The sequence below is a fragment of the Delphinapterus leucas genome, chromosome 11 (assembly GCF_059928025.1).
Source record: "Delphinapterus leucas isolate spDelLeu-1000000601 "Yukka" chromosome 11, BTC_Dleu_Yukka2, whole genome shotgun sequence".
NCBI lineage: Eukaryota > Metazoa > Chordata > Mammalia > Artiodactyla > Monodontidae > Delphinapterus > Delphinapterus leucas.
The window spans coordinates 7,369,195-7,513,373 of record NC_143139.1 but is presented as its reverse complement, the minus strand read 5'-3'; the positions used below and the strand labels follow the sequence as shown (position 1 = coordinate 7,513,373).

At 41.4% G+C, this 144,179-nt stretch overlaps 5 protein-coding genes, 1 long non-coding RNA gene and 1 pseudogene across 7 annotated transcripts; 3 read left to right on the top strand and 4 right to left on the bottom strand.

Annotated features, from left to right (window-relative positions):
• Window positions 1-37,975: 37,975 nt before the first annotated feature.
• On the bottom strand, window positions 37,976-41,137 carry LOC111176724 (acylphosphatase-1 pseudogene; annotated as a pseudogene).
• Window positions 41,138-46,053: 4,916 nt separating this feature from the next.
• Window positions 46,054-64,924, top strand: FOXJ2 (forkhead box J2). Its single transcript, XM_022577491.3, has 11 exons — window positions 46,054-46,159; window positions 52,116-52,462; window positions 54,383-54,457; window positions 55,276-55,344; window positions 55,527-55,667; window positions 56,138-56,336; window positions 58,561-58,953; window positions 59,370-59,471; window positions 60,279-60,488; window positions 61,045-61,143; window positions 62,156-64,924. The coding sequence occupies exons 2-11, from the start codon at window positions 52,130-52,132 to the stop codon at window positions 62,242-62,244; spliced, it is 1,710 nt and encodes a 569-aa protein (XP_022433199.2). The 5' UTR covers window positions 46,054-46,159; window positions 52,116-52,129; the 3' UTR covers window positions 62,245-64,924.
• A 718-nt stretch (window positions 64,925-65,642) lies between these two features.
• C3AR1 (complement C3a receptor 1) lies at window positions 65,643-73,518 on the bottom strand. The gene is made up of 2 exons (XM_022577494.2): window positions 73,203-73,518; window positions 65,643-68,984 (listed from the first exon to the last, which is right to left on the bottom strand). The coding sequence occupies exons 1-2, from the start codon at window positions 73,235-73,237 to the stop codon at window positions 67,523-67,525; spliced, it is 1,497 nt and encodes a 498-aa protein (XP_022433202.1). The 5' UTR covers window positions 73,238-73,518; the 3' UTR covers window positions 65,643-67,522.
• A 6,370-nt stretch (window positions 73,519-79,888) lies between these two features.
• LOC149747943 (uncharacterized) lies at window positions 79,889-85,695 on the bottom strand. Its single transcript, XR_016394867.1, has 2 exons — window positions 84,686-85,695; window positions 79,889-82,679 (listed from the first exon to the last, which is right to left on the bottom strand). It is a non-coding gene; the product is annotated as an uncharacterized LOC149747943 (long non-coding RNA).
• NECAP1 (NECAP endocytosis associated 1) lies at window positions 84,833-96,617 on the top strand. Of its 2 annotated transcripts, XM_022577497.3 has the most exons (8): window positions 84,835-84,960; window positions 89,979-90,079; window positions 90,235-90,339; window positions 91,029-91,110; window positions 91,936-92,044; window positions 92,141-92,324; window positions 94,461-94,563; window positions 94,890-96,617. In XM_022577497.3, the coding sequence occupies exons 1-8, from the start codon at window positions 84,866-84,868 to the stop codon at window positions 94,936-94,938; spliced, it is 828 nt and encodes a 275-aa protein (XP_022433205.1). In that variant the 5' UTR covers window positions 84,835-84,865; the 3' UTR covers window positions 94,939-96,617. The 2 variants fall into 2 exon arrangements, with proteins under 2 accessions (XP_089776372.1, XP_022433205.1); XM_089920246.1 differs by lacking the exon at window positions 91,029-91,110 and having other exon boundaries at window positions 84,833-84,960; window positions 90,213-90,339.
• A 2,299-nt stretch (window positions 96,618-98,916) lies between these two features.
• On the top strand, window positions 98,917-103,522 carry LOC111176552 (C-type lectin domain family 4 member D-like). Its single transcript, XM_089920069.1, is given in 6 exon segments — window positions 98,917-98,932; window positions 100,264-100,321; window positions 100,323-100,410; window positions 101,467-101,488; window positions 101,491-101,581; window positions 101,855-103,522. Coding segments are annotated over 6 exon segments (450 nt in total). The 3' UTR covers window positions 102,030-103,522.
• Window positions 103,523-106,100: 2,578 nt separating this feature from the next.
• On the bottom strand, window positions 106,101-111,744 carry LOC111176721 (C-type lectin domain family 4 member E-like). Its single transcript, XM_022577499.2, has 6 exons — window positions 111,556-111,744; window positions 110,653-110,745; window positions 109,962-110,051; window positions 107,956-108,107; window positions 107,224-107,339; window positions 106,101-106,423 (listed from the first exon to the last, which is right to left on the bottom strand). The coding sequence occupies exons 1-6, from the start codon at window positions 111,590-111,592 to the stop codon at window positions 106,273-106,275; spliced, it is 639 nt and encodes a 212-aa protein (XP_022433207.1). The 5' UTR covers window positions 111,593-111,744; the 3' UTR covers window positions 106,101-106,272.
• Window positions 111,745-144,179: the final 32,435 nt, after the last annotated feature.

Here is a 144,179-nt window from a genome sequence, read left to right as displayed (position 1 = left end):
CTAATGAAATCATGTGTGAAGAAATGGGATGCGGAGACGAGTAGAGAACAAGGACCTTAGTGGAATCAGGCCCCTCGATAAATCATTATAAACAGAACACATTATTAAACCTAGATCATTAATTTGCTTATTCTACACTTACTGATTTCTATCACTGCTTGCTGCTGAGTCGTATTTTAAAACACACTATGGGAGCCTGTTTTAAAAAATAAAGTCAATCTCTACATAATTTTTTAAAATCCTGCATAATTCTATAATATCAATATAAATGATTGTTCTAATTAATTTCTTTGCAAATTCAAGATTTTAATGTGGCACAATAGGTGTGTTTAAAGTAGAACACGTTGAATTTTCTAATGATTAACTTTCTACAATATGTCGGATGCTGTTTTGAAGACACATATTATTTGCTGATTATGTTTACCCAAAGTCCTAAAAAGTTTACATGAAGGGGCACTACCAAGTTCATAACTAAAATATAATGCACAAACAGAATGTCATGATACATAAATCGCCTCGTTTTTTAAAACGGGGCGCTGGCTTATTTTTCTCCACGGTACAAAAAGAGAAAGATAAACACCAATAGAGGAATGTATTTACATCTCAACTGAAGGGAAAACGAATGAGGCAGGAAAAGAAGAGTCCCAGAATTAGAGTTTTTTCCACTTTCCTGGTTTCTCCTCTCAAGCACTTCTTCAGCCATGGCAGCGCGCCAAACAACTCCCCATTTGCCTGCAGCCTGCTTTTTTTTTTTTTTTTTTTTTTTTTTTTTGCGGTACGCGGGCCTCTCACTGCTGTGGCCTCTCCCGTGGCTCCGGATGCGCAGGCCCAGCGGCCATGGCTCACGGGCCCAGCCACTCCGCGGCATGTGGGATCCTCCCGGACCGGGGCACGAACCCGTGTCCCCTGCATCGGCAGGCGGACTCTCAACCACTGCGCCACCAGGGAAGCCCCGGAAGCCCCCTCCGTTAATTCGTAACTGCTCTTCCCCTCCCAATCTTGAAGCGTCTTTCTCAGCGACTTATTCGTTCTAAATCACCTCTTCTCTCGGTACCAGCTCTCTCCCTCTCCTGCACTCACATCCCCCCATCCAGTTTCCAATCCCCCTTTCCCCTCACTTGCTCTCTACTCTCCTTCTTCTAAGCCCACCACTCCGCCCCCGCCGGCCTCGCCCCTGCCAACTGGTATCTCTCCCTCCTTGGCCAAAATTGGCCCGATGAAGAGATCAAGAGCTGACACACACGGAAAACACACGTGCGTGCAGTGACCGTCTGGGGCGGGGACGCACGGCCGGGGGCTGGGCAGGATGCTGCGCCGGGGTCGCTGTGCCTTCCCGCACGTCCGCGCCTGCGCCCCGCCCCCGGCCAGATGCTGAGGAGGCCCGGCAGGCGCGCCCGCCCCGGTCTTCGGAGAAAGCTGTAATTTCCTGAATCTGAAGCATCTCTAGGGAGATGCAAAATGTTCCACAAGGGTTCTGCCTCTAGGGCGGGTTTTTGTTCTAGGCAGCTAATCCCAAACCGCCCTTTCAGCGCCACTCGGCAGTGTCCGTCTGCATCCCCCCTGTTCCTCGACCTTACCCCGACTGTTTAGCCTCGGGTCTGGTCTGGTCTTGTTTTCTGTTCTTTTCTCTCCCCTTCTGCCTCCCTTCTCCCCTCTTCTCTTTTCTGTGTATATTGCACATTTCACATTACCACACGGCCTCGGATCTTTACAAAAGCGTCCCGTTCTTTGCGTACCTGCAGCGCCCTGAATTGACTTTTTTTGAAGTCAATTTCATTTACATGCTGGGTGTCCAGGGCGACGACTTTTGACAGATATACGCACCCATGCACCCACCGCCCGACAGATTTGCATCTTACAAAGTGTCCTCAGCACCCTGATTCCTGCTGCACTTCCTGTCATTTTTTAATCATACTGTATAATTTTAGTCTCATGCATTCACCTTTTTCATATATCGGCAAATATTTATTAAGTGCCTTCTATGAAACAAACACCGATGTCACAGAGATTAAAAACTACAACTACTCAATTTAAAAGGGAAGGCAATATAATGCGACTCATGCTTTCTGCTCTACTTCCACTTATGTATTTCTGATCATCCCCCCACCCCCTTTTTAGACCCTCAGACAACTTGGTCAGCTGACTAATCCTTCCTGAGAAATAAATGTCTTCTTTCTTCCTAAGTTTTCTTTTTTCCTGAGGAAGGCTGAAGGTGAAGGAAGCACACTAGACCCAGAACAGCTGCTGAGGAGAAAGCAGGGTGGGAAAGCACTAAAATGGGGAGAATGCCCTGGAGGTGTGGATGGGAGGCTTAATTAGAGTGGGAATTGTCACAGGCACTGTTCCCAAACCAATAAAGTCTGAGAATGCAGCTGTAAAGGCTACTGGAAGGCTCTTTGGGCAGGGGGACAGGATGTAAGTCCCTGGGATAGACTCATAAAAGAAAATGTCAGCATATACCATTGAGTTTAGTCAGACACATTTAGAAAAGATGGGAAAGTAGGCTACTGACCAGAGAAGAAGAAAATTTGAAGACCGGCCCCCGTCCCTAAAGGGTATGCTAATTTGGCAGGGAGGGTGAAAAATCAATCTAAGAAGAGTAGGCATGGGAATTCCTTGGTGGTCCAGTGGTTAGGACTCCACGCTCCCACTGCGGAGGGCCCAGGTTCAATCCCTGGTCGGGGAACTAAGATCCCATAAGATGCACAGCCACAGAAAGAAAGAAAGAAAGAAAGAAAAAAATACGGAAAGAAAGAAAAGCAGGCATAAGGACACAAAGGTGAAAACTAAGAAGGAAGGAAAAACAACAAAAAGATTGGTTGCAATGTTGATGTAAACATAGCCCTCTTCCTGAACCAGTGACACAGGGCTTCCACTTCCCTTTACTGTCACATGTTGCTCAAGTCTAGAAACGGAGATGTCTGACCACCAACTTCAAGTGAGGCGATAACCTGTAGATTCACATAGTAGATGTTCAAATTACAAAACCGAGCCTCTTAACAGTGCTGAGCTGTTGGAGTTGAAACATTTAAAAAAAAAAAAAAAAAGAATTTGCCCTCTAGTGGTGTTAGAAGTGAGGGTGAGTTCTTTCTTCCTTTTATGCCTTTTTCTTTCTTTTTTCTGCTTTACTTAAGTATAAAACACAAACAGGAAAGCAGGTAAAAATGCGTTAATGTTAAGTATACAGCTGGATGGGCAGGTAAAAATGGGTTAATGTTAAGTATACAGCTGGGTGGGCAGGTAAAAATGCGTTAATGTTAAGTATACAGCTGGGTGAATATTTACATCCATGTTCACCTGTACAGTACAACCACCACCCAGATTAAGGTCCAAATTCTAAAACACTTCTAGCTCCCTAGAAGGTTTCCTTGTGCCTGTCTATAGCCTCCCTCCCCAGAGGAACCCACTATACTGACTTCTATCATCATTAATTTTGTTGCTCTTGATCTCCATGTAATCATATAGTATGCACTCTTCTGTGCTAGGATTTGTTTCTTTTTCACTTAACATAGTGTCTGTGAGTATCACGTGGTGTGAGTCAGCGATTCATTCCTTGTTACTGCTGAGCAGTATTCCATTTATGGACATGCCAAAATTTATGTATCCAGTCTCCTTTTGATGGGCACATTCACACTACTCCATTATTGTTTTTAGTTTTGAGCTATTATAAAACGTCTCTGTCATTTGCCATACATATGAATTCTTTTCTCTTGGGTGTATACTTAGGAATTGGATTGCTGTGTTGCTGTTTTTTTGGCAATAAATAATAAATGCTAAATAAAAACAAGTGAGCGACATCTCTGTCTTAATATGTGTATGGTATTTTCATAAAAATCTTTTATATACATTGTTTTAATTGATCTTCAAATTGTTTTTTGTGAAGTAAGAAGGGTAGGTAATGCTGTCTCCATTTTACAGGTAGAAACTGAAACGGGGGATTTAAATGCCCAATTTAAAGTCATAAAATTAATAAGTTATGAATTAGGACGGAAAACCACATTTCTAGTCCTAATTTATGACTCAAATTCATTTTTCCTTTTCTCAGATATAGAAAACTGCTGTTTCTTATTGTTTTTATTAGATGTTATCCAGCCTCATGTGAATGGAGAGGTCACCCAAATGTCCAGGTTCCCTGAACTGTCCCAGTTTAGCACAGAAAGGCCCTGGGCAAGCTGGGATGGTTGGTCACTCTACAGAACAAAGAAAGGAGTCAAATGGGTATCACAACTTGCAGCTGGGCACAAAAAAACAAAACCTATCTGATTTAGCTCGTTCACACTCCTCCATCCCCAAAGAAAAGGATACTTTTAATCACAGAGCTATGCAATATCCACACGTTTATGTACCATGTATGTCAGTTGTGTTCCCTGACTCTCGAAATCATCCAGACTCGTGTTACTCAAGTTGTGGTCCTTGGACCAGCAGCATCAGCATCTCCAGGGAGTCCATTAGAAATGCAAATAAAAACCCTCTACCCCCTCTTACACTCCCCTCTCTCCTGACCTAAGAATCCGAATTTCTAAGGGGTGGAGTTCAGGACTTTGTGTTTAACAGGCTCTCCAGTGGGGGTCAAGGGAAGCAATGGGAAAGGGAGCTCAGGTTTGAGAAGTACTTATCTAGCCCATTTCCTTTACAGAGACATGGATCCTATCTGGTTTTAAAGGTATCTCTGGGCAGAATAATTCCATTATCTCACTGAGTAAACTTTCCTTATGTAAAACAAATCCCATTGTTGGTAAAATCTTCTTTCTTGCTTATTAAATCTCTTATCTACCATTCTGGTCCTAATGAGAATGTACAATATCATTTCACAGTTGACTTTTTGTTGTCCTTTTCTAAGGCCATTCCAATTGTTCTCCACTATCACTTAAATTATAGTGTCCAGGGCATTCCCCGGCAGTCCAGTGGTTAGGACTCCACGTTTTCACTGCTGAGGGCCTGGTTTCCATCCCTGGTTGGGGAAGTAAGATCCTGCAAGCCTCCCAGCACGGCCCCCAAAAAAAAAAAAAAAATTAAGGTGTCCAGAAGGAATCCTAGTGAAAAACCCTAGTATATCTAAAGAAAGACCTCGTGGTTCCAATGTGAATATTCATGAATCTTTAAGAAAATCACTTTTCAAAGTAAAATACACCCAAAACCACACAGGTATAAAAATCATAAAGCTTATAAACAGAAGGAAAGAGTTAATCTGGATCACAGGAGAGGGAATAAAAATGACAAGACTGGCAGAATGAAAAACAGAACGAATTTACTAGCTGGGGCTGGATTTGGGCACCCAGTATATGTTCCGGTAGGATTTTGTGTAATTTGGCTGACATCCACCTACATAGTTTGTCTGTACTCTGTTTCAGGACTCAATCCAAAAGGTCACCCTCCAACTCCAATCCAGCTTCTCCCTGTCCATCTAATTCTAGGCTCTCTCTTCCTTCCCTTTCCCCTCATTCCTCCCCAGAGAGGGGTTGCTATGGGGATGGGACCACAGCAAGCCAACTGGTAAAGAAAAGCAGTGACAGAAGCAGAGTGGGAGAGTACAGAGAGAAAAATAAAAGACTAAGGCAAAAGGAAAAGGCACAGACATAGATGAGACTTCAGACAGTCAAAAGAGGAACTGCAGGGACTCCCCTGGTGGCACAGTGGTTAAGAATCCACCTGCCGATGCAGTGGACACATGGGCTTGAGCCTTGGTCCAGGAAAATCCCACATTCCGCGGAGCAACTAAGCCCGCAAGCCACAACTACCGAGCCTGCGAGCCACAACTACTGAGCCCACATTGCCACAACTACTGAAGCCCGCGTGCCTAGAGCCCATGCTCTGCAACAAGAGAAGCCACCACAATGAGAAGCCCGTGCACCACAACGAAGAGTAGCCCCTGCTCACTGCAACTAGAGAAAGCCTGTGGGCAGCAACGAAGACCAACGCAGCCAAAATAAATAAATAAGAGGAACTGCACAAGTGATAAGATACCATAAACAACTTACAGAAATGGGTGGAGACATACAGCCCACAGTTAGAGGAACAGAACAGAGGCATTAAGGCAATAGACATAAGCAAACCCAGGGACCTGAAGTATATGTAGAGACACGGAGGGGAAAGACACAGTCATGTCTTGAACCAGATCATGCAGGATTCTGGAGGAAACAGCTGCAGACAGAACCTTGCTAAGAACAGAGACTCTTCCTGGGAAGTGTTTATTTATTCTCATATGCCTCCATGAGTCATTTCAATTTCCAAGGAAGGGACCAGCAGGAGGTTATAAAGAGGATATGCTTACTTGCTTACTTCTGTATTGTTTTCCATTTCCTTTTCTGACATGTATGAAAAGGAACCTCCCAAAGACAAGCAAAAGCTAAGGTCTTTCCCTTTGACATAACCCTTTTAGTCTCTTGACTGTTCCTCCATCCATCTCAATATTTGTATCTCAAAATTTCTACAGTTCCTTCTCTTTCTGGCTCCTTTGTCTTTTCTTTCCATCTCCCCAGGTTCTAAGCCACCATCTTCAGGCTCCTTTTGTCTCTCTGATTCTCTTTTCCAATATCTCCCTGTACCTAAAGTCATACCTGTCCCCCTATCTTAGCCAGAAACTTTGCTTCTTCCAAATCCATTCTCTATTTCTGCCCCTTAGCTGCATTCTTGGACCTCTCAATCTTTGGAGAAGATAACATCTAATAAAAAACAACAGTTTTCTAACTCTGAGAAGATTTTAATTGTTTTTTAAAGGCAATTTTTAGAAAAATTAAAATATATACATACATATATGCCGAGAGAGCCTATAAAATCGCACAGTACTCTGCTGAACACTGCAGAGCCCCCCACGTTCCTGCCATCGGCTTGATTACAATTTGGCCCATGGAGGGGACCGGAAAAGAAAATGCTTAAGGGAGTCAGAGAATTGAGAGACTTTATTCATGTGGAAACAATCCAGAAAGGCTTCTGAAGTTAGAATCTTCCAGAAGTTAGAATTTGGAATAGCTCTTGAAAGATGGGTAAGATAAGAGGTAGGCAGAGATTAGAGAAGGGCATCTCAGGAAGATGGGATGGCCTGGGCAAAGGAATGGTGCTAGGAAGTCTGTGCAGAGGACTGGGGAAGAGTGCTTTGTCCAATTTTGCTGAAGGGTAGGGTCCTTACAGGAATCTAGTAAGAGAGAACACTTTTCTAAAACCAGGTTCAGGCTCTGCTGCAGCAGTCTTTGAATACTGGACATGCTACTTTGTTTGTTTTTGTGGTACGCGGGCCTCTCACTGTTGTGGCCTCTCCCGTTGCGGAGCACAGGCTCCGGACGCGCAGGCTCAGCGGCCATGGCTCACGGGCCCAGCCGCTCCGCGGCATGTGGGATCTTCCCGGACCAGGGGCACGAACCCGTGTCCCCCGCATCGGCAGGCGGACTCTCAATCACTGCGCCACCAGGGAAGCCCGGACATGCTACTTTGAGTGCAAGCCCTTAGTTGAAGAATAAAGCAAAGTCTTACCGCATTTTTTCCCTTTTTTACAGCACCAACATACCACTTGTACTCCAGAGACGCCAAATGCATCACTTTTATCTTACATGCTTTGCCACAACTAAAATATAGTCTCCTCGCTCTGTGCTTCTTCTAATTTCCCCTCTCCATTTCGTCCCTCCACCCCAGCTCTGAACCCCAAACTCTGTTGCTTCATTTCATTATCCTATCCACTGCTTCAGCCAGAAGGCTTTCTAGATAGAAACCAACTTGGTACAGTGGCAGAGAGCGTTTTCTGCAATCTTCTCTCACGTATATTTTTAGAACAATGACAAGGTTGAAAGTTAGAAGACCCAGGTAGCTGCTCAGACCATGGCATTAACTTGCTGTGCTATACACTATGCTAATAATTAGTTAAGTTGTTAAATCTGTGTCTCAATTCTCTAATCCTGAAAGGTAGTCTTAAGGCTGAAGGGGAAGGACCCCAGCTGATTTACTCTCTGCCATCTCAAACACACTGTCTGTACAAATACTTGGGGATTCATGCATGCAGAGCAATTATTACCCCATGGAAGAAAGGAGATCAATTATGTAAATATTTTGACTACTAATTAGGTATGCACTCATCATTTCTCTCTCAAACACACACTCGAAATTTCCAAATGTTTAGAAGTTTCCCTGGTTCATTTTTGTGCCTGGTACATGTAGACATACTCAATAAATATCTGAATGAATGAATGAATCTCTAGCTCTAAAACACAAAGGTATTGGGGAAGGCTTATTTTTTGCCACTAGATTCTGAGTGGCATCACAGTTGTAATTTGAAAACTTAGAAGCATCTGAAAAGAGCTACCTAGTTGTTGTTTCTGGGTATGGCTAAAGAAAGAATTTATTGCTCCCCTTGCACTTCAGAGTTTCCATCAGCCTTTGCTCCTTTCAGGTACCCTGAGAGTGAAGCTATTTACCCCTGTCTCACTAGTTCCTCTTTGATCTTGACAGCTGCCATCAATACCAAGAAACAAAACGGCCCCAGGAAAAGACTGGAGCTGCTCCCAGCATGGAGCACATGCAGCAAAAAGCATTCCTCTTGGTGCCCACACCTTGGCCTCTAAGTACAGCCAGTGACAGGACAGTGACTCTGCCTCCGCCTGTCTCACTAATAGCAAACTAGTGAACATGTCTGCACAGCCACGTCCCAGAATAGCCACATGCCTCATTGGGGCACCTGAAAGATAAGGAGAACAGAGCTTCTGGTTTAAGTTGTGTTGTATTTATCTAGTAGAAAAGCAGGATTGTTCCTTTTCTCAAGAAACATGACCTTACAGATGGAAAGAATGAGCAAAATATGGGGAAGAGAAAGGAAAGGCCAGAAAGGTCAGTGAGATAAATGAGACCGTGATTTTACTCTATTTATAATATTTATTTATTTATTTTGGCCATGCCTTGAGGCTTGCGGGATCTCAGTTCCCCAACCAGGGACTGAACCCGGGCCCTTGGCAGCGAAAGCACTGAATCCTAATCTCTAGACCACCAGGGAACTCCCTGATGTTGCTTTAAATGAGAGCATATGAAAATAATGTCCAAATGTGATCACTGAACATTGTCAATATTCTAAACAGGATGGAGACTGAGAGCGGTGACAGAAAATTGGGGCTCTGAAAACATTTTCTTAGGTGAAAAAAAGTTGTGCTTCAATATTGTCCCATTAAATTATAGAAAGATTATTAACAGATGGTTGGCATGAGATAAAGGGAGAGAGCAGTGATTAGTCGGAAGCAGAATTAATTCATTAAGTTTAAACTGTGTCGGTTTTTTTCACGTAGGTTTTATTAACCTTTTTTTTTTTTCAATGAGGTTAGTAAACAACATCAGGGAGATACCATGGTCCAGGGTTTGTAAATCTAGGTACTACTGGCATTTGGGGCCAGATAACTCTTTGTTACTGGGGCTTGTCCTGTGCGTTGTGGGATGGTTTGCAGCATCCCTGGACCCTACCCACTAGATGTAGGTAGCATTCTCTCTGCCACAAGTCATAGCAATGAAATAAGTCTGCAGAAATTACCAAATGGCCCTGGGGAGCAAAATCACTGCAAGTTGAGAACCAGTGCCCTAGACTGAGAAAATCTCTAAGAAGTTCCTTTCGTAAAGGACTGAAATACCTTACCCATCTGGAAATCAACTATTTGAAAAACTCACTTATTTTGAATATAGATTAGAAAAACAAAGTAAGGAAAAAAAAAATCCTCACTAGAGTTCAAAGCTTTACTCACAGAACGGCTCAGGTGGCCCCTCTCAGAAAGCACATACTCTCTCTCCATTTTAAGTTATTATAAAATATTCCAAACATACAAAGCAAACTGTTAATATCTGATACAAAGCATAAGTTGGTTATTTGATTTTCAAATCAACAACAGATTAGGAGAAAATTAGAAGAAATGTCGTATGCCTCAGGCAGGGACCCTAACACATGAATGACAAGACAGAACACAGACAAATTATAAAAAGTGAACATATTTCTGAAAGAATAACAAATCAGAGGGAAAACAGTCCTACATTTTGGGTGTGTTATTCAGGTCACTTTAGTCCTTGGCATCCTACTTTAAAAAGGATGTGACCAGGATGTTGAAGAGTCTGGAAACAAGGTCCTGCAGAGCAGCTGGGGAAACTAGGATTATTAGCTTAGAGAATAAAAGACATTCGGAGAGAGCATGCTAATTTCCTTCAGACATTTGCTGTGTTTCCAAAAATATGTATTTTTCGGTAACCTCAGATGGAAATGGGCATCATATTTATACTACACTTATAATCATCTCAATGTAGTAGAAAGAGCTTGCTGGTAATTAGAGCTATCCAATACATAATAGGCTACCTTGAAAGGTAGTAAGTTTCTCACTGCTGACTTACTTCCTGATTTCCAGAGTCATAGATCTATAGCCTGTCTGATATCTCCATCTGAATGGCCAAAAGGCATCTCAAACCAAGCAGAGCCAGACAGAAGTACCGGTTTCTCTTCCAACCCCCCAAATCTTTTCCTTCCTTACTCTCCTCCATCTAGTAAACATTATTACTATTCACCCCTTTGCCAAAGCCAAAATGCTAGGAGCTATGCAGGATTTCTCTCCCACCTCCCACATCTAATCCAACAGCAAGAACTGTCAGCTTTACCTCCAGAATCTACCCAGATTCCTTCCACTCTCCTATCTCCACTGCAGCACCCTTGTCAAAACCATCAAAATCTGTCATTTGAGCTGCTGCAGTAGTCTCTTAATCAGCCTTACTGACTCCATTCCTATTCTTCTATAACTCATTTTTCACAGAAGTATCAAAACTGTACCTGGCCTCTACCTCTTTTTCCTGCCTTACTATCTACCACTATTCCCTTGATTCATTAAGCTCTAGCCATAGGAGGGTTGTTTAGTTTAGTTTTGTTTTGTTTTCCTGTCCTTCTATTATATCAAGTTCACTTCTGGCACAGGACTGCCTGGAGATGTCTTCACAAGGTCTTCAAATGTCTGACTCCTTCTTGTCATTTAAGTCTGAGCTCAAAGCCTCTTCCTCAAAGAGGTCTCCTTCACCAGGCTATCTATGTTGTCCTTCTACCCACTCACCATTTATCACATTTCTGTTTTAATTTTTTTCATAGGTCTTATCACTATCTGGAAATATTTCTTTGGTTATCATCTGACCCCATTACAACAGGGACCTTGTCTATCAACATTATTTGTCCCATATACTTAACATCTAGAAGGAGCCTGTACATACTAGACACTCAATTAGTATTTGTTGAATAAATGGATAAGCAAATAATAATATAGATAAACTGGATTATTGTTCCTCAATTTGGTAAAAACTTGGATTAGATGATTACAGATTGTTGAACATTATTAATATCTCAGTGAGACGGGTGACTATGAATTTATAATGGTACCATCCTCTTCCAGGTTGTGTTTATTTTTTTTAGCATCCTGGGGGTAGTATCAAAGAAGGCTAAACCAATCCTGGGGATTTTTTAGGTGGGTAAAACACAAGGACTGTTAGGCAAGGGACTCATTCAACCAAAAGCATTTACCTTTGGAGGGTTAAGTACAGGAAATGACATCTCTCTGCAGAAGTACTGCTCAAGGTGTTAGGGTATGGAGAAAATATTGCATTCAGAGAAATAAACCTTTTCCCAGCCTCTTCAAACCCTTGTTTTCCCCATTTACCCAGATGACCAGACTCCATGCTTTTTCAGAAAATATATTTTGCTAATTTTCATTCCTTACCCTCACCTCACCTTTAATCCATTCCTTCTAGAATCCTGCCTATTTTAGAGGTTGCCATCCTCCTCTCCATATTTTATCCCACCCATGCTTCAAGACACTGTTCTGTCCATTATTCCTGTTTCTGCCTTAAGTTTCTCACTTCCTGCTTATCTATCCCTGCTGCCAAGGGATTCTAAAGTACCACCATCCTGAAGCACTCTCATTCTTCCTATACCTCTACTTCCCATAAGGTACTCTGTCCTTCACTGTCAAAATCCTCCAAGGAGTGACCTACACTCTGTTTCTTTTTCTTTCCCTCCCATTCAACATCAAGTTATTTCAGAATGTCTAGTGGTCTCACAGACGTTCAGCCCTCTATATGAAATAACGTACCTGCTACTAACAATATTTTTGGTGTGACTGGAATTCTTATTTATTTTATTGAAATAATGATTAATCCTATGGCCACACCTTTGTGAGAAGGTAGCTTCTCCCTGAAAAAAGTGGACATTCCCATATCTAGAGAAAAGAGGTGGGTCCACAAAAAGAAAACCAGAACTCTTACACATATGTATAAGGAAACTTGACCTTGCTCCCTTAGACTTTGAGTTTAGAGGTGTTTGAGGACCCTCCCAAGAGGTACAAGGTAACGCTGGCCTCTGACAAATGGAACCAGGCCAGGAGCTTCTCAGGAAGATAGCTCTGTAATGAATCACCTCACTAAAAGTAAAACATCTATTACTCATAACTCTTGTAGTATTCTTTTTCTCTTCTTTTATATCCTAGTCTTTAGAAAGTTTTGCTACAACATTCCAGGCTTATCTCAGCTGTGTTAAGTACTGGAGTATGCAGCCACAATCAAAGGAAAAGAGAAGCATTCGGCCTTCTTCGTGCTCCTTCCCTTAGGCTACCAAGATGGTAGTTATAGTCTTTAGCAATAATTTCCAAGGGACACATGTACTTTTTGCTTGAAGGCTCAAGCACTCTTCTCCACATTCTATTGCAACATCTCTGTTGAAGCTCCTTCAGCTGCAAAAAACAGGAATGACCTAACTGCAGAGCCAGTGACCTCCTTGGCTATTATCCTACTCAAATTCTCTTCATCATTTAAATTGCTAATGAGCTCCCCAACCTCCCTCAGCACCCACACCATTCTCTAGGTAGCCTTCTCAATGTCTCTCATTCCTAATTCTACTTCTTTTTCATTGATTCTTCCCCCTCAGTGACTCTTAAATGTCAGGTTTATCTCTGACCAGATTCTCGGTTATCTCAACTTTTCCCACAGAAGAAGGGGACTTCCAAATCTATGGTTTTTCACTCCAAACATTCTTTTGAATTCCAAGCCAAATGTACGACGGCCTGTACATCCTGTAAGTATCTCAAGCTCAACACGCCTCAAACCAATCTTGCGAAGCTGCTTCTGCTCTTCCTCCTCTAGTTGATTTGCCCACACTGGTTAATGGCATTACTAGTTATCTAGTTCCCAAACAAAAATTTTTCACTCTTGCATCTCCTTCACCTTCCAGTTGTCAAGTCCTTTCAAGTCTGCTTTCAAAAAATGTCCCTCAATCCCTGAATAGTTATTGACAAAATCAAATCTTGTTTTGAAAAGATGCTGTTAACAATTGGCTATCCACAAGCATAAGAATGAAGTCGGATCCCTTCCTCACACCATAAATAAAAATTAACTCAAAATGGATAACAGATCTGAACATAAACCTTTCCGACTTGAGTTAGAAAGAGCTTTTGTGATATGACATCATAAGTACAAGTAACAAGAGGAAAATTAGATTAATTGGACTTCATCAACATAAAAATTTTTGTGCTTCAAAGAATACCACCAAAAAAAGTGAAAAGGGACATGAGCAAACATAACTCATATACCCGATAAAGGGCACATCCAGAGTATGTAAGAATTTACAACTGAACAAAAAGACAATACAATTAAAAAATGGACAAAGACTTGAACAGACATGTCTCCAAAGAAGGTATACAAATGACCAATAAGCAAAAAACATGTTCAACATCTTTAGTCAATGAGGAAATGAAAGTCAAACTCATAATGAGATAGCACTTTATAGCCACTAGAATGCTGTAATTAAAAAAAGATACATAATAACAATTGTTGGTGAGGATATGAAGAAATTAGAACCCTCATACATTGCTTGTGGGTATGTAAGATGGTACAGTGCTTTGGAAAATAGTTCGGTAGTTCCTCATAAAGTTAAACAGAGCTACCATATGACCCTGCAGTTTCACTCCAATATATATACCCAAGGGAACTGGAAGCCTATATCCACATGAAAACTTGAACAAGAATGTTCATAACAGCATTATTCATAATAGCCAAAAATGGAAAAAACCCAAATGTCCATCAGCTGGTCAATGGATAAGCAAATGCAGTAATAATCATCATACAATGAAATATTATTTGTTCATAGAAAGAAATGAAGTATTAATACATGCTACAACACGGATGAACCTTGAAACATCGTGCTAAGTGACAGAAGCCAGTCACATTAGGTCACATATTTTATGATTCCATCCATGAAATGTCCACAACAGGCAAATCTATAGACAGAAGTAGTTTACTGGTTACCAGAGGCTGGAAGCAGTTAAAGAGGAATGCAGAATGACTGCTAATGGTTATGGGGCTTCTCGTGGGGGTGATAAAATGTTTTAAAATTGAGTAATGGTTGCACATGTCTGTGAATATACTTAAGAACCCTTGAACTGTAACACTTTAAGTAGGTGAACTGTATATGTAAACTATATCTCAGTAAAGGTGTTATATTAAAAAAAAAATCCCTCAAATCTCTCTTCTATTCCCCATGCTCATAGCCACTGCCTCAGTTTACAGTGAATAACTAAATGGTCTCATTTTCTTAAATTTCCTCAACATCTCCTCCCCACCCACCTATCATATACCTCCATATAACTATAGTTGTCTTTTTAATACAGATCTGTTTTAAGCAAAGTATATTTGAATTATAAAGGATAAAACTTATACTTCTAACCACATAAAATTAAAACTTTCTATTGTGATAAAACATCATCAAAACCTTTTTTAAAGAAAAACTGGCAAAAATGTGTGAAAGCCATGACAAAGTCTTCGTTTTCGTAATATACAAAGAGAAAGGAACAATAAAATAAGAACCATACAGGGCTTCCCTGGTGGCGCAGTGGTTAAGAATCCGCCTGCCAATGCAGGGATAGGGGTTTGAGCCCTGGCCTGGGAAGATCCCACATGCTGTGGAGCAGCTAAGCCCGTGCGCCACAACTCCTGAGCCTGCACTCTAGAGCCCGTGAGCCACAACTACTGAAGCCTGCGCGCCTAGAGCCCGTGCTTCGCAACAAAAGAAGCCACCGCAATGAGTAGTCCCCCGCACCGCAACTAGAGAAAGCCTGCATGCAGCAATGAAGACCCAACACAGCCAAAAAAAAAAAAAAGTTGTATTTTTATCACTGTAGCATGTTCACTACTGAGAAAGGCCTTTCCTAGTCATCCTTCCTATGAAGCTCCTTCTCTTGCAGTTGCTGGGGTTTTTTTGGCCGCTTGCAGGACCTTAGTTCCCTGACCAGTGATTGAATCCACGACCTCGGCAGCGAGAGCTCAGAGTCCAGATGCCAGGGAATTCTCTGTTAATTTCTATTTTAAGTGTTCGCTGCTTCCTTCAATGCTCAGCCTGAGATCTGCAGGAGAGTGGACTCTCCGTAACTGTAGAATAAATCAATGGTGTAGCTATTGATGAAATACTATGTAGTTGTTAAAAAGAATGAGATATAACTATATATATTGACTCGAAAATATGTCTAGGTATATATTTTAAAAATAATACATATGTTCATTATTTAAAAAAATTTAAATACACAAATCTAAAAAGTAAAAAGTTAAAGACATACACTGCATTCCTATTAAATTTCAAGATTAACCATTATTAAAAACTTTGGGGGTGTGTATACACATATATGAACACACATGTTATATATGTATGCACATTATAGAATACATATGCATGCTCTGTTTGTATACATGTATAATTTTTTGTTTATTTATTTATTTTTATAAGTCCTTGTCTACATTAAAAAATTTTTTTTAATTTATTTTTGGCTGCGTTGGGTCTTCATTGCTACACGAGGGCTTTCTCTACTTGCGGCGAACGGGGGTTACTCTTTGTTGAGGTGCATGGGCTGTTCATTGCGGTGGCTTCTCTTGTTGCAGAGCACGGGGTCTAGGTGCAGGGGCTTCAGTAGTTGCAACATGTGGGCTTAGTAGTTGTGGCACGTAGGCCCTAGAGCACGCGGGCTTCAGTAGTTGCGGCGCATAGGCTCAGTAGTTGCAGTGCATGGGCTGGGCTCTAGGGTGCCTGGGCTTCAGTAGTTGTGGCTCGCAGGCTCTAGAGCACAGGCTCAGTAGTTGTGGAGCACAGGCTTAGCTGCTCTGTGGCTTGTGGGATTTTCCCAGACTAGGGATCGAACCTGTGTACCATGCATTGGCAGGCGGATTCTTAACCACTATGCCACCAGGGAAGCCCCCAAAACAGAATATTGATCACTCTTTTTAATTTGTCGCATCTCCTAGGTAAAATAAGATATAATTTCTATGTGCATTAATATTGAAGTAGTAAAAATATGAGTACACATGCCTCACACTTTTGTTGTAGTTGATAATGTTGTGTGATCTGCCACCCCGTAGAATATACACATTACTTCAAAAAAGGTAGTGGTCAAAAGTATGGTTAGAATGGTGTCATTCCTTATAAATAAACGAGTTATATATAAACACATAAACACATGCACATGTGCACAGGAAAAAATATGGAGCATTACACCAAATGATTAACTCTAGTGAGTAAGATTATAGAGACCTTTCACTTTATCTGATATCTATTTTTCTGGAATAAACTTAAAAAAAAGAAAAAAGAATAAGTATACGTTGTTTTCAGTGAAAAATACTTTTAAACACAGATCTGATTATATCACTGCTGTGCTCCAAACTCTTCAATGATTTGTTGCTTACAGAAGAAAATTCACATTGATACAGGAAGCACTCAAGGCCTTACACAATTTCATTCACTCCTATCTAATCTGATCACACAAAATACATCTGTACTCTTTTTATTGTGATTTTCTCTGCCTAAAATATGGTTATTTACCTTTTCTGCCTGTTGCCATACCTCCGAGGCCCAGCTCAAAAGTCCCTCCACTTGCGTTCTTTCCAATCCTCAGGAACAATTAATTATGCTCTCCTGCGTGCTTACACAGTACCCCCCCTTATTTTTTTTTTACAGTTCTATTATAGGACTAACCATAATCTCATGTACTATAGTTGAGTGCACATATGAATTCCTTTAGAGTCCCTTTGTTTTCTTCCGGCGCTCAGAACAGGGCCTAGATTACCAAGATTGCAGTTCCGAGGGGGAGAACAATAGGCAATGTCACTACAGAATATTAGACTTATGGGACTCATAAACTCCCGTGGTGACACCACATAAGATTGTGCCAATTGTGTCTGCACACCCAGACTACCATTCACGTCACGGTTTATGCCAATAGCGCCTTCCTTCCCCCAGCCCAGCCGTGCCTGATTTCCAGTCTTGCATGGAGGACCTGAGGGAGAAATAAAAAATGCACAGGAGGAAGGGGTGTGGTATTGTCCAGAAGGCTTCCCCTTTGAGAAGGTAGGTTGAGAAAGACCTGAAGGCTCCGTGGCAGTTGCCCTGACAAAGTAGGAGGTAGGGAGATAGGAGAAAATTGTGTTCTAGGTTGAGGGGACAGAGTGAGAACGGGCTGGAAGGCTGGACTATGGTGTGTTTGTGATCCTGCAAAAATGTCCACATGGCTGACCTGTAGGGGGCCAAGGGATGAGAAGAAGCTGGGAAGTAAGCAGGGATCGTATCACAAATGGCCTGATATGCCAGGTGAAAGAGTCTGGACTTTAGTCTGAGGACCACAGAGAGCCAGTAGGTTAAGTACAGTAAAAACATGAACACAGATTTTAGAACGATTACTGGTTGTACTAAAACTAATTAGGAGCTTTCTATAATAGATGACAATGGCTTGAACTGAGGTACTGGCAGGGGGCTCAGAATATCAGGTATCAAAAGGACTTAAAAAGTACATTTAATGCAAACCTCTGTTCTCAAGGAAATTTCCTTGAGAGGCAGATCTTATGATTTTCTGTTTGATTTTATTTTTCCGAAAATACAGATGGGAAAATAAGGCATAGAAATAGTTGTGACAAAGCAGGAAAAAAAAAATACAAAACCTGTCGGTGGGGTATTCATTCAATAAACGTCTACTGATCAACTACTACATATTGGGTCCTAGGCACAATTCTCCGTGTACCATAGAAAGACATATCAAGGCTTAAAGCGACTGCTAAGCTTCAGGACATGTGCTATCTGATCATGGAGAAAGAACATTTCTGAGTGCTGGGGGCCCTCCTTGTAGGATAAAATCTTTTAGAAAATATTTCAGCTATTTCTCAGTTTGTTTCTCTAGAACAGAGGCAAGGTTACATACTCATTAGATGACCAGGTGATCTTTAGCATTCCTCACGTTGAATCGGGTTTGGAAGGATAACCTTAAGTTTATCCACTGTAAGAAGGCTGTGCGGATTGACCTTCCCTTCTCTTTCTCCTGTGTTGGAAAGAACTATTCCTCCTCCAACTTGCCACAGGTTTTTTTTTTTTTTTCAACTTGCCACAGTTTTTACCAGGGGGACTTCCCCACGTCGGGGGCACGTTTATTTTCATCTTGAACTGTTGCATTTCACTTTCTCTCTCCTGCTTGGCTTTTATCACCAACCCCGTGGAGCCATAGATAACACTTTATAATTTAAGAATGAAAGATATTTGGAATGTTAGGTACTCAGACAAGGAGAGATGTCTGGGACAGAGCATAAGCAGGAAAAGGGGAAAGGTGAGGTAGGTTGACATCTCCTGGCAGTAGGTGCAGGAGTTCCCATCTCCAAAGACCTCTCATTGCCTGGAGACACTGGTTCTTGCTTAGGATTAAGTTAGGTTCTAGAAGCGCTAAGAATTAGATCATCTCTAAGGTCCCTTCCAGTTTTAAAATTTTACAATTCTCGTAAGATTTCCACAACGTATCTTTTCACAAGGTCAATTTGTAAAGAGAACGAGATAATTCTTAATTAATTAATTAATTAATTCTTAATTAAAATTAGGATTGAGGACCTGAGACTCATAGATAAATCTGGAAATAGAAGTTACATTTCTGGGCTCTCCTACAGTTCCTTTAGTGGATTCCTACAAAAGTTATCCAAAACATTAACAACCTTTTGCCTTTAACTTTTGGCCCCTCTTACAATCCAAACACCAGTAAAAATAAGGAGTATTAGCTAGGGAATTTGTTTAAGTTGTGCAATGTGTTTTGCAGGAAGTAATTCATTTTTAATACGTGGGATAAAAGAAACAGGTAGAGTTGTCAGATCTAGCAAAAACAAAAAAATAAACTAATAGAATGCCATTAAATTTGAATTTCAGGTAAACAATGAATAATTCTTTTAGTATAAGTATGTCCCATGAAATGTTTGGGACGTACCTATACCACAGAACTATTTCATGTGGCAGCTCTCAACAGGGAGCTAAAGTTCTGTTCCATCCCATGGGCTGTTAGGAGGATTAAATCAGAGAAAGTGGAGGAAGTGCCTCACACAATAGATGAAAGTTCTCTTTGCTTCCCCTTAGGCTGAGGAATATGATATCGATAATTTGCCACCATCCATGTATAGACTGAAAAAAAGTTCAACTCCAGTCACCCTGCATACTTCTGGTTCATTTTTCCCTGCTGTCCATCTGTCTTAGCCACAGAAATGAAAAAAAATGAAAACCTACTCAGTAACGGATGAAACATATTTAGAAAAGTAAATCTGCTAGTGGCTATTAAAAAGTCATAAATTGGGCTTCCCTGGTGGCGCAGTGGTTGAGAATCCGCCTGCCGATGCAGGGGACGCGGGTTCGTGCCCCGGTCCGGGAAGATCCCACATGCCGTGGAGCGGCTGGGCCCGTGAGCCATGGCCACTGAGCCTGCGCGTCCGGAGCCTGTGCTCCGCAACGGGAGAGGCCACAACAGTGAGAGGCCCGCGTGCCACAAAAAAAAAAAAAAAAAAAAGCGTGTGTGTGAGGTGGGGGGTACATAGTTTTCCAAAATTATTTTCTGAGTAAACAAGCCAAAATGGAGATCACTGCTTCTTTCTTTCTGTGTTGCTCTGGCACCCACCTTCCACCCTAAATCTGTTCCTTTCTCTGTGGTTCTATTTCTTATACCCCATCAAAGCCTATCGTATGGGGACTTCCCTGGTGGCGCAGTGGTTAAGAATCCAGTTCTTCCTTGGGGCTTCCCTGGTGGCACAGTGGTTAAGAATCCGCCTGCTAATGCAGGGGACACAAGTTCGAGCCCTGGTCCAGGAAGATCCCACATGCCGCGGAGCAACTAAGCCCATGCACCACAACTACTGAGCCTGCACTCTAGAGCCCGCGAGCCACAACTGCTGAGCCCTTGCAGCACAACTACTGAAGCCCGCGCCCTAGAGCCCATGCTCTGCAACAAGAGAAGCCACCGCAATGAGAAGCCAGCGCACCGCATGAAGAGTAGGCCCCGCTCGCCGCAACTACAGAAAGCCTGCACAGCAACAAAGACCCAACGCAGCCAAAAAAAAAAAAAAAAAAAAAAAAAAGCTTATCATGAACAGCTTCCTTTCCTTTTACCTTCTGCCTGACCTTTTGCCTAAATGTTCTCAAGTTTACTCTTCTTTTGCCGATTCATTGCTAGGACAGCACTCTCAGGCTTAACTAAATACACCAACCCATCACTAGCTCACCTCATCTGGACTCAGCTGGATTCTCATTTCCAGCCCCTGTAAACCCACAGGACCAGGAAGGGAGCCCCAAAGGCACACATCGCCACCTGGCGGCCGATTGCTAACCAGACGTGGTGACACCAGGACGCTCTCGGTGACACGGGGACAGGCCTGAAGGCAGATTGGCAAGAAGCACCAGTCGCGGATGGAACTGCCAGGGTTAGCCCCCTCTGCTTGGGTAACAGCATCTTCTCTGGCTGGAAACATCCTTCCAAATCTGTTTCTCTCAAAATCCATTTCATCTTTCATAGTCCAGTGTAAATGCCGTGATCCCTTTTTCTGACCTTTCGAGTTAGAGGATCTCACTCCTCTACAAGTCCCAGAGTGGGGTCAGCATTTCATTATAAGTCAGGGAGCTCCACATTGCCTAATCCGAACTATTTCTCCTCCTCTAGTGCCTCAAAGACTCAGGTCCTTTGAAGTACATGCCATCAGGATATTGCAATCTGCTGATCTCCTGGGCCACTTCCCCTCATTCGCTGGAAATTTAAAAACCTGACTCATCCTCTTGGTTACACAACTCCTGCTGTCCTCATTTCTAGTGACTTCGTCATCCTTGGAAACAATTCATCCCATGAGCTGGCCTCAGTGTCTTATCCGCTCATTTCCAATCATCTTGTTTTCCAGCCCACCTTAGTCACTTATTCTCATGGTGACACCCTAGCCCTGGTTATTAGTAATAAATGCACTCCTTCCGAGAAACTTCTGTTTCTTGCATCTCACACTGATCGTTATCACCTCTTCAACAATTTCTGGACTGAAGTAGGATTTTTAAGCTATTGACTCTATCAAATTTTCACTGCCATTATCCTTCTATTTTTACTTTCCATACCTCCCAACTTAAATTGTTTGATTCATCACTTTAAACACTCCTTTGTATAAACTTGCAACTCCCTAGCACTTCTTTCCCTCCTGCTGTATTCCTTGGTAAAATCCCAACCCTTGTTAAATCCAGTTCTAATTACTCTACTTGCTTGCATTCACTAACTAAATAAACATAACTGGAGAAAAATCCACAACCGTGCTAATTGGCCTCACATTAAATTAGATGATAATCTCAAGTGGGCTCTCCCGTTTTATTTTCCCAAATCGATTCACTCCCTATTGTCCAAGAAAACAGTTTCACACCTTTTCCTCTCGACTCAAATTTCCAGGATCCCCTGTCCTTTTTCACACTTAGCTGATAATCTCATTTCTTATTTCTTTGAAAAACTAAAGAAATTTCTCATCTTCCTACTTCCCTACCAAATTGAATTTGACTGAATCAGTATCCACACACTCAGTTTGCTTCTTGTTGAAACAGACTGATTGTCTAACATCTCCTAAGGCTAGCCCATCCACCACAGAACTGGATCCCTTTACCTCTGACCTTACTCAAGAATTTTGTCCTAAAAGCATTTCCCTTATATCATCAAATTTTCCTTTTCTACCAGATCCATATCATAATGTCTCTTAACAACTCTCTCCCTTAGATAAAGACAAACTTCAGAAAAGTAGATACGTCTGGCATGGCAAGAAGCTAGAGGAGAATCTTACAATACATACAAGATTCGATTTCTTAAGCAGGGTGGGTATCAAGGTGTTCATCTGCGAAATTCTTGCCTTGTTCACAAAGACAATGCTGAAAGCGAAGGAAGCAGCGCTGAAAAGCATCCACACACTGCGCCTCTGAAGGCAACCCAATATCCCTGGAAGAGCGCCCCCCGGGGAGAAACGAGCTTGACCACTATGCCATCATCAAGCCCCCCTGACCTGGGTCAGCCATGAAGAAGACAGAAGACAACAACATACTTGTGTTCATTGTGGAGGCCAAGGCCAACAAGCACCAGATCAAACAGGCTGTGAAGAAGCTCTGTGACACCTACATGGCCCAAGGTCAACTCCCTGATCAGGCCTGATGGACAGAAGAAGGCATGTGTCTGACTGGCTCCTGACTATGATGCTTTAGAGGTTGCCAACAAAATTAGGATCATCTAACCTAAGTCCAGCTGATTAATTCTAAATATAAAATTTTTCACCATAAAAAATTCTTATAATACATCCATTCCTTCAGAGTAATGAAAGAAATAATTCTTCTCTTGACCTCAAGTCCCTTCTCAAGGTAAGTGCTCCTTTAATGTAAATTCCTCCAATTCCTCAAACCATTCTCTACTAAACCTATTCCAATTAGGCTTTTGTCCCTCCTGCTCTGTTTGAACGAATCCCATCAAGGTCATCAGCGAACTCCATCTTATCAAATCCAAGGGTCAATTCTCTATCCTTCTAACCTGACCACTCCGAAACATCTGACAAAACTCATCACTCTCTTTGTTCGAGTAAATTTCTTCCCTTGGCTTTTCATACACCAATTTGCTCTGGTTTCTCATTTACCTTACTGCCTTTTATCAGCATTTCTAAATGCTGGAATGTTCCCAAGGTTCAATCCTTAAGACACTTTTCTACACACACTCACTCCCTGGGTTCCCTCCTCCAGGCCCATGGCTTTAAATACCATTTACATCAAATCTCAGCCTCCAGTTGGACCTGGTCTTTAGGCTGTAGACTTGGATGTCTCCACATGGAGGGCTAATGAGAATCTCAAAGCCGGGAGTGCCCCAGGCTCCTAACTTGTTCTTCCTCCAATTTCCTACCTCAATTGCTTAAGCTAAAATCAAGGAACTAATATTGACTTCCGTATTACGCTTGAACCCCATGCCCAATTCATTAGCAAGTCCTGCCTGTTGAATCTAGCAGTTTTTACTACCCCTTACTACCACCGTTGCCCAAGTCCCGTTATCCCTACCAATACAACAGCAAATAACTGATCTCTCTGCTTCTACGTTTGCCCCCTACAGTCCATTCTCCCACTCACAGAAACAGTGATCTTAAAAACATAAATCTGCACTTACTTGTCCCCTGGTCGGAATCCTTCCAGTGGCCTTCCAACATATTCAGAAAAAAAAAAAAAGGTAAGCATCTCATCATGGACTACCGGGCACTACGTGATCTGCTCTGGGCTGTCTCCCCACCTCACTTCCTGCCACTCTTCTCCGGATGCACCACACTCCTTCCCTGCTGTTCTTTGAATGCATGGGCCAAATGCAGCCTACCCCGTTTTTGGTTGTCGTTAATTTTTTTTCCCTTAACTTTCTGAGATAATTATAGATTCACAGGTAGCTAGAAATAATACAGAAATCCCGCTATGTTCCTCACCCAGTTTCCCCTAATGGCAACATCTTGCATAGCATAGTCACAAGATCACAACCAGGGAGCTGATACTGATAAGTCTACTCACCTTATTCAGATTTTGCCAGTTTTACATACGCTCACTTATGTGTGTGTGCTTAGTTCTACGTAGTTTTTTTTTTTTTTCGGTACGCGGGCCTCTCACTGCTGTGGCCTCTCCCGTTGCGGAGCACAGGCTCCGGACGCGCAGGCTCAGTGGCCATGGCTCACGGGCCCAGCCGCTCCACGGCATGTGGGATCTTCCCCGACCGGGGCACGAACCCGTGTCCCCTGCATCGGCAGGCGGACTCTCAACCACTGCGCCACCAGAGAAGCCCAGTTCTACGTAATTTCATCACTTGTGTAAGTTCTTATCACCACCATCCCGGTCAAGATACAAAATATCAGTAGCTCTATCAGAAGGATACCTCCGAGGAGGAGGAGAAGGCAGAGGAGGAGGAGGAGGGTCCCTCGTGCTTCTTTTTATAGCCGGTCATCTCTGGCCCCGAGTCCCAGCCGGTGGCAACCCTTAATCTGTCCTCCATCTCTATAATTTTGCCATTTAAAAATGTATATATAAAGAAAAACAAAAGAAACAAATGTATATAAATGGGACCTATTTTAGTTTGGGCTGCCAAAACAGAGTAGTATAGACCGGGTGACTTAAACCACATTTATTGCTCACAGTTCTGAAGGCTGGAAGTCCAGGATCAAGGTGCTAGCATGGTTGGGTTCTAGTTAAGGTCCTTCTCCTGGTTTTCAGACAGGCATCTTCTCACTGTGTCCTCACACAACAGAAGAAGACTGAGTTAGTTCTCTGGCTTCTTATTTATTTATTTATTTATTTTTGGCTGCGTTGGGTCTTCGTTGCTGCGCGCGGGCTTTCTCTAGTTGCGGTGAGCGGGGGCTACTCTTCATTGCGATGCGTGGGCTTCTCATTGCGGTGGCTTCTCTTGTTGCAGAGCACGGGCTCTAGGTGCGTGGGCTTCAGTAGTTGTGGCTCGCGGGCTCTAGAGTGCAGGCTCAGTAGTTGTGGCGCACGGGCTTAGTTGCTCCGCGGCATGTGGGATCTTCCCGGACCAGGGCTCGAACTCATGTCCCCTACACTGGCAGGCGGATTCTTAACCACTGTGTCACCAGGGAAGTCTGTCTGGCTTCTTTTTTTCTTTTTTTTTTTTTGCGGTATGCAGGCCTCTCACTGCTGTGGGCTCTCCCGTTGTGGAGCACAGGCTCCAGACGCTCAGGCTCAGCGGCCATGGCTCACGGGAGCAGTCACTCCGTGGCATGCAGGATCTTCCCGGACCGGGGCATGAACCCGTGTCCCCTGCATCGTGCATCGGCAGGCGGACTCTCAACCACTGCGCCACCAGGGAAGCCCTGGCTTCTTTTATAAAGACACTCATCCCATCCATAAAGGCTCCATCCTCATGACCTAATTACCTACCAAAGTCCCCATCTTCAAATACCATCACATTGGGGATTAGATTTCAACTTACGAATTTTGAGGGAACACAAACATACAGTCCATAACAAGATCACATAACATGTAACCTTTTGAGGTTGCTTCTTTTCACTTAGCATAATTTCCTTGAGACCCATCCAAGTTGTTGTATGTATCAGTAGTTTGTCCCTTTTTATTGCTGAGTCGTATTCTATGGTAGGAATGTACCATAGTTTGTTAACCTTTCATCAACCTAAGGACAATTAGGTTGTTTCTAGATTTTGGCTCTGACAAATAAAGCTGCTATAAACCTTCAGGTACAGGTTTTTTATGATTACGTTTTTATTTCTCTGGGATAAATGCCCAAGACTGCAATTGCTGGGTGATATGGTAAGTGCATGTTTAGTTTTGTAAGAAACTGTCATATTCTATACCAGAGTCGTTGCACCATTTTATACTTTCACCAGTAATGTATGAAGGATCCAGCTTTTCTGCATGCTTGCCAGAAAATGGGGTTATTATTTTTCATTTTAGCCATTCTGAAAGGCACGTGGTTATGCCTATTGTGGCCTTAATTTACATTTCCCTACTGGCTAACGATGTTGAGCATCCTTTCATGTGCTTGTCATCTGTATAATTTCTTCAGTGAAATGTCTGCTCAATGTCTTTTGCCCATTTTATTAACTGTTGATTTTTTTAAATAACAGCTTTATTGAGATATAACTCACATATTATACAATTCACCATTTAAAGTGTACAATTCAATGGTTTTTAGTATACTCACAGGGTTGTGCAATAACCACCATCATAATTAACTGTAGAACACTTTCATCACGCCCAAAAGAAAATCCTTACCCGTTAGCAGTCACTCTCCGATTTCCCCCAAACTCCCAGGCTTAGGCAACCACTAGTCTACTCTTTATCTTTACGGATTTGCCTACTCTAGACATGTCATATAAATGAAATCAAATAATATGTGGTCTTTTGTGACTGGCTTCTTCTACTTAGTACAATATAATGTTTTCAAGATTCATCCATGTTGTAGCATGTATCGGTACTTTATCTCTTTTTATTGTTAAATAATATTCCATTTTAGGGAATTCCCTGGTGGTCCAGTGGTCAGGACTCTGCGCGTCCACTGCCGACGGCTGGAGTTTGTTCCCTGGTTGGTGAACTAAGATCCCGCAAGCCACGCGGTGCAGCCAAAAAAAAAAAAAAATTCCATTTTATTGGACATACCACATTTCATTTATCCGAGCATCAGTGGATAGACATTTGGGTTGTTTCCACTATTATGAATAATGCTGCTATGAGCACTCAAGTCAATTTTTTGTGTGGACTTATGTTTTCATTTCTCTTGGGTACACCTAGGAGTGGAATTTCTGGGTTGTAGTGTAATTCTATGTTTAACTTTTTGAGAAACTGCCATCTGTACCATTTTACATTCCTACCAGCACTGTATCAGGGTTTCGATTTCTCCACACCCTCGCCAAAACATTCCAGTATCTGTATTTTCAATTATAGACAACCTAGTGAGTGTGAGGTAATATTTCATTGTGATTTCCGATGTGCATTTCTCTAATGGCTAATGATACTGGGCATCATTTCATGTGCTTATTGGCCATTTTTATATCTTCTTCTGAGAAATGTCTACACAGATCCTTTGCCCATTTAAAAAATTGGGTCATTTGTCTTTTTATTATTGAATTGTAATAGTCTTTATATATTCTAGATACAAGTCCCTTATCATATACATGATTTGCCAAAATTATCTCCCATTCTGTGCCTTTTCATTTTTTTTTTAAATTAATTAACTTATTTACTTATCTTTGGCTGCGTTGGGTCTTCGTTGCTGCGCGCGGGCTATCTCTAGTTTCGGAGAGCAGGGGCTACTCTTCGTTGTGGTGCACGGGCTTCTCATTGCGGTGGCTTCTCTTGTTGCGGAGCATGGTCTCTAGAGCGCAGGCTCAGTAGTTGTGGTGCACGGGCTTAGTTGCTCTGCGGCATGTGGGAACTTCCTGGACCAGGAATTGAACCCATGTCCCCTGCATTGGCAGGCAGATTCCCAACCACTGCGCCACCAGGGAAGCCCCTCTTTTCACTTTCTTGATGGTGTCCTTTGACATCCAAAAGTTTTTAACCTTGATTATGTCCAACATATCTATTTTTTTCATTTGTTACTCATACTTTTGGTGTCATAGCTAAGAAACCGTTGCCTAATCCAAGACCATAAATGTTTATATCTATGTGTTCTTCTAAGAGTTCTATGGTTTTAGCTCTTAAACTTAGGTCTTCTTGTATATGGTATGAGGTAAGGGTCTAACTTCACTCTTCTGCAGGTGGCTATCCAGTTGACCCTGTAACATTTGTTGAAAACACTATTCTTCCCCATTGAATGGTCTTGCCATCCTTGTTGAAAAATCAGTTGAACACGGATGCATGGGATTCATTTCAGTACTTTCAATTCTATTCCATTGATCTATATGTCTAACCTTATGCTAATACCACACTGTCTTGATTATAGTTTACAGTTGAGTTTTGTTGAAAGGGCTTTTTATTTTCTAGATGCAAGTCCTTTGTCAATATGTGCTTTGCAAATATTGTTTCTGTGGCCTATCTTTTCACTCTCTTTATAGGGTCTTTTGCAGAGCAGAAGCTTTTAATTTTAGTGAGGCCCTATCTATATCTATCTATCTATCTATCTATCTATCTATCTAGGCCTGTGCTTTTGATGTCAAGCCTCTGCCTGTTTTTGTAAATAAAATTTCATTATAACACACCATGCCTACCTCCTTACACAATGTCTGTGGCTGCTTTAGTAGCCATGTTGAATAGTTGTAACAGAGACCACATGGCCCACAAAGCCTAAAACAGTTACTATCTGGCTCTTTACAGAAGAGGTTCTTGACCCGCTGCTCTAATCTGCTAAACCTTTACACTCCAGGGCCCTTACACACTCCCTCTGTCTGAAACACTCTTTCCTTGGATCTCCTTCTCACGGCTGGCTCTCTAGTGTTATTCTGGCTTCTGCTCAAATTTACCTTAGAGAGGCCTTCCATGACCATATTATTTAGAATACGCAACCCTCCCCATCATTCCACCATCTACTCCCTTACTTTATTTTTCTTCATAGAATTTATCACTTCCTTCACTAGAATAAGCTCCATGAGGGCAGTCTCAGGCACCAACAGTGCCTGTCATATAATATCACTCAAGAAATACTTGAATAAATAAGTGAGTCACAGAGAACTATGTGCAAACCACCTCTTTCCAGGAAAAATAATTCTATTTATTATCCCATAAACTATTTTGTCAGAGGAACAATACTTGAATGAAAGAACAATAGGTCTGATTCCCTTCGTGAACTGTATAATGATGTTTATGTGTCATTTTACCTCCATGGCATTCCCTAACATATAGAGCTAAAGAGTTACATATGAAAAAAAAAAAAAAAGAGTTACATACGGCTGGAGAGCAAGGATGTTTGAAAGTCTTTACATTTGTTTTCTAACTCTGTATTCCTTCCTGATCTCCTCTTGAGCCTGAACTGAAATTCAATGGGTCGATAATAATGTAGGTTATCTGTTTCACACTACAATTGATTTCTCCTGATTGCTCTTGAATTCTGAACCTCTTGATCTGTCTGTAGGGGAACAATGTAGAACAGAGGAAAGGAAAGAGAGCTTCGGCATAAAGATACTGGTCACAGGCCAGCTCTAGCACTAGTTGTGTGACCTTAAAAACATATCTCAAGATCTTAAACCTTGTTTTCAGATAGTAACATCTGCCTCACGAATAAATGTATGTAAATAATAATTAATTCCCAATTATTTAACATCTTCTATATGCCAATGTGAGATTATATATATATCTGTCCCCGGTTTCTGGCATAGAGCTCTTAAAACCCTTGTAATTTCCTGAGTCATAAGAACACTGGGAACATCTCTCGTTCTAATAATTGTCTTTGACCAGGTCCCTGACACAGGGCTCCTGAAACGCTTGTAAATTCCTAAGTGATAAAAGCACTAGGAACATCTTTTGCTCTGATGAGGTTAGTGTCGATGGGCTCCTGGATGGGGGCTGGTCACCAGCAAGACCAAACCGTGATTAGAAGCTTGGAATTATCAGCCCACCCCTCATCCTCCAGAGTGGGGAGAGGGGCTGGAAATGGAGTTAATAATTGATCGTGTCTATGTGAGGAAGCCTCCATAAAATCCCAATAGTAGGAGATTTGGAAAGTTTCCAGGTTGGTAAACACATCACACCGGGAGGGTGACGCACCTCAACTCCATGGGGACGGAAGCTCCTATGCTCAGGACCCTCCCAGACCCTGCCCTATGTATTTCTTTATCTGGTTTTTCATCTGTATCCTTTATCGTATCCTTTATCCTGTATCCTTTATCTACCAGTTTTAATAAACTGGTAGACATAAGTGTTTCCCTGGGGTCTGTGATCCATTTCAGCAAATTAATGGAACCCAAGGAGGGGGTCATTGTAACCTCTGATCTATAGCTGGTTGGTCAGAAGCACAGGTGACAACCTGGGCTTGTAACCAGTGTCTGAAGTATGTGTGTATGGGGGTCGGGACAGCAGCAGTCTTGTGGGACTGAGACCTTTACTTGTGGGACCTGGTTAGACAGTGTCAGAATTGAGTTAAATTTTAGGACATCCAGTTGGAGCCACAGAGAATTGCTTGGTGTGCAGAAAAACTGAGATTTTTTTCCTTTACAGCCAAATACCTTGCTAAGTGCTGAGAATATATTATCTAATTTAATTGTCACAATAATCAGCAAAGATCGATGTCATCCAAAGAGTTAATTATAGTGTCTGGCTAATAGGTATAAAATAGGACAAACTTTCACAGCCATTTGCATCTGGCTATGTCAAAATGGCCTTGTCAAAAGAAAAATCACTGTTTTTTTTGTTTTTCGTCTTTGTTGGGGTACAGTTGATGTAAAATCACTGTTTTTAATGCCAGTAACAACAGCAACAACCATCTTAAACCTTTGCTTATCCTTAATTCCCACTAAAATTCTGGGGACTCTGTCGTTTAATTTCTCTATTATTGAGATGTTTCGCAGGCACTTCTTTTTTAATAAAACCACCACCACGACGGCGATATACGATATCTTAATAATGATAAGGTTGGCATAATTAGGAAGCCCACAAATAAGAGAGGTAGACTACCCTATGATTTTTGAAATGGAAAAACACAGTAGTATCCAATCTTAAGTAGTCAAATCTAATTATTAAATAATTATGCAGCAGGGGGAGCTTGGTGGGAGCTGGGGTGGACAGGGGGCACAGTGGCTTTGCTCACCATTGGTAAAGCGGTGAACACATTTTAAAAAAGGATCACTCCTTGATTTCTGTGTCTCACACCTTGTCCTCACAGTGTTTCCACCAATGTCTTTCCAAAATAGCCTTAACAACTATCATGTAGACCTACCATCTTTAAAAATGTATTGACTTTTAAGATTTTCCAAAAGATGCGATGTTTTGGAAAATGTGCTAAGGAAGAGCAATTGCCCGCCCTGTTCTTCCGCCAGCTCTGCTTTCCTTAGTTTGACCAATAAAAAAATTGGGAAAGAATCTGGCAGTCTGATAAGACCGCCATTCAAGATTCCAGTGAATTCCCTGAGAACGAGCTTATTTAAAGTCTTTCTGGATAGATCACATGGGCTAAACCCTTGGCTTCAGGCAATATGTGATTTAGTCACCAGATGAAGCCTACCCTGTCCCCATCCCAGGCCAAAGGGTCATAAATTCTTTAATATCTTTTTGTGACTCTTCATCACAGTGCTTTGCAAGTAATATGACTCAGTAACACTTTAGAGTCGGCTCTATAAGAAGAGTTCTTATCATGGTGCAAATTCAGCTATGATTCTTCACACCTATATAGTCATGGCAGTTTTTAGGGAAATTCCCTCTCGTCAAGTTGTGTATAATTTTACCGAGGCCTGTTTGCAATTACAATGCCGAACATGGATATTTTATCATTTTTATTATCTTGATGTTAAAGCACAAAATGCCACACATGGCAAATACTAATTAATTGTGAATAAAAATAATATGGGAATGTACCGAGTCTATTGGCTGCAATAGTCTCTCCCGCCACCACTTACGTAGGTCCACATTAATAAGACAACAAAAGTTTAGGGAAACGACAGGTATTGAGATTACTAACATAACCATGACAAAACAAGCTGATACCAATCTGACATAAATTCTTAATACTCACATCCTGTTTGTTGCTCTCCATCTCTCTGCTATACTAAGAATTGACTCGCCCTCCAATTCTCCTTTAAGGTACTGCTTCCTGTAAATTGTAATTGGCTAGTTATTTATTTGCTTTATCTACTTAAGCTCCTTGAGAGATGAGGCTGTGTCAGCCCCCCGACCCACGGGCACACCAATAAGTACTTGTGGAAGTAGGTGAAACCTCATATAATTCTAGTGTCTTAGATTAACTCAATTCTGGGGTCCTCAACAAAGCTCTTTCCACTTGTTCAGCAGCCAGTGGGAAGAATTTTATCAATTAAAGGGAGAGAAAACGGAAAGAGCTGAATATGGTGCAAAATGGAACCCCTATATTTTGAGTCATTGCTCTGTCACCAACTAGCACTGTTTCCCCATCAGCAAAAGGAGCAGGGGTTAGGTGAACTTGCTGTCATAAAACTCTGTGATTTAATGTGGCTTATTATAAAATATTTGAAATAAACCACCTCCTCACAGCTTCACCTAAACAGCATCAGTGAGCTGCAGTGGAGTCAGAAATCAGGACTCTGCTTAACCAGTTATCAAGTCTGAGTGTTTCCTCCTTGACCAGCTCTCCTGACTTGGATGCATAGTTGGGGATCAGCTGAGATGTATGGTGAAACACTAGTATTATCTCCTGAGTTTATTAGGAGGAAGGGGAGAATTAGGACAGACCATTCCTTTGACTATTCCACAGCCTCCTTATTACCCTTTCCTTTTCATTTCTCTCTGCAGCCCCTGCCCCCCAGTGTCTCTCCTTTCCTCTGTCTGCTAGTTCTTGGCTTCCAGGTCATCATCATTCGGGGAGAAAATAAAAACCAAAAACCTCTACAACTCTTCTAACTCAAATAAATATACTTTTCTTTAAAAGTAAGGTGCTATACTTGCAGTGAATGAATGAATGAGCCATAATTTTCTAAGGAAATTCCAATTTTCATCTTTCAAAAACCTACAGAGTTATCATTTGCATAGCACTTAAACTCCTGGTAGGTATCTTTCAAGGCCAGCACAGTTCCCTTTGCCTGGATGGTTTTTCTACGGCTCTCACTTTCTTCAGGTCTTTGGTCAAAAGGCACTTCCTTAGACCCATTCCTTCCCCCACCTGCAATTGAATATGCCAGTCCCCTCCCCATTTCTTACTACATATTTTCTTCATAAGATTTATCACTGTCTGGCATTTTATTACACATCCACGCATTTTCTTGTCTATCCCTTCCCTAGAGTATAAACTCCAGGAAGGCAGGACCATTGCCCACGTCGTTCACTGTGAGGTCTCCAGCACCTGGAGCAGGGCTCGGACACGGTAGGTGCTCAGGAAATAACAAATATTCTCTCAAGTACTCTGAGGCTACGTGCTAGTTTCTCCAGAGCCCTAGGACCCCCTTCTCCCTTAGTCCCGCCCAACCGTGAGTCACCACCCACCTCTACCCGGGCCCAGCTCGGAAGCTCGTCCTCCCGCCTGCCAGCCACAGGGACAGCGCTGCGCACCCACCACCGGGACCGGGCAACTGCGGTTGGGCCCGGCGGCTCCGCTCAACCGCCCATCTCCGGGCTCACCCACGCCTCTCCGCTGGTCCCAGGAGGCCACGCCCGGGGGTGACAGCGATGCCGCCACTGCGCTTCCGCCCGCCCGGCTGCGCGGCCGTTAGGAACCCCCGCGCAGCTACGAGATGCCCAGGATTCTGTTTTGAACGATCCGTTGATGTGGGAGGAAAACGTGACTCGTGGGTCCGGCTGCCTCCGTTAAGCAGGACGCAGGCAGCCACCCCTGGCGTGAGCAGGGGTCGCGCTCTTGAGTCCCCACAACCGCGGCCCCAGTCCTTCTCCTCACCTTCGCGCCAAACTGACCGGCTGGGCCGCAGCCCACCCCGCTCCCACCCTGCGCCCAGGCATCTTCGAGAAGAGAGCGGGGAACCCTTTACGGGGAAACGACTCTGGGCCCCACCATCCTTGATGCCGCCGTTAAGAGGGTGTTAACATTTCTGCTTTAAGAGATACCGGTTCCCTCTCAGCGCCTCCGCGCCCCGGGGGTGTTGCCCTCAGACAACTCTGCGGGGTGGGCCGGGGTCGAGGCTGAGAAGGCAGAGGGCAATTTTTAGTGGTTCTTTTGGACCCGGTGGCTCTTTTCTAATGAAAAGCCCCAAATGTCTTTCCTTCCACCTCCTGGAAAGGACTCTTTAAAATTTGGGGTTAGGAGTAATAAAGGTTGTCCCGCGCTGCCTCGTGGGTGCTGTCCGGGGAGTGGTTGGTGGGCAAGAGAGGGACCGGTGCTTTGGAGATTGTTCTCCCCTTTGTCCCCTAGCTAACTTGGAATTATTTAGAGCCTCATAGTGATAGCATGGCCTTTCAGCAAGGGCTGAGTCAGTAGTGACAAGGTTTTTTTTTTAAACGTCTGCATTACACTTCTCAAAAGGGAATATTCCCAGTGAGCAATAAACTCAGGAAAAAGGTGTGCAGCTGAATTGGTCATATCAGGGAACTTCAAATTAAAACCACAGGAGATGCTACTGTACACCCACTAGGATGGTTAAAATGAAGGAGGAGGAAAAGGAAAGAGAGAGAGAATGCCAAATATGGGAGGCCAGAACTTTCATATGTGGTTAATGGGGGTACAAGTTGATAAACTGGCGCACTTTGGAAAATATTTATCAATATTTATTAAAACAGAACATATGTATATAATGGAATGTTACTCAGCCATAAAAAAGAATGAAACAATGTCATTTGCAGCAACATGGATGGACCTGGAGATTATCATATGAAGTGAGGTAAGTCAGAGAAGGATAAATATTATATGATATCATTTATATGTGGAATCTTAAAAAAATGATAGAAATGAACTCGTTTACGAAACAGAAATAGACTCACAGACATAGGAAACAAACTATGGTTACCAAAGGGGAAGTCGGGGGGATAAATTAGGAGTTTAGGATTAACATATACACACTACTATATATAAGATAAACAACAAGGACCTACTGTATAGCACAGGGAACTATACTCAATAACTTGTAATAACATATAATGGAAAATAATCTAAAAAATATATGTATGCATACTGAATCACTTTGCTCTACACCAGAAACACAACATTCTTCAATAAGAAACACAACTATACTTCAGTAAAAATTATTTTAAAAAAACCAAACAGAACATATGCCTGCCCTATGACCCAACAATTCCACCCCTAGATATATACTCAATAGAAATGCATACACACGTTCATCAAAAAATAGGTATTAGAATGTTCATCTCAGCAGTATTCATAACAATGCCAGACTGGAAATAATCCAAATGTCCTTTAAGAGAAGAATGGATAATTTACACTGTGTTATATTCACACAGTGGAATATTATACAGCAATGAGAGTGAATGTGCTATAGCAACCTGCAATTATATGGATGAATCTCACAAAGTTGAGTGGAAGAAACCAGGTGCAAAAGAGGACATATCGAATGATTCCATTTATATAAACGTTCAAAAACAGGCAAAACTAAGCTGTGGTGTCATAAATCTAAATCTGTGGTTACCCTTTGGGGGGTTGTGACTGGGAAGGGACACCAGGACTTCTGGGGTGTGTTCTGTGATTTTGTCGGGGTGCTGTTAACTTTGTAAAAACAATAATCGAACTGAGCAATTTTCCATATGTGTTTTACTTAAAAATGTTTTTAGTTAAGGAAAAAAAAGGGACTTCCCTGGTGGTGCAGTGGTTAAGAATCTGCCAGCCAATGCAGGGGACACAGGTTTGAGCCCTGGTTCGGGAAGATCCCACATGCTGCAGAGCAACTAAGCCCTTGCGCCACAACTACTGAGCCTGCGCTCTAGAGCCCGTGTGCCACAACTACTGAGCCTGCGTGCTGCAACTACTGAAGCCCACACACCTAGAGCCTGTGCTCTGCAACAAGAGAAACTACCGCAATGAGAAGCCTATGCACCACAACGAAGAGTAGCCGCCGCTCGCCGCAACTAGAGAAAGCCCGCGTGCAGCAACGAAGACCCAACAGATCCAAAAATAAATAAATAAAATAAATTTATTTTAAAAAGAAAAAAAAAGCCTTAACTATTATTAATTTGTCCATGTTCTCCTCTATTCAATTCAACATACATTCATTTTATAGTCACTATATTAGTAAATAAGGCACTAGGAGGCACTGTGGAGTCCTGGAATGATGTCTCTGCCTCCCAGGAGTTCATCATCTAGGAGGTGTTACAAATAAAAGTCATTGCTTGGGCGTAGTCTTTAATACTATACTGTTAGGGAAGTCCAAAATAATTCCCTTGGAAGAAAGTTGGGGAAAAGAATATGCATCTATGCAGAGTTTCTGAGTTAGAAGGGCTCTTAAGAGGCTCATGATTTCTCGTGGGCAGGGACCAGGGTAATCAACTGTCTCACTTTCCCCAGGACTCAGGGGTTTCTCACAACAGGGGACTTTTAGCACTAAACCCAAGATAGTCTTGGGTAACCTGGTATGGATGCACACTCTAGCAGGGGCTGAGCCTGATTCATCTTTGAACTTGTTGAAGTTTCCAACATAAAGTCTGAGACATACAATTGATTAATAAGCTCAATGAATATTTGTTGAAATGGGGGAAAATGTTAACGGAAATAAAGGCACCTGTTTATGTGATGCCAGTGGTTTTTTGGGAGCAGGAATTGTGCAAAATATGGGTTAGGGACAGGTTGAGGAGGGCTTTGAATGCCAAGCTGAATAGTGTGTTTTATATTTTACTGGTAGCCATGGAATGCTTTTGAACAAATACAGTGACATGAAAAAAAATCTGTGTTTCTCCTCATCAAATCTGGGTCACTGAACAAGACTAGATGGCCTAAGTAGGGTTGGCATAAGTCTACAAGTTGAGGTCCATGTAGAAGGTTATTAGGAGTCCAGAAAAAAAAGTTAAATAATAGACTTTCAGACCCTTAAGGGAGCTAAGAGCTTCACTAATCTAATGCCTTCCTTATTTTTAAAAAAATATTTATTTATTTGGCTGCATCGGGTCTTAGTTGCTGCATGCGGCATCTTTCATTGTGGCGCATGGGCTCCAGAGCATGTGGGCTCTCTAGTTGTGGAGCCACGGGCTCTAGAATGTGCGGGCTCAGTAGTTGTGGCCCGTGGGCTTAGTTGCCCCACGGCATATGGATCTTAGTTCTCAGACCAGGGATCAAACCTGCATCCCCTGCATCAGAAGGTGGATTGTTAACCACTGGACCACCAGGGAAGTCCCCTTCCTTATTTTTTTAATATTTTTTTCTTATTATAGTAGTTCCCTCTTATCCATGGGGGATACTTTCCAAGACCCTCAACGGATGCCTGAAACCGCAGATTGTACCCAACCCTATATATACTATGTTTTTTCTTATACACACATACATACACATGATAAAGATTAATTTATAAATTAGGCACAGTAAGAGATTAACAGCAGTAACTAACAATAAAATAGAACAGTTGTAACAACATACTGTAATAAAATTTATGTGAATGTGATACCATGACAGTACATCTGGTAAAGCAGCCGGCTGCCAAGTGAGTGATCAGCATCAATAAACTGGACCAAGGGATGATTCCCATCCCCGGCAGGACGAAATGGGATGGCTTGAGATTTCATGATGCTACTTAGAGTGGCGCGCAATTTAAAACCTGTGGATTGTTTATTTCTGGAATTTTCCATTTAATATATTTTCAGACAGCGGTTGGTCGTGGGTAACTGAAACCTCAGAAAGTGAAAGTGCTAAGAGGGTACTACTGTATATGTTCCTTTTACAAACTGTTTCTTCCATACCTTTTTTCCCCCCTCCTTTCTTAAATGTTAATATTTATCTGTAATACTAATTTTAGTTTGCAATAAATGAAGGCCCAGTGGTAAGGTGACTTGTCCAAGTTCATTCGGCAGGTCCTAAGCAGGTCCTGGTGTTTTTTCTGATTTTCCTGATGCCGGAGAGGCTATGACTCAGTGTCTCATGTTCTCACTAATCAAGATGCCAGTGGTTTATCTTTACTCACTGGAGGGTGTGGGCCTGTGGTGAGGAACAACAGCAGTTTTTTTTCCTGGAGGCGCAGGCCCAGCGGCCATGGCTCACGGCCCCAGCCGCTCCGCGGCATGTGGGATCTTCCCGGACTGGGGCACGAACCCGCATCCCCTGAATCGGCAGGCGGACTCCCAGCCACTGCGCCACCAGGGAAGCCCCACAGTTCTTTAAGTATATGAATTATTAACCTAAAAATAATATTGCATGTTTCCACATATTCATTTAACATTACTAAGAACAAAATGCCCTTTTCTCTCATAAACACAATTGTTTTTAAAGGTTCTAATGTGTTTTTGTTGATTAGAATTGTAGTTGTAATCCTCCCGTCATACATATAATATGCAGTAATAATCAAATATCTGATACTAAAATAACTTACTGATAAATTCTAATACTGAACACAGAATAGTTCTATCTCTACTAACAATAAAAAGCAAAACCACTTAGTTTATCTTGGAAAATTTAAATTCTGGCCATTATTTTACAAGTTAGGAATCTGAGTAATCCAACTATGAGATGCCTTTCTCATTGTAGAAGTTTGCTCTGTCGACGTGCGTTTGTTTTGGGATTCCCTCTTTTTCCAACCATCCCTGCATATGACGCACTTTGGAGATGCAACCTTGAAATTGCCCTCATACTGTGCCCTGATCAGTATTCTGGACCCAGCCTCCAAATTCCAGCTTTTGCCCCTCAGCCTGAGTATATTTGTGGAAAAACACCCCGTGTGCCTTTCCCCCAGTTTCATAACCCACTGATATCAAGGTGTCCCCTTCTTCCATGCTCATGCTCAAACCCTCCTCGCCCTCCTCTCACGTGGCGGGAACTACCCAGGCGACCACCACGCCAACGGTTCCCCCAGCCGAGTAACCGACGTGCTGGAAGCCTAGACAATTCTTGAAAAAAATTTTAACATCCTCCCCCTCCCTGGCCCCACTCTCAATCCCACTTTGGCATAAGCAAGATATACCTTATTATGCTAGAATTATTTACAGCCTAGTAATAATTTTCTCATGGTACTTTTATTATTGCAAATACAGCTGCCTCTCATTCCTCCTCTTATTTCTAAACTATGGCCATAACGATACTGAAGGGCTAGTATGATATACTCTCTTGTAAACTATCTGGCCTAGGAGATCCTGGAAAATCATAAAAAGATGGGATCACTTTGGATGAACAGAAGTTACCGGTTACTGAATCTTGACCCATAGCCCTTGCAGCTCTGCAGTGGGGACAGTTATAATACTGATGGGAAGTCCTTATTCTGGTCCCTCAATTTCAAAGCACAATTTTTAGACAGCGTTAGAGCTTTGCTGAAATGTAGCTGTAAGAAAAAGTCTGGACTAGGAAAGAAAAAAAAGGTCCATTTGTGCTGGGAAGCAAGGGAATTCCATAATTTACAGTATAGATGGCATCTCTCAACACTCTCAAATAGTTCTTCCTACCCTGGAATTGCAGATTGTAGGTTAAACACCTTATTTTTCATTCACTGGATGTAGAGGATATCTTTTCTCCAATTCCATCTTTTCAATTTTTCTAGGAAGGTAGGTTGAGGGGAAATCTACTTTCAAATTTTAAATGCCTCAGGGTGTTAAGGAGAAAATGGTAGCATTTTCACAGATAGGTAGCTTCCTAGGTAGATCTGTGGGAGCAGATTTATCTTTCAATTTATGGCTGGAAAAACCCAGGTGGTGAGTGTGAAACATTTTCCCAGGATCATAAAATTGGCATATATACCTTTCAAAACATATTTTAAAGGTCTGGCATACTTTGTAAAAGTCTTCTCATTTTGGTTCGGTTCATAACCTGCTATGTATCAGACACTGCTAGACACTGGATATGCAACGATGAATAAAATACACTCCATACCCAAGCAGTTTTCTGTAATGTGATTAATGCCCTTCCTTCAGACAAACTTTTACAGTTTCCTTCACCTCCACGCAGCCTCTCCAATTATTTTGTGAATGGTTTCTTTAGGAACCCACCTGCTAGGATACTGTGATCCAGGGTCAGTCCTTAACTTTCTGTACGAGAACCTCGGTTTCCCCATCCTTCCCTAAAGGCAAGGCTAAACCCCACGCTTTTCCTTTCTTCTGTCTCTTTCATCCTTTTAGTATAAGTAAATGGGAAGTCTGGGACCAAAGGCTCATATGAATTTAATTATCACGTATATTTTAGAAAACCACGGTAGCCGCTAACTTCGCTGAGTAAACAGGAAACTATCGATTCCACGCAGGAAATGGCCTTGTCTGAGGACAACGAAGGTTTCGCGGATTTCCCTTTCTCCTTCAGTTCCCTTCTAAACTCATTTCCGGCTTTCAATCCATTTGGTCCTTCACTACAATAGCAGACTCCGTCTCACTCTTCCCAATTCCACCGTAGACATCGTCCCTGAGAGAATGGCCAATTGGCCCTTCCCTTTCGTGGACATCTTTACGCCTTGTTTTACATCACGGCAAATCCCAACCAATCAGTAGTTGTGGTGGGAGGTACTAAAATAATCTTCACTTCCTTCCCAAACATCCGCCTCTCGCTTGCGTCATCCTGATAGATTACATACGTAGCCAATCAACAAGCAACCTTGGGCCCGGCCTACCTTAAACCCAATCAATTAAAATGAAGACGGGGAATTGGGCGGAGAATGGAAAACTTGCCCCCTCTTTTGGAAATGGTTTGAAGAGGTGCGTCCGGATCTCTTGAACTTAACAATTTTCGACCAACGATCACTGCATACTGCGTGTCTCAAACGCCCCAGTTCTGTTCCCCTTCGACCTCACCCCAAGATGAGCCCCACCCCTCATATCCCTCCCCCCGTTCGCCCCCCATTTCAGTAGAACACATTCCCATCATGAATCATCAGGAAAGGATCCAAACCCCAAAGACCCGTGCTTTACACGTTCCTCCCCGCGCCGGTAGAGTAGGGGGAAGGGGAGACCCTGCAGACCCCGGCGCCAATCTTTCCATTCAGTGTGTCTCTCCTCCCTTCCCCACGTTCCCGGGTCGGAGCTGACACGGGAGTGGGAGGAGCCGAGGGCCTGCTCAGCTTGGGGAGAGGCTAACGCTTCTTAAGGTGGCGCAGAGCTGTTAGGTGGCTGGGCCTCTAAACAACTGGGATGTGACGTCCTCCTGCCTCCCAACTTCGCTTCCCACGCAGTTTCTCGTCTCTGGTCCCCTAACCTTAGTCCTAGTCTTAGTTTTAGAAAGAATAAACAGGTTAGGTAGGTAAACTAATGAAACTTACAATAATAAAGTTATGTAAAAGAAATACAAACCACGGAGAGAACTTTTCCTTTACGATGTAATCTCTTCTTCTGTGTTCTATTCTTTTCTTCCGAGATTACCTTTTAAAGTAGCCGCTAGAATTTTTCTGATGCGCAAATATGGGCTCAGATTTTGTCTGATAAATATTTTTAAGTGAATCATTTGTATGTTTGTTTATTCTCTCCCCACTAGATCTGACGACAGCCTCTAAGGGAAGCAAGAACCCTTTGCTTAGAGGTTGCGGGTTACCTCCTAGTCCTTTTACCGAGGGTTCCCTGGAAGCTGGAAAAGCAGAGGTGGTATATCGGGCCGCCTTGCAGTCTTGCCTCTAGTTCAGTCTTCTCAGTTGTAAAATGGGGATACCTTCTAGGTTTAGTGTTAGTACTAAAAGACTTCGTGTAAATGAAAACACACTGTGATCTGAAAGGTGTAAAACAAACATTAGATAATATAAATATAAAGCATGTAATAGTAGTAAACATTTACAGAGTCCTTACTATGTTCCAGTGCTTTTAAACAGTATTTTTAAAAAACTATTTTGTAAAATTTCAATCATATGCGAAAGTAGAGAGAATAGTATTAAAAAAGGACAAATGACAAAAACCCACGTTGTAATAAGCAACACTTGGCTAGTCATTTATTACCTATACCTCTCTTCCTCATCACTTGGTTATTTTGAAGCAAATTTCAGGCTTTTCATGACTAAATACTTTAGTATGCATCATGAAAAGATAAATATCTTTAAATAATAATAACACAATTCTATTAACATATCTAAAATATAACAGTAATTCTTTTATATCACCGAAGTCAGGATTGAAATTTCACCAATTGCTTGATGTTTTTTCCAGTTGCTTTGTTCAAATCAGGATCCCCCCAAATGTCCATATATTGTATTTGACAGATATGTCTCTTGATCCATATAGATTGCATTTGGTTGCCTTGTCTTTTAAGCCTCTTTCAATTTCTAGGTTACTCTTCCTTCGTGCACTTATCTAAGTGCATTCCATGCATGAAATCACACAGTCCCTCCCCAACACTATGATGTAAGTAATATTATTATCCCCATTTTACTGATGAGGAAACTGACTACCAGATCAGTTAAATGACTTAAGTTCTCAGTTATTGAGTGTCAAAGCTGGGATTTGAATACACAAATTTTATCCACTATACCATGTTTCATATAACACACAGGTCTTTCATAAGTGCTTCCAAAATATGTATTGTGGCATATTGGTCACCAATAGTATGAAGAAGCATTTCGCTCAAGGTAGACTAGCACTCATGAAGAATTATATAATATGTTCTATTATTGAGAAGGGTGAATCTTGTACATCTTTATTCCTTGCATGTTTCAGTGACTATATTTTTATTCTGCTCCATATCACCCTCCTTAATAGAAAGTAAATGGAAAGTGAATGCAAGTGCTTCTCCCTGTCTCAGGGCAAAACCAAAACAAAACTAGCTTATCGGTTTCTGTTTTTGATTTAAAAAAAATCTCATAAGCAAACAACCATACAAATGCTAATTATAGATATAGTAGAAAATGAGGTAAATTATAATAATCTTTAAGTTTACATCTTTGGTATATATCCATCTATGTGTTTGTGTGTATGTACATATGCAAATATATACATACACATACATATATATTTTAAAAAGCAACTATATAATCATATTATACAATTTTTTTCTTTTTTTTTATAAGCATGTTGAACACGAGGTTTATTTTAACCATGAGTCCTCTATGTGCTATACTGACAGTAGATACAGGACCAGAATAAGGTTGTAAATATTCATACACGTGTAAAAAAACTACAACTTACACATACTTTATTTAGTTGATTGAAAGCCTTGTGGTACATAAAATGCTTTCTATAGTTGATCTCAGCTTTGTTCCCACCGAAGTGAGTTGTATCTGGGTTTTCTGTGCTCAAGACTGCTCAATCGCTGCTGCTGCCGCTGTTGGTTTGTTTTCTTTCAGGATCAAGGTGGGTACTTTCATATAAAATCTTGTTTTTAATTCCTTCTCTGTCAAGTCTTTCCTGGATTCTTAGCTTTGCATAATTATACCTGCAGTGGAACCAGCAACCTAGTCACCAAGATAAATCCTCACACTCCAGCGTCACATGATCTTCTAATTCTACCTTCCCCTTCCCGGGCTCCCCGTGATCCGGCGCATCCGCCAAGGGGACAGTCTCCCTACAAACTTTTTAAACATGATTTTCTCACGGGAATATATTTAGATACATGAAAAAAAAATTCGTTCTTTAAAATAATACGTGACTATAGCAAATATCTAAATGGTAAAGAAGACATAAAAAGAAAAACAGTTCCTCTCTAATTCTACTTCCCAGAGTTAAATAAAATTACTCACTTAAAAGCTAAGTAGTATCCTATTATGTAACTGTACCATAGCATATTTAACAGTTACCTTATTATGGATATTTATCTGATTTGCTACAGTTATAAATAATGCTGCAGCAAATGTCTTGTATATGTCAAGTAAGTTCTTGAGCTTTTTATTTTTCTCAATTTCCAGGAAAAGAAAGTCTAATCCTTCCCTAACTTTCCCATTTTTAGTACTTTGACCTCTCTACCCCTACTCCTCAAATTTCATATACATAACAAATGTCAAAAAAGGGTTGGAAAAAGAAACATAACAAAACGTGTAACACATAGCAAGAAACATTTGATGCCAAATTATCTGTGTATGGGAGAATGAGTTAATGTTTCAAAGAGGAAGGGAAAATACAGTTTTAATCCTGGATATTGCAAGGGTGGAAAGAAAGAAAAGGCTCAATTGGAATTTACTGCCTTTAATTACATTTAAAGGAATGACTTTTAATTCTGACAGCTCAGGAAAATGGAATATAAGTTAAGAGTCCTTTGGATTTTGGATATGTTAATTTAAGTCCTGACTTTGCTTCTTACTAATCATCTGTACTCAGAAATAGTCAATGCCTCTGAGTCAGTTTTCTCATCTGTAAAATAGGTTTAATAATAGTGCCTTATGGGATTGGGAAAAATTAAATGTGATAATGCATGCATAGCTGAATTCCTAGCACATTGTAAATATAATGTAATTTATATATATATAGTATTATATATTTAGCTACAAGACCAAAAAAACCCTTTAATATCTAAACGTGAAATGTAGTGATCAAGCTGTAATCCTGAGTATGCATTCTTTTTTTTTAGCAATTAAAATATTTCATGGATAATAATTTTGCTTTCTTATTACTTTATGTGACAGAAAGTAGAGTACTTTGAGAAAAGTTTAATAGGCCAGAGGCTGAAATATATAAGAATTTGCAGAGGAATAATATGATTCCAGGAGGAAAAATGGAAAAAAACCGCCTGATGGCGTTTTTTGTCTTTGGGTGAGGATTATTCTATGAGGGGCAGAGGATGCGAACATTCTATACTGTGACCTGGTTAAGATTTGTTATAGAATTGTCAAGTGAACTGAACAATATATATTTTTGAACAATATCGTTTATCCTTTGTATACTGTACAGTTTAAAAAGCATTTTCACATAAATGAACTCATTTGATTCTTGCAGCAGCCTTATTGCGTGGGCAGGGCGAGCATCAGGAGCTCATCTTCGCTAACCAAGATTCCATAGAACGAGGGCCTTGCACAAATTTATAAAGCTAGATCTTCTGATGTTTAGTCCAGAGTTTTCTCCGTTGCACGCTCGTTTTTCCCTTTCTACACTCAGTCATTCCACAAGCATTTACTGAACTCCAGGATGATATCAAGGTAACAGACTAACTTCGGCCCAACCCCATACCCCTTTCAAAGCTATCCCAGGGGAAAAAGAAGCCCATCAAAGACATTCCTGAGAAAACCGATGTTCATCTGCGTATAGAAGACAATGAAAAAAGGTCAGTGTGGCAGAATTAGCGTTGAACTGAAATTGACAGTTCCTGCGGCGCGAAACAGGGACTCTCCCGACAGACAGCAGGAGGGTGTCATCTCGGGTGGGTGGCAAGCTGCACGGGGCCAAGTGGCGGAATGGCGGCCGGAGGGCAGCGAGCGCGGTGTGCGTCCCCGGGGCCGCGGGAGGCGCGCGGCGTGTCCCCAGGGAGCGCGGGGCCGGTGGCGCGGCTCCTCCGGCGCAGCTCATCCCCGGCGGCGCGGCCCGCGGCTCGGCTCCGCCCGCTCCTCCTTAACCCGCGCGGGGAGGCGGCGGCGGCGGCGGCGGCGGCGGCGGCGGCGGCGCCCGGCCGGGCGGGCGGGGGCGGGGGAGGAGCGCCGAGCGCGGCGCGGAGGCCGGGGAGGAGCCGGGGCCTGCAGCGGAGCAGAGCGGAGCCCGAGCCCCGGCCGAGTCTTGACACCGTCCGTCCGCCTCCTGGTTCCCCGGGAGCCCGGACTGGCCGGAGCCCGAGCGGTGGAGGCGCGGGGAGCGCCACGCGCCGGCGGGAGCGGACGGGACGGGACCAGAGAAGAGGCGCGGCCGCCGCCGCAGCAGTGACGGGCGTCGGGAGCCGCGGCCTCCCGGCCCCAGCTGCCCAGGCCAGCTCCGGGAGAGCGGGGAGTACGAGAACCCCACCCTCGGGGGCGCCCCAGGAGCGGAGGCGGGAGCGGGGACGGGAGCCACCTCTCCCCCGGCCGGAGAGATGACCCTTCGCGTTCGGGCGAGGGAAAGAAGAGACCTCTCTAGGGGACGAGTCTCTTCTTCCTAGAGGCGAGGAAGATCCCTGTGCCGGCCCGGGGATGGAGCTCCCGAAGTAGAGGGGTTGGTCCTTACCAAAGGCAGCAAGTGAGACCGCCCCGGCGAGCCTCCACTCCTCCAAACCCACTCTCCTCAGCTCTGGACTTTTGAGGCATAAAGGAAGGGGGATATGCCTATGGAGTAGACACCCTCCATCCCACCCACAGGGGAGAGGACTCCTTTTACACTCAGCGGCAGGGGACACTCCAGGGAGAGAAGAGGACTCAGCTCTCAGCCTTTCAGGAGAGGGGAAGAGCTCCCCCCAACTTCCTTGTACCTAGACGGTGGAACAGGGCAGAGCCCCTCCGCTCAGATCTCCAGCGGACAGAAAGAGCCCTCCACTCCCGACAGATTCAGTTTGGGGGGGAGGGGGACTCCCCCAAGGGGGAGGAGACAACTCCCGGTTGGGAGAGGCTCCTCCCCTCGTCCCCAGGGTCACCGGCCGAGTGTGGGGACTGTGCCACCTTCCCCAGGTGGGACCGCCTTCTCCTCCCCCTCCCCCTCCCCCCGCCCCTCCTCAGGGGACCCAGTTCCCCTCCCCAGCTTGGGAGGCTCAGCCAAGTACAGGAAGAGCCACTGAGGATGAGACTCTTCATCTGCCTCTGAAGAGGGGAGTCCCTCCAACCCCAAACTCCAGTACCGAGTGGTCCTGTCCCTCTGCTGGGGGAGACTTGGAGACAGGTCAGTGCTTTCTTTCTTTCATCTTCTCTCTGTCATCTTTAGGTACTAGTGGGTGTAGGGGGCTGAGATGGTGTGACTCTTGGGTTTCATTACTGGGGAAGGTAGAGTAACAACTCAGAACCTTCTGGGAAATGTGTTCTGAAGCTACTGGATTCAAGCCCTCATCTTGCTGCAGAGGCTCTGAGAAATGGGTTTCTTAGTGTTGGGGGACTAAAGGGATGGGATTCATCTGAGGTCCCTAGGGACGCGTATGTTTTCATGCTGAGGGCAACAGGATATCAGAAAACACTGTACCTTCAGCACTCCATCCACACAGTGTAATAATGATGGCAGGCCACGTCCCAGCCAGACTCCCGTGCCACTCTCCATCCTTGGGCCTTTTCATGCAGAGAGTGGGCTCCCACTAAAGTCGTGGTGGCATTTGGTGTCCTGGCCTTGTCTGGGGCTTGGTGTTACATTTCCTTACCTGTGACCCGAGGTCACTTAATGCCCACCAGAGCTGTTCTGTGCACCCCACTGGGATCACTGCTCCCTTGACAAGAAAACCAGCCTGTCTCCACTCACCCTGCCTCCAGCACCAAGAGGCCACGGGGAAAATGGGGATCCCATGTCCCGAGGCAAGAAAAAAGGGTGCAGGGGAATGCCAGCCCTGGGTTGAAGCTCTTCCCTAATGTTGGCCGGGTACCACTGCCCCAGTGCCCTACACCGCTCCTGTCTTGCTGACGGTTCCCCAGGAAAAAGCAGATCCTGGAGAGGAGGAGAGGAGGGTTGCTGCCCAGCCTCCTTCCAGCCTTGCATCAAAATCAGTTGACTGGGGCTTCCCTGGTGGCGCAGTGGTTGAGAGTCCACCTGCCGATGCAGGGGACACGGGTTCGTGCCTCGGTCCGGGAAGATCCCACGTGCCGCGGAGCGGCTGGGCCCGTGAGCCATGGCCGCTGAGCCTGCGCATCCGGAGCCTGTGCTCCGCAACGGGAGAGGCCACAACAGTGAGAGGCCCGCGTACCGCAAAAAAAAAAAAAAAAAAAAAAAAAAAGCAGTTGACTGCCAGGGAGATTTGAGCCCCCAAGGAGTTTCCTTTCAGAAAAGCACCTAATAGTCTCACCCTTTGCCTTCCTGTTTCTTGTTCAATTCTGGGTCTCTGGAACCTTGTATGTAAGTTTTCTTTCATAAGATAATAGCAGGAATCATCAAAGTCCAGACTGTCCAGAAAAGGCAAGAAAAAGGTGCCAGGAACTCCTTCTGGCTGAGCCTGGGCTATGGGTTTAGTAGTGCTCTGCCTTTCCATCTGGGATCCCTAGCTGGGTGCCTGCTTTCCTGCCTCACCTTTAGGAAGTACCTCGTCTCCTGTAAGGGGCATTAGACCCCACAGAGAGTCTAAGTGGGAGGCTTCATCTTATTTGGGTTTTGATGTTTCCTCCATTCTCTGTCTGGGCATTGGGTGGACTGAGTCTCTAAGTACATCCACTGGGTCCTGGAAGTTACCTGTTAGTCATGGTCAGTGAGACAGGGCTCTAATTCAGGTTTGTATGGCTGTGCTGTAGAATGATGCGCGTCTGTTTCTTACTTCAGGTGGATGTGGCTCTATCCACATCCGTGCAAGGTGTGGGGACAGGTACGTGTGTGCTTTTCAGACTAAGCCTCCAGTTACCTAAAACTGTGCATTTCTGGTAGGCCTCTAAGAGCAGGTGCCCCTGTGTAGGAACGTGGAGAGGGTGCTGGTGAGAATGCCCAGCTGGGAGGAAAGGCTTGGCCTGCGCTGTCCAGTGGGAGCCCTCATGAATGGCTGCATGAGAGTCATCCCACGCGGCAGGGCAGCGCAGTCTCAGGCTAGGACCGCTTCTTCTAGGACTGATAAGAGAGCTCCATTTCAGACGTTTCTGGCCTAAATAGCATGAGGATCCTTGGTTCTTAACTCTAGAACTCCCTCCCCCATTTTTTGAAAAGAGCCAGCTCTGTGGAACAGCAGACTGTTTCTCACAAAGTACTTTACCAGATGCTGGAATGCTACTTGTTGAATGGCTCAGAGCGAGCTGGACCACAACACCTGCAGGTGTCTCACTGCCACACAGTGTAACTGGCCCTGCTGGGACTGAGTTTCCCTAGTTCTCCTTGCCTCCGTGGAATCAGTTAGAAGCATATGGCTATTGAGTTGGAGTAACTATGACTTAGAGGGTGTTATTTTCCAGATCATGTTTTATGACTAGACCTAGTTCCCCCTGAAAAATAAGGGATGATATTCCCCCATTTCTTCATCCTGGGGAGTTTACTAGTCCTGGCATTGGTCAGTCCCGGGGCGACACTCCCCACAAAGGAAAAGTTTGAGATTCTGACATCCTGAAAACTATTGAGAACTCAGTGCGGGTGTAAACCACTGCAAGTTCGCTACTTCCAGGCTTACCTGTATGGTCTGTCCATTTTCTAATTTTCAATTTCTAATATTCTCCTTTTTTTCTCATTCAAAAATGGTAATTGCTATACTTACATAACACTAGTGCTTTAAAAATTTTAACTCAAGGTAATCCTCCCAACCACCCTATGTAGGTACGGTTATCACCTCTGTTTTCCAATGGAGAAACTACGACACAGAGAGGTTAAGTAACTTGCCTGAGGTTGCACAGCCAGTAGGTAGTGAAGCCAGGATTGAAACCCAGGCAGCCTGGCTGGTAATCGGTAATGTGGCAGACTTAGCCACTGCTCTATTAGTTTCTGCGTTATGTGCAGAGCAGGAAGTTATCATTCCTTAATGTCTGACCTTGGCACCATACAGAGAACAATTACTGACCTTTCAGAGAAAATGGGAAGAAAACTGTGCCTATTATTTTGGGTCTTATATGTCTCACCCAGGATCAGCCCCCGCCCCCCCCAACATAGAATGTCTTTCTGTTCTTCTCTGCCTTTCTCCCAATAGTGTGGTGTTCATTAGACGTTCCATGGATGTGATGGAGCCTGCCCTTTGGCTGCCTTTCCCAGTTTCTATGGGTATTTCCTTTCAGTCTTCCAGCTCGAAGAGAAGAATGTAGCCTGACTCAGGTTCTGCCCCAGCCCAGTGGCACGAGGCCCACCTGGAGAGAGAGGTCTGGGTAACTAGGTTGGTTGGACTGAGAAATGGAAGTACCTTTTGTGTGCCTTTCTAATAATAGCCCTGAACATTAGCCTGGTGCCATTATTTTGGGGAGTGTGGAATGTGTGGCAGCCACTGGCTCTTCAAGCTTCTTTCACGTCCCTCCAGGAATGAAGCTTGGACAGTGTTTATGACTGCATCCCTTTTACTGATAGGGGGAAACTGAGGCAGGAAGATTTCAGGGAGCAAGGGGCGGTTCGGGACCTTTCGTGAGTTAATGTCAAGGTTTGGAATAGAATCAAGGAACCTCATTCTCTGAGGTTCCACATACTGGGCTGCCCTTCAAGAATGGGGAAGTGATGGGGGTGAGGAAATGGGATGGGTTTAGGGAGAATGGTGCTGAAAGATCACAAGGATCTTTCGCTGAGTCTATGGGAAGATATTTTGAGTGCTGGGGCGGTATCTGGAGGGCTGGCTGGGAGGGTGCTGGAGAAAGGTTAAATTTAACCTCAGTGTCCTAACCTGGTACTGGGGAAGTGCTAGGGAAGGGCATAGAACAAGTAGCAAAAGGCCAAGGGTGCTTCGCTTTCCGGAATTCACGGTGATTGGCACTGCCAAATGGGTTCTGTAAACCACGTTGATTGTACTCTCGTGTCCCTCCCTGTCCAATGTCTGGAGAGTTTTAAATGAAATGTGCCCTGAAGGCTTCTGTGTACTTAAGGTGAGACTTCCCAAGGAGCTTTAGCAGGAGACAATAGGGAATAGGGTAAAACTTCCTTACAGACCCAGGAGGCCCCTGGTCATCGTGAACCCGCTCATCGCCATGGCACCGATCAGCTGGGATAACCCAGCTACAGGACCAGGTGGCTGCCCATCGCACCCTGCTTTACCCCAGAAGCTGTGCTGCTTTGACTTAGTAAAGCGCTAGGAGGTCTGAGGCTTCCTGGAATGCTTAAATGTCCCTATTAGTTTCCAAGTTTCCGTGGTTTTAGGGCAAGATGGTGGTGGTGGGATGGCAAGGAGAGTGGTGGGGAGAGGAGCTAAGGATAAAGGGGAAACCCCATGGTGGTGCTGTTTCTGAACAGGGCCTTTAAAGTTTTTTCTCCTGTCAAGCAATTCTTGGGTTGCAGTTGGGTCTCACGCTGCCCAAGCCCCCGAGGCGTTTCCTCGAGCCTTCGGGAGTGGGCGTGTTGCTGGCGAGGAGCGCAGGGCAGGGGACATGCGCGTGCTTGCAGAGACTGCGTGGGTGGGGAACTTGGGGAATTGGGAGATGAGTGAGAATGCTGACCCCTCGGAGAATGTCTCCGGGGAGAAGCGTCTCTAACTAGAAGAGGGAGCCAATAGCCTGAAAGATGTGTTGGAGGCGGAGACTGGGGTAGGCAGGCATATCTGCGATTGAGCTTCTAACTACAAAGTGTGTGGATGTGTGTGTAGTTGTATGTGACGCTGGTGCGTATTATCTGGGTGTGGATTTAGAGGTTATATACGGAATAGGTTTTCTGTCCAGGATTCTGAGGCATGTTAGCCTTGGACGCCTCGATGGACCCTCAGCAGGGGTCCGAGGAAGAAATCCTAGCTGGAATCTGGCCGGCTGTGCAGGCACGAGCCGGTCAGGCAGCAAGCGCTTGCGGGGTGGCTGGCATCGACCCCAGGGGAGAGCCAAATGGCTACCAAGTGGTTCCTGCCTGCCTTTCCAGATTCTGCGATACAGATCTCACCCACCGTTCTTCACCTTCCCCCACCGAGACGTCACTCTAGCTGCACCTCTCCGCCTGCAAGAGCGCCCAGGCTGCGTGGGTGGCAGCCGGGCGTGCAGACAGCAGGCGTGGGCGGGTTGGCAGCGTCAGGAGTTTGCATGGAGGTGCAGCGAGCGTGCGTGCCAGGCCGGGAAGGAAGGAGAGAGGAGGAGGGCGGGAGAAGGGGAGCTAGCCCTTAGCCCCAGAGTGGTTATTTTTAGCCCGGAGATCTGATTGTTACCGGTGAGCGCGCAGCTGGGTGTCTCCCTGGCTCAGTGCAGCAGGGCAGGCCGAGAGGTGGGAGGGCTTTGCCAATGACTTCTTCCTGGTGTCGGTGTCTGTGGGCGGGAGCTCGCCAGGGGAAGCTTTAAAGGTGCCAGGGCAGCTGTGCTCGGGCTCCGTTCGCTCTGTGTGTGACTTTGTGCCCTATGGGTAACGTTATAACGTGTATCTCATTGTGATCTCTGGTCGTGAGCCACTGTTGATGTGTCTGTCTTGCATCTGTGCTTGGCTGGTTGTCACATGTAACTTATGTTGGGAAGTATGTAATATGCCTCATGTGCACGCGTATGTGCGATAAAAAGGGTGAGCACTGGTATGGAACTGACGTGATACATCTTTAGAAGTGTTGGTGTGTGCTTCATTAGTGTATACTTGTGTTTACTCTGTTTTTCTTTGCACATTCACCCGTGCTATCTATCTGTGGATGTTGAATGTACATATAATAAGCATCACATAATTGGAGAATAGACTTTGGCTGATTTTACCTATTTATTTTATTTTATTTTTAAAATTTATTTCTACATAGTTTAAAAAAATTATGTTATAGGGCTTTAAGTGAGAAGAATTGAGGGAATAGCTCAGTTTGGTGGGCGGTTTGATCTCCTTTTTAGTCCTGTGCGAAGGGAGAGGCCTCTTGGCCGTGTTCCACGTGAAGGTGTAGAATAAGTACCAGTGTATCACCTGGTAGGTAGCTGGTGACATATCCCTTTGGGGGTTCTGGTAACACCTGGTCGAGGGCTATCCCAGGGGAGGAGTCTTCTACAGGAATTAGAGTGGGAAGAACCTCTCCTTCCCTTAAAGCCCTAGGATTTGTGTATTACTTGCCACCAGTAACCACAGGTAATATTTGTCTATTCTGTTTTCCTCTTCTCTACAGAACCCAGAAGTACCATGGCTTCTGACCTAGAGAGTAGCCTCACCTCCATAGACTGGCTCCCCCAGCTGACCCTCCGGGCTACCATTGAGAAGCTTGGGAGTGCCTCCCAGGCTGGGCCTCCAGGCGGCAGCCGCAAGTGTCCACCAGGCTCACCCACAGATCCTAACGCCACCCTGAGCAAAGATGAGGCAGCCGTCCACCAGGATGGCAAACCCCGATACAGCTACGCCACCCTCATCACCTATGCCATCAACTCCTCTCCAGCCAAGAAGATGACCCTCAGTGAGATTTACCGCTGGATCTGTGATAACTTCCCCTATTACAAGAATGCTGGCATTGGTTGGAAGGTGGGACGGCTTCTATACCCTGAGATGATTCTTAGCCTTGACAACCTTTTCCTCTACTTTTATTTCTTCCTATAACCTGTTCCAGTTCACTCTGAGCGTCTCAGAGATGTGTGAACTTAAAAATCTCAAATCTCCCATCCGTCACTTTTTTTCCAGAGTTGAACAACTTCCATAAGGTGTATCGGGGAAACGCCAGGGATCCCGAGCCACTAAGTATAGTTATGGGGGCAACAGGATGCTGACGCTTATCAGACCCTCTTACCCTCTGGTTCATTTCACAGATATTTATTGCCACTCTACTCTGTTGAAGTCACGTGCAAAGCGTGGCGTTGCTCCATCCTACCTAGAGGTAGCATCTCATCAGGTTTGCAGAGCTTCATTCCACATAGTCAGCATCTTTTGAAAAATTGTGTACGAAGAAAAAGAGTAATATAATTAGGTTCTTCCCCCACAGCTCATCCACCATGCAAGGAAGGAGAGGATAAGTTGTTTGGCTGGAGATAAAGGAAAAAGGGGCCTCCTCTTCCAAGCAAAGAGGGAAGACTGATATTCTCAGTCCTTTGGAGCAATCACTCACTTGCCAGTTGTTGAGTAGGAATGGGGATTTAATGTAGGTCTGTCACTCTGTAAATCACCGACTGACACACAGACCAGATGATGAGCTGGAGACTGTTGAAAGCATTTAGTGTTTCCTTTAGAAATATGTTCCTGCTAGCTGCCATAGCCTCCAACCACCTCATCCAAGACATGTAGCAACAATATTTCTTTCCTCCAAGTGTGACCATTCCATGGGCTGTTGAGAAGACAAAGGCAAAGTGTGCCTTGTTTCACTCATAATTTATATTTTGTTATCATTTACATCATCAGTTTTTGCTTTTTTTTTTTTCCCCCTTGGCCACACCACTCGACTTGTGTGATCTTAGTTCCCCGAGTAGGGATCAAACCCACGCCCTTGGCAGCGAAAGCTCGAGTCCTAACCACTGGACCGCAGGGGAATTACCACGTCATCAGCTTTAAAACACTGTTCTTTCACTACTGATAGAATGAATTAAGGAACTGGGCAGATGTGATTTTTTTTTTAATTGAAGTATAGTTGCTGTACAATATTATGTAAGTTATAGGTGTACAATATAGTGACTCCCAATTTTTAAAGGTTATACTCCGTTTATAGTTATTACGAAATATTGGCTGTATTTCCCATATTGGACCATATAGCCTTGCAGCTTATTTTATACACAATAGCTTGTACCTCTTACTCCCCTATTCCTATATTGCCCCTACTCCCCTCTCCCCACTAATAACCACTAGTTTGTCCTCTATATCTGTGAATTTGCTTCTTTGTTGTTTTATTCCCTAGTTTGTTGTATTTTTTCAGATTCCACATGTTAGCGATATCGTACAGTATTTGTCTTTCTCTGTCTGACTTATTCCACTAAGCATAATGCTCTCCAAGTCCATCCATGTTGCTGCAGATGCAAAGTTTCATTCTTTACTATGGCTGAGTAATATTCTGTTGTGTGTGTGTGCGTGTGTATGTGTGCACACACCCCACATCTTCTTTATCCATTCATCTATTGATGGACACTTAGGTTTGGGCAGACGTGATTTTGAGGCATTTATATGCCTGTTGTTAGTTGGGTGGAAAGATTGAAAAACTATATAATCAGCTTTCTAGAAGCACCTGATAGTCAAATTTACAGCCATTACCTCTCATCAATTTAATTGCTTCCTTTTTCTTATCTCATTGCTCTTGCTATCTGATACGTAATCTCCTCCATCAGTATAGTTAAGAGGTGCTCTGTTCACCCTGATACTGGAACTTTAGTGTGTGTTATATCCCTTTGTGTCCCTCTGTGCACTACTGGACAATTTTGTGCTTTGCACGATGCTCAAATCTAACTTGCTTCTCTGCTTCCCCAGAATTCAATTCGGCACAACCTTTCTCTCAACAAGTGTTTCCGGAAGGTGCCCAGACCTCGGGATGATCCTGGGAAGGTGAGATTCTGCTGTAAGCGGTGAAGGGAGGGGAGGAAGGAGCGAGAAGTAGTTGACAGCTTAGAGTCCTGTGGCTGTTTTAATTACCCAGAAGAGGAAATCATGTTAATTAGAGAAGCAGCTTTATTTTTTTCCTCAAAGGAAGAGCTTGGTTATCAAGCTGGTGGGTCCCCATGAGAGTGAATGACTAAGGAAGACTGAAATTTTTTTTAAATAGAAATATTTATTTAAAAAATGGACCTTGATGCCCCCTTTTTTGTGCATGGTGCTCTTTCTAGATGTAAAAGGTGGGCTTAATAACCTTTGTAGGAGTTTTTCTGTATAAAAATCCCATGATTTTACCTTCAAAAGGGAGAAGGGATAGATCATCCTCTTTGTTTGACAGCTGTGGATGCTGAAGTCCAAGAGAGTTTTGCCTCAGATCATGTGGAAGGGAAGGGTTGGTCTGGACATTTCCAGCTCTTTGAACTAGATGCTGTGTTCTGTCCCTCTAGAATGATCGAGGCCTCAGTGAGCTGTTAGGACAAATTTAGTCCTCAAAAATAGCTGGTACCCTCAGGATTACAGTCCTGTGAATTTACAGTTATTTTTCTTTTCTTTCTTTTTTTAAGGTTCCAGATAGATGATCTTCTTTAATGTTAATGTTATTTATTTATTTTTTAAAATTGAAGTATAGTTGAATTTCAGTCCAGTTATATTTTAAAAAATATAACTCTTATTTTATGTGAAAATCTCTTCAAATGTCTACTTTTCCAAAGGTGGGAATTTCCGTATATAATGATTTTTTTTTTCTTTATGGGGATGGGTTCTTCTTCTAGGGCTCTTATTGGACAATCGATACCTGCCCTGACATCTCCCGAAAGAGAAGACACCCTCCCGATGATGATGTAAGTCTCCACCTCAATGAGATGCCATTTATGAGCCAGCTGCTCCTTCCACATCTTTGTCTGCTTTTTCAGTCATTTCCTAAATTTGGGGCCAAGGTCAAATACCAGCAGGTGTGGAACCATTGGTCTTGGGAGGATGTTTAGCATCTGCTTATAGATTTCTCTTCTTTCACAACCCTCAGCTATCCCAGGACTCACCAGAACAGGAGGCAAGCAAGAGCCCACGGGGAGGCGTTCCAGGGAGTGGAGAAGCCTCACTGCCTCCCGAGGGGAATCCTCAGATGCCACTTCAGAGCCCCACATCTATCGCCAGCTACAGCCAGGTAGGAGGTGGAGGTGGCAGGGGATATAGGGATGGATGGATGGATGGATGGATGGATGGTTGAATAGATTCATATATCTGTTGGTTCAAAATTATGTGTTGAGTATCTGTGCTATGGTAGGCAGATAAATTGGGAAAGAAGGAGAAAGGGAAAGAGGGAAGCTGAGAGAGAGATGGAGAGAGAGAGACGACAAAGTTTTAAGAAAGATCAGAAAACAAGTGGTGAGAAGACAAGAAAGAGAGCCAAAAAGGTTATGAGAAAGGAAAGATGACTATGGATGTAGCACAGGAAAAGGGCGAGAAGCTACAGCAAGATAGGAACGAATGAGAAGAGAAGGAGAAAATGATGCTCATTCATTGAAAAGGTGGGAGAGGATGAAGAGGACAGGCAGAGAGCTTGGTGTCCACTAAGGGGTTGTATTGGTCCCTCACGTAGGACATGTATCGAGTCTTTCTTACCTCTTTCTGCAGGGCACAGGGTCTGTGGATGGCGGAGCAGTGGCAGCAGGGGCTCCAGGCCGAGAGAGCACCGAGGGTCCCCCTCCCCTGTACAACACCAACCATGACTTCAAATTCTCCTACTCAGAGATCAATTTTCAGGATCTAAGCTGGTCCTTCCGCAACCTCTACAAATCCATGCTGGAGAAGTCCTCTTCCTCCTCTCAGCATGGTGAGTCTGGAGTGGGGAGGGGAGCAGAGACGTCCTTGGGTTTTTGAACAGATGGGGACATTCTCTTCTTTCCCTCTTTTTCTTACTTGTAACACAAGGAGAGGTTGACCACTGGTCAGGGAAAGCATGTCATGAGCCACAACTGCGTGGAGTCAGAGCTCTTCTGGCTTAGTTCTGAAGGACAGCTGTTTCAAGAGGCGAGCTGGGTCATTAGTTTCAGTAAGTGAGTTGGAGGAATCCCCCATCTATTCGAACTAAGGGCCATGATTTTATGGCTGCCAGCAAGTCATTCTGAGGATGGCCACTAGGGGACAGCAGTAGTTTCCTTTTCCTAAGAATCCCTGCGTTTCACTGTGAGAACAATTTAATTTTATTTTTTAACGTATTTATGTTAATTTTTATTAGGAACAATTTCAAACAGATGCAAAAATAGAGAAAATAGTATAATAAACCCTCATATTTTCATTGCCCAACTTTACCAGTTACCGATATGTTAAGCTTGTTTTGTTTACCACCCAGCTTTTCTTTTAAATGGAGGAATTTAATGCACATCATTCTACTTGCAAATACTGGTTCAGTATGCATCCTTAATGATGAAGACTTTTCTTTTAGTTATGCATTGCCATGATGACTCCTAACACAGTAAATAATGCTTCCTTAATATCAGTTTATATCTCATCCATACTCAAATTTCCCAAATTACCATATGAGAATGATTTGAAGCTGTTATTGGGAGACTTTTTTTTTTTTTTTTTTTGCGGTACGCGGGCCTCTCACTGTTGTGGCCTTTCCAGTTGTGGAGCACAGGCTCCGGACGCGCAGGCTCAGCGGCCATGGCTCACGGGCCCAGCCGCTCCGCGGCATGTGGGATCTTCCCGGACCGGGGCGCGAACCCGTGTCCCCTGCATCGGCAGGCGGACTCTCAACCACTGTGCCACCAGGGAAGCCCCTATTGGGAGACTTTTTGAGAGATTGTCTTGTTCAGTGCTCTGTGATTCCTGTTTCTTAAATTTTTACTTTTTATTTTATTTTTACTTTTTATTTTTTTGCCACACCACATCGCTTGCGGGATCTTAATTCCCCGACCGGGGTTTGAACCCACGCCCCCTGCAGTGGAAGCGCGGAGTCCTAACCGTTGGACCACCAGGGAATTCCCCTAAATTTTTAAAAAGAATTTAGAGGTAGGGATGAAGTCAGGACTTTAGGTGAATCATGAGATCTTGTTCTGTCCAGTGGCCTTGGATAGGCGGTCGGAGATTAATGGAATGATAAAAAGTGTTTAGGGGCTTCCCTGGTGGCGCAGTGGTTGAGAGTCCACCTGCCAATGCAGGGGACACGGGTTGGTGCCCCGGTCCGGGAGGATCCCACATGCCGCGGAGCGGCTGGGCCCGTGAGCCATGGCCACTGAGCCTGCGCATCCGGAGCCTGTGCTCCGCAACGGGAGAGGCCACAACAGTGAGAGGCCCGCGTACCGCAAAAAAAAAAAAAAAAAAAAAAAAGTGGTTAGGAGTCACTTTGGCGAAAATTGTCTTAATTGTCATTTATTGTCTTTTATATCCCAGGGGATTCCTATCTAGAGTTGTGTTGCTAGATTTCAGCATTTGCTTGAGAAATGAGTCCAACTCAGGTGATTTGGTTGACTGGAAGCAGGGAGCTTGGAGGGCTCCCAGAAACAAAGGGAAAAAATTAGATGGAGCGAGGACAGCAGACAGTTCACTCAAGTTTAATCACGGCTGAAGGCTGAAAGCCCGGGTCTCCATCTCAAGCTCTTCCCTGCCCCATCTGTTTGAGAAATTCATCCGTCCCCACTCTACTGCGTACCCAGACTCCGTTTTTCGTAGTGACTGCAAGAGGCAGAAGCGTGTAGGACAATAAGGAAAAGGAGAGAACAGAGGCCCATGGCTTTGTTTTATTTATAATTTGCTTTTGGAACTTTACCTGATGTCCGATGTCTTTTGAAACTGTGATTCCAGGACTACATCCCAGATCCTTGAAAAATAGCATGAAAAGGTGCATGCTGACCTTTTGGCTAAAATTTCAGCGGTTGTCGGTGCTGTCGAGGGCCTCCGTCTGTCGGTTATCCCTGCCGGGGCGGGGGAGGAAGGGGGCCCAGGGGACCCTGCTGTCCCAGAACGTCCCGTCTCCAGCCAGTGGACGTCCTGAGCGATGCGTTGCCCCGCTCACGTACCCCCTTCCCCCCCCCCGCCCCCGCCCCTCCCCGCAGGCTTTTCGTCTCTCCTGGGGGACCTGCCGCCCTCTAACAACTACTACATGTACCAGCAGCCGCCGCCGCCGCCGCCGCCTCCGCCGCCGCCTCCGCAGCCGCAGCCGCCGCCGCAGCCGCAGCAGGCACCCGCCCAGGGCCCCTCCAATGTGGGCGGTGCGCCCCCCCTGCACACCCCAAGCCCAGATGGTTGTGCCCCACCGGGGGGGAAGCAAGCGGGGGCCGAGGGCTACGGGCCGCCCCCTGTGATGGCCATGCACCCACCCCCGCTGCAGCACGGCGGCTACCACCCTCATCAGCACCATCCCCCCACCCACCCTGCCCAGCCGCCGCCGCCGCCGCCGCCGCCGCCACAGGCGCAAGGCCAGGCTCCCATCAACAGCACTGGCTTTGGTGAGTAGGGAGGGTGCAGGGAGACCCTAGAGGACTGCGGGTTGAGCCCCCTGTTCTGGCTCTGGCAGGAGGTGCGGCTGGCTAGGAAGTTTAACAGCGGGTCTTGTAGCCTCTCTCCCATGAGAGCTCGTCTGGGCCACAGGGGTTGCTGCTTAGAGCTCTGTATTAGAGAATTCTTGGATAAATTGGGATGGTTCTCCATATTCTTTTGCCCATGAGCTTGGCTGTCTGTAATTAAAGCATCGATAGCTTTGTTTGTCCTAAATCTCCAGGGAGGGAGAGTCCAAAATTATCTCGGTCATGCGGCTGCTAACCTACGGAGACGCAAGAATCTTGCATTCAGTAGTCAGTCTGCTGTCAGTTGGCGGCTCTCTTACCCCTCACTCTGTCTCATTACCACGCCCCCCTCTTTACAGCCTTTCCTCCTGACTGGTGCTCCAATATTGATTCCTTAAAGGAAAGCTTCAAGATGGTGAACCGGCTCAACTGGTCCAGCATTGAGCAGTCACAGTTCTCAGGTTAGTGATCGAAGGATGGTGCCTGGAGGGAAGAGGGATATAGCGGAAGTGGAAAAACCCAATGGAAACCAGAACCAGGAGGGGATGGTTAAGTGAAGCTTGAGGATGGAGGATTTCATGTTACACAAGGTGGATAATATTGATGCTCTCTTCAAGTTAGTTTTAATTAATTTCTGCCTTAATGCAAAATATGACGGTGGTTTATTCCACTGAGTTTTATCTTCAGGAGAACAAGACTCTCAGGAATTCATCACCCTGGACCACTATTTTGTAGTTTTGTCACCATTTACTGACCCTGTGACCACGGCTAATTCACTCAGTCACTTTGAAACTTATTCATCAGAAAGATGGAAATTATAATAAGAATTTACTAAGGAACCAAATGTAAAATAGGTAGCTAGTGGGAAGCAGCCACATAGCACGGGGAGATCAGCTCGGTGCTCTGTGACGACCTAGAGGGGTGGGATAGGGAGGGTGGGAGGGAGACGCAAGAGGGAGGGGATATGGGGATATATGTATACATACAGCTGATTCACTTTTTTATAAAGCAGAAACTAACACAACATTGTAAAGCAATTATACTCCAACAAAGATGTTAAAAAAAATTAAAAAAAAGAAAAGAATTTAGTAAGGAAGAAATGGAATGAGAGTTTGAAAATGTAGGACTCTAGCGGATGTCAATTTTTGGTAGCGCATGTAACCAGCAGTGTTGGTTGGCCGTGTAGTCGGAGCAGTGAGTCGGGTATAGAGCCGCTGGGGGCACTGGGGCGTCTGCAAGGCTAGCCTTTCTTGCTGCTCTGTTTGCAGAGCTGATGGAGAGTCTGCGGCAGGCAGAGCAGAAGAACTGGAGCCTGGACCAGCATCACATTGCCAATCTGTGTGACTCCCTCAACCACTTCCTCACTCAGACTGGTCACGTGCCCCCCCAGGGGGGCTCCCACCGGCCACCCGCCCCCGCCCGCATCGCTGATTCCTGTGCCCTCACTAGTGGCAAGCAGGAGCCAGCCATGAACCAAGGTACCGCACAAAGCAAGCTGCCAAGGAGGTGGAGACTGGATGATGAAAAGGAAGGGGGACGGGAAGGGCAGAAGAGAACTGAGAAACATCAGCTTATGAGCAGTGATCCAAATGCCAAAGAAATAGACCGTATGATTCCTTTTAGATCTTGATCTGGGAGGTCAGGGTTACTGAAGAAAAGGGAAGAGAAAGTCCCTGTTCCAAATTTGTGTCTCAGTAACCCTTCCCTGGATCGTAATTAGGTGGAGTTGTGATTCTCTACAGTTATATGGTCTTCAAACTGGTGAAGTAAGAGTCAATGATCACGGTTCTATATTTGTCATCCTTCTGATAGCTGTGATATTGAACTCCACTAGTATCGGGTCCCTTTGTGCCCTAAGTGGTGAGGACTGATAGCTTCTGCAGAAAGCCTTGATGCCCACAGGAGCTACAGAACAGAGCAGGGAAGGGAGAAGAGATGAAGGGGAGGAAGAGTACTTTTTTCTCCCTCTCTGTCTGACTCTGCTTCCTTGAATACGATGGTCCCACTCACTTAACTCTTGTCTTGCTTTGGCAGTGAACTCTTATGTGCACCCTCAAGCCCCCCACCTCTACCCGGGTCCATCACCAATGTACCCACTTGCCACCCAGGACTCAGCAGGATACAATCGCCCAGGTAAGAGCCAGGAAGCCTGTTTCACCACCAGCGAGTCGTTTGGCTTTCCTATGGCTCCGAACCTGCATTCTTGGCTCTTTTGCCTGCACCTGCTGGGAGGGGGTGAGCCTTCCTGATTCTCAAGGCTGGAGGGTGGTCCACCTGCTGGGGAGGTGTATGTCATGGGAGACTAAAGAAGACCGACTTACTTTAAAATGAGCTCGTGCCTGCAGTGATGAAAGGAAGTAGAAGCATGGCTATAAACAAAAGATAGACGTGTAGAACATTTACGCCTGGCTTCGGAATCTAAGTGGGAGGTACACTCAGACAAATGACATGAACATGTTATGCAAATGTACCTGCTTTGTGCCCACATCTGCCTTCTTGTCTTCCTGACCTCTAGTATCAGGGTTCTGGGATTGAACTACCTCTGATGGTGAGAGTAGGTGGGGAGACCCTAAATTGCCATAAATACTACAGAACGAACAGATCCTTCACCTTTAAATGCATTTGAGAAAAATCACTATTATCATGCTGCCTAACCACAGTGTTTTCAATTTTGGAGGTGATGTTCATCTCTTTGTCCAAGTATTCCTTTTCCGTGTGATTTACATACAAATTTCTGTATTGCTATTTCATGTAATAGTATATTCTGTATGTTTTTTTGTCATTATTATGTAGTCTTCCTAAGTATAATTTTTTTTCTTTTTTTTTTTGGCCACGCATCGTGGCTTGCGGGCCCTTGGCAGTGAAAGCGCAGAGCCCTAACCACTGGACCGCCAGGGGAGTCCCCATGAATATAATTTTTAATGGCTGCATACCGTGACATTGCCATGTGGCCTAATTTACTCTGAGTCTTTCCTGAGATCTCACTGAAGTGGTGGCCGGAAACAAAAATAACTCTGGGCTGATAAGGACCATAGTTTCCCCAGACCTTCCCCACGGTGGTGTTTGGGGTTGACCACCATCCGTCAAGATGGATAGAACGGCTTCCCATCCACTCTCCTTTTAATCTCCTTCTCTCTTCCCACAGCACACCACATGGTCCCTCGGCCGCCAGTTCCACCTCCTGGGGCCAATGAGGAGATCCCCGATGACTTCGACTGGGACTTGATTACCTAGTGCATCTGAGAGCCTGGCCATCAGCCCAGGGCTGGGTGGTGAAGTCTGGCAGTGGGGAAAGCACAGTCCCAGCCCACCCCTTCCGCCCTTGCCTGTATATAGATATATATCCTCTTTTTTTTTTTTTCTTTCTCTGCCAGAGAAGCCACCGCAAGATGCTGCCGAAGATAACCCCCTCTTTTCTGCCTCATTCTTCCTCTTCCTTCTTGTTTTTTTCCTAATTCTTTTATTATTATTCTTATTATATTATTATTCTTATTATTGGTTATATGCTGTCTCCAGTCTCCTGTCCCTCCACCATGGACCACGTCCACCTCTTGCTAATTTAAAATCATCTGGCTGGAAGGTGAGGCCATGAGAGCCGCAGAGAAGGGTCTCAAACTTTGATTTCCTTTTCGTTTTGGGAAAGTCAGCGCTAGTCCCACCTTTCAGCCCCACGTTGTTTTCTGTGGATATCCGTTGGATCCAGGACTGGAGAAGCCACGTTATCAAGTAGAAGGGATCTAAAACACTGCTTGGCAACCATGAATTTGCAGGTTTTACTCAATGGTGCTAATTTTGTCCTCTGAGCTCTTCCTTGTCCCTTTATCTCTCCAATCCTACTTCTGCTGACCCTCATTCCCCATCAAGGGTGAGCGTGATGGTGGTGGCAATAAAATCCTAGTGGAATAGGAGATCTGGGTTGGGTCGGGTAGAATATCATAGAGGGGTGATGGAATATAAAACAGTCAGAAATTGCGTCTGTGCTACTCTGTCAGATAAACTGCCATTGGCTTATTCCTGGCCTGTTCTCTGTAGGAGATAGAGTCGGGCTTAGCCAGAACTCTGCTTCTCTGGTGGAAATGAGGACAACTCTTCAGCATAAGGTTCAGCTTTTTGGAGATGGTTTCAGTTGAACCATTCTGACTTCTTAAACATCATTTTCTCTGGAAATCAACTGTGGCTTTTATTTGCATTTACCAATTATCCTTTCACCCCCTTATCTCATTCAGCAAATATTATTTTGTCCTCCTTTAGTTGTCTACTCATCTCTTCCACCTATGGTATTTTCTTCCCCCATTTTCTGGCATTCTCAAGAAAGGAGAGTAACCCATAACTCCTTGTAGTCTCACCACAGCCTAGGGCAAGACGGGAATCTCTTTCCCACCCATCATAGCAGAACCAAACCTACGGTACTGGTGGCAGGAGGGTGCGGGGAGGAGAGGGGAGCTGGCATAGACATGGGTGGAGAATATTTCAGTTATTTAACAATGTAGGCAAATGCTTCTCTTGGAATCCAGATCGTTGGGGCTGAGGCTTTTGCAATCAGGCTTTTGAGGGGTGAAGGGAAATTGGTAGAGGGGAATAAGTAACCTAAAGCAAAGAGTTCCATGAGGGCCAAGGGAGACCGCCCCCGCCCAGAGAAAGGTACAGGGATAACTTAACCTCCTTTAACAAGGAGTGGCCATGATGTATTGCTGCAGAGTACTTAGTGTATATTCGATATTAGTCATTGAATCTTAGTCATGAGAGGGAAGAACAATTTTACTTCCGTTTTTATTTTGCTGAATGTTTACTTTCTCAAAGCTGCAGGACAAAATGTACCGAATGGACAAGGCCATTCTCTCTGTGATTTCTGCTTTGTGCTCATATTCTTTTATTTACCCATGCTTTCTGCTCTCCTGCTTGTCCCCCTCATCCGCCCCTTCCTTTCTTTGTAAGGGATGCTATATGAGTTTGTTGAAGACGTCCAGTGAGGCTGAAGTCAGGGAGCAAGAAAGGGCAGTTAACTAAACAGCACTTTATTTCTTTGAAGTTCTTTGTAAGAAGTAGGGGTGTGAGTGGTGTGAATCCCCCATGGTGTCGGAGGGCAGTTAGTGGGGTTGAAGTATGCCGTAAGATTTCCCCTTGGGGAAGGGAGAATTTCTCTTGAGGGTGGTGACACGCCTTTGCCCAGTGTCCTTATCTGAGGCGTGTCTTCCTTACCCTTCCAGTCAAGGTGCCTCCTACATACAACGTCCCATCTGTTCTCCTTAAGATTCCCCCTTGACAAATCATCACTCTTTTCTAAACCCCTTTTCTACCCAGATCCATATAGGATTTGCAAGGGTAGACTAAATCAGACATGTAAATGTCTCTTGTTTATATTTCATCTGTGTCTTCTGAAAACGAGGGTCATTAAGAACTCTGGCAGGCAGCCGGAGTAACTGAAGTCTGGGGCTAGGGCTGGAGATTGGCCGTCAGGCCTTCTGGGATTTTAGCTCCTCTCCACTAAACCCAGCCTTGCTAAATGGCACAGGACAAACCTGACCCTCTTTGGGCCTCGGTTTCCCCTACCCTCCATGAAATGGAAAGAATCCTACTTTGTCTTGTTGGTCCAGCATTGCTGGCCGTGAAAGTTTTGTCATTGTTGTTGTCTTGGGTGATGTGTGCAAAACTGCAGGAGCTCACTGCCTAAAAGAGGAAGTAAGGGAGAAAGTGGAGGAGAGGGATGGAAGGAGCAATTCGTTGGTATTGATCCGCCCATCCCTGCCTTTCTCTCTTCAACCCCCACGTTTCTGGTTTGGTGAGTCCTTCATACCACCCATGATGCTTTGCATTGGTGCAGGCTGGGGCGGGGGGTGTATGGTCTCACAAGTTGTTGTTGTTTGCATGCTTTCTTAATAAAAAAAAAAAAAGAATGTTTATGGTTTTATCTTCCTGGCGCTGGTCTTAAATTTGTTTTTGCCAGGGTAGGAAAAGAGAAATGTGAAAGCATTTGTCTTCTACTGCCCCTCCTCACCACCCCTCACTGGGTTTGATTAGTTGACCCTGACATTCTTGGTAAGATTGATGGGAAAAAAGAATTAAAAGCATGCCTTTAACATTCTTTTTTTCAAATGCTATTAAATATAGCGAAATATTGTTGGGAGAGGCAGTCCCCCCTTGCAGCTTGATGTGTGGGCTAAGCCATCTTGCTTGCCTTCTGGGATATTTTAAAGATTAAAGATACTACAATTTGAGGAAGACTTGGGTCCCCCTCTGGGACTTCCAGTGAACACTTACAGGTACTCGCCAGAGGTTTTCATTGGAAATGAGGGAATTCCAATGGTAAGGATTTCTTCAGAATACATTTCCAGGGTAAATAGAACTCTCAAAAGGAATCCAGAAATGTCAACTATTGAACTATTGAATCTTTATAACTATGCCAGAATCATTCACCCTGGTATCCTATACAGTAACCCTAGAAGTTAGGGACTTATACCCAGGGTCCCATGAGAAATGTTGGGATTTCCAGAAGCCCAGCTAATCATCATTATAGTAAGCCTACAGCTACCCACTATGAGATTTATATTTGCCGTATGTTTAGAGATTATGATATATTCTGAGAGTCAAACAGTTAAAAGGATCCATGAATCTCTCAGCCTTGCAAGGAAACATTCAGAAAGAAAGCATTTATTCACATCAAATATATGATCAGATTAAATTGGAAGGTAGCATGGCAAATCTCACATCATGTCAGATATCATTACTGCACAACTGAAAGCATTCCTAGTGATTTGACACTTTTCCACATAGTACTTTATAACTTATTTGTAGTCCAGACCCTCCCCTCAACCACTGAACAAAGGATAGTGCCTTGTAAAGTCTAAGACATCTCATTTTCTATTTTTCGGATTAAATCACTGTACACAGGTGGAGCTATGTTGTAGTACAAACAAAACCTGAAAATTTAGAGGTTTAACACATAAAACTTTATATACAGAGAAAAATGAGAAGGTGATGGGGGTTTAATAATGTTTTCTGAAAAAAATGAAAGAGAAAGAGAAGGGGGGTTGGAATGGGTCGACAAAGTAGAAGAAAATGTGTGATCGTGAACAAATTTAAAGGATGATGGGTAATGAATATTGGGATGCTGAATAAACAAAAAATACGAATGTGTTTGGATAAAAATCGTCATCTTTCAAAACAAGAAGTCATTTTATCACGTCTACAAAAACTAGCAGCATAAGGTCATGACTTAGAAATATCATGGTGAATATCAGAGGAAACATCTAAAATCGTTTCAAAGGTTATCCCTGGGAAGTGGGAGTGGGAGGAAGGAGGGGCTGGGCAGAGTGGGGCAGGAAACCTGTTAGATTTCATTATAAGCCTTAGGTTCTCTTTAAGTTATGTGCATGTATTACTTTGGTAAAGATAAAGATTAATTAAAAAAAAAAACCCAAAGATATATCTGGTAATTACGGCATGAAAGATACACACCTACAGTCATGTTTTCTTTTAAAGTTGGATAACGTGCCCAGAGGGTACTCAGTTACATTGCAGTGAATTCAAGAATAACTGCCCTATCCTCCACCGTCTTTCTCCTTTCATTTGAAATGAGTTTCTTGGAAAGTACCAATGTGGAGCTAGAGGAGGGGAGTAATTTGCATCTTATGAAACTATTGGTTATTAGAGGCATAAAGTCTGGAAGAAGATTTAGAGGCAGGGGAGGAATAAGGGAATTAAGGAGCTTAAGAAAAGGAATGAAAGAGAGATGATTCTATCAATAGGCAGATAGAGCAAACAGAGGGAAGAGAGAAACTCCCCGAACTGTGGCTTACATACTGTTTCATGAGAAAGTCTTTAGATGCCTAAGTAGTCTGTCTTTACACAATAGATGCTTATTTAGTTGTAATAATGGAAACTCAGAATTCCTACGTCCTGTATCCAGGAGTATTCCAAGTTGCAGGCATCTGGCATTGTACTCTGCTCCAGACTCAGACTCATAACTCCTTGTTTTTATAGACTTTCTTTTTGCACCTTTTTTTTTTTTCATTTAAAACTATCACCACCACCATCACCACAACAAAGCCATAGAATAAATGATCACCTTTCACTCAGGTAGGACTAGAAGAAATGGTTTTAACTTGAATCTGGAAGGAAATTAGAAAGAAATTTAATGATGGAAACATTTTAAAGGAGACTGCCTTCGCATTTATTTCACGTGGCTTTGTTTGAGATAGAAATAGACTAATTTTTACAATGCTTCCCAAATTTAGCATTCATCCGAAACAAGGGAGCTTGTGAAAACACTGTCTGAGCCCCACCCCCAGAGACTGATTCAGCAAGTCTCTGGTGGGGCTGGAGAATTTGTATTTCTATCAACTTTCCAGGTGATACCGATGCCACTAGCCTGGGACCACACTTTAAGACCCTCTGGATTGATTCTCTGACAGTTTCTGAAATCCCCTGCTCCCTATCTCTGTCGTCTTTTTAGAAATATGATGCGCTGGGTGAATGCCTAAGAACCTCTGGTTGGGTCAACTGCTCCATATTTTCACACAACTGTACCGATGCTGTTTTTTTCCAAAGAGACTTTGTTTGGGGGGCAGCTGGTAGAGTGTGTCAAGTCCTCACTGAAAGCTGCCTCCAGAATTCCCTGCATGGACTGTCTTGCTTTTTTCCTAAAATCTTTCCCCAGAAGGGCATAGAGGAAGGGATTGAAGCAACTATTGGCAGATGCTAAAGCAAGAGACACATGGTCCCAGGACAACAGAGCTTCCCCAAAGGGAGTTTCTGGGTCAATAAACAGTAAGAGGGTTCCAACAATGTGGTACGGAGCCCAGCAGACGAGGAAGACAGCCACCACCACCATAGCCACTCTCAAGGTTTTGCTCCGAGACTTGGTGAAGCGGCTCCAACGCATTCGGAAGATAATGAGGCTGTAACAGGCCACCATGAGGATAAAGGGTAACAGGAAACCCAGCACTAGCCTAGTGATGGTTATTGCTACCTGGGGTGTTGGCACTTGATGGCCGTATGCAAATTGGCCTAAATCATCATCCTGGAAATCTTCCAATAGCTCCGATGTGTATGAGGAGTTGCCGGAGGCACTAGCGAAAAGGTCTAAATCAGCAGGAAGAAGAGCCTCAGAGTTCTCCAGTGGGTTAGTTCTGCGATCTTCAATGGGAAAATCACTGGGGATTGTAGCTGAGAGCTCATCAGCTGGCTTAAATACATTATCATATGGATGTTGAACAGATAATCTAGCTGAATCCGTAGGGGGTGAATGTCCAGAAGTTCTTTGAGATATTTGAGAACAGAGGCCAGCAGTGGCTGCCCAGGGACAAGCATTTGTTTGTTGAGAGAAAGAATCTAACCGATCATCCATTTCTTCAGGCAGCTCAACAATGGAGCTGTCAAGAGACCCGTTTTCCAGTAGATCAAAGTTGAAGTCTGAATAATCTAATGATCTGTAGAGACCAAAATTGTAGCCACACATACTATGGTTGTCTATAGTGAATGTTTCCCGGTATATGAACACAGGTATGCACATTACAAAAGCCACCACCCAGATACATCCACAGATTGTGAAGGCTGCCCCCACGTTGCGATGATTCTGGCACCAGATTGGCTTGAGTACCAAAAGACAGCGGTCCAGGCTAATGGCGGTCAGCAGGAAGACGCTGGCAAACATGTTGAGGACAATGGTGGAGGGGATGAGCTTGCATAGGAACCAGCCGTAGGGCCAGCGTCCGTGGAGAGCCAAGTGGACCAGGGAGAAGGGCAGGGAGAGGCAGCAGAGAAAGTCAGCCAAGGTGAGATGGAGAAACCAAACCGTGCTCACACTTCGTCGCATCTTTAGGCCAGCCACCCACAGCACCAGCCCGTTGCCTGGCAATCCCAGTAGGAAAGTGAAACTGAGAATGACCATGGAGAGAATTACTTGGGGTTCATCCCAGGGCTGTGATGGTAGGTCAGTTGAATTGGTCTCCGCAGAGAAAGACTCCATTGCTAAACTTTTATAAAAATATAAACAAAAATGTTAAAACTAACTTAAAAAAATGCATATTCTTAGAATTCTAACCTCCCCACATAAAGATGTAGAGTCACAAAGACCCTCACACTGTTTTAGTTTTATTTTCTGACTTCACATTGGATTACACAAAAGCATTCTCTGAAAGACAATTTAAAATCTACTGTATTGACATAGAGAACAGACCTGCGGTTGCCAAAGGGGGTGGTGGGGGAGGGGAGTATTGGGAGTTCGGGATTAGCAGATGCAAACTAGTGTATATATAGGATGGATAAACAACAAGGTCCTACAGTAGAGCACAGGGAACTATATTCAATATCTGTGATAAACCATCATGGAAAAGAATATATATTTATAGCTGAGTCATTTTGCTGTACAGTAGAAATGAACCCAACATGGTAAATCAACTATACTTCAATAAAATTTTAAAAAATTTTTTCTTTTTTGGCCGTGCCCTGCACCCCCTGTGGGATCCTAGTTCCCCGACTAGGGGTCAAACCCAGGCCCTCGGCAGTGAAAGCTCAGAATCCTAACCCCTGGACCACCAGGGAATTCCCTCAATCATGTCTTTTAGATACAACCTCATTTTTCCTTTTGCTGTCAAATATATCAAGAGTTGTTTTCCCTCTTTGCGTTGATTTCCTTACCACTCATCATTTCTTTCTTATTTGTTTTTTATGAGTATAACTCGAGAAAAATAGCTTGATTATTGCAGAGACAGAAATCATTCATGGAGATAGGGAATTCCCTGGCGGTCAAGGGGTTACGACTCCACGCTTCCACTGAAAGAGGCGCAGGTTCCACCCCTGGTCGGGGAATTAAGTTCTCGCAAGCCACTTGGCATGGCCAACAAAACAAAATAAAACAAAAAAAGAAATCATTCATGAAGAAACTTAGAAAACATAAGCAAGCAAAAATAAGAAAATAAAAATGTCATATACCACTAGTCAGGGATTACTATTTTAGTATCTTAATTTACATCCTCCTGGATCTTTTTTCACATACATACATGTATATGTATGTATATTTTTTGTTAAGCAAAATTTAACAAAATTAGATTATACTGTGCATATTGGTTTAAAATTTTTTAAAATTGTGGTGAAATACATATAACATAAAACTTACCATCTTAACTATTTTTAAGTGTACAGTTCAGTAGTGTCAGGTATATTTACATTATTGTGCAGCCAATTTTTAGAACTTTCTCATCTTGTAAACCCGAAACTCTATACCTATTAGAAAACAACTCCTCACTTCCCTTTCCCCGCAGCCCCTGGCAATCACCATCCTACTTTCAGTTTCTATGCATTTGACTCCTCTAGATACCTCATATAAATGTAATCCTACAGCATTTGTCTTTTTGTAACTGGCTTATTTCACTTGGCAAAATGTCCTCAAGTTTCATCCATGTTGTAGTGTGTGTCAGAATTGTCTTCCTTTTTAAGACTGAATAATATTCCACTGTATGGATGTACCACATGTCGTTTATCCATTCATCTGTCGATGGACATTTGAGTTGCTTCCACATTGTAGCTACTGTGGATAATGCTGCTATGAACATGGGTGTAAATGCATATTGTTTTATATAAACTGCTTTCTTTTATCACTTCTATCAGTTAGCAGTCTCCACATTATACAGTAAGATTGTACCGTAAGGAATACTCAGACTTTATCCATTTTTTCCAGCTGTCCCCGAAACAATCCTTTACACCTGATTTGTCAACAATTATATCCAGTCTAGGATCACACTGCAGCAGGATGTTTCTTAAGTCTCTTAATGTAGCATTGTTTCTCTTCTTCAAGGATACTGGCTTGTTTTGGGGTCTGTTGTTCTCTCCACTCACTTCACAGCCCTTTGTAATTGCCCCATCATGCTGCTAAAACTAACTCTAGATAACAAACCCAAGCATCTTTTTCTCTGTCTTTATCCTCCACAATATCCATGTCATTTGATACGCTGGCTTCTTAACACTTTCTTCTCTTGGCCTCTGTGACATTACCCTTCCCTGATTTTCAACATTCCCATAAACATACCCTACTTTATAGCTTTCCTGAACAACTCACTATTCCAAGTCAATACGATTTTCTATTCCTTGACTATGCTGTTTACTTCTATATGGAATTATATCCTCCACCTTAACCTCCTCTTTCCTCCATTCTTAATCTCTATCTGTTGAAATCCTAGCCATTCTTTAAGATCAAGCTCAAATATATCTTCCTTGAAACTTCTCTTATAATCCCAGTCATAATCTATTTCTTCAGCCTCCCAGTTTTGGGTGTGTGGGGGGGTTGAACTTCTTTTCATATTCTCTGTGCAATGATGCATTTCATCTTGTACTATAATTCTTTTTGTGGCTGTCTTATCTATCATTCTGGCCTTAAGTTTCATAATGGTAAAAAAGAATCTTGCTCCTAAATGCTCGTTCCGCAGAATTTAGCACAATTAAAGATTACTTGAATGGATAGATGCTCATTTTGGGGGTTAACTTTTTTTCTTTTTCAACTAAATGAAAAATTCTTATGCTTGTCCATTTAATCCAGTAAGGATGCTGTCTCTTCTAACTTCCTTTTTTGTTTTCCAGTTCCTAATTCTTACTGGCTGTAACAGCATTTTATGTTTCCTTTTGTAGAAGTCCAAAATACTGTGTGACTTGAAGCTGTTCTGCTGAGTTTACAAGCTGCCATGGGGATTAGCAGAAGTTAAAATAACTAAGACAACAAAATACTAAAAAAGAAGAAGTGATTCTCATTCTCCGTTCGGTAACCTTGCTTATTCCAATATTCAAGTCCTGTCAGGGTCACTTCCTTCGCTTTTGTATGTGGCAGCTACCCTGATCCATTGTCCTACACACATATTCACGCATAGACCCATAAAATATTGAGAGACCGATAGTCATAGAATTCTAGGACTGAAAGGAAAGTTAGCAATCATCTCTTCTTGTCTCTATTTTTATTTTGTAGTTTTGGACACTGAAACTCAGCAAATTAGGGGACTTTTACATATTCACAACAAGGAGGGTTGTCATATCCTTGGTCCAATGACTGTCAGGCCAATACTCTTTTTACTACAAATAATCACATAACTGAAAAGCCTTTGGTATTGCTAATAAAGGGAAAGGCACCAAGAGCCGCACAATAATAAAGAATAATAAGGAAGTGATAAAGATTGAAAAGAGCAAAATTCCAATACAAAGAAATTGAGTCATCTGGCGTGAGCTATATTTTAAATATTACATAGTATCTGTCTTGAAATGAAAGTATATATGAATCAGAATCTTAAAAATCTTTCTGGGCAAGATAACATTTTATATTTCGACAAGTGTTTTGGCTGAAAAGTACCTCAACTTTTTTTTTTTTTTTTTTAGTTTTCAATACTGAATTGGCCAACAAGTAATTAAAAAGATAAGTAAACTCCTGAAACCAAAATTCAACTATGATAGGGAAAGAAAAATAGATTCCAGAATCAGAACTAATGATATGATGACAGAATCAGTAGCAATAAGGAATGAGCAAAATAAATAAATAAGAGAAATGGAATGAGGAAAAAATATATATATATTAAGAAAAAATAGGCAGGGGCTTCCCTGGTTGTGCAGGGGTTAAGAATCCACCTGCCAATGCAGGGGACACGTGGTCAAGCCCTGGTCTGGGAAGATCCCACATGCCGCGGAGCAACAAAGCCCGTGCGCCACAACTACTGAGCCCACCTGAAGCCCACGCGCCTAGAGCCTGTGCTCTGCAACAAGAGAAACCACCGCAAGGAGAAGCCTGCGCACCGCAGTGAAGAGTAGCCCCTGCTCGCTGCAACTAGAGAAAGCCCACGCACAGCAACAAGACCCAATGCAGCCAAAAATAAATAAATTTATTTAAAAAAAAAGAAAAAATAGGCAATCGATGATTTGGAAAACAAAACTATTGGAGAAAGCTGGAATCAAAGGTGAGAAGGAGAAACAGCCAGTTTAAGACAGGGAAAAATGATGTAAAAATTCAATATCAGTTCCAGAATGAAAATATTAAGAACAGAGGTAAATAGAATGTGGAACATTTAGAAAAAGAACAAGGTGGACATGGGAATAAAGCAAAAGAAATAAAAGTTGGGGAAGGAATAAGGGGAAATAGAAAATAATGACTCTCAAACCGTTATCAATAATGAGCAAAACAAGCTGGGCACAAGTCCTCAGGTGTATCTAGGTTTCCTTACCAAAAACCCGAGATAGTAGCTGAAGACTTCAGCATGGATCTGGAGGTCTGCACGAGTCCTGTCTTGACCACAGTCAAGTATGTTTAGGAAATTTGCTGAGCACCTCCTCTTTCCTCTCTCTCTTCGTTTCTGATGATAAACCCAACACTTTTGACAACTATCGGACTCCACAGAAAGAGTTTCAAAGTGAGTCATTTCTAAATGTTTCATGTAAGAAAAGTAAGAAAAACAGAAGTGGGAGAGCATGGTTCTCAAAGATTTTCTGCAGGACACAGAGTATGCTTAGAGAGAGAGTACTTTTTACATCAGCTTCCCACACTATAGGTTTTTGGATTTGCTTTGTTTTGGAAATGCACAAAAATGATCCTATGGTATGTGAGAGTGGGGGTGGGGAGCAACTGGGGGGAATGACCTGCACAACCCCATGTCATGAATTTCAAGTAACATCTCTTATATGCTTAAGTTTGTCGTGCAAAAATCAGATGAATTAAACTATGTTCTAATCTCTAGAGATTCACAGTCTGGTGAGAGTATGTACCCATACAACAACAAAAAACACCTGTAATACAATTCAGACTATGATGATAGAAATAGCAGTAGAAGTAAAAGAGTAGAAAATAACATGTAGGGCTGTATTTAGCCTGGGGCAATCTAGGAAAGTCTTAAGGTAGAAATAAGGTCTGGGCAGGTTCTTCAAGAATTATGGGACTTCTCTAGAAAGAGGTGACAAACTGTTTACTTTTACTATCTTTATTATTATTATTTTTTTGGCCATTTCAGGGCATGTGGGAATCTTAGTTCCCCGACCAGGGATTGAACCCCTACCCCCTGCAGTGGAAGTGCAGAGTCTTAACCACTGGACCACCAGGGAAGTCCCCACATCACACTTTTTAAATTATTCTATATTATACCATTTAGTCAATTATTCCCCTTTTCATGGATATTCTGTTTTTATCAAATTTTAAAACAGTTATAAACAATGTTTCCATGAGTACTCTTGCATTCTACACATCTATGAAAATTTCTGTAGAATAGTTTCCTAGGACTGTAATTGCTAAATCTATGTATGTGAATTTACATTTTTGAAAGGTATGGCATTTCCCACTAAAGAGACTCCACCAATTTACACTTCCATCAATGGTGGCAAGGGTATCTATTCCATTTGCAAAAGGTAAGGTCTTTATCATTAAGTTCAGTATCATAAACAAGTACTCTGCTCTTAATATAGACACTATGCTTTGCACTGTAGGAGATGCAGAAGCAATGAAAGATGTAAATATATAATTATAATTGAGTAAGGGCTGCTAGCAGGGTAGTCCTGGCAACATGGAAGAGGGAAAGACATTCTCACTGAAACAAACATGAAGATAATGCACTGAAGAGATAACACTTGAGCTGGGCTTTAAGGCTGGGTAGAAATTTGACAGACACTAATAGTGCTATAAAATAATTTATCTGTCTCTCTGCCCTACTAGACTAAGAGTTTGTGCCTATCTCCAGAGCCTGCTACCATGCCTGGAATAATACATGTCTGGGGCACCAATGAATGAATGAATGAAAGTTTGGTTGAAAAGGATGTTGGCTTTTGAATATAATTCAAGGAATTAATTTGAGTCTTTAAAGTTGTTTCTGGTGTGGATCCAGTTTTACTGATTCCTCTTTCTCTAAAGATTATACAGCAATTAAAACCAGTTGGAGAACTTCCAGCTGTATTACTTGGATTTTCAGATCAGGAAGGAAATGACTGAAAACACCTTGTGAATAGGGCTCCTATTTCTAGATGGCTTCTGTCCCTTCTTATAAAGTACTGGTTTTATGGTGTAATGTGGAAAACTCGGGGGGAGTTTATGTGATTCTCTTCTGTTTTGTTCCTTTTTAATATCTAATTACAAGTTTCTAAGCAGAGATCAGATGCTTTGGCAAGAGTGAAGTTTTGAATATATGTTGCAAACACAGCCATATTAAAACATTTTATGAGTCACTGATTAATTCTACATTTTCAATGATGGAAATCTGTAGTCATTTGGCCAAAATAAAAATTTTAGAATTGTATAATCTCTAGCCTGCTCTGTCTGAGAGAATTAAAAATAAATATATGACAAAGTTTCTGTCCTTAAGGACTTTGACGAAAAATGATTAGATTCATTAGTAGACCAAGTATAATTATACTCTAAGTGAAAAAATAACCAAGTGCCAAAAACTATGGATGACATAGACAAATGCTATGGCTAGCTAGCAAAGGACAAATCTGATGAAACCTGGTGGAGGTTAGAATTAGCTGGAAAATTTTCATGGAAGAACATTCTTGTGAAAACTGCTCTAGATTAGGAATCTGAGTTCTAGTTTTAATCATAACTAAATACTTGACCTTGGGCTGGATGCTTGACCTAGAATTTTTTTCTTAGATGTAAAATTAAAGGGTTGGCTCGTGTGATCTTTAAGGTTTTTTTACATCTAACAATCTATAATTCTCCCATTTCAAGTAGGGGGAAAACACACATTAAGGTGGAGGGAAGCCCAGCGTGAGTGAATGCCACAGGTAAAGTGGTCTGGCTGGAGTAAAAAGCACACAGGGAGCAATAGAAGGTGCGTAGAGCCTGAGCTTGAAGCCCAGCTCTGCCACTGACTAATTGTGTGGCTGCACAGGAATTTTTCAGACTCTGTGTTTTCATTTCCTCACCTGCAAAACAGGGATTGTGTCGGGTTTTATTTATTGATACTCAGGCCCATTCCCATTCTTCCTTATTATTTCTCTAAGTGAAGCCTGGGTACTGCATTTCCGAGACTGCCTCTCAGGCAGGGTCTGCCTAGGCTCTGCCAGAGGGGCATGTTCATGTGCTCTTGGAAAGTGAAGAGAAAAGGGAATCATTGCATTTGATTCTTTTTCTTGAGATTAATTTTTATTGGAGTATGGTTGATTTACAATATTGTGTTCATTTCTGCTGTACAGCAAAGTGAATCAGTTCTACATATACATGTATTCACTCTTTTTTAGATTCTTTTCCCATGGAGGCCATTAAAGAGTATTGAGTAGAGTTCATTGTGCTATACAGTAGGTCCTTATTAGTTATCTATTTTATATATAGCAGTGTGCGTATGTCCACCCCAATCTCCCAATTTATCCCTCCCCACCCTTTCCCCCTGGTAACCGTAAGTTTGTTTTCTACATCTGTGACTCTATTTCTGTTTTGTAAATAGGTTCACTTGTACCATTTTTTTAGATTCCACATATAAGTGATATCATATGATATTCGTCTTTCTCTGTTTGACTTACTTCACTCAGTATGACAATCTCGAGGTCCATCCATGTCTCTTCAAATGGCCTCATGTCATTCTTTTTTATGGCTGAGTAACACTCCATTGTATATATGTACCACATCTTCTTTATCCATTCCTCCGTTGATGGATGTTTAGTTTGTGCAGAGTTTGCAAATATGTTTTAAAAATAAAAGAACAGAACCATAAAATAGAATAAACATTAAAAATATTAAAATATAAAAGAGAGAGATTGAAAGGGGCATCATTTATCTTCTGGCTCCTTCAGCAGCAGACAACTCTGGTGGGTTTCTGTAACACAGATGGCAGGTGTGACCTTGGCAGCTGCGGGCAACTGTGGGCTCTGGCAGGATTGCTGGTTTCAGTAGCAGCTACAGCCCTGTGAGTATTTCTTTTCCAATTTTAGGGAAGTACCTTCCTGAAGTTATATTATCTTCTCCCCCTTTATTCCTCTAGTCCTTCCAACACTTTTGCAACCAAGTCCTTGTATTAAATACCTTGTTTGAAATACCTACAATGGTTTCTGTTTTCCTGGCTGGGCAATGACAGTCGGGGAATATTGACTGTACCTACTCTATAGGACTGCTAGGAGTAAATAAATTAATACATGCAAAGCACTTAAGACACTGCTGGCACATAAGCATTCAATAAATGTTAGCAGTTATTAGGTCAAAAAACTAATGTGGCTTCCAGTTGCCTATCATATCAAAACTATTCTCCCATCTTGGACTCTTAGAAAATAATTTACAGAATGTTCCCTTTACATTGTTAAGTTACATCCTTTCTGTCGAATCAAATTCTAACCCATAGCCCTCAAGGATGTAGATTTGACACACTCTCTACTCCCTATGGTATAGCTGCCTAATTATGCACATAGTTATAATAAAACAAAGAGCACAAACTGAAGAACAAAGTCACCCAGAAATTAAAGTAATTCAGTCGAAAGGTAAATAAAATAAAACAAACAAAAAACTGTTAATCCAACCATAATAACAAATATCTGATGAACTGATGCCTGGATCTTGAAAGAATCCAGCCAAATTTGGCATGATGAATCATTCAAATCTGAGTGGTTTAAAGAAAATTTAGCAAACTTTGTTTCTTCTATTGATTTATTGATGATTGATTTTCTTTTATAATATGTATCCAGGGCAGTCAGCCAAGGAAGGGAGATTGAAGGGGAAGTAAACTGTGTGTTTCATGAACACCCTTTGTGACTTTAGTTCCATGAAACCCAAAATGGACCAGGGACTAGGTTTCAGTTTGTGTTTATCTGATCTAATGAGAAGGCATAAGAAAAATTTGCAGGGGGGACAGAATTCAGGATTATCGAGGGGTAGATGGTTCTCATAAATGTTTTAAGTGTAGATAAATTTTTGAGTAAATTTTGATGGATTTTTTAGATTAGCTATCCTATTTGTGAATTATTTAGAAAATGTCTTCTCCGTTTCATTTATCCTTTGCCTTTTCTTCCCCATTTCACTTCCACTAGAATGTGGGCAAAGAAAGTGGTAATACAAAATGATGCTGGGTTGAAAACCACCCAGTTTTTCCTTCTGTGCAGGGAAAACCACAGGTCTCCACCTCCCATGTGTCTCCTTTACTTTCACACAGGACACTTCACTTCTGACACTTGTGGTCACCAAATGTGTGTGTTTTTTCCCCCCCACATCAAACAATTCTGCACCATCAGCTGGGAGTCCTACAATTTAACTCAATTCTAACACTACCTGCCTGGAGATAGCGTCACATCCCACAGGTTAAGGGCTGAGTTCCACAAGACTGCTCCCCACTTCAGATGCCAATTGCAAGCTGTAGATCCCCAGGTTACCCACAACTTCTCTCTGTCTTGGCTACAAATTAGAGGTTCCCATGACTTTCTTCCCCTTGGATTCGATTATTTGCTAGAGTGGCTCACAGACTCAGGGAAACATTTATTTAGGTTTACCAGTTTATTAAAGGATATGATAAAGGACACAGATGAACAGCCAGATGAAGAGCTACATAAGGCGAGATCTGGGAGGGTCCTGAGTGCAGGAGCTTCTGTCTGCAGTAGGGTTGGGGTGTGTCACCCTTTCTGTACATGGATGTGTTCACCAACCTGGAAGTTCTCTCAACCCCATGTTATTGCGATTTTTTTGGAGGCTTCATCACACAGGCAAGTTCAGTCATTAACTTCATTTCCAGTCCTTCTCCCTTCTCAAGAGCATGGGGGGTGGGACTGAAAATTCTAAGCTTCTAACCATGGCTTGGTCTCTCCAGAGCCCTTATCCAGGAGCCATCCAAGAGCCCACCCAGTCACCTCATTGGATCAAAAGACACTCCTATCACCAGGAAATTACAAGCGTTTCCCTCGTGTCAGAAACTGGGGTCAGTGACCAAATACTAGAACAAAAGATGCTCCTAATGCTCTTGTCACCTAGGAATTTACAAGGGCTTTAGGAGCCAGGGGCACAGATCAAGATATATATATTTCCTATTATAAATCACAGTAGCACGCATACTCATTTCAGGCGAAATGTTTTTTTCTACACTGGCCATATTTGTCAGTCATTTAGGGAAAAACGGTGTTAGAATGGTAACTCCATTTTAGTTATTATGTTCTTTGTTGTGCAGCTTCTGAAATTCTAAAACTGCATGTGTCTATGTTTATAATTACCTAAACAAACATGATCATTCTTGTTTCAAATATAAATTAATATTAATAATAGTGATAACTTACACGTTGAGGACATCTACCAGACACTGTGCTGAGTGCTTCATCGGCTGCATGTTATTTAACTCTAATGACACCCCAATGATGAGATAGGTACTAATATTAGTACCTCATTGTCAAAAAGGACACTGAGATGCAAAGAGGCTAATGAGTTATCCAAATTCACACCACTATGTAAATGGCAGACTTAGAACCAGACAGCTGGCCTCCAGAGCCTATGCTCTTAGCCACCATGCTGCCCTGTGAATGTTAATCTGGTCTACTGTCTCCATGTTCGTGGAAGTTATGTTCTATAATGTCACCAGGAACACTGAATTAGCAGACACTGGACCACTGCTGCTAGGGGATGTATGGGGTTGAGTTCTGCCAGCCTCTGGTCACTGCATTTTGGTCAAATGATCAAATTTTTTTGCCCTCTGCACCCTTGTTGCTGCGATCTCCTCCATGGCTCTGAAGCTTGCCCCCCACCCCACCGTCTCTGCCAGTTGAGGGGCTTCCTAGTGTGTGGAAACTTTTCCTCTTTCACAGCTCCCTCCCAGAGGTCCAGGTCCCATCCCTATTCTTTTTCTCTGTTTTTTCTTTTTTCTTTTGCCCTACCCAGGTATGTGGGGAGTTTCTTGCCTTTTAGGAGGTCTGAGGTCTTCTGCCAGTGTTCAGTGGGTGTTCTGTAGGAGCTGTTCCACATGTAGATGTATTTCTTTTTTTTTTTTTTTTTGTAGATGTATTTTTGATGTATTTGTGGGGAGGAAGGTGATCTCCACTTCTTACTCCTCCGCCATCTTGAAGGTCGTCCTGGGAAACCTTATTTTATATTGTTGATTCATTAACATTGACCTCTCTGCCAACAGCACTATAATTCATGCCCAAACAAGATGAACTAACACATATATATCTCAGCCTTCTTGTGCTTATGGACACTATATAGCACTCCAGTGCTATGCTTAGCAGTCATTTTGAACAGCAAAATCACCAACAAAAAGTATGAAAATGCGAAAAACTTGGCACTAGATAGGCTGTGTAAAGGATCCTTGTTTACAATAAGAGAGTTGAAACAAGAAGGCAGAGCGCCACCTGGATTGACCTCAGCTGATGATGTACTTGTCTAGTGACTCAAATTTTTTTGCCACCTGTGCATGTTAGGGAGTGACTGTGAATGTTGATTTGGGGGTTACAAATAAATTTAAGCAAATAGGCAAATTCACAGATATTGGAGTCCATGAATGAGGAGGATCTACTGTACTTGCTAAAAGTTGTATATTCTTTTTTTTTTTTGGTACACGGGTCTCTCACTGTTGTGGCCTCTCCCGTTGTGGAGCACAGGCTCCGGATGCGCAGGCTCAGCGGCCATGGCTCACGGGCCCAGCCGCTCCGCGGCATGTGGGATCTTCCCAGACCGGGGCACGAACCCGTGTCCCCTGCATCGGCAGGCAGACTCTCAATCACTGTGCCACCAGGGAAGCTCAAAAGTTGTATCTTCTGTCCATTCACTGGATAGAGCTGTAAGGGCAGAATTGCATATTGGTTAAGGACCCGGGCCTGGAGACACATATCTATGTCTGTCACTTGTGACTGTGGACAATAATTACTTAATTTCACAGCAGGATAATAATAGTACATATCTGTTGTTAGGATTAATAATATAATGCACACAAGCATGCAGAACAGTACTCAGTACTTAATAAATGCTACTCTTTACTATAATTCAACAATAGGCACAGGAATACTAATTATTCACGCAAACATTTAAATATAAGGTATAAGCAGCTGTTATGTTTGTATCAGAAATGTAAGGATTTCTCTCCTGACACTTAAATATTGGATGAGCAAGTCAATGAACTTTCTGTATCTCAGCAATTTTTTTTAATGAAAATGGGGATAATGCTACCTATGGGCAAGACTGTTCTGAAAAATGAATGAGATAGTGTATATGAAAACGCTTTGTAATCTTAAAGCTGCTATGTAAATATCAGGTAATATTATTATAATTATTGTTATACAAAATGTTTATTGTTGAAATCAATAACTAAAAACTTAGTTGATTCACACAGCACCTGTTAAATTTTATTGTGAGGTATATAATCCATTTGAAAGAGTGTCTATAATAAACATGTACATTTTAAATAATAATAAAATGACTACCATGAGCTTACCATCCAGTTTTAGAAGTAGAATGCTACCCGTATCTCTGGAGCACCTCCTGTGCCCGCCCTAATCACCTTCCTGAACCCCGCCTCCCAAGAATCCACAACTGGGAATTTTGTATTTATCATTTCCTTACATTTTAAATATGGCTTTGCCATTTAACTGGCTACCCCCAAACAATACAGTTTTAGATTTGTCTGTTTTTAAACATTGTCCAAATGGGCAATTTTGTTTTATCTTTTGTTAAACTTACTTTTTTCTTCTCCTAAAATTAAGTTTTTGTGATCTATCCATGTTGTCCATAGCAAGTAGTTCATTCATGTTCACTATTTACACCATCCTGTTGAATGAATACAGCACAACTGATTTGTCCTAATGATGGACATGTATTTCCAATGTCTCACTGTTATAAATGATAAACAATGCTGCAGTGAATTCTTAACTACTGCACCACCAGAGAAGCCCTGTAGATCAGTCTTTTTAAGAATTTCATATAAATGGAGTCATACAGTATGTGCTCTTTTGGGCCTGGCTTTTTGTTGTTGTTGTTTTTCAGTATAATGTTTTTGCGATCTATCCATGTCATTGTGGGTGTCAGTAGTTCAATTTTTAAAATTGCTACCCCTGAGTGTTAGTATTTGATCCTCTTTATTGCTATTCTATTTATTTTATTACTATTGTATGTCAATATGACAGTATTACAGGGATGCACCACAATTTGTTTACCCATTCACCTGCTGATAGACATTTAGTGTTGTTTCTAGTTTTTGACCACTGTAAAAAAAACTGCTGTAAATATTTGCATATATGTCTTTTTGTGAACATATGTTTTAGTTTCTTTTGGGTAAATATTTCAGAGTAAAATGCTGGGTCATGTGATAAATGATATATTTAACTTTTAAGAAAATACAAAACTATGTTCTCCAAAATCGTTGTGCCATGTTAATTCCCCACTACCAATGTATGAAAGTTGCTCTGTATTTTTGCTCCATATTCTTGCCAGCACTTTTTGCTGTCGTCAAGTTTTCTTTTAAGCCATTATATTAGGTGTGTTGTGTTATCTCATTGTAGTTTCATATATATATTTATTTCTTGTAACATCTTTTTCTGGTTTTGGTATCAAGGTAATATTGTCTTATGAAAATTAGTTGGAGGGGCTTCCCTGGTGGCGCAGTGGTTGAGAGTCCGCCTGCCGATGCGGGGAACACGGGTTCGTGCCCCGGTCCGGGAAGATCCCACATGCCGTGGAGCGGCTGGGCCCGTGAGCCATGGCCGCTGAGCCTGCGCGTCCGTAGCCTGTGCTCTGCAACGGGAGAGGCCACAACAGTGAGAGGCCCGCGTACCTCAAAAAAAAAAAAAAAAAATTAGTTGGAAAGTGTCTTATCTCTTCCTTTTTTAAAGAGCATTTGTATGGGATTTACATTATTTCTTCCTAAAATGTTTGATCAATGATGAAACATTTTGGGCATGGAGGTTTGTTTTTTTGTGGGAAGGTTTTTAGTTATAAATTCAAATTCTTTAACAGGTACAAGGCTATTCAAATTTTCTATCTCTTCTTGAATTATTTTTGGTAAATTGTGTACATCTATTACCATTTAAGTTATTAAATTTGTTGGCATAAAGTTGTTAATAATATAGAGATGTGGAAGTTCATGTTTCATTTTATAATTTCATATTCTCTGAATTTTTTGCAAAGTATATGTAGGGTCCTTATATTGGGGGATTTGGGGAAATGGCCAAGTTAATAAGTTAAATGATTGGACTTAAGCAGAAATCTTTTATTATTCAACAATTATTACTGCCTACTATGTGAAGGGCAATGTGCTGGGTGCTGAAAAAGCAAAGTTCTTGCCTTTATAGAGCAGATGGTTTAGTGGGAGATATCTGAAGAATAATAACACGTTAGATACAATGAAAAGGTATAACAGAAGCAAGTGGAAGCATTAGAGAAAGTTCATCTAAAAGACCTGGCAAAGTCACAGGAGGAGGTACAATTTGAGCTGATATGTGACCATATTCGTTTGCCAAATTAACAAGCTAGGGGAGAGTGTTTAAGACAGAAGGTTTAATGCATGCAAAGGTATGAAGAATATGAAGAACATGGACAACTCAGGAAACCTTAAGTAGTTGAGGATTACTGAAATTTTAAGTGAATGTCTGCTTTAAAAAAAAATCTTGGATCTCTTTTATGGCCTTAATATCTATATACCTATACTTATTTATTTACTATATATATTATACACACACACACCTCAAAACATCCTATAGTAATGTATGCGATTACCCATTTTCTGTTGATAAGACATTCACGTTGTTTCCATTTTTCACTATTACAAACAATGCTGTAATAAACATTATTGTACATACCTTTTTGCACACATTAAAAACTTCTCTAAAATAGCTATTAGTGGATTTGCTACATTGAAGGTTACCTACAATATTCTGATCAATTCTAAATTTACCTTCAGAAATGCTGTACCAAATTACCTTCCTGCTCACAGTGTACGATTCCCCACCTCCTCATAAGGGCTAGATATTATGATTCTCTTTGAATTTTAAGATATCACTTTGCTACGCAGGGTAGACAAATTAGAGACAGGTTTCCAACCAGTCAACATAATGAAGTGGTGAAGATCACCGCTGTTGTAGTCAGACAGCCTTGAGTTGGTATCTCGGTTTTCCATTTGCTGTCTGTGCTACTTAAATCAATTAAGTGATGGAATGGTGGCAAGTTTACCTTTGGAGTGTACGAGGCATGTGTTTATGGAGACAGTAGAATCGATCATTATAATAAGACTGGGAGCAAATATTGGCTATTAAATAGTTCATGGTGCTTTCCCAATGGGTCAGGAATGACTTGATCCCATTTACAGTTTAACACGCGCAAAATTTCCAAAAAGATAACCAGAATGCACACTGAAAGTGTGGCAGACTATTTCAACAGGTGCCGTTCTCGAAACTGAGATAAAAAGGTGTTATAAAGCAATGGATCAGGCTGGGTGGCCATTTTTGAAGTTTGGACTCTGGAAGGTTAAAATCCACCACGTCTGTCTACGCCTGGGTCATACAGTTTTTGTAGGTACCCAATTTGGGAATACCGACGGGCGGATTCCCCTTTTCTGCTTGGAAACTACGGTTTCTAAGACACGTCTTAAAGTGACTCTTGGAAGAAAGAAACTCGCCCAAATTCACGAAGGCCGGCACCCTCCCAGAGCACTGCGGGCCCTTGCCCGGAGCAAGATGGCGCTTTCCCTCCTCGCTTCTCGGGGACGGAGAGCTCCTTAACGGGAATCACTCACTTGGAGGCCACCCTTGCCCTTACCCAAGATGGTGAGTCGCGCAAACTCACCGTTTCCAGGTTTCAACATGGCTTCCCGGACCCGCGGCACCGGAGGTTAATCTCTGGAACCCCGTGGAACTCTCGCGGAAGTAGCGTAAACGGAAGTTGCTGCGTAACGCGATTCCCCGCCTCCACGTTCCGCCCCCGTGCTCACGCCGCGCCCCCAGCTGGGCGGTGAGCAGAGCCAAGATGGCGGCGGAGTTGGAGTACGAGTCAGTTCTGTGTGTGAAGCCCGACGTCAGCGTCTACCGGATTCCGCCCCGGGCCTCCAACCGCGGTTACAGGTACTAACCCCGAGGTACTGCGGCACGCGCGTACCCGGTTGGGGCTGACACTTTGCTCCTCAGTAGCACGCTGCCCGTCCCTGCCACTGCCACCTCTGGGTTGTCACCTTGCTAGGCTCCCCACCTGGGTTGTTGTCACTCTGTCCTCCTGCTCTTCCCCCACTCTGGACTGCTGTCATCCTTGTTTCCGCCGCTTAAAAAAATGACCATCCTGCATCCTTCCACCCCTCCTCCCCCGGATCCCTCTGGGTTACCCCTCTGCTCTTCATCCGTTTCCAGTCGTGTCTGCTCCATCGCCAGTCACCTTTCCTTCGCTCTTCCCTGCGTCCTTTAGCTTGTCACCCTCATCTTCCCCTCGCTGTCTGTCCCCGCCCCCCATTTCCAATACCTCGTGCGTGTTTGTGGGTAATCATTGTGTCGTTGGCCCCTCTCTGGATGAGCTAATTTGTCTTTTGTGCTAAATCTTGTCACCAAATCTTATAATCCACCATATGGTTTTTCCTTTCCGGTCTTTTGCCAGTGGGCAAAGGTTATGATCGTAAGTTTTCCAATGGTTGTCCACTCTGTCTCTTTTCGGTGTTTTCTTGGTGCTACTATAGTATTTTCAGTCTTCCTTCCCTACCCCTTTCTCTCCACTTCGCCTATAGCTTTTACTTCCAGAGTTAACGCAGCATTTTCACTGGAGGGCTGACTAACCACCTTGTAATCCAATGACTGGGAGGGTCTGAGTATGCTGTAGGAAGTCATGTAGTCCAAAGAGTTCACATGTAACTCACTGGGTTGCATGTTAAAAAATATGAGTGTGAGCCCTCGCAATTTTATAGCTGTATGATTTGAGAAAAATCTCTTAGCCTCTCCAAGCCTCAGTTTTCTCATCTGTAAAATAGAAAAAAAAAAAAAAGGTGGTAATAAAACCTGCTCTAGCTACGTACCTTGTAGAAGTTTTTAGAGGGTTAAATGAAATCATATAATAAATGTGAAAAAGAATTTAAGATAAATTTCCTAAAAAGAATTTAGGAAAACAGTAAAGCAGTATATAAACATGAGATACTGTTTTGATTTCTCTCTCTGACTCACATCACCATCATGATTTTCCTCTTGGCATTTCTTATTACCTCGGCTGAAAAGTTATCCTCTCCCTGTGTCCAGTGTTTTGCCTCCTTATCAGAGGTTCATTCATCATGAATCAGTATCTTTCTGCTTGCTGACCTGTGCACTAGACCCTGTGGGTTGTACCTTTTGGTAATTTCAAGCTTTCAATCAGACCCCAAATTGACCATGAATAAGACTCTACATGCTTTTTGATGGTAGTCACAGGTGCTAATATGTGTGCGTCAGTTGAGAACTCTCCTTCTTTGGTGAGCCCTCCTTGACCCTCCATTCTGGCTTAGGTGTGCTCTTGGTGCTTCCATAGCACCTGAGCTTGTCTCTATCACAGAGCTCTTCCTCCTGCATTCTCATTGATTGATTGGTCTCCCAGTTCTCCAGACGAGACTGTGAACAACTTGAGGTCTTTTTAAACTTTATATTCCTAGGGTCTAGCACAGTTTCTGGTACATAGTGGAGACTCTGTAAATGTTGACTGAAAGAAATTAGTAGATTACACTTAAATTAGCATTGATTGAACTGTGAAATAAGGTAAAATAGCTCATGACCTCCAACTTTATGCGTTGAGACTTCCTAAAGGATATGATACACGTTGAAGTGAGGTTCTGTTCTTTTTCTTCTACTGCAAGCTTTTTAAAAGCTTGAAGCTTCTCTCACCCGTCTGCTTTCTCTGTCTTCGCTTCTGGTTTATCCTTTATCCTTATGTCAATTAACTGCATTGAGCCATCAAAGCAATTTCTTAATTTTCCTCTTTTACCCTTTTTCTTGTTGTCATTCTGTGTTTTCCATGCTTATTATTGACATCTTATCCTACAAGAGGCTTTTTACATCAACCATTCTTAGTCAGTGAAGAGAGCAGAACTGAGTTTGAATTGTGATTCTCATTTATTTGCTGTGTTACCTTTGGCAAGTCACTTAACTCTTTTGAGCTTTAGTTTCCTCATCTATAGAAATGGATATAATATTACTTACTTTGTGAGATCCTCTCAATTTTCACAAGAATGGGCATAATGCCTGGAACAGGTGCTTGATAAATATTACTTTTCTCCCTTTTTGTCTGTGTCCATTTTACATTATAAGCATGATTTGTTCTCCAGGCTGCCATTAAAGGAAAAACTGGACTTTGTAGGAAGCAGGAGAAATGCTTTCTTTTAGTGACTAGTAAGATGAGAGGGAATGATTGACTTTGATTCACCTAGCATAAGCTGTTACTTCCCAGACTTGCACTGACCAGACTCATGGAATTTAGGTTGATGCAAAACTTATAAATGATTAGAAAATGGTTTCCCAAGCTATAAAGCTTTTTAAAATTCATCATTACCCTCCTCCTCAGCTAAATCAGTATTAAACCCTATAGTGTGGTTTAATGTAATGAAAAGAATGCTGGACTTTGAAGTTAGGGATTGTTACTTAGTGTGTTATTTTCTATTTCTTCACTTAGAGAGAGGTGGTAGACTTTTCATGCCTATTCCATATGGCTGCTATAAGATTTATTGCCAAGGTAGATGAAAATTTGTGAGGTTGGTTTAGAAGATCAGTAAAACCAAGAGTTCCTCAGGCTAGGTCAGGGGAGTGGGAGAGGAGGTAAGGCTCAGGGCTGAGGGATACTGCTGCCATGAGTATCCATTCATTTACTGAGGATTTGTTAAATATTGGCCACCAGACACACAAATAAGCCTAGGAACCTGTCCAAAGAAGCTTGTCTCGTAGGCTTGTTCCTAATGTTTTCAGTAGCCCATTTACACTATGTCTAGCTCATGGCGGTATAGTGGAATAAGTAATGACTCATTAAAAAAATTTCATAGACAAGGACCTCTAGAGCTTGCTCTAATCTGGATCAGATTCAGGTACTTGAGGGTCTTTGAGGCGGGACATCAAGAGAGAAGGGCACGACAAAGATTTTATCTTGTAAATCCTATTCAGAACTTGTCCTAATTTAAATTTTCATTTCTTCCTTTCCACCATTTGCTTACCATCTTGTGAAAATTATTTTAATTCAGATATACTTTATTGTTACCTTCCTAACCTGCAAGTATTAGTCTTTAGGTTCCCAAGGGATGAGTTATTTTATTTTATTGTTTTTTAGGGATGAGTTATTAATAACTTTTATTTGCCCTCCCTTTTCCACACTGCTGGCAAAACAAACTCACAAATACAATGTTTTGTAAAATTGTTTCATGTTCAAATAATATCTTAGATTTCATTCAGATTCATTTATAACACAGATCATAAGGATTCAGTGTTTGTACTGTTTCCATGGACATTGTATCTCTAATCCACATGTCCTTCCTGAAGTCCAGATTCATATATTCAAACGCATACTCTGTATCTCCTCTTGAAAATCTGTAAGACATCTCAGACTCAGCATAGCCAAAACTGAACTCCTGATCTTTCTTCCCAGACTTGCTCTACTTGTAGCCTTCCTCATCTCAGTTATTGGCAATTCCTCTGTTCAGGCTAAAAACCTTGGAGGCATCCTTGATTTTATCTTTGATGTCTGTCTTTCTCTTCTACCTCAAATCCATTCCATTAGAAAATCCTGCTGCCTTACTTTAAGTATATCCGCAGTCTAGCCACTTCTGCTCCTTTCTCTTCCTAGTCACCATTGTGACTCTCCTAGATTAGCACAGTAGTCTCTTAACTAATCCCCCTGCTTCAGTGTTCATATTGCTGCATCTCTGCTATGATGGCAAAGTAGTCCTTTTAAATTAAAAGGGAGATCATGGATCATGTCACACCTCTTCTTTTTATTTTTTTTTTTTGCCGTACGCGGGCCTCTCACTGCTGTGACCTCTCCCATTGCGGAGCACAGGCTCCGGACGTGCAGGCTCAGCGGCCATGGCTCACGGGCCCAGCCGCTTCGCGGCATGTGGGATCTTCCCGGACCGGGGCACGAACCCATGTCCCCTGCATTGACAGGCGGACTCTCAACCACTGCGCCACCAGGGAAGTCCCTTCTTTCACATCTTTGCTCGCATTTCACCTTGTTAATAAGGCCTGCCTTATTAACCTTGACCACCCTTTTGAATGCTGCAACCTGTTCATTCTCCCAGGACCCTCCCAATCTCCCTTTTCTGCCTCTGCATTTTCTTTTTTTTTTTTTGCGGTACGCGGGCCTCTCACTGTTGTGGCCTCTCCTGTTGCGGAGCACAGGCTCCGGACGCACAGGCTCAGCGGCCATGGCTCACGGGCCCAGCCGCTCCACGTCATGTGGGATCCTCCCGGACCGGGGCACGAACCCGTGTCCCCTGCATCGGCAGGCGAACTCTCAACCACTGCGCCACAAGGGAAGCCCTGCATTTTCTTTTTACCGTAGCAGTTATCACCTTCTGAGATGTTAATTATTTTACTTATTTATTGCTTCTTTTTTATTATCTATCTTCTGTTAGAATGAAAGCTTCATGACGGCTTTAAATTTGGTTCCCTCTTGTATCCCAAGTACCTAGAACAGTACCTGCAACTTAATATACACTCTGTAAATATTGGTTGAAGTCAGTGAAAGGTAATATGTTTAGGGATTTGGGAGGCTTCTGTACCTAATATATTTCACTTAGTAGACCTTGTTGTTCCCTGATCAGCAAAACACTGTTATATAAAATACCATCTACGGTACTATATAAAATAGTGTCATTGTGATAAATTTTTAAATTGCTTTTTTTTTGTACTTTATACTTTTATTGATGCTTTTTGGACTTAAGTAGTAACATTTCTTCTATTTGCTTTGGACTGTGTGTAACATGAGGCATCTGTATAGACAGAATCATGAGTTAGTCTTTTGATTATTTAATACATAGAAAGAGTAAGCAATTCAGAAGAGGGAAATAGAAATATGGCAAATGATTCTGCGTAGGTTTTTAGTGTATTAAAGACGTGGACCCGAGGCCTGAGGCTTCTCCATTTTCCTATCCTAGGGCATCTGACTGGAAATTAGATCAACCTGATTGGACTGGTCGTCTCCGAATCACTTCAAAAGGGAAGATTGCTTATATCAAACTTGAGGATAAAGTTTCAGGTAATCTGTGCTGGTGACTCTCTAACATGTTAAGGATATTGGTTTGGTGTTCTTTTATAAATACCTTCAAATTGGGGACTGGCGTGGAAATACCTGTTAACTGAGTTTTAAATTTTGCTTCCTTTGCTCAAAGAAGTCTTTTCCTTACCTGTCAGGGGAGCTCTTTGCTCAAGCACCAGTAGAACAATATCCTGGTATTGCTGTGGAGACAGTGACAGATTCCAGCCGCTACTTTGTAATCCGGATCCAGGATGGTACTGGTAAGGGATCAGGGATTTTGAATGGGTTGAGATTAGGAAAATAGTTAATGCACTTCAACAGAAGTGTGCCCCAATGCATTTATCTTACTTCAGTTTACTAAATTTTTCCTCCCCTTTGTCCAGAGTTAACTCTAGTTGCTAAAGGAGAAGGATTAACATGTTTGTAATAGATATGAGCACAAGTTTCAAGATGTGGTTATTAAAAGTAGACGTAAATAAATCAAAATGTTTATCTAACCAAAGAATTGACACATACTGCCTGTTCATTGTTGTGGTGGTTTTTTGTGGGACTGTCTTACATCATCTGTGTTTATGGCAATCATCTTTTCTCCAATCAGAGGCTGGCAAATTTTTTCTGTAAATACACAGATAATAAATATTTTAGGTTTTGTGGGCCAAATGATCTCTTGCAACTACTCAGTTCTGTTGATGTAATGTGAACGCTGCCATGGGTGGTATGTAAACAAACTGGTGTGCCTTTGTTCCAGTGAAGCTTTATTTACAGGAACAAGCTCTGGCAGCATTTGGCCCATGGGCTGCGTGCAGTTTGCCGATCCCTGGTCCAGGAGAAAATATTTCACATTCACAGATGTTATCTAGTTAGGGTAAATATTACATTGATATTTTCATTGGATAGAGTTTGCGCTAAGGGATACTTCCTGTTCTGAAGATTCCTGTCTTTTTCACAGGGCGTAGTGCTTTCATTGGCATTGGCTTCTCAGATCGGGGTGATGCCTTTGACTTTAATGTCTCTTTGCAAGATCACTTCAAGTGAGTGAAGCTTGTCTTTATTTACCAGGTTAAATGTTTGGGGAATACTGCTCCTCAGTTGAGTGGGCACTATCTCTTTTACCTCCTGGTTTCTTTACTTGGTAAACTAGTTCACGTGAATATAAATCTTCCCATTCACCCTGTTTTCTTACATTATATTTGTATCTATTCTATCCTTTCCTTATAGCTAGGATATGTTTTTAATCCCTTGTACAGTGGTTTGAGATGGGGCTTTTGTTTATGCCTCTGGGGAATTTGCCCTTGCTTTTAGGTGGCTGAGGGAGGCATAACAGTAGCAGCAGGGCTGTCTGTGAGCTATGTGGGGAGTTATGTGCCAGTGTTGTTACTCCATGTAGCTGACATGTTTTGTGCCTGTTGCAGTATTTCTTCAGCCCATTCGATTTTGGCTCAGCTGTGGTAGACAGCACCATGCACACTGTCGGCTTCCTACCTCAAGGGCAGGCTTTTCTGCCTTAGGACTTCCTGAAATTGTGGAAGGCCACCCAGTTAGCAAGGGGGGCAACCTGGAAGGACTGAGGAATTAACACCCCCTCAGGGGCCGCCCTCAACCGTGGGGGATGGGAATTGGTGGCTGAGTGCCCTCTTTTGGAGGGACAAGTTTAATATGCATTTTGAATGATTCCTCAGCGGTATTGAACCCCAGTTGCCCTCTCTTGGCTTTTCTTCCTTTCCTTTCTCACATCTCATGTTCCCTTACTCTACTTTCTGGAATCATGTTTCACATAAATTAGCTACACTCAAATTTGTGTGTCAGACTCCGCTTTCAGGGAATCCCAATTAAAATAACTTACTCTTTTACTGAAGGTGGGTAAAGCAGGAATCTGAGATTTCCAAAGAATCTCAGGAAATGGATAATCGTCCCAAGTTGGATCTGGGCTTCAAGGAGGGGCAGACCATCAAGTTGAGTATTGGGGTGAGTATGGTTCCCCCCACCCCTCCTTGTATTTCCATAAGCCTGTGACTTATTCTTTTTCTTTCTCTCACTCTGCTGCTTTTTTTTCTTTTGTAGAACATCACAACCAAGAAAGGAGGTGCTTCTAGGCCCAAGACTACAGCGGCTGGGGGCCTAAGCTTACTCCCACCCCCGCCTGGAGGCAGAGTCACAATTCCCCCACCGTCCTCCTCAGTTGCCATCAGCAATCATGTCACTCCACCGCCCGTACCAAAATCCAGTCATGGAGGTACTGATGCAGGTAACTGTCTCTAGCACTTTAACCTTGAGAAATCATATCTTAGAGTTTAACTTAGGGTTTAACTCCTATTTGCCAAGGAGAGTGTCGATGGTTTTGTTGTTAAATGGCACTTGACACTGACAAGGTGATTCTGGAAACCTCTAGCAAGGCACTGAAGCTTTTTAGTGAGCTGAGAGTCATGGTCCTGGGTGGTTCTTTGGCCGAAAATGAGTAGATATTGAGAAGACTGTTTCCTTCATTGTACCTTTGTGAGAGAGATGCTAGTGGGCCTGAGAGTCAGATGGGACAAGATTTTGGTCATGGCTCTGCTACTTTTTATCTGAATGTGTTGGGTAACATTATTTAATTTCTTTGAGTCTCAGTATCCTTACCTGTAAAATGGAGATGTAAAACTACCCCAAGACTGTGAGGGTGAAATGATGTGGTGGCACCTAGCCCAGTTCTTGGAATATAGTAGCCATTCAGTGAATGTCACTTCTTAATCCGTTCCATTTCTTCACAAGGGCCATGAGAGGAAATGAGACGACATCTGTGTTTATGAGTACATTTTCGTTTTTCTTTACTGTCTGGTGGGAAAAAAGAATAGATATAGTTACTTCCATTTAAAGGATGACAAATTAGAACTTGGGAAGGAATTTTCCTAAGATTAGAGAACCTAGTATTAGAATCTGGGAGTTTTAAGTTATATCATTAATTAGTTAATTATAATTTAATATAATTTAAGTTTTAAATTATATCATTAATCATTTGTAATTGATTGCTAAGAGCAAACCATCTCCTTCTGGAATTTTTGAGGTAAAAGTGGTTACAGGCTACTTCTTTTGGTAAGTGTTGCCAGAAGGCACTGAGGATAGTATCTAAGGTTTATTTATTTTTATTTTTTAAAATTAATTTGATAATTGTAGATTCACATGCAGTTGTAAAAAATAATACAAAGAAATCCCACATACCCTTTACCCAGTTACCCTCAACATTTTGCAAAATTGACATTGAGACCATCTCCTCATCTTACTTAGATTTCGTCTGTTTTTTTTTGGCTGCATTGGGTCTTTGTCGCTGTGCACGGGCTTTCTCCAGTTGCGGCGAGCAGGGGCCACTCCTCATTGCAGTGTGTGGGCTTCTCATTGCGGTGCCCTCTCTTGTTGCGGAGCATGGGCTCTAGGCACGCAGGTTTCAGTAGTTGTGGCTTGCAGGCTCTAGAGTGCAGGTTTAGCAGTTGTGGTGCACGGGCCTAGTTGCTCCGCGGCACGTGGGATCTTCCCGGACCAGGGCTCGAACCCATGTCTCCTGCATTGGCAGGTGGATTCTCAACCACTGCGCCACCAGGGAAGTCCAGATTTTGTCATTTTTACGTATTCTCATTTGTGTGTGCAGTTGACCCTTGAACAGTGCAGGGCTCAGGTGCACTGCCCACTTCCTCCCTGCTCACCCGCGCCCCCCCCCATGCAGTCAGAAATCTGTGTATAACTTCATAGTTGTCCCTCCGTATCTGCGGTTCCGAATCTGCAGATTCAGCCAACCACAGATCACCTAGTACTGTAGTGAGTGTTTATTGAAAAAAAATCCCTGCGTAAGTGGACCCATGCAGTTCCGACCCATGTCGTTCAAGGGTCGGCTGTAGTTCTGTGCAGTTTTATCATGTGTAGGTTCCTGGATCCACCACCATGGTCAGGATACTGAACAGTTCCACCACGACAAGGATCCCTTGTGTCACCCTTTATAGCCACACCTCTTTGCCTCTCCCCACGATCCCTAACCCTCAGCAATCAGTCACTAATCCGTTCTCCATCTCTAATTTTGTCTCTTCAGGAATGTTACATAAATGGAACCATATGGTATATAACCTTTGGGATTGACCTTTCCCACTCAGGATGATTCCCTTGAGAGTCATCAAGTTGTATATATCAACAGTTTGTTCCTATTTACTGCTGAGTAGTATTCCATGGTATGGATATACCACAGTATGTTTAATCATCACCCATGGAAAAGCATCTGGGTCGTTTCCAGTTTTTGTCTGTTACAAACAAAGTCACTGTGAACATTTACGTATAGGTTTTTGTGTGAACATAAGTTTTTGTTTCTAAAATTTTTATTATGTTTCCCCTTTTCTTATTTCTTCTCTTACCTTGTATTCAGATATCCTTTTAGATTTGGATTCTCCTGCTCCTGTAACGACACCAGCACCAGCTCCAGTTTCTGCAAGCAATGACTTGTGGGGTGACTTTAGCACTGCATCCAGGTATTAGCATAGGGAAACCAGCATACTCTCAACCAGGGTATCGATGATGTATGTACAGTCAAATGAAGTCTCTGATCTGGGAAAGCAGGGCATTTGTAGGTCATATAGAGTCTTCAGCAGGAATTCTAGGTAAGGAAGTATAGGAGTGCTGGGGATGGTGGGATAACAAAGCTGTAGCATGAAGCTTGAGTGGAATATCTCAGGCCTTAATAAGTAGAGTTGCTGTGAAGTATAGTTTCAGGAATTCTGGGCAGAAATTTCTTACTGTTAAGGATGGAGTCCCTATCCTAATATGCCTTTGGCTATCTCTCTGTTCTGTCTTGCAGCTCTGTTCCAAACCAGGCACCACAGCCATCCAACTGGGTCCAGTTCTGAGGAGCACTGGCAGGATGTTAAGGACAGACTTGAAGAATCAAAATGACCTTGAGGGCACCAATCTGTGAGGGGAGCTCGGAACCCCTTCCCTCCCCAGAACCAAAATTACTGAACGGTTGTTTTCATAGCTTCTCCATTGCGTTCAGGCTGGTGTGTCACTCCCCGGTGTTGTTCCTTGCTGTACAGCCAAGAAAGTATTTCTTATCTCCTGTTCACTATCAGGGCAGGGGAATAGTGAGTCTTATGATACTTGTGGCTATTGCAGGGCTCTAAAGGCCAGGGTCTCTTTGGTGGGGAAATAACCTCCAACATCTGTAAAATTTTCTCCATCTTTAAATTCTTTAACTTCTTTCAGAATCATCTCACGACCCTTGTGTGCCTCTTTGTGAAGCTCTGTTTAGCAATTTCAGGGGAGACAAAACCCTCAGAACTTCCTTTTCCATTAACTGAAGACTCTAAAAATGGACAGACTGATCACAGTGTTTACAGATTCAGAATTTTGATAGGGGTAGGTGTGAAGAAAGACCTGTTTCCTGGGTCTCTGCTATATATCCTCCCTCAGGCTTGTCTTATTCAGTGAACATCCAGTGCTGGGTGCAGCCCCCTGACCCTCTAGTGCGTTTACATGTGTCCTCCTGTGGCAAGAGGGTTGTGTTGGTGGCACCCCACTCTCCTTTTGTTGACTAGTGCAGCATCTCTGATCAGCGGGTGTCTCTCGGGTGAAGGAGGTTCAAGGGACTATGTTTCCCTACTTATTTTCTAGAGAAGCAGTTACTTTCTTGCAGCTCCATCTAGTTGCTGCATTTGAAGCACAGCGTTACTTTGTAATGGCCCCATTATTTGTCCTAAAGTTAAAGGGTTTAGAGTTTTTAACCTAATTTGTAGAGCAGAGAGGTTGAAAGCACTTAACTCTTGTTCAGTACCCACATTGCCTTGCTGCCTGGGTATCTGGCTCCTTTTCATACACATTTATTTTTTTAGTCCACCAGCTCTTCAACAGAAAGCTGCTATTACATGTACCATCATTTATGAAGCAAGCTGGAGAGCCATGGCTTTAGCTGTGGTAGGTTTTGCCCAAACGACGGTTGCAATACCCATCACCAGGAGTATCTCAGGCGCAAGTTGCCCCCCACCACTTCCCCTCTCTCTGCCCACCATTCCTTTTACAATGCTGTGAAGGGGTCCCGCTCTTAGATGAACTGGCACCAGCTATTTTGTCTGCTAAGGGGCAATTCTGAGAGTGAAATGGGAGGATCTCCCTTCTTCCCTTAGCACCTATTTGGATGTGTACCCTCTGGCTGAAGGGAGTCCTTATATTTAGTTTCAAAATAGATTCTCTCTCTTGGATTTCCTTCTTGACTCTTTTTAACTTTGGGTCCTTTTTTTTTTTTTTCATTGCTTCCCGTTCCAGGCAGCTCTATTCTTGCAGAGCCATGACAGGACATTTAAAAATTCCAATAGAAAACACTAAAAGGAAAGCCTATAGAATCACTAGTGACTAACTGCTGGGAGCCTGTTTTCTCAATCTTCCTCTATGTTGTGTTCTTTGTATTCTCAAGATGATAATATATTATGTATTTGAATTGCTGAAGAATTGAAAATGAAGTTTCAGATATATGTATATAGAGCATATGTATGCTGTATTGGTGCAATAATGGTAATTAAAAATATGGAAAGAGGTGGTGTCTCTTTTATCTTTCTATTTGCCTGTTTCATTATCTTTTTTATTTAATTGACCCAATATAGGTGGCCAGTAGGTAATAAAAGGACATTTTATATCTATTACTCATTTTCAAGAAATGGAGGTTTTAAGAAGTTAAGGCTAGACCTCTGTCCTCATGTTTCTAAACACACAGAGGCTCCTTGTCGAGATCATTTGTATTTATTACTTATTTGCTGGTACAGTTAATTTCATTTGCTTCAAATTATCTTTGTGATCTAGGCCACCTTTCATATCCCAGAACGGTGGTCAGCATAAGTGAAGGGAATCAACGCATGAGATAGAACTAAAGTGAGAGCCGTAGACTTTGGAAGCCAGAAGGATCTTGGAGTTCTCATTCAGTGATTGTCACAGGAGATGAATCAGAATGATATGGGTACTTCTTTTTTTTTTTTTTTTCTCTTTTTTTGTTTTCAGTTTAAAATAACATACTGCTCTCTCCAGAGATTCTGATACACCTCCCCCATTCGCCCTCCTAGGGAAGGGCTTGGATGGCTTCCCCAGCCATGGCCTTTCTTGTCATTATTGAGGTTGTGAGGCACTGTCGTGGATAAACATGTAGCCTAAACTGTAGGGGGTTTTTGGGTAGAAGATGCAGGTGATAATTTTTCCAGCTCAACCCCCTTGCTTAGACATTGACATCTGCCTTCACGGTTGTCATGTGAGCTTTTATTACTCCTCACTTCCTCCATTCCGATAACCTTCTAGGTAGTTGGCTTGCCTCCAGCTTTCTCAGCCCTAGTTCAGCTTACGTGTTGACACCAGAATAACCTTCCTGAAACCAAACCCTGCTCATGCCCTTTCCTCCCCTACTCATTGATTACCTTTAATAATTTTCCTTTGCTTACAGATTAAAGTCCAAAGTACCATTTCATCCTCAGCTCTCAGTTTTCCCTTTCACTCAGTCTGCTCCCGCACACTAGTCATTCTGCAGATGCCATCAGCAGCGTGGGCATTGAGTGCTTGCAATTCCCTCTGCCCGGAATTCCTTCCCTTCTCTACCTGCCTGGTGAAATCCTTCCCATCCTGGAAAGTGCTGCTTTGTGAAACGTTACTTATCCCCTCAGTCTGAAAGGTGATCTCCCTTGTTTTTGGGGGTTGCTGTTGAAATTCTCACTGGTTTGTGAGCTCTTTGATGTAAGGACCATGTCTTCATTTTTATCTACTCAATATTTTCCTTATGCCATAAATATATACTTGTTGAATTAACAGTGATTTCAGTGAAGAGGGACTAGAAATCAGAAAGTTGGGTTTTTCCTTTTTTCACCCATTCTCATTTTGATTGTTCCTAGCTACAGGACATAAGTATTCCTTATATGCTTTGTTATAGTTGCAGAAGGTCTCATTTATATGCTCCAGGGTCCGTTAATATTTGGGCCCAAGAAAGTAGTAGCATTGAAGACGAATTTTACTTTGGTACATAGACGCTATGGCCTGGGAAAGGAAAACTGGATATCATGTAGCACAGCTGCTGATAAATCTGGTAGCTTACTGTCTGATCTCAGTTATCACAACTGGCTAAGATTGCACTTGGTTATATTTAGCTTTTTTTTGGCTTAAAAAAAATCATTTCTGTTATTGCCTCTTAACTGTACATGAGGAAGATACATATGCTTTGTGACTAGAACTCACACTCAGGAGCTCCCCATCAATCACATATTCTCTTGAGAAAGAAAGGAAAAAGGAAGAGGATTACATTTACTTGCAAGTCCCTTCAGCCTGGGGAATGTATAGGCTTGGTATGGTTTTCACAGCAACCATGGTTGAAAGCATGTCGTATGACATTTATTTCAGAATAAGAATTGTCATTTTCAGTCCCTTTTTGAAAGTTACTAAGAATGGGGGTGGTATGTTTTTTAAAAAGCTCTAGCATACTAAAGTCTACATCTCAGGAGTGAAATAATTGTCCTTTGAGACCTCACGCTCTGCCCTATCAATCTAAGACTAGTGTCATCCCCTCAGTTAAACACAATAATGCATTAAGACCGACCATGAAGGTTTCTGTTTGCTTTTTAATATTTTCTTTTGTCTTACGTGTGTTCTGCCACTGCACCTAATAGTAAAAAAATGTCTTTGAGGCAATTTCTGTGAATGCTTTAACCAGCTGCATATCAGCATGGGACCACTAGAGGACGGGCTCCCCCTAGCAACTCTAGCACAGTGGTAGCAAATACTGCTCAGATTTCCTGGTGGCAGGGGAGACACCTAAAGACATAAATGAAAACTGTCAAGGGACATTTCATCTATGGAGTCTAAACATGTACCTGATCCAAAGTTTGTTGGGAATGTAGAAAAACAGCTGTTTGGGTAGGTGGAAAATGAAGAACAGAATAATACTTTCTTCAGACTTTAATACTTAAATAAATCTTTGAATAGGGAATACACTTATTGATTTTAATGACCCCCCCCTCCCCAGTCCCACCAAAATAGATGATTAATGGGAAGTAAAGAGGAGTGGTTATGAGCATGAATTTGGAAAGAGACAGACTGCCTTGGCACAAAATTTTACTCTGCCACTTACTGGCTTTTTGACCTTGGACAAATTAACCCTTATTTGCCTTGTTTTCCTCATATGCAAAATGAAGATAATAGTTCCTACTTTATAGAGTTATTGTCAGAATAAAATAAGTTAAAAATTTAAAGTGCTTAGAACAAAGCCTGGCATATGGTAAATTCTCTGTTAGTACTGCTTCTACTACTGCTGCTTGGCTGGCTATCCTAATTCTGCCTATTAGGATTGCAGTAACATGGTAAGAATAAGGGCAAAATGATCCTTTCCTTTTTTAAAAAAATTAATTTTTATGGGGATATAATTGACATATAACATTGTAAATGTTTAGGTGTACAAAATGTGACACATAACATTGTAAATGTTTAGGTGTACAAAATGTGATACATTTATTGCAATAATTGGAGTGTTAGCTAACACTTCTGTCATGTAATTGTCATTTCTTTTTTGTGGTGAGAGCAACTCAGATCTAATCTCTTAGGAACTTGGAAGTTTGTAATATAATGTTGTCTATACAGGCATACCTCATTTTATTGAACTTTGCTTTATTGCACTTTGCAGATACTATGCTTTTTACAAATTGAAGGTTTGTAGCAACACTTCATCGAGGAAATCAGTGCCATTTTTCAATAGCATTTGCTCACTTTGTGTCTCTGTGTCATGTTCTGGTAATTCTCACAATATTTCAAACCTTTTCATCATTATATTTGTTATGGTGATCTGTGATCAGTGATTTTTTTTTTTGTGGTACGCGGGCCTCTCACCGGCGTGGCCTCTCCCGTTGCAGAGCACCGGCTCCGGACGCGCAGGCTCAGCGGCCATGGCTCACAGGCCCAGCCGCTCCGCGGCATGTGGGATCTTCCCGGACCGGGGCACGAACCCGTGTCCCCTGCATCGGCAGGCGGACTCTCAACCACTGCGCCACCAGGGAAGCCCAATTTTCAGGATTTTTTAAAAGGGAGGGACAGAATGACTTTGGTAATCCTGGTATTATTCTCATAAATGTTAGTTGGATATTAGGTAGTGAAATAGTTATGCAATCTGTTACAGGTAACATACATGGTGTAACTAATTTTCCTTTCAATTTTCACATGAGGGGTCACCTGGAATTGCTGTCTTGTGGGCTGGAAAGCCTTCCAGTCCAACTGCTGTTTTTAATGACAGCAAGACGTGGGCTCAGAGTGAAAGACACTGTATGGGGACAGGGGCTCATCTGGCCACCATCAGCACAGAAGCTGAGCAGGTATGTTGAGAGGCTTACATCCGTTTCCCTGCTGGTTTGAATCTCTTTGCAGAGAAAGAGGAATTTCTGTGCTCTGCTATACCTCTGTGCCTTTGCTTCATCTCTTCCAACTACCTGGAAAGACTTTTCTTCCTCTTTCATTTTTCTTCACATGGCCAACTTCTTCTGGTCTTCCCAGATTTGATTCATGTGTTATTTTCTACAGAAAACTACCCTGACCACCTTCTCTGCTCCATCTTTCCTATTCTAGTTTGGAGATACTTCCGTGGTACTTTGTGCATCCTGTGACCATGGCACTTACTTCAGTGTTCCAATGAGTCCTACTTTGTAGAGGGCTGGAGCCATGCCTTAAGCATCTTTGCATCTCCAATGGCCTTTGCAGCGCTAGGCACACTTAGATAGGTCCTGATAAATATTTCATGAGTAAGTAAATAAATGAATGGTTAATCAGGATTGAAATAGCTTCTCAGAATAGAGCACAGGAAAAATAATTCAGAAGTATGGTTGTCATTCTAAAAAAAAAAAAAAACTCAAGGTAAATTCAATTTGAACTGAAATTTATTTCCTCATGTAATATATTTCCATATATGTACGATACCATGACTCAGATTCTATTCTTGGTTAGCAGGGTTTCCTGGAGGATTCTGTTTCCATGGCTTTGCAACTATAGGTTCACCAGCTCCTGAATAAAATGGAGTTTAATGAAATACACAAACAATTGAAGAAGGCAATTTAAAAAATAAAAGTTCCTAGAAATCCAATCCTATTAAGTACTGTGCTAAGTGATTTGCAAGTTGATCTCACTTAATCTTCACAGTGACTCTATGAAATAGTGGAGTCACCCCTTTTGGAGTTGAGAAAACTGGGATTTGGTGAAATTAAAGCACTCGTTAACATTATGGAATAAACGCCAGAGGCGGGATGTGAAAACAGATCTGATGCCAATGCTTTTGTGCTTAACTAGTACTTTATTTGACTTCTTTCCTCTGTTCCTAACATAACAGCTATCACCTGATAAAGGCAAATATACTTATAAAAATTCACATTTTTAGGCAGAACGTTATCACTCAATTTTTGGATAGCGATTTTCATATTTCCTGGGACTTACAGATGAGAACCTTGAAGGCCAGTGGCATTGGGTGGACAAGACACCATTGAACCCACAGATGGTGTGAGTATACTGACTGGGGCAAAAGAGCTTTATAGGCAAAGGTGAGAAGAAGACAGCAAGCAGAATTCATTTTGGGGTGGAGTATACCAATGTAAGAAAGCTTACTCGGAATGGAGCATTGTGTGTTGAGTAACCTCTATACTAGTAGACTACTACACTTGTGTTGGACAGTGCAGCTCTAAATGTTTCACTAGGAGCATTTTCTCTGCCTTGTCCTCTGGCCTCTACCATGCACACCCAACATGTATAGACACACACACACACACATTTCAGATTCTGGCACGAGAGTGAACCCAACAACTACCAGAAAGAAAAATGTGTTGTCTTTGTTAATGACAAAGACAAATGGGCCTGGAATGATTTTCCTTGTGACTTTAAGACAAGTAGCATTTGTAAGATACCTGGAGCAGCATTCAACAAGAAGCCTAGGAAGGGGTCCCTGTTATGAGGACAGAAAAGAAGAACCAATTAGACTAGGGAAGAATGTACATGCATCGTGGGAACAGAGAAAACATTCTCAGTCATAGAACATTTTCAGTCATGATGGCCTTCGTTATTCTTGTTTAATTCATTCAAGATAATGTGCTTTTGTATAGTGTTTTGGTGGAAAAAATCATATTTTTCTGTGAGAATCAATTTTCATTAACTTTGCTTTCTTGATAGTATTTCAAGGTATTTACTTTTCAGTTAGTGTGTATTGATTAACGTATCTAAGAGTAGCTTGAATGGTGAAATCTATAAGTCATTGTTTCCTCTGCTCCAATTCTTAGCTCTTAAAGTTCAAAGGTGGGATATTCCTACTGGTAGTGGTGTATCATTGTTTTTAACCCAAATATCACAAACTCTTTAAAGTTTTTAAGCAACATTTTTATTGTCTGATGCTTCATTTTCAGACTTCTTAATAGTATGCCATTAGATTGAAATTCCGTGAGCAAAATATTTTCTGAATAACAGAATAGAATAGTTAGAATTATGGTATTGCCCAGGTAGAAAAAAAAGTCTATTTACCTTTTCAAAAATTTACTTCTTACTCCACTTTAAAAGTCTTCCCATAGTGGGGAGTCTCAAGCTGACTTAATTTCTTTTTGAGTGGAAAAGTCCCTTACAGGCCACCTTTACCAAACTCCTTTAATTCTATAGCTGTGGACACAAAACCCTTGGGAAGCCAAAGAGCTCACCTTCACATGTCTAGTGTATGACAGAAACAGGACTATGGCCCAGATCTACCTTTCATAGCAAGTGAAATGTGTTCCCTTTGGTATTATGGGAGAGTTACTGGAGGTGCTGTGGCCTCTTGGCTAAAAGGTAATAGTTCTTAATTATTCTTGCAACATTGTATTAGTGTTTCTGTGTTTTTAATTTGAATCAGAAAAACATTATATTTTCAATCCATTTATGTAAATTGTTAGCAAGCTTCTTTAGAGCTATAAAGCTGCAATTCAAACTAGCAAGGAAATCATGGCTTTAACAACCTGAAGTTATGCGTTTGCGATGTGTGTAGTTTTAATTGTGAAGCAGTCACGTCCAACGTCAACAAAATAAGGCTGTCTTCTTACATACATTCATTTTGCTGACGTTTCCTGCATCCAAGCTAAAAAATTTCAAGCGACAGCTTTTTAACCTAACTTCCTTACCACTATTTTTAAAAACAGTATTTATTCTGTAAATTAGTGATCTTGTAAGTTTGGAATATTAGTGTTTGATTGATTGATTGATTATGTGTGTGTCTGTGTTTAAACCTGATACTTTTAACTGAAATAGCACCAAGTGACTTTAACTGTTAGCCATAAATTACATAGCACAAATCTACAAAACCTGTTGAAATAAATTTATGTAAATGATAATAGGCTTGTATAGTTAATATTATCCATTTTTCATTTGTATAAGACTGTATTTAAAGATTCAGTTGTCAATAAAATATGACCTGTTTGTGATTTTATACATCTGTGTCTACATCTGTACCTCTAATCTATTTCTCCCCCCGCTGATCATTTTTCATTCCCTCCATGGCTACCATCACAGACCAAGTTACCATCTCTTACCTGGATTATTGCAATGGCCTTCTGATTGTTCTCCCTGTTTCCACACTTGGTCGCTTTCAGTCTATCCTCAAGTCTCATGGCACCTCTCCTAGTCTTCACAATTTCTTTAAGACAGCTGATAGTAATTTTATAAAAATAATTGCCTATTTCTTTAGGACATTGAAATAGTCCTAGAACTTGGAAACACTTAAAAAATCTAAACACTTTTTATGTTTGAAAATGTAATGTTTGTGTGCATTAAAAAGGCAAACAGTAAAAAACATTAATAAAAGTATAAGGTGAATCTCTCATCCACCCTGAACCCCTAAATGCCTCTTCAAAGTAACTATGATTATCGGTTTCTTATATGTATATCTATATATGTTATATTTCCCCCCATGCATTCACACATGCACATGCAAAAACTACCTAGCTATGCCCCATCCAATGAATGATTTTAGGGCTATATTGTTGAGAAAGGAAAAGGGGGGTGGGAAGAAGAAGAAATAGGAAAGCAAGAAGAACATTTTACTTGATTCCTTATCATTTTTCTTTTAGGGACCCTTCAGGAAAAAATTTTTTGTGGTAATCTATAAGGCCTATAAAATTCTTGAAGTTCAAGAATTCTTAAATTTCACCTCAATTTTTTTATTTGTTAAATTCAAGTAAAATTAAATTTAATGTTTTAAAAGACTCATCTGTTGTATGATTTCTAACTATATGAACTTGGGATTTGAATTTTTTTCACTTTCATCTTTATACAATTGTGCTCTGTAGGAATTTTTAATAATAAATATGTATCATTTTTATGAGATGTAGTACAGTGATTTTTCTTTTTTAAAAAATTGGGGACCCCAATGGTAATAGTATTTAAGTCATAACAGTGGTTTATTTGGGGAATATGGTCTTGGGAATATGAACGATTAATTACTCTTTATTTTTTGCAACTTTTTGGGTTTTCCGGTGCCTAAGTATTTATGTAGTCCTATAAAATACGGTATTTAAAAACAGTCTCAATTGGATGATTTCCTTCTCAAAGAAGAATTTTCCTGATAAATAATTTAGGTTCTAGTGATCTTTACTTTAGCAAATAAACCCTTAACAATTGTTTCTTTTCTTGCCAAACTTTGAAGGCAGAGTTAGTTGTATAACTTAAATTATAAATGGTGAAATAATATACATTAATATTTTTATATCTTTCAATATTGATATAAAATGTAAGATAATTATAGCCACCTGAAATACAACAATAATGAACAAAAAAATGTCCACATGTTTTTCAGTGTTTCCTCATTGATGTTTATGAGATGAAAAAAAGAAATTAGAAAGTTGAAGATATTTTTATTGGATTACTTTCAGGTTGAATGACTTTTGTTTTAAAGGCATATTGATTTCAAAACCACAGATTGTCACTTATGCCTAAGAGAAATAAATGTTTATAAAGAAAGCTAATATATAGGGCTTTCCTGGTGGCGCAGTGGTTGAGAGTCTGCCTGCCGATGCAGGGGACACGGGTTCGTGCCCCGGTCCGGGAAGATCCCACATGCCGCGGAGCGGCTGGACCCGTGAGCCATGGCCGCTGAGCCTGCACGTCCGGAGCCTGTGCTCCGCAACGGGAGAGGCCACAATAGTGAGAGGCCCGCGTACCGCAAAAAAAAAAAAAAAAAAAAAAAAAAGAAAGCTAATATATTATTTTCACTTGTTCAGTTGAATTTTCCCATTCAATGATTACGCATTAATTCCAATGATTTCAAGGGTCTCTTTATGGTGCTGTGTGCAAGAAACATGGTTATAAAAGCTTCCATGTTATTTATATATTCTTGAATAATCTTGTCAGTATTGATAGAATATTATGCAATAAATGGATAGGCTTGAGACAGGAAAGTGTCAAGTTGACTGTTGTCTTAGAATAATTTGACTATTGGACTCTGGTTCTGGCTGAGCAATAGATAACATTTGGGTGCGATCCAGTTAGTCAATGGAAGAGAATAGAGAGGAAATGGAGTTTCTGAGATGAGTAGACTGGATGACAGTCTCTTTGGAGCCGAAGGTTAGCATGATCTTTCTAAGAAGGTGCAGTGAATGCCTTTGGCCGGAAAGTCCACACCAGTCTTTTAAGCAGGAATACGTTTCATGACTTGAAGAAGTTTCCTACTTATTATATAGGAGAACATAGGAGATATGCTTAGGTAGGGAGTGAAAAACAGGATGAAATTGAGAAGAGAAGACAGACTTTTCAGGAACTAAAAAGAAGACATGACACAGAGCCTGATTTCGAATTGTTCAAGGCACTTTCCAAAATCCTCTTCTTTGCTGGATTTGGTGCTTGTTCTGTGTCCCTGTATTTTCTTACAAATACTCATAACTGAAGCAAATGTACCAAAAGGAGAAATACTCCTTTCCCCCCCCCACCCACAACATTGCTAGAGAAGCTTGGTAAATTCTGAGAAATCCCGAGACTGATGTAGAGAAAAATGCACTTCTGTCAATATCATGAATTATAACATTCAAAACGATGTATTTTTATTTACATCAAAGCAACAAACACTTATGAAGTCCTTATAAAGTGCAATGCACACTTATGTTGGAGCTGTGCGGCTGTGATTATCGCTTGTTCCTTCTCATTTATACGTTTACGTTGTGCCTTCTGTCTTGGTGATTTTTCCCTGTTCAACTATTTCTTTCTGGCATTTCACAAATCCGAAACATATTGAAGAAACAGGGCATATCATTCCAGTTTTGCCTTGGATTTGAAGAGTCTCTTATGGTGGCGCAGTCCTCCACTGTAACTATGTTGTTGGGCTCTCCTATATCCCAGAAGCTGAAAGAGAGAGACATGGGAGATTTACAAGAGGTAAAGTGACCTGTAAACTAGGCAAATTACATTTGTGTTGTTTAACTTCACAACAATTTTGTGAGGCAGGGATTATAATCTCTTATTGATAAAGAAAAGGAATCTCAGAAAAGCTAAACCATTTCTCTAAGTCACAGAGTTTGTGAACAGTGAAGTTAAACTGGATCTTTCTGACTTGCTGTTCTGCAATGATGTCTCATGGCTTTAGATCCAGAATGAGATGTTATGGGAAGGATTGATATCCTGATGGATTTGTTTCCTTCATACTCATATATCATGTTTGCTCCCTTTATTCTACAGAGTTTGTATTAACTGAGGCGCACACTTCAGTCATGTTACAGTGCTATAGTGAAACAATGTGTTAAAGGATCAGAGCATCCTACTTTTACTCCATAAGAATCTGTTGTCTTTCTCAAATCACTGTTTTTGTCTCATTGACTGCAGTTTGTGGGCATAAGACTACTAATTCCACTCTTTGTCTTGCATGCATTTCCAATGAGTTATTGCACAATTCTAAGCCTCTTCTCATTTCATCTGTTATTTCCCCTTTATTCTTGATCTAGTTCTAGGAGATGGGAGCAGTAGGTCCTTGTACTTCTCTTTTCTGTCTTCTACATCAGCTCTTTCCCTTCTTGCATCTAATATCACCAAGAATGGACTTGAATATACCTCCTGGGCCAGAAGGAAGTTCTGAGGACTCTCCTCAACGGTGGTCTAACTTTACAATTTGGGCTAGTGTCATAATTCTACTACAAGAAGGAAGTTACCTCAGGGACTTTGTGAAAGGTGTACCATCTACCCATTGCCACTGACCCTCAGTCACCTGGTCCGTCAGTCCAATATAAAACTCTTTCCTTTTAGGTTTCATACTGTAAAGGAATTCCTATGGAAGATACACACAAAATATGAGGAGATCAATTATTCCAATTCTGAACAAATGTTGAACGTAATTGTTATTAAAAGAAATAAAGTAGGATCTAGACTAGAGATGACAGAAAAATAGGCCTGAAATGGTAAGATCATAGAGGATTACCTCCTGATTTGTTTACTGTGGTAAAGCATACATAACATAAAATTAAACCAATGAAAAAGAACCTTCAACAGAGAAGGAGGTTCTCAGTAACACAGTCAAAATTTGTCTACTGTTATTGGTAGCCCAAAACGTTACAAATCATAGCTTAAAGATAATGGACATTTTGCTTGCCCCCTTTCACATGTTTATAAACATACTGGTCATTCTAAAATGAAGTCCCAACCCTCTTTTTTCCTGCCTTACTAATTAAGGAACTGAACATGGAAGTTCCTTTTTTTCTAGTTTCTTCTAGTAATGAAAATAAAGTTGGTATTGACTTACAGAAATGGTAAGAACAGCATGTATTTCAGTAAATTCACTTAACAAATAGTAACTGTGGGCCAAATACAGTACACATGTATGGAAAAAGGGATGTGTCCTGTGAAGGGTGTTTCATTGGCACTGGAGGAAGCTGTACTCCAACTACCTGCTCCTCCTGTGTGTTGATAACCACCAGATGAGCTCCCATGCTCGAGCAGTTTTTTAAGCTTGCTGTCCAGGTCATGGTGTTAGTAGAAAAGAAATAGCAGCTGGATTGAAAATGTACCCAGTTCAATGGACAGCAATTCTTGACTGAACCTAGAAGGAGAGAAGTTTCTGTGAGAGTCCTCACAGAACTGGGTAAGTTACAGAACTGGGTAAGATAACAGAAACCTTCCTCTGAGCCCATAAAGTTCCTCATTTATTGTCCGAAGCCTTGGAACCCCTGTTATGCTACTGACATGGAACCCTATTATCTGTTCATAGACTTCCAAGTTCAGAGGAAAATTATGCATTTTATCTGAGTGACCTCTAAGCAACCACCTCTCATGTTGCCCAAACAATGTACCCTCCACAGAATCTCCAAACTGGTTGTCCAGATGGGCTACAGTTCTTAGACTTATAGAATTTAAGTCTTTGAAGTTTATGGGAACCCTCCTGCACTGTTGGTGAGAATGTAACTTGATACAATCACTATGGAAAACAGTATGGAGGTTCCTTAAAAAACTAAAAATAGAACTACCATGTGACCCAGCAATCCCACTACTGGGCATATACCCTGAGAAAACCATAAATCAAAAAGAGACGTACCACATTGCTCATTGCAGCTCTATTTACAATAGCCAGGACATGGAAGCAACTTAAATGTCCATTGACAGATGAATGGATAAAGAAGATGTGGCACATATATACAATGGAATATTACACAGCCATAAAAAGAAACGAAATTGAGTTATTTGTAGTGAGGTGGATGGACCTAGAGTCTGTCATACAGAGTGAAGTAAGTCAGAGAAAAACAAATACTGTATTCTAATGCATATATATGGAATCTAAAGAAAAAGAAAGAAAGGTACTGATGAACCTAGTTGCAGGGCAGGAATAAAGATGTAGACATGGAGAATGGCCTTGAGGACACGCGGTGGGAGGGGGAAGCTGGGCGAAGTGAGAGTAGCATCGACATATACACACTACTGAATGTAAACTAGTTAGCTAGCGGGAAGCAGCTGCATAGCACAGGGAGATCAGCTCGGTGCTTTGCGATGGCCTATAGGGGTGGGATATGGAGGGTGGGAGGGATTCTCAAGAGGGAGGGGATATGGAGACATATGTATGCCTTGGCTGATTCACTTTGGTGTACAACAGAAACTAACACAGTATTGTGAAGCAATTATAATCCAATAAAGATCTATTAAGGGCTTCCCTGATGGCGCAGTGGTTGAGAGTCCGCCTGCCGATGCAGGGGACATGGGTTCGTGCCCCGGTCCGGGAAGATCCCACATGCCGCGGAGCGGCTGGGCCCGTGAGCCATGGCCGCTGAGCCTGCGCGTCCGGAGCCTGTGCTCCGCAACGGGAGAGGCCACAACAGTGAGAGGCCCGTGTACCGCAAAAAAAAAAAAAAAAAAAGATCTATTAAAAAAATTAAAAATAAATAAATAGTACAGTCTCTCTCAATTTAATGGTAAGGAAATTATGGCCCACAGAAGGAAGTCATTTTCTACTGTCATGTAGAATTTTGCTGAGACTTGGATCAGGAATATATGCAGGAGTATAGGGAGCATACCTCTGAGGTATTTCCAAATTCCCTACTCCATGCATTTTTTTCTCCTTCACCTCATTTTGGAAGCAGGTGATGAATGAACACAAAAAGTGCACTTCTGGGAATAACACCTTCCACTTCTAGATTGATTCTTCAGACATATACCTCAAATTTATTCTAAAAGTTTGCTATAATGTCTGCAAAGTGTCCTGCCCCAATGCTAATTGCACTTCCAAAGTTTTATTCCTGTCCTCTTACCAACTCCTCATTATTCTCTGACAGTACAGGCAAGATTTTGCATTTTGCTTTTAAAAGACAGAACCTAACTCGACTACTTTGTTTATCCCCCAATCAATCTAGAAGCTAGAAAATGTTGATGTGTAAATTTAGCTGTTCAAATTTGAGGACTATTATACCTAATCCATCATTATAGCAGGTGAACTCCGTGGAATCCTCGAGTGGCTGGAACTTTTTCTCATCACAGAGCTGAAAGGTGTGATATGTCACTGTAAGGAAAGGGGCACAGTTAATGTTCATTACTCTTGATAAAAATACATTATATCATCTCTGTAGTTATAAAAGTACCAATAATTATGATACTTCCTTACTATCTACTTTTCCTTCAGCATGGAGAGGAACCGAGGTTTACTTACTCAAAGAAAGAAGAGAGAATTCACATTTCATGGTTTTCCTGATTTGTGAAAATAAACGTACTTTTTTTCACGCCCAAAGACCCAAAGAAAACAAATGTGTTTGCGCTCTCTCTTATGCCAAGTCTAACCTCTCAAACCTTCCTTCCAAGAAGTGATTTGTTGTGCCTCTGGCTAGGATCTCAGAGCAGGGTTACACTAATGACAAGGGTACGGGGGTGTGGGTGGGGGACTCAGGGCCACTAAGGAGATAAAAGATGGCGTACCGTGAAAAATGTGTCACAGGTCACCGAAATTTGGTAACAGTTTTATACTGGTTGGGGTTTCTGGCTTGAGATAAATAGGGGGAAAATTGGAATAGAAATACCCTTTGTGGGAGAAGAGAACTTACAGGCAACAAGGAAGAATTCACTCCTAATATTCACCACGGAGCTTGAATTTGACCTTCAGAACTCACCAACACATCTGGTGATAAAACAGGCACTCAGTAGCAGGATGCAGAGCCCAGCAATGGTCCATAAGAACACTTGGGAAGAGAAGCATCCTCTTTCTGGAGAAAGACATAGACATGGTCAATCTTCCCTTAAAATGTACAAAAGAGATATAAGAAATTCCTATTACCCTGCTTATCTCCTTCCACTTGCATTGTCTATATTGAGTAATTCTCAAACTTCAGCATGCATCAGAATCATTTGGAGGGCTTGTTAAAACACAGATTGTGGGGCCTCACCTCCAGAGTTAAAAATTCAGTAGAGCGGTATGGAACCAACAAGTTCCCAGGAGCTGAGGATGCTGCTGGCCTGGGGACCACACTTATACAACCACTGGCGTAATTCGTTACAAACTTTAAGACTCTGACTCATAGACTTGGATAGATGTGCAATTTTTCCTTTCTAACTCTCCCAGATTTCTCCCCTTCTTTCCTTATCTTTCTCTCTCTCTTTCTCCCTCTCACTCTTCCCTGATTTTCCTGTCTCTCTCCTGCTCTCCTCTTTTCAGTGTCTCCTTTACCAAGTCCTTTGTAAGTGAGTCAGATAAAACATTGATGATCTAGGAGTTCCTCTCCTCCTCCCCCCCAACACACATTTTACCTACAAGGAGAGTGAGTTGCAGAGATGTGAAGTGACTTGCCCAATGGGACACAATGAACTATGGAAAGGGTGGCTCTCCCTAAACTCAATCTCCAGCAATCCAGTGTAACATCTAGTCTTCTAACCATCCTCTTTTATTTTCCTCTCTTTCACCCTCTGTCTCTCCTCTTTTACTCTACTGGATATTTTCTATTGTCCTATCCCCAACGTATTTAACATCTCTTCCACAAAAAGATCTGCGAAAGAAATGGGATAGTTGCAAATTTTACCTGCGCTTTGTGATGCAGATGACTTGGATGAATCCATTCTTTCTCTTTCTGTCTCTCCCTCCTCCTCTCCGTCTCTCTCCTCAGTTTCTAAGTATAAGAGTGTTTTGTTGATAAGAGTCAAAGAAAAAGAATCTTTAAGGATGAATACTTTAACTGTATTTTAGGAAGCTCAACCCTAAGACTTAAGAAAATTAACTTGCTCTGTGGCTGTGTGTTTAAGTCAGGATTTCCTTTATTGCATAAGGAGGACAAGGGAGTTTATTGGGCAGCAAATCAGTCTCCTCACCCCAGGAAACAACAAAATGGGGAAATGATAACATCTTAAGTACCAACAAAACAGACTGACCTCAGGGAGATGTGAGGGGCTTAAAAAATATTGTTTTATTTTGGCCGATAAAATTTTTCTGCTTTCTTCCAGACTTAACTCATCCCTAAATTTTTCCTTGACACCTGTGGAGCTTACCTCTGCACTCCCAATTTCACTTTGATCTCCTTTTTTAAAAAATTTTTATGGGAGTATAGTTGATTTACAACGTTGTGTTAATTTCAGGTGTACAGCAAAGTGAATCAGTTATACATATACATAGATCCACTCTTTTTTTTTTTAATTTTTAAGATTCTTTTCCCATATAGGCCATTACGGAGTATTGAGTAGAGTTCCCTGTGCTATACAGCAGGTTCTTATTAGTTATCTATTTTATATATAGCAATGTGTGTATGTCAATCCCAATCTCCCAATTTATCTCTCTTCCCACTTATCCCCTGATAACCATAACTTTGTTTTCTACATTTGTGACTCTACTTCTGTTTTGTAAATAAGTTCATTTGTGCCCTTTTTTTAAGATTCCACATATAAGTGATATCATGTGATATTTGTCTTTCTGTGTCTGACTTACTTCACTCGGTATGACAATCTCTACATCTATCCGGGTTGCTGCAAATGGTATTATTTTGTTCTTTTTTATGGCTGAATAATACTCCATTGTATATATGTGCCACATCTTCTTTACCTATTCCTCTGTTGATGGACATTTAGGTTGCTTCCATGTCCTGACTACTGTAATTAGTGCTGCAGTGAACATTGGGGTGCGTGTATCTTTTTGAATTATGGTTTTCTCAGAGTATATGCCCAGGAGTGGGATTGCTGGGTCATATGGTAGTTCTATTTTTAGTTTTTTATTCACTTTGATCTTTACTTTTACACATTCGTTAACTGAAAAGGAGACACACCATTTGGCACAGAGCTGGGCACATAGTATATGTATTTATACCTTAGTGATGTGAATTTCTTTGCATCTGTCATGTTTTTCCTTCCTCTTTCATTTGCAGGTCTTAAACAGTCTATTATTGTGGAATTATATGTCTTTTATCGAGTGGTGACCAATAGGCTATTTTACAGGTCCAACTCAGTTGAACAGCCTCATGTAGCCTGACTATGTACTTTGAAACTCAGCCCAAGTTCTTACATCATAACACAGCTTCTGAGGCTTTGGAGGCTCAGTAGGAAGTTTAATTCTATTGTTCTGGATTATTTGGAGGTTTTTGTTTTATATTGTAGCCTATTTCTCCTAATGGGAAAAATGAATTTGAATGTCAGAAGAAGCAATTTCAATTAGACATTAGAATATAGTGCCTTTCTGGAAGATTAGCTGGATATAGTAATGTCCCATTACTATAAAATACTTAAGAATAAGATCAACTGGTCTCAGTTGATTTAAATTCATGTTAGTTTCATATATATATATTTACATAATATTTAAATTCACATTATATATATATATATATATATATATATATATATATATAAATATATAAAACCTGGTAATCCCCACACCCGATGACTCACAGACTTGCTATGTGTTTGAAAATATCCCTGTTTTCAAAGGGACTTTTTATTATTTCAGTGTATTGGTCAGTTCCCTCTGCATTCTCCATTTAACAGTTACATAGATTAATTAGAGAATGTTTAAAAATTATACACGTTTATCTTGTAAACATATGCAATTTAATGTGTACTATCAGCAAATGGCTTTTGACTGGTAAAAAGAGGGAAATTATCTAGTGGGTGAGTTATATGAATTATTAAATGATAAATCACACTGACCACAGTCCCTTATTTATTAATCATTATCAATCAGCAGGAATAAATATTAATAAACAATTATGCATTAATGATTTAATGAATATATAATTAACGATATTAATAATCATGTTTTAACCAGCCAAAATATGTATATGATTTTATCCTTTGTTTTATCACTTTTCCCCAAATTATAAAAATAATATTTTTATAGTTAATAATGTGAGAAAAATATGACAGGTAAAAGACCTCCCATCTATCCTTAGTACATGCTTGTAAAGTCAATCACAGTGAACAATTTCTTGTATCTACTTTGAGAGATTTTTTTAAGTTTATATATAAGTGCAGTTTCTATATATTGTATATTCATTTTTATGCAGTATTCATTTATTCATGTATTCATTTTTATGCAGATAAGATCATACCATGCATGCTTTTATGCTTTGAAAATTACTTTTACATTCATCAATGTATTTGGAGTTTATCTTCTTATTTCTAATGTTTAAATTTTTCCATTATTTATAGACCAGGAACTTTTGAAGGACATTTAAACCATGTCCAGCTTTTTGTCACTCTAACAAATGAGGCGACAACAACTTTACACATATTTGCAGGTGCGCCATTTTCTGCTCCATGATTCATGGCCAAGTGTTAAAATCAATACTTGGCTTGAGCTTTCACAGAATAACTTTCTGGGATATAAAAATAAATCTTATATTTTGTCTGAAGGCAATTCTTTTTATTGTAATTTAATATTGAAACCTTATTATGTAAATGCAACACAAGGACATTATAGTGTAGGAACATTAATTACTCAACAGGGCGGGTGGTATATTACTCTTGTGACCATAATGCCGCAAATTTTCCATACAAGACAAACACTTCCTCTTCCTTGTGGGAGAGTAGAGAACAAGATATTTTTGGATACTTCACTTTTCTTTAATCCCTTCTTATTCATATCCTTTAACAACAGTGAAACATTCTGCCTTATCAAATATGATTTTTCATGAATTTTTCTCCCTTATGATATTTTGAGGTGGCAAAATTGATATTCTGCTGCTAATTTATCTTTGTAAAATGTGAAAAATTCCCCAATAGAATTCATCTTAAAAGACTTAAATGGAAATTAAGTGTTAAAAATCATTTATTTCATTTTTAAAGATTATTATGTCTAACAGAGGTATTCTGCAAAGATTAGAATTATGATACAATTAATTTCTATTACATTTGTATTACTTTCTCAAATTTTATAAATGTGTGTTAAGTATATTATTTAAATTTTTATGAATGATTTTATCAAAGATATTTCACTTTTTAAATAGTGTATCTACTATCAATGTCCTATTAACTTTATAATTTTAAAATAAAGAACTTTTCTAATAAAAGTTTCTATTTAATATTAGTTAATTATTAAATGAAGTTCTTGATATTTAACTTTGTATATAAACTTAGCAGGTTTTTCAAAACCATTACTGTAGCATTTTATTATTGATAATACATATAGATTTATATTTCATCACACCGAAAAGAGTTTCAACATATAAATCATGTAAAGAGTTTTTTGATTCAATTTACAGGTCAAATGCTTGATTATATTTAAACAAATCTACAAATATTAATAAATTCAAACAAATGCTAAGTTTCTATTATTGACATTGGTTAAATAAGATGATTACCTATGTGATTACGTGAACAATGATGACACACACATCATGGGGCTCCAGAAATGACCTACAGGTAGACATTCAGCTGTTTGGCCTTCCAAAGATAGAGGGTAAGGCCTCCGTGAAAATGCAGATTCTGATGATAAGGTAGCCTAGAGGCAACGGCACATCTCCTACATTTGTATACTTGTTTGATTATAGTCACAGGATAAATTGCTAATGGTAGAATTGTCTTATTAAAAAGTACACATGTTTAAAATTTATAATAGACAACAATACATTGCCATCTAAGAATTCTGTACCAAATTACACGCTTACCTAGTAGTATATAACTTACAAGTTTCTCTAAACCCTTACCAACATTGGACACTATCAAACTTTAAAATATCCCATCTGAGAGGCAGAAAATATTATCTCAATCTTTTTTTGCATTTCATTAATTACAAATGAAGTTAATAATCTTTTAGTTCAATTTGTTTGTCTTTATTTTCTTAGAAACTCTTCATAACTATAGATAATTTTGGGGAGGGTATATTTCATCTGTTTCTTATTGATTTGTAAAAGTACTTTACATATTTAGGAATTATCCATATATTATTCACATGTGTGGCAAATAATGCCCCAGTTTATTGTCTTTGACTTTATTTATTTATCTATGTATTTATTTATTTAGTGGTGGTATAGAAGCTTTTACATTTTCAAGTAGTAAAATTTATTAAGATCTCCTTTATGACTCCTTTATGCTGTGCTATGCTTAGAAAAGATTTCTGCACTTCAAGATGATAAATTATTCACCAGTATTATAAAATAATATTGAATTTTATTTTATGTAAGAATTGACATAGGAATCCAGCTTTAATATTTTATAAGTGGTTATTTATTTTTACACATATAACTGAAATACACATCTGTTTTGTACATCAAATTCCCTTTTTACATATTTACATTACTACTGGACTATTCCTTCGCTACATTCAAAATTACGTTATTATTGTAGTGTGTTAATGTGTTTAACTATTTGGTAAGACATATACACATTCATTGCTTTTAGTTTCCACACTTTTGTTCTGCATCACAGGTTTATGAGAAAAATTTAAAGTCATGTTTCAAAAAATAATATTTTAACATAGAAATACATTGAATTTGTAAACTAATTTAGGAATAAATGACACTTTCACAGTAGACAATTCTGATTGTGATGAATATTGCCCATTTGCTTCCAGATCCAATCTCTACCCTCTGCACCTTGTTCTGAGCCCTGAGAGGCTGACCGTTATGGAGGACATCAGTGGGTTCCCTTGTTCTCTGGCTTCCTGGTTAGGATTGACCATGGGAAGCATCTTCAGGGCATGGGAGGGGGGCTGTATTCTTCTGCTGAAGGGTACAGAGCCTATCCAAGTCTCTTGCCTACAGTTCTGAATCCTCTCTCCAGATTTAGTAGTGATGGCAGCCCTTGCTCTTCAGGTCGTAGGGTGTGTGGATAATCCCTCTCTAGCTGTTGCCAGCTCCCGGATGCTTCATCATCATTGTTGGCTTCCGTAACCCTGCCCACACCTTGTAAACAGTCCTCTCATTAAACTCTTGTCAATCATCCCCTTTGAATATGTTGTCTCTTTCTGCAGGAACTCTGATGGACACAAGTACATTTGGGATTTCAGGAACTCTTCATACAGCTCATTCTGTAACAGAGACTGATTATAAAACCTAGATGAGAACTGAGTACAAGTCATTTTAAGATGATAGCCAGAATCCATGAGAAAACTTGTAAGCAGGCGTGAAGTGGAGTATCAGAGGTCACTCCTGAACTATGACGAGATTGAATTTGAAACTAATATTGGAAAATACTTTAAATTTGCTGGCAAATATAGACAGGATGAATGCAAGCTTGCTAGATTTTTGCCAGTGAGTTATAGTTTTGAGTCCTATGAGAGCACCTGTTGGTTTGTATTGTGGAAATGAGGCATATTGGATGCACATATATTTATAATTGTTTTATCCTCTTGATAAATCGACCACTTTATCACTATATTATGACCTTCTTTGTCTCCTATTGAAGTTTTTGACTGAAAGTCTATTTTGTTTGATATAAGAATACACGTTTTTAGTTTCTATTTACATGGAATGTGTTTTTCTATTATTTCACTTTGAGCCTATGTGTGTCCTAAAAGCTGAAATGAGTTTTTTTAGGTAGCATGTAGTTGGGTCTTGTTGTTTTTTTTCTTTGTTTTTTTGCCGTACGCGGGCCTCTCACTGTTGTGGCCTCTCCCGTTGCGGAGCACAGGCTCTGGACGCGCAGGCTCAGCGGCCATGGCTCACGGGCCCAGCCACTCCACGGCACGTGGGATCTTCCCGGACTGGGGCACAAACCCGCGTCCCCTGCATCGGCAGGCGGACTCTCAACCACTGTGCCACCAGGGAAGCCCCGGGTCTTGTTTTTTATTTTTTATTTTTTAACCCCATCAGCCACTCTGTGCCTTTTAATTGGATAATTTAATCCATTACATTTAAAGTAATTATCAGTAGGTAAGGTCTTACTATTGCTATCTTATTAATTGTTTTCTGGCTGCTTTGTAGTTCCTTTGTTACTTTCTTCTTCTCTTGCTGTCTTCCTTTGTGAATTGAATGGTTTTAGATAGTAGTATAATTTGATTAGCTTCTCTTTATTTTGTGTGTACTATTATAGGTTTTTGTTGTGTGTTACCTGAGATTTATTTGAAATATCTTACAGATATAACAGTATTTTACATTGATAACAACTTAATTTTTTTTTTTTTTTTTTTTTTTTTTTTATGGTACGCGGGCCTTTCACCGCTGTGGCCTCTCCCATTGCAGAGCACAGGCTCCGGATGCGCAGGCTCAGCGGCCATGGCTCACGGGCCCAGACGCTCCGCGGCATGTGGGATTTTCCCGGACCGGGGCACGAACCCGTGTCCCCTGCATCGGCAGGCGGACTCTCAACCACTGCGCCACCAGGGAAGCCCAACAACTTAATTTTTATTGCATACAAAAACTACCCTTTTACTCTCTCACCTACATTTTCTTTTTTTGGTGTCACAATTTACATATTTCTATCCATTAAAAAGCTATTGTAGCTATCACTATTTTCAATACACTTGTCCCTTAACATTTATAGTAAAGTAGTTAACATACTACCATATTACAATTAGAGCATTCTGAATGAAACTCTAAACTTACCTTTATTGGTGTGTTTGTATATTTTCGTACTCTCATTTCAGCTTGAAAAACATCTGTCAGTGTTTCTTTTTTTTTTTTTTTTTTTTTGCGGTACGTAGGCCTCTCACTGCTGTGGCCTCTCCCATTGCGGAGCACAGGCTCCGGACGCGCAGGCTCAGCGGCCATGGCTCACGGGCCCAGCCGCTCTGTGGCATGTGGGACCCTCCCGGACCGGGGCATGAACCCGTGTCCCCTGCATCGGCAGGCGGACTCTCAACCACTGCACCACCAGGGAAGCCCTGTCAGTGTTTCTTTTAAGGCATGTCTAGTGGTGATAAACTCCCTTGGCTCTTGTTTCTTATGCAAAGTCTACCTCCCTTGTTTTCCTAAGGACTTACCTTATTGGGTAAAGTATACTTGGTTGGCAGTTTTTTCCCAACACTTTGAATAGATTATTCCATTCTCTCTTGGCCTGCAAAGTTTCTTCTGAAATATGATAGCCTTATCAAGGTTCCTTTGTATGAGAGAATTCTTTTCCTAAATTTTCCAATTTTTTTCTCTTGCTGTTTTTAAAATTCTCTCTTTGTCTTTGGTTTTAGACAATTTTATTACAATGTGTTTTGGAGAAGAACATTTCAGATTGAAATTTTCGGGTGACCTATTAATCTCATGAACTTACATGTCCAAATCTCTCCCCAGGTTTGGCAAGTTCTTTACATAGCCATGACCTCTTTATATAGCTTTTTACCCTTTCTTCTCTTCTCTTTCTGGGACTCCAATTTTGCATATATTGTTTCCCTTATTGTTGTCCTATCAGTCCCATAGGCTTTATTTATTCCATTTCATCTTTTTTGTTTTTGAAACTCTGACTGGATAATTTCAAATGATCTGTCTTCACTTATTCTTTCTTCTGCTTGGTCCAGTCTGCTGTTGAAACTCTCTATTGAATTTTCAGTTCAGTGATTGTATTCTTCAGCTCCAAAATTTCTGTTTAATTCTTTTTTATGTCTTCTGTCTCTTTGTCAAACTTCTTATTTTGTTCTTGTTGTTTTCCTGAGTTCACTAAACTGTCTTTCTGTGCTCTCTTGTGCTCTCTTGTAGCTTTCAGAGCTTCTTTAGAAGGATTATCTTGAATTCTTTGTTGAGCTATTTCTGTATCTTCATTTTTGGGGGTCAGTTACTGGAAGTTTATTGTGTTTCTTTTTATTTAATAAATTTATTTTATTTATTTATTTATTTTTGGCTGTGTTGGGTCTTCTTTGCTGCATGTGGGCTTTCCCTAGTTGCGGCAAGAGGGGGCTATTCTTCGTTGCGGTGTGCGGGCTTCTCATTGCAGTGGCTTCCCTTATTGCGGAGCATGGGCTCTAGGCATGTGGGCTTCAGTAGTTGTGGCACGCAGGCTCAGTAGTTGTGGCTCATGGGTTTAGTTGCTCCGCGGCACGTGGGAGCTTCCCAGACCAGTGGCTGAACCCATGTCCCCTGCATTGGCAGGTGGATTCTCAACCATAGTGCCACCAGGGAAGCCCCTATTGTGTTTCTTTAGTAGTGTCATGTTTCTCTGATTCTTTGTGATCCTTGTAGCTTTGCATATGTATCTGCACATTTCAAGAAGTAGTAACCTCTTCCAGATTTTATGGTATGATTGGTAAGGAAAGACCTTCACCTGTAGGTGGCGGCATGCCAGAGTGTGCTCTGACCCTGGGTCTAGAGGTGAAGATCATCAAATGTGAGGGCTTACGCATAGCACAGGGAGATCAGCTCCGTGCTTTGTGACCGCCTGGAGGGGTGGGATAGGGAGGGGGGGAGGGAGGGAGACGCAAGAGGGAAGAGATATGGGAACATATGTATAACTGATTCACTTTGTTATAAAGCAGAAACTAACACACCATTGTAAAGCAATTATACTCCAATAAAGATGTAAAAAAAAAAAGTGTGGGGGCTTGTGTTGGTTTTATTTTGGGGAAGGGGTCATGGTGACTCAGCAGCTCAGATCACTGAGGTCTGCGTCATCAACAAGTGTGTGGTCCTTGGTGAACACTGAGAGGGTGGGGTCCTGCAGAGACTTCATAGGCTATTGGGATCCTCAGTAGCACCTCCAGGTCCAACAGTATGGACCAGGACTGGCAGCGCACACACTCAGCTGAAGGGGCCACCTGTAGGTGCCCGTGTGGTGGCAGGGGCCAGTTTTAAACACATATGTAGTGCTGGGGCCGCTGCACTGGCGACTGACTGCAGGGGCACAGCTGCAGGGGCCTGGGCTGTGGGTGTGCATTCCTGTGGCTGCAGATTCTCACCATGGGCTCATGGCAGTGGCTTCTGGTGATGGGGATTGGCTGGGGGAATGCAGATATACAGCTAGAGGGCCTACCTGCAGGTGAGCCCAGTGCTACACCCAGTGACAAGGGGCAGCGTCGGCTTTGCGCCCACAAGCAACTGTAGAGGCCATGGCTGTCAATGTGCCCTCCTGTGGCTGTACAGTCTCCCCGTGGGTATGTGTTTGGCAGTGGAGGTCAGTGATGGGAGTAAGCCCAGAGGCACGTAGGTATGTGGATGCAGGGGCCAGCTGTAAGTGAGCCCAGGGGTATAGGCCAGTGAAAGGAGAGAGGGTGAGATCTGGGCTTACAAGCAGTTGCAGGGGTCCTGGTTGACTTTTACTATTGTTTTGATTGTTTGATTTTTGCATCTTGGATTGTTTGTGTTTCTTTGTTTTAAATGACCAAATTGCTCATTGTTAGAATTTTGGGAGAAGGAAGTTTTGAAATTTTTCTTTATTCTACCATTTAATCATATAAATTTCTTAAATAGCTGTCCCTGCTTAGGTTAATTTGGGGGCATGGGATATTTTCCAATAGAGCATTCTGGTCAACATTAACAGAGAGCTGCAATGAATGCTATTTTACAAACAGATTTAATAATTTACATCTTTATGTGTAACTGTTTTAAAACCCGGGAACATGTTTCTAAGGAGTGAAACAGGCTGTTGTAATAATGTTTAAGCAATGCCTGTGAATAATCTGATTCAGTTCTTTCTCAAGGCAAAATATAATTTTAAGAGGCTTCTGAAATCCTTTGCTTTCACTTTAGTTATATTATCCCAAGACAATAAAATTTGTTGGGAATTTCATGTTGTAGAGGGACTGTTGATGTGTAAGTTAAAGGAGAGTGTTTCATAGAAATTCTGAGGAATTTTAGTTTCCCCAGGTCTGTTCAACTGTCAATGAACAGATGAAGTATTTGGAAATTTCTAATGCTAACTGCGAAGATGTAGAAGGTCTCAAAGAGAACAGAAGAGTTCAGAATTTTTAAGGAGAGTGGAAATGGCCATCATTTTCTAAAATTAATTTTTATTGGAGTATAGTATCTTTACAATTTTGTGTTAGTTTCTACCGTACAGCAAGATGAATCAGCTATACATATACATATATCCCCTCTTTTTTGGATTTCCTTCCCATTTAGGTCACCACAGAGCATTGACTAGAGTTCCATGTGCTATACAGTAGGTTCTCATTAGTTGTCTATTTTATACATAGTATCAATAGTGTATATATGTCAATCCCAGTCTCCCAATTCCTCCCACCCCTCCCCCTTGGTGTCCGTACATTTGTTCTCTATGTCTGTGTCTTTATTTCTGCTGTGCCAATAAGATCATCTATACCATTTTTTCTAGATTCCTTATGTATATGTTAATATACGACATTTGTTTTTCTCTTTCTGACTTCACTCTGTATGACACTCTCTAGGTCCATCCATGTCTCTACAAATGACCCAATTTCGTTCCTTTTTATGGTCAAGTAATATTCTATTGTATATATTTACCACATCTTCTTTATCCATTCCTCTTTGACGGACATTTAGGTTGCTTCCATGTGGAAATGGCCATCTTTAGTTAAGTTAGGATAGATATATGGAATTGTTAATTTACAACTGTGTGTGCTTCCAAAGTATTAGTTTTAATAAGTACTAAATAATCTTTAAGTTATTTAGAATATGTAAAATATCTCCCCATAGAAATAAATAGGCCCTCAAATTAACACAAAAATTTGTTTAACCCATCAGAATTGTGAGGTGTTTGCTAATAGCTTATTCAGGCTATCTTTTTGTAAGTGGAGAGAGATATTGTGTAGAGAGACTTGGGTAACCGTCAGCTGGTCAATCAGGTAGACTGAGCAGTCACAACTCAGAGGGGGTGTGTACATGATATGACGTTATTATTCCCCAACAACGTCCTCTACTGTGCTGTGTCAAACTTCTCTTCCCTGCTGAGTACCAGATATTTTAATAATAATTTGGCAGATCCCTTGGTTTTCAGGTCACTTTCACTTGTTAAATTTCCACTCTAGGACTTCCCTGGCAGTCCAGTGGTTAAGACTCCGTGCTTCCACTGCAGGGGCATGGGTTCAATCCCTGGTTTGGGAAGTTTGTGTGGTATGACCAACAACAAAAAATTTTCCACTCTAGTCTTATCTATCTTAAAGCCGATTTTACATATCTTATTTATATTTATTTCCCCCTTCTCCAATGGATCTTCTAACCCACTGCACCACAGTCATAAACCATGGCCTGAGGAATCTGCAGCAAAGGAAGGAGGATGTGTTCTGCTCTTTGAATACATTTCCTCTTTGAAATAGCCCCTTCCTTCTGGCTTCTGCATTTGGCCTCTGTTTTAGGGCACACGGAGGAGAAACAGAGAGGAGAGTGGTCATTCTATGGTTTTGGCCAATGATTCCTGGTGAAGAAGCATTTGCTTAGGCTGATTTTGGTTCCGCTGCACCCTAGTGGTATAACGTGTAGTTTTGGAACCTAATTTTCTTGGAGGCATGTTTCAGTTTTTGTCTCTGTCACCTAATACTGCCTCAAGGAAATGAATTTTACACCCATAGCTCAAGGTGAGAAATTTCCTCACTTGGAAGCTGTCTGAGCAGCCATGTGGCTCCTTTCTTCTTGTTTACACTCTGGAGGGCCTTCATATGGCGTCAAGGAAACCAGGGGTCTTCTTCTTCCTCTTCTTTCCAGGCATGCTACATCATGAAACACTTTCCCTTACTGGTATAGAGAGCTCCAGCAGCTTCCTGCCTTCAAAAGGTACAAGCTCTCTTTATAAGTTATCACCAAATTGTAGAGAATGTGTCAAGCTTTCCCAAGAACAACTTCACCACCCTCCATTAGAATATAAGCTCCACATGACATAGAATTAGTTGGTTGTTCATCACTGTATTCCTAGAGCATAGAAGAGTTCAGACCTCATAGGTGTTCAATATTTTTTTATTGAAAGAATAAATAAATACAATTGTATCAAGATTTTATTTGTTTTTAAAATCTTTAATACAGGTTGGATGACATCAGGTTTCAATTAACCAAATAACCTATAGTCTTGTGGCTCTAAACTGATGGTCATTTGGCTCCCTTCCCACTGAGGATATTTGGTAATGTCTGGAGACAGTTTTGGTTATTACAACTCAGAGAGGGGTGCTACTGGCATCCAGTGGGTAGAGACCAGGGATGATGCTAAACATTCTATGATGCAAAGGAGCAAATCAAAGAATTATCCAATTCAAAATGCCAATAGTGTCAAAGTTGAGAAATCTTGTATTAATATATTAATTATTTAATTATAATAAACAAATTATTCAACTAACAAAACTGAATTATGTTTTAAATATGCATTGTCATTTTCAGTTATCTAGACAAATTCCTGTTTTTAAAGACGTCTCTCAATTTTTGAATCACCTCAGTTTTTTCAGGACATTTTTTACAGACAATATGGATGTTTGATTGTTAAATGAAACGTTTAAAATAGGCATTTTAAACTTTTTCCCAGAGGGCTTTTCAACATGAATAAAACGACACTATGGCAAGTTAGTCCTTAGATTGTTGGGATAAGTTTTTATGCAGAAGGCTTAACTATGACTCTGATGTTAACTATACTCTTGTTCGTAAACTTCATAAATAATCTTTCATTATAAACTGAGCAAAAGAAATATGGACATGCAATAAGTCTGAAGCCTCACCAATAGCATGCAAAGACTCATTTCATTTTCTTAGAGCAGATTCACTCTAAAGCATCTTAGTTGAAATTTCTAATCCTTTCCTCCAACAATAAATAGCCCCATTTGTATTTCAGAATTATTATTGCAGGAACATATGGCTTAGAGAACTTTCCCATTATATGGTATTCTTAAATCTTTTCCTGGGGGTAGGATTCTTCTTTAATATTGATTCTTTAAGGCTTACAGAAAGCTATTTATTTAAAATTTAAATCACAGCTTTATTGAGATATAATTACATATCGACAAGTTCACTCTTTTTTTTTTTTTTGACAAGTTCAGTCTTACAAAAGTCATATATGGAAAGCCTATAGCTAACATCATACTCAATGATTAAAAATGGAAAGCTTTCCCTCTAAGATCACATTAAAGGAATCATGCACTATGATCATGTAGCATTTATGCCTGGAATGCAAGGATGGTTCAACAAACGCAAATCAATAAATGTGATACACCACATTAACAGAATGAAGAAGAAAAAACACCCGATCATTTCAATAGATGTAGAAAAAGCATTTGACACAATTCAATGTTGTTTCATGATAAAAGCTGTCAGCCAATTATGTGTAGAAGGAACTTACCACAACACTATAAAGGCCATATATGAAAAGTGAACATTGTGAAAAACTGAAAGATTTCCCTCTGAGATCCAGAACAAGGCAAGGTTGCCCACTATCACTTCTATTTAACACAGTACTGCAAGCAGGTGAGGTCAGCATGATGGCAGAACAGGAGGTCTTCTTCTTGAGCCCCTTCCCTCCTCAGCAACAATAACTGGGCAGCCATCCACAGACAAAAGTGCCTTTGTGGAAGTTTTGGGATCCAGGTAGGAGATTGTGATGTCCCAGTTTTCTTGGTCAAGATTGATGAGGGCCATTTTGAGTATGCAGGCCCATGCCCAGGTGGGCTGACCCAGAAAGGCTCTGTATCCCTGTGGACTTGGCTATAGCATCACTTGGCGTTGGTCCTTCCCCCGGCACCATACACTAAAGGGCTTGGGATGAGTCACACCTATCTGCGCCCACAGACGACGGTAATGGCTATGGGCCCTGAACTGGCCCATGACCCGGCTCCAGCCCCTCTCAGCCATGGTCTGGGAGCCCCTGGACAAGTCTGCCAAACTTAGACCAACTGTAGATTCTGAAATGGCCCTGTAACTGGGCCATAGACCCTGCTAGCCATAGTCCCCAAGCAGTCCTGTTGGCCCAGTGATCTGGAGGCAGACATGCCCATCTGTGCCTCCAGAGATCCTGAAATAGACTTATACTTGGTTCCAGCCTGTCCTAGCCACAGTCCACTAGCAATCCTGCCAGTCCAGGGACCCAGGGGATACTGAATCCATAACATACGCCTAGTTATTTATTTACAAATATTTGTTATGCATTTCCTAGTGTAGTAACTCTACTAAGTGCTGGGGACACAGTGGTTGTCAAAAGGCATGCCTCTGCTTTCGTGTAGGTTATGGCCTATTGAAGGGAGTATGTATTTAACACATGAACAAAAAAGGAAACATGTTATTGTAAATTGTGTTATGTGGTATAAAAGAAAAAATGGAGTCTTATGATAGAGAATTAGCATGGGATAGCTGATGTAGACAGGGTAGTCAGGGAAGATGTTTCTATGTGGTTGATATTTAAGCTACAATCTCAGTGATGAAATGGAACCAGATTTTAAAGAGCAAAGTGAAAATAGTTCCAGGCACAATACAGGCATACGTAAAAAACTTTTTTAAGATAAATTTCAATCTTGTTATTATGGCCCATTGTCTTTTCATTAGCTGCTTATCATCCTCAATATACTTATTAAAACATTTCCACATACTATTGTAGTAGTCTGTTTAATGATACTGCTTCTCTATCCCCCTATCCTGAAGTTAGGTTTCCTGTGTTCTTCTTGGACTTTCCAGTCCCTAGAGGTTCATGTTAAAGGAAAACATAAGAAAGCAAGAGGGAGAATGAGTGGAAGTGACACCAAACCTAGTAAGTTTTGATAATGATTGTGAAGAAGTCATTGTTCCTAAAAGAAACTGATTTATATCACTCTTTTGGAAGGGAGATTAACAGCGTAGAAGTGATCAATATTTTTGGTAAAATTTTTGTAGAATGTAAACCCACATTTGCATATGTAATTGTCTTTCTAATTTAAAATGTACCATTTGTAATTGTCCTTCAGATTGAATGAGGTCAGATCTTAATGCACAAAACTTAACACTTCACTGTTTGTTTTGAAATTTCTTCAAAATATTTACCTCTAAAATTTCTTCCTTTCATTGTTATTCTTTAAACACTAAATAATGGAAAATTCCTTGTAAAACTGCTATCAAAATCAAGATATAACCTTAAAGAAAGCACTTACTATAATATAGATACTCAATAAACATTAGGACTATCTATTTTCTAGGTTAATTAAATTAAAGCCCAGAAGCCTCAGAAGGTCTTCTCTCTTCCTTTCATACATTATCAAATATGATTTTATATAGTCTGTGTTTTTCCTTCATTGTTACTTTCTAAATTTTGGCTCTCTTATTGTTCAATTCAACTCACTATTTCTGTATATTTTTGGATTTAAATGTATAATAGGTGATATCTCTCCCATGAATGGAGGTGGTTACTTATTTTTCAATGTTATGATCTAGTGAATGTAATTAGGTACATTTACCTCAGAATTCAAATATGTTTCTGTCCAAGATACATTTGCTTTATACATATATTTGGGAAATGACTGATGGACTAGAATAAATCAAGCTGTATCCCTTTCAGATATGGATCAATGTATCAGTATCCTGAAGACCAATATGCAAATAAGCAAGCAGTGCCTCCTCCAAATTATAACTTTTTTTGTCCCATGAATATCTTCTAGGAGCTGTTTTGGATTCTATGGCCATAGTTCCTCTGTCCTCTACTGCTCTGACTTTAGGACTATTTATCCAGTACTGAGACATACCCACTGTTAGAGCAAAAATCAAAATGTCGGTTATATCTTCCTCGTTTCCTTAATACTTTGCTTCCTCTGCTTTTTGACTTTACTTGGTTGTCCTAGCCTAGTTACCTGCCCCCTAGGACAAACGTTCTTTGGATTTATTTATATTTCCTGTGGTTATTTCTGCTATTTTAGCAAAGACCTTCATTGTGCTTGTAGGCTGCAAAGCCATGAAACAAGGAAACACCCTGCAAATATGGATGGTGACCCAATGCTCAAATACTATCATCTACAGTGGTTCCCTCATTCAAGTATGTATCTGCACAATCTGGCTGGGAACTTCTCCCCCTTTTCCTGACATTGACACACAATCAGAGTTGGACCTAATCATCCTTCAGTGTAACGAGGGGTCCACTACTGCCTTCTACTGTGTTCTGGGTTACTTGGTCTTTCTAGCCCTTCTGAGCTTGACTATTGCTTTTCTGGCCAGACAGCTACCAGACAATTTCAATGAGGCAAAAATAATCACATTCAGCATGCTGGTTTTCTGTCGTGTGTGGATTTCTTTCATACCCAGATATCTGAGCACCAAAGGAAAGGCCACTGTGCCTTTGGGAACAGTTTCCATCTTGGCTTCCAGTGTTGGTTTATTGGGTTGTATATTTCTCCCCAAGTACTATGTGATCCGACTAAGATCAGACTGGAATTCAAGAGAAAAATTACCTGAACAAATTCCTCGCAAAAGGTAAAGGAATTAGTGTTAAAGTGGCATCATTGATATGAAATGAGCAATAATATGGAAATATTATTTGGAAATATTCCAAAGGGTGGTATGAAATAAATGCGTTCCATTTAAACAATGACAGTTGCTCCTTAATCAAGTGGCACTATCATTGTGGCAGCAAGTCACAGTGAAGAAAGCACTGGGGTCGGGTAGACCAATGTTCAAATTCAACACCCCTACTGACTGACTCTGTCAGTGTAACCAATTAACATTTCTTTGAATCACAGTTTTCTCATCTTTAAACAACATGGAGCAGGTTAACAAGTTATAAAAGGGCTAGAGTGAGAATTAAATCATTTATGTGAAACTATAGTGGGCGCTCAAGAACATGCTTCCCTTCTGTTAGTCTTACTCTAGCTGTCTTTTCCCTTCTTATTTAAATAAAAATTGAATTTTAAGGAATTATAAGTTCTGGTAGTAGAAAGCTAGTGATGTCTAATTGTCCATCATTACACCACTCATAGACGCAAAACAATATGAAATTGGAGCTTTGGATGATTTAAATAGCACTCTGTATGCTTCCATACGCCCAGGTGAAACATGGATCAAAGCTTAAACAAAACCCAGAGAGGAACAGAAGGAACTATTAGGAGAAAAAGACAATGCTTTATCAAAGATCCTGGTAACATCTAAGTGGAGAAACTTGACCTACTGAGAGAGAGGAACCGTCCTTCATGAAGAGGGTTGCTTTTGAATATAGTCATAACATTCAAATATCTTCTCTTTCATCTCTTCCCCACTGATATCTGATATCACTTACAATGACATTGAAATGTGACTGCGCTGAGATGTGAATCAGGAGATGGGTTTAAATCCAGTAAAGTAAGATAATGGTTGTAATTTAAAGGACCTGTAACTGTAGAATGATTCCTTCTGGGAGATGTAGTTTTTCAGTTACTTATTTATTTTTTTTGGCCAAGAAATTCCTTTGCACAGGTCATTTCTTATTTTCCAGTGATAAACCAATCCCTCATATAAGTCTTTAAAGGCAGAAGGCAGGTGGACTGGGAAGGGAATACTAGGAAGAGACTGGGCTGCCCTTTCTGCTGGCTCTTCTCAAGTGCCAGCTCATCATTTGAGTGTGCACATGGGCAAGTGTCTCCAACTTGATTTCTGGAGCTTAAATTGGAATTTGCCATGGTGGTAATGGTCCCTGCAGAGGTATGGCGGCCATACCCCAAATAATAGAGGCATTGGAAATAACTGATGTTCAGAAATTGCTACACCAAGTAAATGTTTTATTTTTTAAATTGAAGTATAGTTGATTTACAATATTATGTTAGTTTCAGGTGTACAACAAAGTGATTTGCTTATACATATAGGGATATATCTATATTCTTTACTTTGATTCTTTTCCATTATAGTTTATTACAAGATATTGAATATAGTTCCCTGCTCTACAAAGTAAATCCTTGTTGTTCATCTTTTATATATGGTAGTGTGCATCTGTTAATCACATGCTCCGAATTTATCCCTTCCCCCCTCCTTTAGGTAAATGTTTCTGTTTGCTTGACTTTTGGTTTGTTTTTTTTTTGACAGGAGTTATATGTCATTCAGAGTTCTGAATCTTGAGAGGAATTTTGTTTGCATATAATATCGAACACAGTGCAACTGCAAGACTAGGGAACAGTGAATCAAAGATATTCTTAGCCTATCTCAATTCTCAGTGATCACCCATCTTTTTTCTTTTCCTAGCAAAATAGATTTCTAACTAAAAAATAAGATATAGTTCACCACTTTATGTTGGACTTAGTTGCTTCTATTTGGCCATAAAATTGGTAGAAAAAGGAGCAAATATTCCACTGGAATCTGCTCCGATGTAAATAAGCTAAATTATAGTCACAGTTTACGACCTGAAGATAATGGAAACGATTGTGTTGTAGAAGTTGTGTTGGAGTTTCTACAACTCTCGTGTTCACTTGTTCACGAGAACATACCACTTAAAAAGGGAGACAAGCTTAGTTTTAAAAAACTGGGAGGAAGATCAGCACTAGTATATGAATGTAAGGTCATGTTTTCTAGGACAAATCTTTCTGTGTTGGGGTTGTATATCAACATAGTAGTAATGCATGGAATCGACAGAAGGAATAGAATATTTTCAGAAATATTTCCAATAAATGACATGAATTTAACCTTCTTGCAGGAGCTCAACCAAGTGTTTAAGTGAATATTCATCAAAGAGATGTTTCAAACCAATTGTTCAAAAGTTGAAATGGATTGTAAATGGGTATGCTGTATGGTAATTGATGCATGGTTCGTGGGGAATAACCCATCATCCAATGATCCTTTACACAGCATCTTAATCTATTCTTTTGTAGCATATTATAATAAAAGTATAAATAATGTCCATATACCATATAGCTTTTTATTATATAAATACCTTTATATGACCACTTTGCTTAAGAAATAGCAATAGATTTGAAGTTCCCTGTACGCTCTCTCCCATGAACATTCTGCTCCCTGCAGTTCTCTAGAGGGAAGCTCTACTCTAAATTATGTGTTAATCATTTCATTTTTAAAGTAGTTCTCCATCCCCAAACAGTATGTTGTTGAATTTTTGACTGTTTATCAATTTTATATAAATATATTAAAAGGCATGTGTTCTTATGTGACTTGTTGTATTTCCTAAGCCTATTTTAAGGATTTATACATGTGGTTGGATACAGTATAGTTGTATTTCATCCTTTTTCATTGTTACATATTGTATCTCACTATGTAAGAATATAGAAGTAACTAGTGAATTCTCCTCGCAACAGAAATTTGGACTGTTTCTTTTTTTTCGTATTGCAAAGATTGCTGTTTCTTCCATTCTTGTATAAATCCCCTGGTGCATATATATATCATTTCTTTAGAAGTGGAATTTCTGTATCATAAGGTATTTCTTTGCCAGGAAATATCAATTTATTTTCTAAATTCTTTTTGTAAGAATTTGAACTATCAATAGTTACTTATAAAATTTTGCATTGAATCACATCTTTATCAAAACTTGGTCATTGTCAGGCTCTTAATTTTGTCACTTTGAGATTATGAAATGGTATTTTTTTTTAACTTGCAATTACCTGATTTGTAATGAAATTGCTATTTTTACTTCTCTTTTTCTCTGGTTCAGTGATTTCACAACAATATAACTAGATGTGGATCTCCTTTTCTTTTCCCTTTTTTTTTTATCCTGTCTAGGATATTCTGGCCTTTCTAAATATGTGAATTAAGTTTTATTATTTCAGGAAAATTCTCAAACATTATTGTTTCAAATATTTTACCCCCTAGTCTCTATCTTCCCTTTTTGGGGTTGTAAAATAGATAGTCATTCCATGCCTCTTAAACTCTATTTTATATATATCTGATGTCTCAAACCCTATTTTCTGTTTTTAATCAAAAGGAAAAATTATATTTATCTCCATAAATGCCTTCAGCATTCAAAGTTCTTGACAAAATTCAATATTCATTCCTAATAAAAACCTTAGTAAATATGAATTGGTAATTCCTGAAATGAGAGTCTGATTTAAAGGGGAAATGCTATGAAATTTCCACTGAAGTCAAGGACAAGTCAAGAATGCTCACTATTTCCATTACTACTTAACACTGTATTGGAAATATGGGCCAACGCAATTTTTTAAAAAAGAAAATAACTAGAAACATGACAAGGGGAAAAGAAGGTATAGAACTATCTCTATTGGCAGATAATGTGGTAATATACCAGGAATATCTAAGAAAATCAATGATGCAAATAATAAAAACGTTTAGTAAGATAGTAGAATAGAAAGTTAATATACAAAAGCAATACATATACAAATAACCAGTTAGAAGTACAATGAAAGAGAAAGCACCATTTATGACAGCAATAAATAAGATGTAATTCCTAAGAATAAAATAACAAGATACGTTAAAAACCAATATGAGAAAAACTTTAGCACTTTCTTGGAAGTTGACATGAACACATGGAAAGATATCCCTTGTTTGTGAATGTCAATTCTCCTTAAATTAATGTAGAAATTTAGCACAATCTCAACACAAATAGCATACTTTTTTCCCTTGAACAAAACAGACTGATTCTACAGTCTATATTGCAAAAAACTTGCTAGAATACATAAGAACACCTAGAAAAGAGCCATGAATGGGAAATAGTCCTTCCAGATATTAAAGCACATTATAAAACCTTTGTATTTTAGACACTGTGATACTGACACAAAAGTAGGCACACAGACAAATGGAATAAACAAAAATTCAGAAATTAATACAAGTACATAAAAACATAAAAGCATCAACTCAAAATTGAGTTTTCAATAAATGAAATTGGAAGAACTAAGTAGCCATTTGGAAAGATAGTAAAATTGGATCCATAAGTCAGACACCAGAATAAATTCCAAATAGGTAAGAAATCTAAATACAAAAAATAAAACCATACAAATACAAGAAGAAAACATAAGTGAAGTTTTATACATCCCAAGTCAGAACTTAGCTATGACTAATTCTAACTTAAAATATATACTACATAACACATATTAAAACACTATAACTAGTGATAAAAGGCAAATGACAAAATGAGAGAAAAATATTTGCAAAATATACCATACATAGAGAACTAATATAAAGAGTTCTTAAAGAAGAAAAGTCCAGTGATACCCTGATGGTGAGGATACTGAGTCTCTAGATAGTGTTTCCCTAGATGGCAAGGACACTTAATCCTTAGATGCATCACTTCTCACTAAAATGAACTAGACGTTCTTGGAGAAATGGATGATTCTAGGTCTGAGGCAGGGAAGGTACAAGGTGTGCCTGGTCCATCTTTTTTGTGTGTGTGTGCCAGAAAGCAAGATTGTGTTCAAAGACCAATGGAGACGTTAAAAGGACAAGAGAACCAACTTGAAGTGACGTGTGCTGGCCAAATTTGGAAAATTTTAAACATAAAGGGAATTCCCTGGCAGTCCAGTGGTTAGGATTCCACGCTTTCACTGTGGAGGGCGTGGGTTCAGTCCCTGGTCGGGGAACTAAGATCCGGCAAGATGTGTGGCCAAAAAAAAAAAAAAAAAAAAAAAGTTAAGCATAAAAAAGCCCATAATGGATTGTAAAATATTAAATTAAAAAAGAATCTATGAGTCCATAATGTTACTCAGAGTATAGGGGGAGGAGGAAAAGGGCAGGGGCGCTCTTCCTTTTGGAAGAATGCCAGCTAATAAATATGCAAGGAATGACAGAATTAGAAAATTGTGGTTTTGCATCAATCTCCAGTTTTAATAATTGCTACAGGCAGGAATCATCAGTGGATTTTTCAGTAACTGGGAGAAAGTTGCTGGGGAGTTAGCCATGTGAATATACTGGGAACAGCATTGCAGGCAGAGGGGCTAACAAGTGGTTAAATTAGGCAGAAGTAAGCAGGATGTGGATAATACCAAAGAGGATCGTAGAGGAGGAGTGCAGTGGGGGAAAGGGGGAGTGGAGGAGGGGAAATTAGGTGGCTACATCATGTGGAGACTGAGGCCATTGTAAACACTGGCTTTTTGTCAGACTGAAATGGGGAACAATTACATGGTTTTGAGCAAAAGACTGATACAATCTGACTTAAGTTTCAAAAAAAGTCACTCAAAAGAGTCTGGAGGGAGACAAGGAGAAATAAGAATAAGAAGCAGCAGCACATGTAAAAATTTTTAATTTTATTGGAGTATAGTTAATTTACAACGTTGTGTTAGTTTCAGGTGTATAGCAAAGTGATTCAGTTATATGTACACATATATTCATTTTTTTTTAGATTTTTTTTTTTTTTTTTGCGGTACGCGGGCCTCTCACTGTCGTGGCCTCTCCTGCTGTGGAGCACAGGCTCCGGACGTGCAGGCTCAGCGGCCACGGCCCACGGGCCCAGCTGCTCCGCGGCATGTGGGATCCTCCCGGACCGGGGCACGAACCCGCGTCCCCTGCATCGGCAGGAGGACTCCCAACCACCACGCCACCAGGGAAGCCCATTCATTGTCATTTGTTTCTAGGTAATTTTTGATTTCCTCTTTGATTTCTTCAGTGATCTTTTTGTTGTTTAGTAGTGTATTGTTTAGCCTCCATGTGTTTGTATTTTTTCCAGTTTTTTTCCCCTGTAATTGATATCTAGTCTTATAGCATTGTTGTCAGAAAAAATGCTTGATACAATTTCAATTTTCTTAAATTTACTGAGGCTTGATTTGTGACCCAAGATGTGATATATCCTGGAGAATGTTCCATGTGCACTTGAGTAGAAAGTGTATTCTGTTGTTCTTGGATGGAATGTACTATAAATATCAATTAAGGCCATCTGGTCTAATGTGTCATTTAAGCTTGTGTTTCCTTATTTATTTTCTGTTTGGATGATCTGTCCATTCATGTAAGTGGGGTGTTAAAGTCACCTACTATTATTGTTTTAGTGTCAATTTCCCCTTTTATGGCTGTTAGCATTTGCCTATGTTTTGAGGTGCTCCTATGTTGGGTGCATAGATATTTACAATTGTTATATCTTCTTCTTGGATTGATCCCTTGATCATTATATAGTGTCCTTCCTTGTCTCTTGTAATAGTCTTTATTTTAAAGTCTATTTTGTCTGATATGAGTATTGCTACTCCAGGTTTCTTTTTATTTCCATTTGCATGGAATATTTTTTCCATCCCCTCGCTTTCAGCCTGTATGTGTCCCTAGGTCTGAAGTGGGTCTCTTGTAGACAGCATATATACAGGTCTTGTTTTTGTATCCATTCAGCCAGTCTGTGTCTTTTGGTTGGGGCATTTAATCCATTTATATTTAAGGTAATTTTTGATATTTATGTTCCTATTACCATTTTCTTAATTGTTTTGGGTTTGTTTTTGTAAGTCTTTTCCGTCTCTTTTGTTTCCTGCCTACAGAAGTTCCTTCAGAATTTTTTGTAAAGCTGGTTTGATGGTGCTGAATTCTCTCAACTTTTGCTTGTCTGTAAAACTTTTGATTTCTTCATTGAATCTGAATGAGATCCTTCCTGGGTAGAGTGATCTTGGTTGTAGGTTTTTCCCTTTCATCACTTTAAATATATCTTGCCAATCTCTTCTGGCCTGTAGAATTTCTGCTGAAAGATAAGCTGTTAACCTTATGGGGATTCCCTTGAATATTATTTATTGCTTTTCCCTTGCTGCTTTTAATATTTTTTCTTTGTGTTTAATTTTTGTTAGTGTGATTAACATGTGTCTTGGTGTGTTTCTCCATGGGTTTATCCTGTCTGGGACTCTCTGTGCTTCCTGGACTTGACTGACTATTTCCTTTCCCATGTTGGGGAAGTTTTTAACTATAATCTCTTCGAATATTTTCTCAGATCCATTCTTTTTTTCTTCTTCTTCTTCTGGGACGCCTATAATTCGAATGTTGGTGCGCTTAATATTGTCCCAGAACTCTCTGAGACTGTCCTCTTTTCTTTTCATTCTTTTTTCTATATTCTGCTCTGTGCAGTTATTTCCACCATTCTGTCTTCAAGCTCACTTATCTGTTCTTCAGCCTCAGTTATTCTGCCATTGATTCCTTCTCGAGTGTTTTAAATTTCAGTTATTCTGTTGCTCATTACTGTTTGTTTGCTTTTTAGTTCTTCTAGGTCCTTGTTAAATGTTTCTTGTATTTTCTCCATTCTAGTTCCAAGATTTTGGATCATCTTTACTATCATCACTCTGAATTCTTTTTCAGGTAGTTTGTCTATTTCCTCTTCATTTATTTGGTCTTGTGGGTTTTTATCTTGCTCCTTTGCCTGCTAGATATTTTTCTGTCTTCTCATTTTGTCTGATTTACAGTACTTGAGGTCTCCTTTCCACAGGTTGCAGGGTCGTATTTCCTCTTGCTTCTGATCTCTGCCCCCAGTGGTGAGGTTGGTCCAGTGGCTTGTGTAGGGTTCCTAGTGGGAGGGACTGGTGCCTGCGTTCTGGCGGGTGGAGCTGAGTCTTTTCCCTCTGATGAGCAGGGCCGTGTCAGGTGGTGTGTTTTGGGGCGTCTGTGAGCGGAGTATGACTTAGGTATTCTGTGTGCCAATGGCTGGGTTTGTGTTCCTGTCTTCTTTGTTGTTTGGTGTGAGCCATCCACCACTGGAAGCTGCTGGCAGCTGGGTGGAGCCGGGTCTTTGATTCAGATAGAGGCCTCTGTGAGAGCTCTCAGCGATTAAGCTTCCCCGGGGCCAGGAATTCTCTAGTGGTCCAGCCTTCTGGACTCAGTGCTCTCACCCCAGAGCCTCAGGCACGACTTCTTGGGTCCCTTCTTGGTCAAGGGACAAAGACCCTGCAAGTCACTCATCCCAGCAATAAAGGGGATTACAAAAAAAAAAAAAAGACTAACAAAACCCCAGACAAATGGTAAAAAGTACAATCAAACAAACAGAAACAGAAACAAGGAAGCACACACACACACAAAAGAAACAAAAACAGAACCAAAAAAATCAAAAAGCGAGGGAACAACCTGACAAAAAAAAAGAACCCAAGAATGAAATCAAACACTTAAGGAGAAAGCTGACAAAAACACAAAACCAAAAAACAACTAAAGAAGAGTGCCAACTGAAGAATGAAACAAAGAAACAAAACAAACAGATAAAAATGATGAAAAAAAAGAGAAGAAAAAGAGAAAGGGGAAAGAAGACATAACAACAGAAAAAGAAATATAAAAATAATAAAATAGAAAATATATTAAAGAAAAAGAAAAAAAAAGACAAAACCCCTGACAAATGGTAAAAAAAAAAAAATCAAACAAACAAAAACATTAGCAAGGAAACACACACATACATAAAAGAAACAAAAACAGAGCAAAATAAAACAAAAAGCAAGGGAACAACCAGACAAATAGAAGAACTCAAAAACGGAATCAGTTAGGATTAAAACTAGCAAAACACACAACCTAAAAGCAAACCAAAGCAGTGCGCCAGCTGAAGAGGACAGCAAGGAAACAGAACAAACTGATAAAAGTGACTTAAAAATAGTAACAAGAATAAAAAGGGAAAAAACAGGACAACAGGAAGGCAAAGTAGAAATATGGAAACATATATATAAAAAGAAAAATATATTAAAGAGAAAGAAGAACAAATAAAAGGGAAAAGAACACAGAACAACAGAAAAGCAAAGTTAAAAAGAAATATATATAAAAAAATAAGTCATAAATATGGCAATCCCAAAAGACTAAAATAAAATAAAACAAAACAACAAACAAAAAAAAGAAAGAAAGGAGGGAAGAAAAAGAAACCAAAAAAAGAAAAAAAAAAGCCAGAACCAATAACAGAAAGAATCAAAGCATAATAAAATTAATAGTAATAATTATGTTTCCCTGGGGTCTCTGCTTTAAGTGTCCTTGCATACACCGTGAGCCACAGCTCACCTCCACCTCCCCAAGAGGCTCTCCTCTGCCTCTGGGCTGGTCTCTGGACCTGCTGTGGGCCCTGTGTGGACTATGCAGACTCTGATCTGGCCCAGTTCCTGCGTTTGCTTGCCCCCATAGTCCATAGTTGCCAGAGCTAGACCATTTTCATTTGTGGGAAGGCTCACTGTCTACTCAGATATTCCATAGACACAGGGTCTACCTAGCTCATCATGGGGATTTAATCTGCAGCTTGTACAGCTGATGGAAAGCTTTCCTTTTTTTTCTTTGCGGTACGCGGGCCTCTCACTGCTGTGAAAGGTTACAGTTTGTTGCTGTGGCCTCTCCTGTTTTGGAGCACAGGCTCCGGACACACAGGCCCAGCGGCCATGACTCATGGACCCAGCCACTCCACAGCATGTGGGATCTTCCCGGACCGGGGCATGAACCCGCGTCCCCTGCATCGGCAGGTGGACTCTCAACCATCGCGCCACCAGGGAAGCCCTGGAAAGCTTTTCAATCTTCTTCCTTAGTCACCTAAACTAAAACCTGAATGCTTCAATCTTTTGTCCCTGGGGTTCAGCTTTGGTTTTATCCCCACTTCTGTGTGTGGTTCGCCCACAGGAGTCCGGTCCTGAGGCTGCCTTGGAGCTCTTGGGTCTGCCCTTGTGAGGACCAGGCGCAGAGGTGGTATGACTGCTTGGATTGCGGGACCCCCGGCAGTGCCAAATGTGCAGGGAAGCCGTAGGCCACGGGTGTAAGAGATATGGCCCTAGTGAGGGCCTTTTCTGGCACCTGGAGTAAAGCACGTGAGGGTCAGCCCTGGCTGGGCTTTTTCTGGCACCCGTCAGCCAGCGCGCAAGAGCCAGCCCTGAGCGGGCTTCTTTTACTGTCATCACCAGGCGCTGGCATGTGGGGAGAAAGAGGTTACAATAGTGGCTCCTCCCCCTGCGTGTGACTCAGCAATAGCGCCCTGCTTCCATGGCAGTCCAGTCTTCCTCCATAGGCATCCCTGCTGTGGATTTCCTCCCTCCCATCCCTTCAGTCCATCTCCCCACAGTCAACAGAAGTTCTTGCTCTGGGCCTGTTCTCCAGTCCCCACACACCAGCTCCCAGCCCCCTTGCACACCAGTGAACACTCGTCCCAATCTGGGGCACATAGGGCCACGGTATGGACCATCTGTGTATTTCTCACTCTGTCCCGTCTGCCACAGATTGGACACTTTACCCTCTTCTGACAGCCTCAAATGCTTCTCTTCTCTTCTGTCCCAGTTGATTTCCCTATCAGAGAGGGGTTTCCCCAAATTCAGGAATCTCTCCTCTGCTTCAGCTCCCCCACCTGGGGTGCAGGTCCCATCCTGCTTCCTCTCCTCCTCCTTCTCTCTTCTTTTTTCCGTCCTACCCAGTTATGCAGGGATCTTTATAGCCCTTTCCAGTGTCCAAGGTCTTCTGCTAGTTTTCAGCTGGTGTTCTGTGAGAATTGTTGCATCTATAGATGTATTCCTGATGCATCCATGGAGAGAGATGAACTCCACATCCACCTGCTCCTCTGTCATCTTGAATCCCTCAAGAAGGTACTTTACTTATTTTCAGTTTTCATATTTCATTGAGTAGTAAAATTACAACCTTAGTAATGAATTTAAATTTCTGGCACACTCAATAACTCCCTTGGAAATAGTTGAAATGGGCTTCAATGCATTCATGGGTACAGATTGTGTAAAAAGAAAGGATGCACAGAGGAAAGGGGAGAAATAAAAGCTTGTTTCTGCAAAGCAAGATATATTGTTGAGAAATAGTTAAGAATCATTATAGTGGTAGCTAGAACCCTTATTTAGAATTCTAATACAAAACCAAAATATCTACTTTTCTTCTTTAACTAAAACCTGAATGCTTCAATCTTTTGTTCCAACAAACTTCCACCCAACAATTCAATGTTTTATGTGGAAAACTTTTCCAATCCACTGTGTTGTTGTTTGTTTTACCATTTTATTACCCAACTTCCAGTTTGCACAAAACATCTAGAAAATCCAAAATCATTTAAGAAATATAACCTCAAAGGTAAACATTGCCCAAAACAACAGACTGCAATTTCTCCCAAATGTACAAATTTTATTTGTGATCTATCCTTCAGCTTGACAGGCCTTTATGAAGGGATGTTTTTCCTCCTTAAAAATTTCCGAAACAAGATTATTCTAATCAATTTCTATCTGTCAAGACCCTGTCATCCACATGGCTCAGAATAAAAGGGAGAAAAAACTAAAAATAAATAAATAAATAAAGTTATTAAAAATAATTATTAAAAAAATTTAAAAAGTAATAAAAAAAAGAAAGAAGAGAGCAACCAAACAAAACCACCATGATAAGAAGTGCTAAAAACTATACTAAAAAAAAACCCCAACAACAACAGACAGACAGAACCCTAGGACAAATGGTAAAAGCGAAGCTATACAGACAAAATCACGCACAGAAGCATATACACAAACACACTCACAAAAAGAGAAGAAGGAAAAAAAAAAAATCATTGCTCCCGAAGTCCATTTCCCCAGTTTGGGATGATTCGTTGTGTATTCATGTATTCCACAGATACAGGTACATCAAGTTGATTGTGGAGCTTTAATCCGCTGCTCCTGAGGCTGCTGGGAGAGATTTCCCTTTCCCTTCTTTGTTCTCACAGCTCCCAGGGGCTCCGCTTTGGATTTGGCCCCGCCTCTGCGTTTAGGTCGCCAGAGGGCGTCTGTTCTTCGCTCAGACAGGACGGGGTTAAAGGAGCCGCTGACTGTGGGCTCTGGCTCACTCAGGAGGGGGGAGGGAGGGGCACGGAGTGCCGGGCGGGCCTGCGGCAGCAGAGGCCGGCGTGACGTTGCGCCAGCCTGAGGCGCGCCGTGCGTTCTCCCGGGGAAGTTGTCCCTGGATCCCGGGACCCTGGCAGTGGCGGGCTGCACAGGCTCCCCGGAAGGGGGGTGTGGAGAGTGACCTGTGCTCGCACACAGGCTTCTTGGTGGCGGCAGCAGCAGCCTCAGCGTCTCATGCTTGTCTCTGGGTCTCAGGTGGTGCTCTGAATCCCTTCTCCTCGCGCACCCCGAAACAATGGCCTCTTGCCTCTCTGGCAGGTCGAGACTTTTCCCCGCACTCCCTCCCAGCCAGCCGTGGCGCACTAACCCCCTGCAGGCTGTGTTCACGCCGCCAACCCCAGCCCTCTCCCTGCTCCGACCGAAGCCCGAGCCTCAGCTCCCAGCCCCGCCCGCCCCGGCGGGTGAGCAGACAAGCCTCTCGGGCTGGTGAGTGCCGGTCGGCACCGATCCTCTGTGCGGGAATCTCTCCGCTTTGCCCTCCGCACCCCTGTTGCTGCGCTCTCCTCCGCGGCTCCGAAGCTTCCCCCCTCCGCCACCCGCAGTCTCCGCCCGCGAAGGGGCTTCCTAGTGTGTGGAAACTTTCCCTCCTTCACAGCTCCCTCCCAGAGGTGCAGGTACCGTCCCTATTCTTTTGTCTCTGTTTATTCTTTTTTCTTTTGCCCTACCCAGGTACGTGGGGAGTTTCTTGCCTTTTGGGAGGTCTGAGGTCTTCTGCCAGCGTTCAGTAGGTGTTTTGTAGGAGCTGTTCCACGTGTAGATGTATTTCTGATGTATTTGTGGAGAGGTAGGTGATCTCCGCGTCTTACTCTTCCGCCATCTTGAAGCTCCTCAAAGTGTACTCCATAATATTTATCACCATCTAATATAATATATATTTTACTAATTGATTTTGATTATTGGTTATCTCTCCTAGCTAGGATACAAATTCCACAAGGACAGAGGTTACAGTTTGTTGCTGTTGCTTAAATTGTAACAACAAACTAACAAATTTCTTAAATTTTCAGAGTGTATTTTTTTCATTATTGATGTTGCAAAAGTTATATTTGAACACTTCCCTTAGGGAATTACCATTATTTAGTTTTTATAGTTTGACCATAGGTCCTTAAACCCAATGTGTGAGTGGGAATAAAACAAAATTGGGGTGGGTATTAATAGCGTAAAACGTTCACATTCACCTCAATCTCTGCCAGCTAACTCCATGGCAAACAACCAGAAGCAAATTTTAATGCTTGTCTAATCTTTCTCAGACAGTGTAGTAAGCACTTTATAATCAGTGCCTCATTTAAGCTTAACAGCATTTCTAGAAGGCAGGAATAATTGGAAGGAGCACAAACATAGGACGAGGCAAACTCATTGTCATCTCTCTCATTGAGACACAGACACAGAACAGTCTAAGGCTTAGAGCAAAAGGAGGCAGGAAGCCAGTTACCTTCACTGGTAAATCAAGGTTTTATAGGTCTAGAAGACCGAAGATAGAGGTAAACAAGCTGTAAAGAATAAATTCAAGATGTGTTATAAACTAACAGGAATATGACATATTTGAGAGAGAGCAGTTGGAGATACCTAAGAGGACAGGGTGCATGAAATAGGAACATAAAGGCGTAACGTAAGGGAGTGCCTAGGAAAAGGTCTAGGAAATCCTGGAGAAAGTAAAATTATGAAGCAGCTGAGGTTGCTAAATAGGATGTATGAATTTCACTGATGGGAATCAAGGAAGAGATTTACAGCTGTGCACACACACAACACACACACACACACACACACACACGCACAAGTTTTTAGATACAATCCCAGTAAAGGCTTACCTAACAGAAAGGCTAAGCATGTGCTTAGGGTACCACCAAGTTGTTGCATTCAAATGCAATTGGAGAAAACTTTTTCATATTTTAAATGAGAACAAACCATTGGAGTAATTGTTGGGAAATAACCCAGAATTTTGTTGAACTTCCTTATATTTTAAAGTTTACTATATTTTTATTTTGAATTATGTATATGAAAGAGCACCATGTCTTCGGATCTTGGAATACCCTGAAGGTCTCAATTCGACCCTATGTTCAACTCTTGCTACCATCCTTTTTCTATCTTCCATCACTCCGTAAGGACCAATAACTTTTAAGCCAGGTCAGTTAAACAGTATTCCATAACATAGTCTTAAGAGAAAAAAGTGACAGGGAAAACTGATAGCCTTTTAACCCCAAATCATAGCCTTCCAAATCATATGAGCCTTCCTGAACACACTACGACCCTCATTTTAATTGCTGTAATTCAGAGTTGCACGTTTTTACTTCCTTTCTCTGTTTAAGAAGAGGTCATAGCCCTTGCATTGACTGCATTTCCTCATTCCTTCCACATTTACTTCCCCTTCATGCTTACTTTCTCCTTCCCTCACTAACCCTAGAGACAGTAGCCAGGGAAGGAGGACTGGGGAAGGAAGAAGAGCATGGCAAGAGGTGAAAAATTCAACCACAAATTCTCCTGAATAATAAACTCAGCATTTCCTCCCATGCTTAGTTTTGCTGATTCCAAAAGGGCTTACTCAGTAGTCCTGCTGACACACATTTTCTTCTGTCTCCCTTTGCTTTGCTCCTTGTTCTGCTTTCCTATATCTTTCTTAATTAGTTACTTATGTTTCTTCTTTATCAAATAATTTTGGACCTTGTGTGTGAATGTACATATTCTAAAACCTTACGTAACTAAAATATTCTGCCGTCTTCACATGTGACAGATGACTTGATTGGGTAGAATTAATGGGACATAAACATTTTCTTTCAACAGTTCCTTATTCTGTATCCATTGCCATCTGTTGCAGAAGGTAGATCTGAGTCCAGTGTTGTTTTACTCCTTTGGATTATAGGTTATCTATTTTTCTCCTCAGAATTTAAGTAGAACGCCATCCTACGTATGTCTGTTTTTTGACATTTTCAGCTTATAGGATACTTTGAAAATTATAATACATTCCCATCATCCACAGGGATGTGGCCACACCCCAATTCATTTTCTATTCCGGATCAGTAATTAGAAGCATCAAAGTCTTAAAAAGGACAATTCATGATGGCAGCTAACTTCATTTCAGCTGAAGTTTAGATCTGAGCAGTTGATCTTGACAAATGTTTGTATGAGTAAAATCCTTTGGTCAATATTCACGTTTTATTAAATCCTGTCTCTGTTTCTAGTTCATTTAACTGCCCATCACTAGACAAATACCAGAAATATGAGGAGAAAAGGGAGGAGGCTGATTATGTCACCCTTACACAGATTAAGATGTTTGATCTTGGACATATTGTTCAAGACTCTTATTTTATTCTTATGGGCTCCTGATAGCTTGTGGGACTGGAAATGTACTTACACGTTCTGGACAGTCGTAACATCCTGAGGTCAAGGATGCATGGTGTTCATACATGTTTTTGCTGGTTCTTTCAGACACCATCAGGTAAGTCATTGTTAATTAAATACAAAAACATAAAATGTGGAGTAGACACTATATTGTATTGAGTTTGGTTGGGTGAAAGGAAAAGCAAATCGTGAACGTAAACTGCTTTCTCACAAAGAACTCTTAAAAGGGAAAAGCTGAAATTTCAAGTCTTAACTGAAGAATATTGCAGAACTCAAATATCAGATACTGAGGAATGTCAAGCACTAACATGAAATCTAAGCTACCAGGGATAAAATCGGAGTCCAGATTTAGAGCAAAGGGTTTATATTACGGGAAACATGGAGAAAGAGCAAGAAAAGATTGAGAGCAAGAAGAAAGGTCAGTGTCGGATTATCCATGACATAGTCAGTAGCTGCTGTGTACAAAAAGTG

What these genes read in the sequence shown, in the direction of transcription:
- NECAP1 (XM_022577497.3), top strand. Translation starts at nt 84,866, where the DNA reads ATGGCGGCGGAGTTGGAGTACGAGTCAGTTCTGTGTGTGAAGCCCGAC. An exon ending in ACTTGAGGATAAAGTTTCAG is followed by an intron (nt 90,080 to 90,234) that starts GTAATCTGTGCT and finishes CTTACCTGTCAG; the next exon opens with GGGAGCTCTTTGCTCAAGCA. An exon ending in GACTTTAGCACTGCATCCAG is followed by an intron (nt 94,564 to 94,889) that starts GTATTAGCATAG and finishes TCTGTCTTGCAG; the next exon opens with CTCTGTTCCAAACCAGGCAC.
- LOC111176721 (XM_022577499.2), bottom strand. Translation starts at nt 111,592, where the DNA reads ATGGATTCATCCAAGTCATCTGCATCACAAAGCGCAG. An exon ending in ATCTGCATCACAAAGCGCAG is followed by an intron (nt 110,746 to 111,555) that starts GTAAAATTTGCA and finishes GTCTTTCTCCAG; the next exon opens with AAAGAGGATGCTTCTCTTCC. An exon ending in CCTTTCACAAAGTCCCTGAG is followed by an intron (nt 106,424 to 107,223) that starts GTAACTTCCTTC and finishes TCTCTCTTTCAG; the next exon opens with CTTCTGGGATATAGGAGAGC.
- FOXJ2 (XM_022577491.3), top strand. Translation starts at nt 52,130, where the DNA reads ATGGCTTCTGACCTAGAGAGTAGCCTCACCTCCATAGACTGGCTCCCC. An exon ending in CTCGGGATGATCCTGGGAAG is followed by an intron (nt 54,458 to 55,275) that starts GTGAGATTCTGC and finishes TTCTTCTTCTAG; the next exon opens with GGCTCTTATTGGACAATCGA. An exon ending in TGAGCAGTCACAGTTCTCAG is followed by an intron (nt 59,472 to 60,278) that starts GTTAGTGATCGA and finishes CTCTGTTTGCAG; the next exon opens with AGCTGATGGAGAGTCTGCGG.
- C3AR1 (XM_022577494.2), bottom strand. Translation starts at nt 73,237, where the DNA reads ATGCTGAAGTCTTCAGCTACTATCTCGGGTTTTTG. An exon ending in GCTACTATCTCGGGTTTTTG is followed by an intron (nt 68,985 to 73,202) that starts GTAAGGAAACCT and finishes TTTTTATAAAAG; the next exon opens with TTTAGCAATGGAGTCTTTCT.